This window comes from Cygnus atratus, chromosome 16 (genome assembly GCF_013377495.2).
Source record: "Cygnus atratus isolate AKBS03 ecotype Queensland, Australia chromosome 16, CAtr_DNAZoo_HiC_assembly, whole genome shotgun sequence".
Lineage (NCBI taxonomy): Eukaryota > Metazoa > Chordata > Aves > Anseriformes > Anatidae > Cygnus > Cygnus atratus.
The window spans coordinates 10,224,956-10,335,721 of record NC_066377.1 but is presented as its reverse complement, the minus strand read 5'-3'; the positions used below and the strand labels follow the sequence as shown (position 1 = coordinate 10,335,721).

General features: G+C 51.3%; 6 protein-coding genes across 10 annotated transcripts; 2 read left to right on the top strand and 4 right to left on the bottom strand.

The window, feature by feature from the left end:
• The first annotated feature begins 4,450 nt into the window (after window positions 1-4,450).
• Window positions 4,451-12,246, top strand: SERINC3 (serine incorporator 3). Its single transcript, XM_035548440.2, has 10 exons — window positions 4,451-4,573; window positions 4,685-4,846; window positions 5,342-5,535; window positions 6,550-6,629; window positions 7,337-7,474; window positions 8,317-8,486; window positions 9,198-9,288; window positions 9,666-9,843; window positions 10,283-10,510; window positions 11,312-12,246. The coding sequence occupies exons 1-10, from the start codon at window positions 4,535-4,537 to the stop codon at window positions 11,448-11,450; spliced, it is 1,419 nt and encodes a 472-aa protein (XP_035404333.1). The 5' UTR covers window positions 4,451-4,534; the 3' UTR covers window positions 11,451-12,246.
• Window positions 12,247-15,702: 3,456 nt separating this feature from the next.
• Window positions 15,703-21,701, bottom strand: TTPAL (alpha tocopherol transfer protein like). 3 transcript variants are annotated; one of them, XM_035548441.2, is made up of 5 exons: window positions 21,637-21,701; window positions 20,249-20,701; window positions 19,348-19,541; window positions 17,093-17,203; window positions 15,703-16,392 (listed from the first exon to the last, which is right to left on the bottom strand). In XM_035548441.2, exons 2-5 carry the CDS (start codon window positions 20,685-20,687, stop codon window positions 16,117-16,119), a joined length of 1,020 nt encoding a protein of 339 aa, XP_035404334.1. In that variant the 5' UTR covers window positions 20,688-20,701; window positions 21,637-21,701; the 3' UTR covers window positions 15,703-16,116. The 3 variants fall into 3 exon arrangements, with proteins under 3 accessions (XP_035404334.1, XP_050570015.1, XP_050570014.1); XM_050714058.1 differs by having other exon boundaries at window positions 21,623-21,700; XM_050714057.1 differs by lacking the exon at window positions 21,637-21,701 and adding an exon at window positions 21,478-21,625.
• An 8,962-nt stretch (window positions 21,702-30,663) lies between these two features.
• HNF4A (hepatocyte nuclear factor 4 alpha) lies at window positions 30,664-48,074 on the bottom strand. Of its 3 annotated transcripts, none has more exons than XM_035548443.2 (10): window positions 47,960-48,074; window positions 43,866-44,043; window positions 41,938-42,032; window positions 39,558-39,664; window positions 37,182-37,337; window positions 33,487-33,574; window positions 32,819-32,974; window positions 32,292-32,528; window positions 31,467-31,589; window positions 30,664-30,806 (listed from the first exon to the last, which is right to left on the bottom strand). In XM_035548443.2, the coding sequence occupies exons 1-10, from the start codon at window positions 48,072-48,074 to the stop codon at window positions 30,664-30,666; spliced, it is 1,398 nt and encodes a 465-aa protein (XP_035404336.2). The 3 variants fall into 3 exon arrangements, with proteins under 3 accessions (XP_035404336.2, XP_035404335.1, XP_035404337.1); XM_035548442.1 differs by having other exon boundaries at window positions 30,664-30,847; window positions 31,463-31,589; window positions 43,866-44,040; XM_035548444.1 differs by having other exon boundaries at window positions 43,866-44,040.
• Window positions 48,075-66,188: 18,114 nt separating this feature from the next.
• On the bottom strand, window positions 66,189-69,007 carry R3HDML (R3H domain containing like). The gene is made up of 5 exons (XM_035548445.1): window positions 68,747-69,007; window positions 67,713-67,831; window positions 67,430-67,562; window positions 66,402-66,517; window positions 66,189-66,321 (listed from the first exon to the last, which is right to left on the bottom strand). The coding sequence occupies exons 1-5, from the start codon at window positions 69,005-69,007 to the stop codon at window positions 66,189-66,191; spliced, it is 762 nt and encodes a 253-aa protein (XP_035404338.1).
• Window positions 69,008-82,636: 13,629 nt separating this feature from the next.
• On the top strand, window positions 82,637-87,587 carry FITM2 (fat storage inducing transmembrane protein 2). Its single transcript, XM_035548202.2, has 2 exons — window positions 82,637-82,911; window positions 84,854-87,587. The coding sequence occupies exons 1-2, from the start codon at window positions 82,739-82,741 to the stop codon at window positions 85,494-85,496; spliced, it is 816 nt and encodes a 271-aa protein (XP_035404095.1). The 5' UTR covers window positions 82,637-82,738; the 3' UTR covers window positions 85,497-87,587.
• Window positions 87,588-93,760: 6,173 nt separating this feature from the next.
• Window positions 93,761-107,997, bottom strand: GDAP1L1 (ganglioside induced differentiation associated protein 1 like 1). The gene is made up of 6 exons (XM_035548201.2): window positions 107,767-107,997; window positions 105,185-105,377; window positions 102,265-102,438; window positions 99,415-99,512; window positions 99,214-99,328; window positions 93,761-96,683 (listed from the first exon to the last, which is right to left on the bottom strand). The coding sequence occupies exons 1-6, from the start codon at window positions 107,944-107,946 to the stop codon at window positions 96,340-96,342; spliced, it is 1,104 nt and encodes a 367-aa protein (XP_035404094.1). The 5' UTR covers window positions 107,947-107,997; the 3' UTR covers window positions 93,761-96,339.
• Between the last annotated feature and the right edge of the window lie 2,769 nt (window positions 107,998-110,766).

Below are 110,766 nucleotides of genomic sequence, written 5' to 3'. Positions count from 1 at the left end.
CGGTGTACGTTGTGCCGCAGTGACTGCTGACCCAACGGGGCTGGCCAGCTGGGTGTCTGTGCAGGCTTTGGGGGGGAGATGAGGTCACAGAGAGAAGGGGAAAAAGGTCCTGGCTTAATAAAAAATGTGTATCAGAAGAGGGAAATCATGAAAACATTTCGAGCAATAAATTCAGCAACATTTTTTAAGTGTACTTGTGCGTTGCTCAAGTAGGAGATCAATTTGCTTTGTGCCTACTCATTGCTGAAGTGGATACTTGAAAGCAGGACCTCTGATGTCCTGCACAGCCCGAGGTGCTCTAGCAGCAAAACCAAGCCCAGCTCAGCGCTGCTGACGAGCAGGGGCTGACACCTGGTTCTGCACTAACGCAGTCTTGCTCGCAGTGACAGAACAAGGTGCCAAGCTCCAGCAGCTCTTCTGGCTGCAAAGCTCCTCCTGGGACAGCTGCTAACAGCAGCATCGGAGCAGGGCTAAGGCTGCTTCAGCAGCCCTGGAAGAGCTGTGATGGCCTTTCTGTGCAAGATCCCGCTCCCTTTGGGGAGCGCCCTGTGCTGTTTGCAGGGATATCATGTTCACCTATTACAGAAGGACACCTTTCACTCCCTCCTCCTTTTTACCAGCCATCTGTTGCTAGTCCCTTTCATGGTTCATTCACAGCTGTCACTGCAGATCTTTTGTACAAAATATTCCCTCCAGCATATTTTTTTCCTTTTTTTTTTAATTTCTTTTATTATTATAAGCTTTTGTTGTTGTTGTTATTTAAATATGTTTAAGTCTCACTAATGCTTCCATAAGTAACAAGATGAAACAGTTTAGTAATATCATTGGGTAAAGATGAATGTTTCTCCATCTGTTTTACCAATAACCAAAACTAGAGCAGTTTCCAGACCAAAGCACATGATTTGAAGTGAACCAAAGTCAGTGAAAACATCTCCAGTGACATATAAGGACTTGGAGGAGAATGAACAAAGGTGTCCTATAAAATAAATTTCTGGCCAAACAAAACTGGAAAGACACAAAGATTACAATTTCTCTATCGTAACAGGAGTGACTCATGCAGTTGCATAGTCACTTAGGGTGAAAAAGAAAACAGTTACTCAATCTCTTAGGGATTTAGACACAGAAGAATATATTATGCAAGTTTTAGCAGCGTTACTAATGGCCTTGAAGCGCACAACGTTACTATGACTCTCACTCAGCTCAGCAGATCACAAATAAGATGACTCATGTGTCCATGACATGATAGGAAAATAGTCTAAGAAGAGCAGAGGCAGGTGTTAATGCAGTCACAATGCATGCAGTCAAGGGAAGATGAAAATTATAAAATCGTGAGCAAAGGACTGAGAAGAAAAGAAGCTTGCATATTTAAAAACTTGACTGTGGACTAGGTTGATTTTCACTGGTCTCCAGCTGCAGGGACCTGTGAGCCTAAAGCCAGCCTGTAAGCCATGAAAAACCATGCTGCTGGCACTGGTCCCCGTGCTTCGTGGGGAATCACAGCAAATGATACCTGTCAGCCCTGACGTGTTAGTGGGGAATGCATACTTGTATCCAGCATGTGATAAGAATATGCCCCACCAAAAATGATCTGGGAGCTCCATAAACTTAATGATATTTATACCTGGGAGGACTTTCTACCCTGCTGGAACATCATGACTTTGTAGAAACTATTAACTCTATCCACGTAAAGGCAAACTCAACCCACTAGTGGTTTCAGCCTTAGCAGGGTTTTGCCCATTATCTAATTGCTAACTTCCTCAGAGACAGTGTGCTTCGATGGCTACTTTGAAAGCATGGTTTAAGATCAGTACTGTGGAATACAGCTCAACCCAAAGCCTGAACTAAACAGCTGTAAAAACAGTTCTCCCGTAAGAAAACCCTGTAACTATGCTCTGGAGATCCAAACGAAGCACAGTTAAAAATACTGCTTTAAGCTAAACACTTCACAGGAGCCCAGTAATTCGGTGAGTTTTACTAGAAAGCTGACACCAATACTTCAAACTTCTGAAGTTTATGCAGGCAGGAGCACAAGAAGATGTTTAGACCTGTATACAGGTCTCGTATACAGAAACACCGATTTTTTATTTTTTAATTTTTTTACAGTTGATTTAACCCAGCCATTCTAATTTGCAGTTCCCCCAGTTAAACACCTGCCTGAAAGATTCTGGTCAGTCAAAGGATTTTTGATTATAACCTGGATCTGTCACCTGCAAAAATACAGCCTATGCAGAGCAGGGACCCTTGAATACTCCAGGGAACATCAGGAAAGTTCTGCATTTTTGATATCATGAAAGGGAGACCCTTGAGATTAACAAGAATAGCACTAACGCACAAGCTTGAGTGACATTTTTTTATTAGCTCTGTTGCAAAAAGAACCGCAGAGAACTACTTTCCAATGACTGTATCTGGCACATTTCTTTCAAATACCACATAATTTCAAGGTAAAAAAAAATCTAGGCACTTCAAACAACTAATATATAGATATGTATGGGATATAACATAGATATGTAAAGGATGCATCATTTTATTCTGCTTTCAGAACTGATTAATATACCAGAGCAAGGTATTTTTGCACAACTAGGATAACCTCCTGCCATATCCAGTCTTGTTCCCACAGCTGACATTAACCAGGCTGGCTTCATCCTTATCTCCTGTTAAATGTGTGTGCTTTGAGATGATGTTATGCAGAATCAGAGGGGTTTTATGTTAGAAGGAAATCTCTTGTTACATGGACAGTGGAAGGCAAAAACCGTATATCTGTATACTTTGTCTTTCTTTCACATAATTGAGTGGAGGATCTCACAGTACTTAACAAAACTATTTAGGTTCAAAAGTTTCCTGTGAAGAAAGTGTTGTTAGATTGAGGATTTAGCTAAGCTTCATATCTTCTAGTAATATAATTATGAAGTGATTTATTCAAGATTACTGGGGAAAGAACACAGAATTTTGTACTCTGCCTTCTTCTGCATACATTCATACGCACAAACAGTGAAGTAGCAGGGCTGTGACAAAAGCCTACAGATCCAGCTGGTGCTCCCAAAAGAGTGAGAAAAATACATTAATAATAAGGTAAAGGTTCACGTATTATCTGAGGGAAGCACAGTTTGAATGATTTATGGTGCGATCTCTTTCTGAAAGAAGCCTCTATGTCTTCATGAATAAGGCTGATTACAAGAGGGATGATTCTGTTAACATAATGTTCATATACTCTGAGTGTTAAGGCTGCTGCGGAAAATAAGTGTCTGTTCTACTGGATGCTTTTTGTCATTTCTTGGCAATTTTAGAAGGCAGTAAAGCTGTCATCCTGATTATTTGTCACTGTGATGGACGTCGGTTTTTTCTGAGAGGGATTGTGTGAAGGAAAGAAGGGTCTGACGCAGCAGGAAGTGATGCTGGAACTACCATAGCCAAAATATATCCTCTAACGCTAGCTGGTCAGTTCCAGTGGTGACCTCTGATATTTTGCAACACTGGCACCGATTAAATAGCTCTAGAGGGCTTGTCTAAACTTCTGTGTAAACCTTTGTCACCTTCCTGCTGTTGTTGACTACGTCCTCACGGCCAGCTCCCAGCCCTTTAATTTGCTCCGGACTTGAGCCACATAGCGCAGTCACTGCGCTGCTTAACTCCTCCAGGCTGCGAATTGTGCAGCACGCTGGTAATGCACAGCTGGAGAGGCCCTTGTGCTCTGGGCAGCAGCAGAACCGTGATTATTCTCACATGCTTCCTTTCCCTCCGTTTCAAAGGTTTTAAAGGTTGGACGTGGTGCTTAGGGACATGGGTTAGCGGGTGACATTGGTGGTAGGGGGTGGTTGGACCAGATGAGCTTGGAGGTGTTTTCCGGCCTCATTAATGATCCTACAGAAGGCGCGCAGCTCTAGCTTTGCAGCTGTGCGCCTTGAGAACAGGGACTGAGTGATTGTGGCTTGACAAACTGCCTCTGGGAGGCTCGGGGACTTCCCCTGTGAGTCCCGTTCCAGCCGCAGCCCGCTAACGGCTCGGCTCAGCCCCACCGAGCAGGCGGGAGGAGCGGCCAGCAGCGAGCAGGCAGGCTCATAACGCGACCATTCCCTTGGGCTGGGAACGGGAGCGCCCCGCAGAGCTCCCCCGGGCCGCCCCTCAGGGAGCCGGCCGCCATTACGCGACCTGGCACCAAGCCCCGCTGCCGTGGCAACCGCGGGGCGCCCGCAGCGCCCCTTGCGGCTTCAGGGAGAGACGGGTATGGATTGGCTAAAAAACTTGCCAATCAGAGGACTGATTCAGATTAACCCCGTTCATTGGTCGAGCCGCTAGTGGAACCACCCACTCCCTTCTCTTCATCCAATCAACGCCCTCCTCCTCACAACCACCCCACTTGTCAAAATAAATAGCGGGCGGGCGGGCCCTCCTTCCTCCCGCCGCGCCCCCCCCCCTCCTATTGGCGGGCGATATGGCGGGGACAACCAATGAGCGGCGGCGACGCTGGAGGGCGGCCGCCGGGCGGTGAGGGGCGGAAGCAGGAAGCGGCCGGCGGGGGCTCGGTGGCGGCGGCGCGATGGGGGCGGCGCTGGGGCTGTGCTCGCTGGGCAGCTGGGTGAGGGCCGGGGGGGGGCGCCGGGGGGCGCGGGGAGGAAGCGGAGCCCGGGTCCCCCCGGGAGGGGTCCCCCCGGGAGCCGCGGCCTGACGGGCTGTGCGTGTCCTGCAGGTCCCGTGCCTGTGCGGCGGCGCCTCCTGCCTGCTGTGCCGCTGCTGCCCCAGCGGCAGCAACTCCACCGTCACCCGCCTCGTCTACGCCTTCCTCCTGCTCCTCAGCACCGCTGTCGCCTGCATCATGCTGGCGCCGGGCATGGAGGAGCAGCTGAAAAAGGTACGGAGGGGGAATTCGGTTGGCTGTTAGCAAAGCCGGGGCGCGTGCCAGCGGTTCTTGGTTATTCGTACTTGGATCGGAGCACAAAGGAGCCACGAGTGTGATCCCTGAGGTGATCCCTGAGCTGGCGGTGCCCCTGCGTTAAGAGCCTGCGCCTACCAAGTGGCTCCCGGCTGAAATAGGCAATTCGTTAAACGGGCGTTTTTCAGAATGTTTCGTCTCGACCAGACCGGTTTCACTCGACCAGACGTAGAGATTGCTGGTCATTGCCAGCACTGTCTGCAGCTCTGGTATCTCAGTCTTCCCGAATGCTGTTACTGATGGCTTGGGAAGCAACAGATGACAGTGAGGTCTGCGCGGGCTGGCAGAGCAAAAGGTCTTTTGTTAACAGATGTCCCAGAAGAGAGCTGACTGAGATGCGTAGCTGTTAGAGTGCTTGAAGACTGTAACTGCAAACACAGAAGTAAATTAACAACTAAATGTGTCCCTACTCAGGTGCCGGGATTTTGTGACGAGGGGCTTCACACTCTGATACCGCATCTGAACGGCTTCGTCAGCTGCGATGTGTTTGTTGGCTACAGAGCTGTCTATCGAATCAGCTTTGCCATGGCAGTGTTTTTCTTTGTCTTATCGCTGCTGATGATAGCAGTGAAAACAAGTAACGATCCAAGAGCAGCAGTGCACAACGGGTATGTCTGTAAGCCGCCTCTCTGGTCTTCTAACTTGTTTCTTTTCTTTCTCTCAGGTTTCTCTGCTGAACACAGTGGAAAATTGCCAAAGTATGCATAGATAGCCTGGAGTTTCTTTTGAACAGAATAAAGAGCAATGCTTCGGCCTTCTAAAAGGCTTCCTGTTTGTGCAGCGTGTCAGTGCCCTGATAAGGGGAAGCCAGGCATCGCTGCTAATGCAGAAGGGAGGTGATGACTCCTCCATGTGTCAGCAGAGATGTTAGGTGCCAGTTGGTTTATAGCCCCTTCCCTGTGCCCTCTGTGGCGTTCCTTGGCTCGTTCACAGGGGGCTAGTTTGACGCTAATCCGGCAGAAACTGGGCTCTGATTTTCAATTTACTGATGTCACTGGGTTAGTTCTGGGCTAGATGAGTGAATGATCAGAGCAGGACCAACATGGAGCAGGTGTTCATGACCTCTGATTTTTTTTTGAATGCCTCCAAGGGTTGCTTTGACCTTTTTGCACAGCCCGTGTTTGTGTAGCTTTATTTTTACTTCTGCTTTTGTATTATCTGACTGTAGTTCATCTTTCTGCAACTCGTCTGTTGCCCTTTGCCCTTTCACTGTGTACCTGCACGAAGAGTCTGCACACTGTCAGAAGTCTTCACACCTTCCTTTAGGCAGCTGAGCACAGCTGTTGGGTCTCCCTTTTCCCTTCTCCAAGCTGAACAGCGCAGCTAGCCTTCCTCCCTGCGAGGACCTGCTGCTGAATCACGCTCTGTTTGGAGCAGGAGCTCCTCGTACAGCAAACCTTTGGCCCCGGCCTGTTCTGTTGTGTGGCGATTTTCTGTCCCAGGTGCAACACTTTGCATTTGCCCTTCTCCCTCATTTAGTGAAGATCTTTGTGTAATCCCACTGAACACAACTTTTTGGTTTGTTTCTTAGACGTTCATCGGTGTGCAGCAAGCTGTTTGTACGTTGTGTAAAACTCGACTATTGTATGCGGAGTAAGACTGTAAACTTTCTTCTTTTCAAGGTATTGGTTCTTCAAAATAGCTGCGATTGTGGGTATCATGGTCGGAGCGTTTTACATTCCTGAAGGGCCTTTCACAAGAGGTACAGTTAACGCGTGGTGACAAAATTCGTACCGTGTTGATTGTTTATTACACTCAAACCTTTTCACCGACTTGCTGGGCTATGGTTGTGGTAGTGGAAGTTACCTTGTAGAAGACGTGGATTCTGTCCGTCTTTAGAATGAATATTTTGGTTCGCCCAGTGTTGTAGTGACCAGCTGAAGCAATCTCCTCTCAAGCACAAAGGCGCTGTCTGTTAGTAATACGCTGCTCTGACGTTAACCGCTGGGATGAGCCTCCTGACGCTTGATGAGAGCCCTCAGAATGCTGTCTGTAATGAGTGCAAATTACTACCCCAGAGCCTTCGAAAAAAATCGCTGCGAGGTACCTCTACTGTCTGGCCACATTACAGGAACTCGAGAGGGTTCTTGTTCCTTAGGGAAATGCGGCCCTGTGGCGCTTACGTACACAGAGGTATCTTGACGTGGATCTCGAACTCATTCTGAAAACGCCTAGGGCTAAGCATTTCCACGCTCAGCTTGACTAGTGTAGGCCACGGCTGTGAAGTAGCAGCGATTCCTCACGTGATTCTGCAGGATGGAGGCCAAAGCGAGTAACACTTCAAAATACAGTTTCAGATTTATTTTTGTTATTTGTCTGCAGTATAATTAGAAATAGGTGTTTTTCTTTTTCCTGGATTAACGTGCAAATGATGAAAGCTAAGCTTGTTTTTCTTACTCTCTTTTCTAGCCTGGTTTGTTGTTGGTATTTTTGGAGCCTTCTGCTTCATTCTTATCCAGCTGGTGCTTCTCGTGGACTTTGCTCACTCCTGGAATGAGAACTGGGTTGAGAGAATGGAGGAGGGAAACTCTAAATGTTGGTATGCAGGTAGGAATCTTAAGCCGGCAGGGATTTATTTTGGCTGGCCAGTGCTCTGCAGAATATCATGTACTGGTTTGCAAACATATCCTAGAATTATACGCTACAGTCTCCCTGAGTCACTACTGTAAATATTTGGGATTAATAACTGCGGTGTTGCCTTTTTCTCATTAAATACAATGTAAAATACTCCAGGCTTGTGACTAGCAGGTCTGGCGGTAGTAATAAACAGTACTTAACTTGTCTAGTTTGCAGAGTGAGTGCAGAACTAGTAGCCTGGATCTTTTAAGTTCTGGTTTTGCCTTGTCGCCTCCCCTGCTGATGTTCTCAGGAAGTCCGTTATGTCAGTGATGGTGGCTGCTCTCCAACACCGTGCCACAGTGCGTGCCGCTGACTCGACCACTGAAATCAGAGTGCCAACTTTTGTGGTTCTGTGTTACAGCTGTGAATGCTGCAACGGCGTTTTGTCGCTTCTTATAAAGAACATAGCAGAATGGGAATGAAAACAGGATAGAGGGGGAAATTCAGGGCTTGTAAACAGTAGATTAAAGTGTGCAAGAAGTGCTCTTTGTGGCTTGACAACCCAGTAAAACCAATTACACTGCAGCTGGAAGGCAGCTCTTTTTCCCCTGATGGCAGCATTGGCTTTCTCCTGAGCTGCGCTGCTTAGTGAGCTGAAGCAGACATTTGGCCGTACCTAATGAAGATACATTCTGCTAGTCCAGCTTTCTGAACCAGATTTAGAAGTAAGGAAGGGGCCTGTCCATTTACAGCGGTAGCTAGCCACTGCATTACCTTAGATGTACTGTTAAACCAAGGCTTTATTCTAACGGTTATTTTTTCCCCTGCAGCTCTGCTGTCCTGTACAAGCTTGTTCTATGGCTTGTCACTGGTTTTTGTTGTGCTTTTCTATGTTTTCTACACAAAGCCTGAGGATTGCGCTGAAAACAAGTTCTTCATCAGCATTAATATGATCCTGTGCATTGCCGTATCCATCGTTTCTATCCTTCCAAAAGTTCAGGTACTCGTTTTTCTTTGCTGTTTTTTTCTGACGTACAAAGCAGGGATGTAAGAAGGATGTCACACTGATTCAGCTAGACATAAGAACTTCAAAGTTTGTCTATTATAGCTATGCTAGCTAGGGATATTTGAGAAATAAGTAAGATTTAAAAACAAAACAAACAAAAAAAACAACAGAAAAAACCTTGATCTGAAACTGATGCACTATATAGTGATGTATTTCCTGAAGATAGGCTTTTTTTGGCTCACATTGTTCTGGACATTGTTTCCGGGGGATGGAGGTGGGGTCATTGCTGGTGTGGCTTTGGGGATTCAAAAAACTATGGCTTCAGAATTGTGGGTACGAGTGTTCAATATCAGTAGAAAGCTTTCATGTTGCTTGATTCTGAACTGGTATTGCTCAAATAAATCATATGCTAGGTTCCTATTTACGAAACTGTTAAGCAACTTGGGATTGACTTGGCTAGAGCTTGTACCTGAGTCTTGAGCACAGAACTGGGTTTGGTTTCCGTATTCCTTCCATGTTTGAGTTATTGCTGCATACATTGTATTGCTCTAAGGAGTTTCTTCCTGTCTTTTAAACAGAACAAAGCCAAATGCATTTCTAAAAATTTTAGTTTTAAATGCCAACAGTTGTTATATCTATGGCCGTAGGGTTTCATCCAGCTGTAGATAAAAGCCACCCTTTTCATCTCGTCTTGTCTTTGAACAGGAATATCAGCCGCACTCTGGCCTCCTCCAGTCCTCTATTATTACTCTGTACACCATGTATCTCACGTGGTCAGCCATGTCTAACGAGCCTGGTAAGTAACAGGTTGTCCCGAGTGACATAATGTGGTGTGAAACTATCGGTGTGACCCAGTTACTACAGATCACCGTGTGGGGATTGCTGATCTTCTGTCTAGAAAAAATCTAGTCAGAAAGTAAAGCTAAGTTTAGTGAGACCATCAAATTGCCTCTTTCAGGAATAAACTGGGGTATCTGTCGAAGGCGTTGTGATTTTATTACTTAATAATACACCCTTGCCTAATTATCAAGAAGGAAAAATATTCCATGCTGTTATTGCCTCTGGGGAATTGAAGATATTAAAGGGAATGATAAATTGCAAGTTTGTCATCTTTTCTTAGCTACTTGCTGTCAAAGCTCATCTCATCTAAATCTGCCTCAAAATCCCTTTCAGAGCGAAACTGTAACCCAAGTTTGCTGAACATCATTACCCAGATAGCTACACCCACAATTTTTCCTGCCAACACCACGGTCGTACCTGCTACTGCAGCTCCACCCAAGTCCCTGCAGTGGTGGGATGCCCAGAGTATTGTTGGATTGGTTATATTTGTCCTCTGCCTCCTGTATTCCAGGTAGGATCTGTGCTGTTATCAAATGAGTTTTGCGTGTCTTTTTCATTTGATCTTTTTCATTTGACTCTGGCTCCAGTGAAAACTGTATCAGCATTTGCTCATGTCTAACCGTGGTCCCAGGCCCAAGCCAAATACAACTAATGAAACTGCATCCTGTTTTGTGCATAAATACAGGCTTTATTAGCCCAATTCTGATAACAAAATGGTACACTCTGTGGTATAAGACCTGGACTTGGACCGCTGTTTGATTTGGTTAACGAAAGCTCAGATTGAAACAGCTCTCTCCAAGGAGCTTCCTCGATGTTTCCAGACGGATAAAAAAAAAAAAATGCAATTGGCTAGTCGCAGACATTCATTCTCAGCTGTTGCTTGTTTGATTAGCAAACAGCTACCTGAAAAGGGAGTTCCTAACCGTCTCTTTCTTTGGGTTACCCTGCAGCATTCGCTCTTCAAGTAACAGCCAAGTGAACAAGCTGTTGCTGTCCAGGAGCGACAGTGCCATTCTGGAGGAGACTGGGGGAGCAGGCAGCGGGGCTGCCGAGGAAGGAGAAGTGCGCCGTGTCGTGGATAATGAGAAGGACGGTGTTCAGTACAGCTATACCTTCTTCCACTTCATGCTCTTTCTTGCCTCTCTTTATATCATGATGACGCTCACGAACTGGTACAGGTAAGAGCAAGGCAGAAAATGATAGGTTGCATGTGCTAGCCGGTATTTCTAGGTGGACAGGAGATTCCTGCTCTGGCTACTCCTGCCAAGCTGTTTATGTGCAGTCCCTATGCCAGCTGCATTACAGCTGTGGCTTCTCAATTTTGTGTTGCTGAATTAAAGACATGACAAAAAAAAAAAAAACACTTGTGAAAAAGGCAAAAAAAAATAAATCAGTAGCTGCACTCCTAGTGGACTGTTTCAGCTGCAAGGGTAGAAAGCATGCTTACCAGACTTACTATGTAAGCAGCAGGAAGGATACATACAAATTTGGCTTAAGGTGGCCTCCTGGGAGGTTTGTCAGAGGCCTGCCTAATGTCTTCACCCTGGGAAAGCCATGCCAGGGATGTGCCACTTAAACAGAGAGATGTTCTCCTAGATCTGCTGGGAGTTGGACGTATCCTTAGCTTCTGCAGCTTAGAATAGCTTTCCCCAGGACTGCAATATTGTGTAAATTAGCAAATATGTTTACAGAGCGGCAACTATCAGGAGTCTGATACCATGTAGCTCACTGGGAGATTTTCTTTCGGAGTAGCACATCAGTGTATGCAAGCAGGTTTGTTTTGAAAAGGGGGAGCTGGGAGGAACAGGCCTACTAAGGAGCCCTGGGAAACTGCTCGTTTAGTTCTCTCACCGTGGTCCCACAAGGGCTCTGGTACTGGAGTGACCCAGTAATTGTCTGAGTTGGATTTGATTTGAGAGGTGGCAAGTAATGGTTGAAGGAGTGTTACATATCTAATAATTGATTTCTTTGCTTTTTAGCCCTGATGCGGATTTTAAAACGATGACAAGTAAGTGGCCAGCTGTGTGGGTGAAGATAACCTCCAGCTGGCTGTGTCTCCTGCTCTACCTTTGGACCCTAGTGGCTCCTCTTGTCCTTACCAGTAGGGACTTCAGTTAAATACCTGCACATGTCTGAGCTTACAAAAGTGGGGAATTTTTTGCTTAAAGCCAAAATGTTATGTATTGCTTTAGTTATTAAGGCAAATACTGTTTCTTCTTATGTTAATGTTAACATGCAGATGGATGGACAGTTACGTATTGCACAATGCTTGATGCAGGATCAAAATTATCATTTATCTTTCTATCTTAACTCATGGTTAACTCTTTTTACTGCATTTTAAAAATTCACTACAGCTGTGCTGTCAAAGCACAAAAAGTATCTGTTCTGTCCATTAGCCCCAACCTTAATATTGAACAGAAGCGACATTTAGCTAAATATGAAGTAATATATTTTAAAGAACAAATTATGTTCAGCATAATGCACTAATGCTAACACTTCAGTTCCTGGAAGTGTAAGCCGTACTGCTTAATTTCTACATTCTGCTGCAAAAGTTTTGTTTAAAGCAGAAGTTTGTGATACTTATCTTTCTGTTTTGTGACAAAAAAAACCTTACTCCTCACCAAAACAACAGAACTTTGAGGCTGAAAAGCTGTTAACTGATTTGTTTTAAGAACAAGTTTACTCTTTCTAAGAGGCAATTTCTGTGATAATCTTTCTTAGTACGTTTGCCAAATATTGAGTAGTAAGCGTATGACTAGCTTAAACAACTTCATGATTATGGTGGAAAATAGAGCTAAGTAATTTTCACTGGTCTAGTATGCTTATAAAAGTGTACATGAAATGATTATTATTGGCACTAAGGCATTTGCACTGTAAACTCATTTGAATAAAACAGGCTAACTACTGAAACTTTCCCAGCTGTTGAGAAGTGTTGAGGACTGGGGCAGTTATTCTCTAATGCAAAATATTGCATCTAAAGATTACAATGCTAATCAGCTGCTACAGTCACCACTTAGACTGTGAATGGATGTCTTCTCCATGCAGCAGACAGTAAGTCACGATGTATTTTTGAAAGCGCACCTTCCATGTGGTTTTTTTTTTTCTGAATGTCATCCTATTCCTTGAAATTGCTTGGGTACTGTTCAAGTAAAATTTAGTTCTGCAGTAGAAACCAACACCTTTTTCTAATGTAATTCCTTGGCAATTATACTTAGTTGCAGGCATGTGTTTAGTGTGGAACTAAGCATACATTGCTATTCAGTTTCACAATAAATACTCCAAGATGACGCAAGGCAAATGTATTCAAAATACCACATTAGCAGCTGTTACAATAATGTGTTTAATCACCCACTCATGCATCATAAAATTACACATTTTGACCACTCCATTTTATAAAATGCAATATAAAAATAAATTTTGTCAAAATAAGATGTACACTTAACCACCCAACACCTCTAGGCCCACGTACAACAAAAAGGCAAAATCATTAGTTTGAGTAACACTGATTAACTCATGCCAAAATGATTTAACAAAAAAAAATTACTTCACCCCCTTCCTGAAAATACCTCAGGGTTTGTAACACCCATTTGCAAGAGTATAAATTCAAGTATTTTTATGTACAGTATGCAGCTAACTGCTACCCCACTTAATGCCAAAAGCCATGACTACACAATGCAGTTTGAGTACCTTTCCTTAGGATGTGTTGGATTTGGCAGGGATGGATTTCCAGAGGCATGTAACCTCTGGAAACAGTTATTTCGTGTGGGGGGGGGAAAAAATCACATCAGTTCTAGTGCTGTGAAGAGGTGGGGAGGGGGGAGAAAAACCACAACCACCAAGCTAAACAGCTTTCCTTATCTATTCTCTTAACCTGCAGATAAGGAGACTATATATCTAAAGCAAGTGTTTATTTTCCTAATCTGACGAGAAATTCTGGGACTAAAGTTACTTCTTTGTTAGTAAGTGCTGAAGCTCAAAGAACACTCCTCGGCTCTGTTGTCAGATATGTATGAGACAGAGCTGTGCTCGCTGTAAGACAAGCTAAGCACTGGCTACAAACCTAAAAAGGGTTACAGACAGAGTTGCAAACTTAGTACACTCTAAATTCTAAAGCCAAGGAAGAGCAAATCTAGAATATTAGTTAAATGATTGACACGGGTAAGCCTGGCTTAGCTCATGTATCCTGACATCAAGCATCCAGCTTTAAGAATAAAGTTCTGGAGGCATATCACAGGCTATTTTCAGCTTGGATAATGTAGCCTTACCTGTTACGTTTAAGAATAAATCAGATGATTTAGTTCCATTGTAAGCAGAACAGAAAAGGAGAGGGTAAGATCTGCTTTCTCTACCATGCAAGAGAATCTAAGACCCTGAAAAAGGGTTTGGTTTCTTTAAAGGTTCCTCAAGTGCCACCTTCTGTTGGCCACCACTTTTTTTTTTAAATGGATATTAAAATTGAATTTTGAATATTCACCCTCCCTCTCTAGTAGTTATTATACAAGTGGATGGGTCAAAGTAGCTGTTCTTATAGCAGACATGTCAAAATACTTTTTTTTAATTATACATTGCGGCTACAATTAAGAGGCACTTGAAGAATACAAACACCAGAGCAGTCTGCGTTCTGGCAGTTAAACAGGTTGGGTAGCCACTTACCTTTAAGTCGTGTACTGTGTATTAATGTCTTGCTAGGTGGTACAAGGAACTCAATCTCTGCAAAACATGCAGCCAATTCTGGTCAGAAGTGAGGAGAAAGTGGCTAGTGTTACTCTTTTACCTTATTTTATATAGTAGAAGATATTTTTCTTCCTCTGCTTAAGGTAGTAACTGTCAAATAAGAGTAAATCTTAACTTACAAAGGTAGGAAAAAATCTGATGCTTTAAGTGAGGGAAGTTAATTTCTTCCCACCTTTGTTCTAAAGCAGGTCAAGTGATGAGTTCCTTCCTCCCACTGAAATTCTGAACTGCTACCCAGGAAAAAGCTTCATGGCTTACCCCTTTTCAAAACCTAGTCTCCTTTTATAATGCTTGGATGACAGGTCTGGCATTTGCCACCCTTAGTTCCAGGATGAGGTCTGCTGCCAGGTCAGAAATTCATTACTGTGGTGGTGGAGAAAGTTTTTTAGCAGTGCAATCATGCTGTAGGGGGTCTGAGAGGAGAAAAAGACATTCAAAACAGTGTTTGGCACTTTGAAAAAAATGAATGTTTGAAGTTCTCAAGATACTTTTGTTTTTTTTTTTATATTTACAGAAACAAAACTGGTACTTATATCACACTTGGCACTAAATAAAGATTTCAGCTAGAGAAAATGCTCTAGAGATAAGTCTCATGGTAGAAGGGATTTCTTTTTCACCAAGCAGTGAAGTATTTCACCTTGAAATAATTGGGTGCGCTTTCTTGGTCCTAGTGAGGTTTCCCAGCTCTGCACTATTATAGTGCAGAAAAACATGTGCAAAAAGTGTGCGACAGTTAAGTTCTAATTCTAGACCATTAAACATTTGAACTTGGAGTGGGAACAGCTTATTTAGACATAGGATATCTTACCCTGATTTGACATTGGAGTCTTAGCTGTGTCTCTAGACAAAGACCTCTAAGCACAGGCATACAAGCTATGGGTAAATATTACGGAGATTATTAAAGTCTAACTTCATACAAGAACAAAGACAAAAGAGGTTAACAAAGCTGAAACCAAAGTTGTAACACTTCACAAAAGAGCAGACAAGCACAGGAAACAAAATACTACAATACCAGGAAATTTAAGAATGTGCTTTCAAATAGCCTGTCTGCATTTGGTTTCACAAAGACCGAAGTTCAAAATTTGTCCAATGTAACAAGCTAAAGAAGCACCTTGCTTTCTCACATGAAGTATTGCCTTCTATATGTCATGCCAGCTGCTACAAAGCTGCCTTACAAATTCTACATGAGAGTTACTTACCAAATTCCTCATAGCAATCAGCTGAAGAAAAGAACAACTGATAATGTGGGAAGGTGGGTGACAGCTTTCTCTCATTTGGTCTCAAACCTCAGTATTTGGAGTTGTAGCCACTCAAAAGCCTCATTACCTGATCTGAGAAACTTACTGTTCTCTGCAAATGAAGATTGCATCTGTTTATATTAAGCCTTGATATTGATGTTGTAATAGTTAATTTCCTACTGTGAGAAAGTTTCAGAGAGAATTTCCATACTGGTCTTCATGGATTAAAAAAGTCTCCCTTTGTGTTAATTCAAGCCAAATATTCATTCGGGTGTTCCAGAAGTGCCAAGTTACACTCTGAACCAAGAGATAGGGGACAGGCCAAGTTAGACTCTTACTGTTTTAAGCAATCTCTGCTGACAGAACTACATTTCACAGGGTTCAAAAGCAAATAGCAATTGTTTTTTTTTGGATTATTGTGTGTTTTTAGAAGGGGAAGGGAATGGACAGTCACAAAGCTAGCATATGGTTGTTGTCAATTTTAGTGGGCGGGGAGACGAAACTATCAAGCTTACCATCCTGCATTTTTGTCTTTATCATGAGAAGCAACAGGCAAGTTTGCATCGTCCACAGAGGTTAATGAACTTTAGGTATTCTATGTAACTCGGCAATTATGTGCTCTTTGCCTTTTTCCTCTGTGAATTCTGCCCTGCCCCCATTGTGCCCTCTTCAGCTTGCTTTGGTTCTATAGTGTAAAGTGCCTCAGCAGTCTGTTCCTAAACTGCGGGTTTAGGAGTAAGGCAGAGTTCACAACATCACCTATCAGAACAGAAGAGGTCTTAACTGCTGGAAAGGTTCCCTTCACTGATTTGTTAATAACAGTAGTAGAGCTGAGGTTTCATGCCTCGCAGGGAATCATCACATTGTTTTTCATCAGCATCCCCACTCACTAGCATGTCTTGGGGAGAGCTGTCACATGGGAGTACCAGCTGTGAGAAATCATGCAGAAAATCCTCTTCAGAGGCCAGCAGCAGCTCATTCCATGCTGATATATCCAGCTTCCCTGAAGTACCACCGTATTCTTCAGGCAGGATCACTGGAGGAATGTTTTGATGAAGGGAATTCAGATCACAGCCATGAAGAAAAAACTAGAGAGGAAAGACAAAAATAGCTTTAATAGTGTGTATCAAACAGTGCAGCATATTACTAGCCAGCTAAAGAGGTTATTTTGAATTAAAGAGCAAATTTTGGAATTGATGCCGTTACGTGTAAGTGCCAGCATACAACCTCGGGCAGGTGCTGTTGGATGCGCTAGTGAGAGAAGTCTTGAGATTAGCCAAGTCTAGTGCAGCTTAAATCCCAGCAAGAAAGACTTGAGATTTGCTAGCCTCTGCAGAAATTCTAGATTCAGCTTATCCCCGAGCCCGTTCATGGCACTCTTAAGTACTTACCCTTGTGGAAAAGGGCATCATTCTTTGCAACTACATCCAGTCCTACGGTGCAAGAAAAACCAAGGAAAGGACAGCGCTGTTTCCTGTGATACCACCTTATAAGCACACCCTGTTACTTGCCAAGACAGCCCAACCCCAGGGGTGGAATCAATGTCATGATTATATAGCATATGCATTAAATATCCATATTAATGTTATGCCAGTATTTAAACTCCTCAAAGCTTCTTTCTCTTGAAGAATTTTCCTAACAGGATTTTTTTTTAAAGATTAAAGCAGAAAGGACCGGTTAGATCAGGTAAGCGGCACCAAGATTTTTCTAGCTGTGAGATTTTTAAACAGATATAAGCAAGGAACTTAAAAACACCAGCATTAATGTTAAAATGATGCAGATCCTTACCCGGTTTGCTATCTTTTCCTTCAGAAAAGGCTTGATGATTGCAAAAATGCCTTTGAATATACGAGGTTCATTTATTATGTTAACAGCTTTTATTCGAATGGGAAATCCATCCTGAAGGGTAAAGAAGATTTTTATAATGCAGTTTAAAAACATCTGCCATTTTCCTCTTATTAAAATCTCCCAAGACTGACCGCCTGCACAACCCACTGGCTCCCAAACTTCATCTGAGATACCAACATAAGCCGGTAAGGTAACAAAAATGCACCTTCTAACGGGGAGCAGTACGAGGGCTGTGGGCATAAAAATAAAGGCGAGACACAAGAAACATTGGGAAACACTGCTGCCACTAAGTCTTCCTTTCTTACGTTGTTTCTCTCCCTGAAGAAAGATGCTGAGTGAGGTACTAGTGACTCTGCTTAGTCACAGGCACTGTCCTTTGGGTATTCCCAACCCTGATGAGGATGCAGAGTTACAACGTGATTTACTATGAGCACTGGCACAGGCTGTGGGTGCCCCATCCCTGGAAGTGTTTAAGGCCAGGCTGGATGGGGCTTTGGGCGACTTGGTCTAGTGGGAGGTGTCCCTGCCCATGGCAGGGGGTGGAATTAGGTGGTCTTTAAGGTCCCTTCCAACCCAACCTGTTCTGTGACCCTATGTTCCTAGCTTCTGAGGAGTGAGTGCACTATGCTGGGAGCCCAGCACGGGTTGCTTGTGTGTGTCCAGCTATGACATCTGGGTACCAAGCACATCTAAAACATACTTTTATACGAGGAGGAAATCTTCTAGCCCTATTTTTCTGCCATTTCAACTGTTCCGTCATGCTAACTGCAAAATACAAACAGGCTCTGCCACTACGGCTTCTTCTTTCCCTGCCCTTTCATGCAGTCAGGCAGGACTGACAACCAGATCTGCTGCCAGCAGGGCACACAGCGCCTCCTGTACAGCCCACGGTCTAAAACAGTTAGTTACGAGTTGTGTACTGAGGGATTAATTTCCATAAAGCTCTCCAAGCCAAAAGCTCATAATCAGCTATTAGGGTCTCATGTGCCTCAGAGAAGTTTCTTTCCCTTATGATCAGCTCAACCTATACAAAAAAAGCAGTCCATCTTTTGGCTGAAAAGGAGATACATGCACTGTGGGAGTATTTTTCTCCTTATGAAGGTCAGAGAATTGGCTCCTCCTTCAGGAGATGCAGTTCAGCAAGGTTGATGCAACATGTTTATATGTTACCCATACCTTATGCCCTTTACCTTCTTTGTTTTGTTAATAGCTTCCACTGACAGTAGCAGACAGCCATCGCTGTATTTGTGCAAATTAAATATGGGCTCAGACAGTTCAATGACATTTAGATCATAATTTTAAGGATTATGTGACTTCTTATACAGACATTCATAAACTCACTAGTCTCGTCTCCACAAACTCTCCTGATTGCCCTTATCCTTCATTATCCCTCCACTGACACAGCAAAAAATAGAACCAGCTCAGACCAGAAAGTAACGAGGAAACAAATCCATTCAAGAGAAATTTTCTTCATCTTACTCCTTCATATAGCAGGGTAGAACATCAGCTAAACTCACGAGAACTTCCTGCCACTTTGAGCAGGTTATGCCTTCACCTTCCTATGTTCTACAGCTCCGCTTGCTTATATCTTTGCTCTAACTTGCTCGTCGTCATTTTCCTTCCAAATGTGTAGTCTGAGATCCTTTTTATTGCTGTCTCTTGCTGACCCCTGTGCTGAAGAACTCTTTCTTTCAGGAGCTGGATGGAAATCCTCCTCAAATCACACTCATTCAAGAATCCTCTCTGCAAAATTTTTGCAGCAGGACTTGAACTTACACTTGCCCAGCAGTCAGCGAGTGACATGTTCCATCCACGGTGGCTGACAGAAACATGTTTAGGTAGGAACCATTTAAATAACAAGAGACATTCCTTAGCATTCAGGCAACGTGAAGTCCTCTGCCTAACTGTAATTCATTGCTCCGTTCCTCATCACTAGCTAGCAGAACTGGCCTTTTCTGTTCCAACTCAAAGTTTGCATTTCTAATGCAAATTTAATTTTAGGGAAGCACGAGTCAAAACAGGACAAGCAAGTTAAGTTGGCAAGGATCTGAGAAACTGGTTGGACAGGGACATGTTCTAACTCTTCTAGTAAAAGCCAAGTTGCTTAAGTTTCTGGTGACATAGTCAAGAACTCTAGACACAGAAGCAGTCATTTACAATGCACAAGCTTATTTTCCCACCAGTTCTGGTCTTACCTGAAGAATTCCAATCACTTTTTTGGCTACAAAAGGACCAAAATGAGACGCCTTAGATAAGCTGACTCCTTTGTAGTCTGCCAGGATTACAATTCCATTCACCTGGGTCTCTTCGGACTGAATGAGTTTTTCTAACGTTAAGTATATGGCACGAATGTTCTCAGTAATCGGATAATTACTGGGTGTCCATCTGTCTGAGGTTACAAGACATGGATGGTAAGTCGGAAAGTAAAGATAAGCTAACAATACACATTCTAAAAACTGATTTTCTATTTTACTGGACTCTTAAAAGTTAGTCTTTAATAGCCACAGTCCTAGTTCAGAGCAGCCTTTCTTAAGCAAAGAGATAAATGGCAACTCGTGTTTACTTCAAGGAGTAAAGGCAATGGTTTTAAGAACCCCATTCTCCACCCAGCACAGCTTATTAGAAGCAGCTTCAGCTCAGAAAGAAAGCAGGTAAATGGAAAAGAGGAGGATGAATGAAGACAAATTTACAGCAAGCCTGGCAGCACCAAAAGCACGTTGAAGCCTCTGCTTATTTGTACTGGAGTCAAAGCCACAGGCTCCTCTCTCCACTCATTGTAAAAGCAAATAATAAGCCAGCAGCCCTGCTTCAATTTGAGTTACTACACATTTTTTCGTGAATCGCCTAATGTTTCATCAGCCCACCTCACTGCATTTTGGTTTTTACTCAACTGCAGTTATTGTTGAAACAGGAAAAGGAACTGGTATAACGTTGGCTAATGACAGAGGTGTCCCTTTGCAAGTTAGCTGTTCAAGTTTCAGAGAGAACCCACGTACTCTGTGAAAGTAACCAGTGTTCACAGAAGAGCAGGAAACAGATTTTTGGCCCAGAAACACCTTGAAGATGGAGAACAAAGATATTCATGCATTTCAGTACCTGGACGGATGCAGACGATGTGGCGTCCCTCTGGGTCCAGACGAGGCAGCACAGTGACAAAACCAGACTCTAGGACAGGCTTTATTGCGGACGGCTTCAAATTGTTGAAGACCTCGGGCCAGCTCCTCCGACAGGTGTGGTAGTTCACCAGAAGCTGAAGCGCTCGGTCGTAATCGAATTTCCTGGCTCTGAGGAATCTTAGCAAAAAAGCATCGTCCAGGCACGTCCCAAGGGAGGGATAGTCTTTGCACACCATATCTCGGAGTGCCTGCACGTCGCGGAGCCTCCATTCAGGTTTCTCTTGGAGCTCTTCACGGGCTTTGGTAATGAGATCAGGAGACAGCGAGCAAACATACTTGGGCCGATCCGGCAAGAATTCATTGTCGGATGGAGACCCTGCTGATGGACTTGTCCTTGTGCAGTCGCTGTCTCCTGACATGATGTGGCAGGAATCTGTCAAAAAACAAGCTTACAAGTGACAAACAGTCCCATGGACTAGTATTCAATATTTACATACTTCTTATATCCCGCATCCCTCCATTTCCCTGCCAAAGAGTCAATCCTTGCAAGAACCAGCACTACCGCCAGAACAGCCCAGACATTCTAATTCTCTTCCTGGGATTAGGAAGTGCAGGTTCTCTAATCTCTTTATGCTGCATAGCAGGTATAAAACAACCTAGCCAAATCCAAAAAGAATTAATACAAGAACTATGCAGCTCCACTGCAAAACACAGAATTTAATTTGCCTTAACGTGTATTTCCTACATCCAACTGGAAACTGAAGCAAAGCGAACATGTCCTGGTTAGGCAGGATTGCTGGATTCTGTGAGAAAAACCTGTCAAATTACACTCTTCTGAGAAGCTCTCCCAGGCAGACCCAGCCAGGACATTGTATGAGCTTCTCCGGCAAAACCCCACATCGGTTGGGCATCCACCCACAGGACCGAGCGGCACAGCAGCACCCCAAGAGCACACAGTTCGGGGCACAGGTTCGGCCTGCAGCGGACAGGCGAGGGAACCGCTCGCGGGTGTCACGCACCGCCGCGGGGACACCGAGGCAGGCCGCTGCTCATCCTCACTTCGGTTCCCAAACCCAGCAGCGAGCTGCGTGCCAAACAGCAAGGCCAGGAGCCCGGCCTGCCTCCCGCAGCCTCACCTGGGGCCGGGAGGGGACAACAAGAGGGGACAACAAGCCGCGTTCCCCCCACCCCCGAGCTGCTCCTGCTCACAGCACTGCGACACGGGGACCGGCCGCGGGGCTGCCAGCCTCCAGCCTCCCCGGGGAGGACCGGGCCTCCGCTGCCCGCGACGGCTGCTCCTGCGGCCCCTCCCTCCACGCCTCCATCCCTCCATCCCTCTCGGCCCCAAACCCACCGGCCCGGCCGTACCGGAGCGGCCCCGCTCGGCAGCGCCGTCTCCAGGCAGCGGCGCCCCGGAACCAAAGCGGCCGCCAGGAAGCGCCGTGCCCGGCCCGGCCCCGCTCGGAGCCCGGAGAGCCGGGAGCGGGCCCCCCCGTGTGGCCGCGGGGATGGGAGCGGGGCCGGGCGGGCTCCTGTGTAGGGTCAGGGAGCCGCAGGAGGGCTGAGGTGGGAAGGGGCCTCCAGGGATCTTCTGGTCCGGCCCCTGCCCCAGCAGGGTCACCCAGAGCGTGTCAGACGGGGCCGCATCCCGTCAGGTTTTGAGCGTCTCCAGAGGAGGAGGCTCCACAACCCCTCTGGGCAGACCTGTTCCAGTGCTCTGTCACCCAAACTGTAAAGTTCTTCCTAACATGGTGATGAAACCTCCTGGGGTTCAATTTATACCCATTACCCCGTGTCCTATCACAGAGAAGAGTTTGACCCCATCCTCTTTACATGGTCCCCTCGGGTATTTATAGAGGTTGGTGAGATCCCCTCTCACTCTCCTCTAGGCTAAACAGGCCCAGCTTGTTTAGTATTTCCTCATAAAACAGGTGCTCCATTCCCTTAATCATCTTTGTGGCTCTACACAGGACCCTCTCTAGAAGCTCTCCATGCCTCCTGTACCGGGGAGCCCAGAACTGCACACCATGTTCCAGCTGTGGCCCCACCAGAGCTGCGTAGAGGGGAGGATCACCTCTCACCTCTCAACCTGCTGTCCGTTCCCCCCTGCAGCAGCCATTGCTCGCGAGGGGCTGGGGGGGTCCCGCAGCAGTGTCCAGGCAAGTGGAGCCAGCTCCCAGGGTGGGGAACTGGGCCAAAATGGGGATTTTAGTGTGGACAGAGGGAGATAGCACTAACGGAGATCTGGCTTTGTGTTTTGAGAGGGCAGAAAACCTAGGAGTGCAGACTGCGGGGCATGAAATGTGGTGTACTACTACTAATGGCCCCACCCCAGTCTTGCTGCATTAAAAAGGGTCCAGCAGGGAGGGCTAGTGAGGGTGTAGGGAAAGAAGGGCTCGCGTTTAGCTCCACTGATCCATGGACAGAGTGAGATGGCGTTAGGGGCTCAGCACACACTGGGCTCTGTGCCCCACCTGGAGGGTCCCTGGGGGGCAGTGGGCGCTGCTCCTGGCTTGGGCTGCAGCCTGTGCTTGCAGCCAGGAGAGGGAGTCGAGGATAGTTGGACAAAGAGTGGGAATCCCAGGAGCCCTCAGTGGGAAGCCAGGCCTTTCATAGCACCTGAGATTCCGCCCTGATTTACTCCTCTTCGAGGATTCACCCTTCCAAAACTGAAAAGATTGCAATGACACCGTGCCAGGCAAGAGATACACCAATGTGTCAGCAAATTTAATATGCTGCAGGTGTTTACCTGCAGGGAGGCATTTCAAGGGAAGGGAAATACACTGATTTGACCCAATGCCAGTGTTCCAGTCCAGTGCTATTTTGGGTCCAGCCAGCTCAGAGCTGGGTGCAGCTGGGCAAGCTGGTGCCCCATGCTGGGATGCTCTCTGTGAATTAAGCATGCTTGTGATGTTATTTTGTGCCCTTTTCAGTAGATCAGGGAATAAATGAGGTTGTGAAGGGACTTTGGGAGAACAAGAGGCCTTACATTGCCCCTCTTTACATTCTTACAGCTGCTGGGTACAGAGCCCTGAAGCACAAGGAGAAAAGCAGACAGTCAGGATGTGGAGGCCCAGGGCAGAGGTGAGAGCCTGAAGCTGGCAGCTGAATTTTGGAGGGAACTGTCTCTGAGCAGGTAAAATCCCTCTGGAAGGAGGGAGAAGGAGCGTGTTTGGAAGGCAGGTCTGTGGCATCACAGCTGAAGGAGATTCTCAGGTGCATTTGATCCCAGCTAACTGCTGAAATTAGCAGGAGGTAAAGCTGATCTGAGAAAAGGCTTAAGAACACCAAAGGGGTAGGAAATGCTGGAGTTGTGATCATGAATTTGTGCTACAAGGTGTGGAATTTGGTTGGAATTTGTACCAGTGAGGCTGGTTTAGCAGGGAGAAAGTACCAGACCTAACTGTTTACAGCTGCTGCAACAGGGTGTTGGGACCAAGCAGGGATGATTGGTGATACTAAAGGGTACTAAAATAAGAGCAGGAGCTTTAGGTTAATAAAGGAGAATAAGGAAGGAAAGTAGAAATGAGAATGCTGTGTAATGAAGAAGAACTAGAAATGAAACATAATTTGGGGGTGGTCCTCAAATGAAGTAACTGTCTGGCTCTGATTTTCCTTATGTGGAGAATGTTGAACTCAAGGGTGGTGGTGAATCGAAGTGAAGGTTTCAAGCTCAGAGCCAAGTTACAGGGGGACTGTTAAAGTGCTGGCATGTGAAATCATAGAAACAGTAGCAAGAGTTTCTGTAATTTACTCTAAGTGGTGTGGCATCCTGTGACTAGAAACCAGTAAAGGCAAAACATGCCTATAAGGAAGTAAAGCCAAAAAAATGGAAACAAACACTGATAGTCCTCCCCTAGTTGGAGAGTTTTGTCCTTACCTGTGGCTGCAGGAGGGAGGAGGACATACTGCATCACACGTGTGCAAACCTCCCCAGCTGAGAGGGGATGAGCTCTACTTGCTCTACTACTTCATCAGCCCCAAATCTACCATATTTTGCATGAGTTTCAGTCAGGAGTTGTGTTGCCTGACCTTGGAGCCACACCTGGACCCCATGGGGAATCCAGCCTTTCTCGTGTTCCTCTCTCCTATCACTTGTGGTTCATACCTTTCTCAGCTCTGCTGCTCCTGGGTGCTCCCACACCCTGCCGTTGTGTTATAAATGTATGGCTGTTGGTGTTGGTTGATATTTAATGAAGCCCATGTAATACTCTTCACTCATTTACTTATCCAAACTGTCTTAATACCCAGCCTGGGAAAGTTATCTTGGCTTCTTCAAGCTTTTCCACCATTAGCAATAAACATTTTACAGTCTTGGCAAGCTAAGGCTGAGAAGAGAGCTTGACTTCAAACAGCACTGCTAGCAGAGAAGGCTTTAAACTGATATTAAATCGCTAAACTGTGCAAACATAACAGTCCTGTAATAAAGATAATCTCTGTACAGTTCAGGCCAAGAGGGGCTCTGGCCCTCGGGGTGCAGGTGGGACCTCGGCGCCCCGTGAATTACACAAACCTTTTGGGCACCACAAGAGAGAGCCAGCAGTCCGTGACACTGGGTGAGGCCTGCCCACGTGTGGGGCCGTGTTGTATCCCAGGCCTGAGTTTCTGCTATTGCAGCAGTGCAGGAGGGTGAAAAGGAGCATTGGGGAATGGCAGCTGCTATTTATCCACTGAGCAGGGCCATGCCAGGTTGGTGCAAGCCTGCTCCGGACACGGTAGCTGGCCCGTGGTGTGCTCGGCTGTGATAAAATCCGACAGCTATTTCCCCGTGCTTATAGGCCCAATGAGGGTGAAGTGAAAATATGCCCTAAATTACCATAAACATTCATGGTCTCAAAGCCTGGAGAACTCCTCCAAGCCAGTCTTCCATGCCTGCTCTTGCCCTGTGTGTCTCGATGTGAGAAGGGGATCTCAACTTTGGTTCTGAGAAGTAAGCATCCCTCTGCAGAGCTCTGCCCCTGCTCTGCACGTGTGGCGGGCCAGAGCCACATGCAAAGCTATGAAAACAGTCAGTAATATGCAAACACATTCAAATCTGTCACATCTGCCGTGGAAGCAGCTGTATGCAGGCGGAGACCCCCTCCCAGCCACGTAAAGTCATGCTAACATGCAGCCAGGTCACAGTGTGACAGAAACAGCCGTACCCATCCCAGGGCCTGAGAAAAGACTTCTTTCCTCCTTGGCTTTACTAGCTTCAAGACTAACGATGTTTTCACAAAAGCTTGGTGAGGAATGTGCTTGGCAGGGCCTCCGACTGTTTTAAATATTACGGGATTTCTGTAGTTTTATTTATTCTGAACAGACCGTGTTTTCTCAGCCTTCCATCACGCTTCCCAGTGTCTTTGCACAGCGGAAGGAAAGCAGCTGGCTCTGTGGTGGGATGGGTCCCTGCCAGGATCAGCCCTTGCTGGGTGCTGTGGATGTGCTGCTCGGGGACACATGTGTCCTGCCAGCACCTCTGTGGCGATGGCGCAGTGCTGCCGGGTGTGTTAGAGCAGCACGAGCACTCGGTTTTGCTCCTCCAAAAGCCAGCCTGTAAATGGTGAGGGCAGGATGAAAGAAACGCTGCTACTCCCTGGTTTGGACTGGGTGCTTTGCTCTTGGGATTTTCAACCTGGTACCCGTCATAAGCCCTTATTTCAGTGGGAAGGAACGAAGCGGTTTGTGTAGCCTGTATCTTCTGTGAGTAACCACCTGTAGCAGGGGTGGCCCCAGGCCTCTGAAAGATGATGAAGCAGTAAGCCTGGCATCACTCCAGGCCCAAAACTAGAGTAAGCCTTGGAAATACAGTTCCCAAACCACCTTCCTTCCCAAGACAGTTACACCAAGAGCTCTTCACCTCCAGGGCCTTAGCGGGGAGCACGCTGGTGACCGCAGCAGCCTCTTCTCTCCTACACAGGGCACCGAACTGCAGGAAGTGACTGCCGTCGTGTTTGTGCCGAGCTCCCCTGCTCACTCCGCACGTAATGAAGCTGACAGTATATTGCCATCTTTATTGGCCCAGCTGGCAATTTTTCAGGTGCTAGGTGTGTTTATGACTGTCAGGGTCACACCTGAATTAGGAATGGGGAGAGGGGTTTTAAACGTACCCACACCTTACCCTTCCCTCTCCAGTCTCTCAGAGTGGAAGGGGATTGTGCAGTGCACAGCCTGAATTCCCAAACTGGTTGGTGTTTTTTGCACTCAGCCTTGAAGGAACCGGACAGCCTGGCACTCAGAATTGCCTGGCTCAGCAGTGCCACGTTGCTGAGCTGTCCCAGCTGCCTCTTGTTTTTCATGACTATCTGTGCCTCTGTGCGCACTTGCAAGCTTAATAGCAGCAATAGTTGCTTTTGTCAGAGATGATATGCAGGCCATAAAGCTCATTTGCCATTTTTTTTTGTTTGTTTGTTTCTTTCCTCTGAGATATGAAAGCTGTGGAAAAGGCTCCAAAGCCTGTTGGCGATTTCAGATGAGGGTTATGTAAGGAATATGAAAAGAATGCATTTCTTAGTGGCCAAAGTACCTAAAAATACCACTTTTGCAGATCTTTGCTTGAACATCATGAAAATGTCTTGCAGCTGGAGATGCTAATCTCTGGGATAATGTGCTCAGTTTAGGTAGCAAGCACAGAAGAGAACAGTAAAAGGCTCTCTTGTCTAAAAACAATGTAAGGAAGTTGTCTTAAAAGTCAATACTAGTTGTCCTTACAGAAGCCATCCCCTGTGTCATGGGACATTGCCTGCAGGCTCCAGGGAGCCCAGGAGGATAAAACATAGCCCATGCATGACACGACCAGTGTCTCAGTGTGATTCCAGGCTGGAGTGACTGAAGAGGTGAGGGCTGTGACTGAGGATGCCGCTTAAGGACAAGGTTGTCTCTGGGGCTGGTTGTGGGTTTTTTTCCAAGTGAGCTGAATCCAGCAATGAGAAAACTCTTGTAGGGACTGCACTGATTTAAGATTAACCAGGTAAAGGGCAACCTTGATAGAACAGTTCACGGGAAGGAATCCAGGAGAATTTATTGCTTCAAAGATTTGATATTGCATATGCAGAGCTATTAGGGCATATATGCAGGAGAAACCAACTGTGGGTCACAGGGTTGCTGTGGCAGACAGAGCAGTCCTGGTTTTTATTCCACATTAAAGGCAAGGAACTAACTCCTTTTCCTTTTCTTGACTAATCACTCAGCCACTGTGTTTGGGCTGATATAACGTGTCTAGCAATGGCATTGGGGTTCTGGATCATCAGCTAGGGAAGGGTGCGCAGGTGCTGGGGTGTGTTGTTCGAGGCCTGCCCTATTCTGGGCCCTTGGTGGCAGAGTGAAAGCAAACTCTAAGTGCTGTCTCCACACAGTCCTCAAACATAGCTGCATCTCATACCTGCTGACAGTTTTCTCCAACGTGACTGTCACTGGAAGGTCACTGGATGTGCAAGGAGGCTCGTGATGTAAGCAGCGGGCTGGAAAACCAGGCTGCCCCTCAAGCCCTCCTACCTGGGGTGGGACTGTCCTCCTCACTTCACATTAGGGGCAGGAGGTGGGGGGACATGAAGGGCATCTCCCGTGGGTCAGCGCTGAAAATGCTAGATGTTGTTCCTCCCCAGATACCGAATCCTTATAGCAATCTAGACCTCTCTCCTCTCTTCCTGTTATCTTGCCAGGAATGCTGCAGCTGAGAGCAGGCTCCCGTGATCAGAGCAGGTCATTAAGAGTCTTCTCTAATTGTCAGTGCATTTCTTCACCTTTACAACCGGTGACAAGCTGACTTTCACTTTATTGTCTTATTGTGCCCTATTGGCTCACTCTGCCTTTGACTGCACCTGCTGTCGGCTGTAGGTTGGCTGTGTGTGAACCAAAGCAGAATCATCGGCCCAAAGTGCTCAGAAATGTCCCTTAAAATACGAGAGGGACTTAGAAATGAATGGGTTCAAAATGCTGATAACATATTTTAGCTTCCATTGCTTGGCACTCAGAGTGTGGTTAATTGAAATCTTTAAGCTCTTTGGAATCATGGAAGTAAATATTTATTCTTTGTTTTTTTTTTGTTTTTTTTTTTTTTTTTAATGAAAATTGGGGTTGTCATTCAACCTTATGATTCCAGCATACATGGCTTCAAGGACAGACACCAGCTAACATTAGGCTCCCCATGAAATAGTGACAGCTGGCAGTGGCATCAAACACTTGTTTTTTAGTTTTTTCCTCAATACGCATATGCTTTGTGCTCAGACCAACAGGGAGGTGAGCTCCTGAATTTAGAATAAATCTTCCCAGAAGAAAGAAATCCATCTGTCTGGGAAAAGTTAGAAAATATTTTGGCATTTATTTCTTTTTTTTTTTTAATGAATACAAACTCTGGTGAAGAAATATTCCTCTGTTTCCATTGGAAGGCAGTAACCAGCAAAAATTAATGTACAGTATCGAGGAATGCTCGGTGCAAATGGACCACAATGATTCCCCACAGAGTATCTCTACATACGGGAAAAAAGGTTGCTGCAGCTGGAAAAGACAGCCTGGTTATTACTTTTTTTTTTTTTTTTTGCATTTAATCTCCCAATTATAAATAATCAATGTGATTTACAAAATAATTTACAGAAAATGATTGGATTCATCATTGCAATAAATTACTCGGTATAATGCCACCAGCTCTGAGAGACGATACAACACTTCTGACGCCGTCGGCGCGAGGCGAGGTGTTTCATGTTTGCGCTGGCGATCACGGGACAGATCTGCAGCTTCTCTGGTTTGCTGGCTCAGATTCGTCCCCTCTGGGGACCTCTCCCAGGCCCCATTCTAGCTGCAATTCCACCAGCTTCATGTCCCCACAGGGCCAGGACCCACATCACCCCACAGGGCCAGGGCCTGCAGGAACGCGGTCTGTGGTTAGTTAGAGCTGCTGTTGCCCCAGTGCTAAACCAGGATCATTCTTCTTCCTGCTGGATTTTCCAGGGCACAGATGCTGTGCATCTGCTGTCGGCCTTCTCTGACGAAAAACATTCGTCCCGGGGTTTCTCGGCACCTCTGCTGTGCTGCTGCCAAAACTGAACCTGAGGAGAGGCCTGGAGGCCGTGCCCGCAGAGGCAACGGGAGGGCTCCTTGCCTGATTTCAGCTGTAAACCAAAGGTCAAACCTGCGTGGTTTCGGTCCTGGCAGGCCTCAGAGAGCAAAAGAAATAGGCAGGCACAGGGAAACGGGGGCTAGGGAAGGAGCAGTGCAGGCTGGGGCAGACCGAGGGGCTCTGGTGAGACGGCCGTTCCCTGACCTCTGTCGGTCTTTGCTGCAGGACTCGAAGCACTATGTTTTGAGGCTCTGCTCTCAAACCCGCTGAGGTCTGGAGGAGCCATAATGAGTTCTTATCGCATTGTGAAGCCCTATAAATCTGTTATCAGCCACTCACTCTAAGCGGAGGGAGTGTCACTGAACTGGACACGTAGATCATATGGCATGTCTTAGCGTTAAAGCTAAGGGTCTGAGCTGAACTCCTGGGTTACAACACTCCCGGTATTTTGGCAGCCCAAGACCTTGGTCCTATCTCTGAGGCCCAGGCTCTTCTCACCCTCACAGCCTGTGCTGAGGTGGCCCCATCCTATGAATCCCCTGAATCCCACAGTCCCCTAACTTCCCAGGCTGGGTGGCAAGGAGGCAGCGGTGTAAAGGAATGATCTGGCTGCCTCTCTGAGCCCTGTGGTGGGAAAGCAGCCATGGCATGGAAATAGCAAAACCCCTCAAATGCAGCAAGATACCAATGGTGGAAAATCCCGGTGGGCCAGACTTTGTGCCTGTATAAGCTGAAAAGGTTTGGTAGACCTGGCTGGGGGCTTAGTTTGCTGAAGGATGACCATGGGAAGATCTGGGGTGAGCTGAGGCTGAGGGGCCATTCTCTCAGTGCTGCCTGGGAAAATCCCAGTGTGCTTCACCTGTAGCGATGCTCCTGGGGGAGCTTCCACCTCTGAAAAGTCTGGCAGGACGGGGGCTGCCTGGGGAGCTGGCATGGCTGCAGGTGGAAGCCCTCCTTCTGCACAGCACAGTGTCTTGGTTTGGAGAATCGCTTGTTCACAGGATCTGGTGTATCCTGAACCGACGCAGAGAGGCAGCAATGGGGGAACAGCCAGCTGCATGGTCCCCAGCCAGTCCCTGCAAACCTCCCGATGGAGGCAGACAGAAATCTGGCCCTTCTTACGAGGAATGAGGGTTTCAGTAAGGCTTCAACCTTAGTTCTGTGACTCGAGGCTCTCTGTGGGACGCGCTGCCGGTAGCTGCAGGAAGACAGCTTTTGGTAGTGGTGGACTAGTCCAATAAGCAAGTCCATGTGTTTGTGCCCGAGGACCTCTGGATGGCTTCTCTTTTCACAGTGACAGAGTCTGCTCGGGCTTTTCTCCCACACGGTCTTCTAAACGAGGCCAGCCGGTCTGCAGCTTGCTAGATGACCTCCTGTTTTGTGATGGCAGGCTGTGGGATGGAGCTGGGCTGTTTTGCCACGGTTGCAATGGCTCCGGGCAGCAGCTTGTACTGCTCTGGCCCTGAGCCCGCGGGTGGAGACGGCTGGGGAGTTTCTGGAGTTGCTACAGAGAGAGACACAAAATTAGAAGAGGGCCACATGGACCTGATGGCAATGGGATCTATCCCCTATCCGAGCTAGGTTCAGGTGTAAGCCAGACAAAGGCTCCGTAGCAAAACAATAGCCCCTAATGGCCGGTGTGCTGGCTGCAGGGCAGCCCTGACATAGGGGCCTGGTTAGATGCCCTGGGAGAGCCACAGTAATGGACATTGGATGAGGGGAGCTACTGGTCTTTCAGCCTGTACTGGCCACAATTTTTGGTCAGCTGAGGTTGTTTCAGCCCAAATTCCCACGTGGTAACCTTTTGTGTTGGATCAGATTCTCCTGTGTTTTTGCAGAGGGCGAAGTGAGATGTGTTTGGACCATTCAAGGCAAGGGGAGCCTTTCCACTGATCTCAGCAAGCACTGGGTGGGATTGTTCATCTCTAAATTTAAGGGCTATGTAAAAATTACAGTCTGCCAGGGAACATCTTGTTGAATCAGTCTATCCTACTCTGATCTAATCCACTTCTCTGTTTGTCTTTCCCTCCTTTCTGCATTCTGTCGCAGACTTTTATCAGAGACTGTCTTGCATCGAAATTTCCTTGCAAGGTAGAAACTACCTCCACACACTGGAAAGCTCTCAGTTTTTCCCGGGGGCTCCCCTCCCTCTGGCGATACTCACACATCTGCCCATTGTGCATCTGAGGAGGCATTGTGTTGGCCACAATGACGTTTGTTCCCAGGTTCTCCTGGATCAGGTGAGGGTGCAGGGGGTGGTGAGCATGCGGCGTTTCACTTGATGAACCTACAAATGTGCATATCACATTAGCTGCCACTACAGCAACAGAGACATCTCAGATGGGTGGAAACCCACTGCACCAAAATGCCCAGGCCTCCCCAGCAGTTGTGCACGATCAGCTTGTACCTGTGTGATCAGAGCACACCCTTCCCATCTTTCTCCACGGATGCCTTGGGCTCAGTAACCCTGCCTGCTGCCTGCATTTGCTTTTATATAGGGTTACATTCCTCTCCTCTTGAGACACATTTCTGTGGTAAAAAATAGCACAGTGGCAACTTCTCTCTCTCTCTATTTGTCTTTTTCATTTTTTTTTCCCATTGGATGCTTCCAGTAGAAAATATGGGATGCACTTTCAAGCTGATCTTTCAGACCCTTTAGTTTTGACGACTCCCTTCTGACAGAGGAGGATTAGTGAAACAGCTGGCTGGGGGTTGCACTGTGAAACTAGCCTATGTGCAGAGGGTTGGGGATTCCTCTCTGTAAGTAGTTGCACAGGTAAAGCATCTCTTTAGGTGAATAGAAATGGAGTGCTCTGTGTTATCACTGCAAATGCCGGGAGGATAAGATTGCATGCATGTCAAAGGGCTGACCTGCAGACGGGATGGATCTCCACCTTTTTCAGATGGAGAATGATGGCTGTGAGGGTTCTCAAGGGAATGGTGATCAGGGAGCACTGGAAGGCCTCTTGCAGGACCCTCAAACACTCACCTCCCAGCAGCATCTCCTGCAGCAGGTTGTCAATCTTAGCCATGCCGAAGAGCTTGACAAACTGGATCTGCTCTATCATCTGCCAGGTGATGCTCTGCAGCACGGGCAGCAGCAGCAGCAGCTCCCCGAAGCGGCCCCGTGAGTCATACTGCCTGTCATTGATGTAGTCCTCCAGGCTGACCTGCACCTGGTACCGCATCCGCTTGATCTTGGAGGGGTCACTCAGTCCTTTGGCATCTGAAACAACCCACAGAGCAAACTATCCAGGCTGCTTCCCTAGGAACTGTCCTTCAGTAAAAACATGAATTCTGGGCACAGGCTGAGGTGAGCTGTCTCTGATTCTCTACTGTCTGTGGCAGTGGACGTTTTTTTTCTTCTTAGGCTGACTTCACCCCTCCCTCTATGAACAGTTTGGCCTCAAGAGGAGACCAGGCAGCACTTCCACAGCTCACAACTAGTATTAGTTGGCATAACACCGACTAGTTCCCTTTGACGATGTGCCTTGCCTGCTGCAAACTGGAGCATACCTGGGTCAAAGAAGATGATGGCTTTCAAGCAGGCATACTCGTTATCATCTATCTGCAGCTCCTGGAAGGGGAGGACCAGCTCGTCCAGGATGCGGATGGCCACGCGGCTGACCTCCACCAGTTCAGGGCAGTTCCGTGGGATGATATGGTCGTTTCCTTTGGACAAGCAGCACAGAGACCATCACCTCGTCATTGCCCAGGACATCAGAAGGGTGGCAAGGAATTCAAAACCCAGGTAACTAATGTTGAGATAATTTTGAGATGGAAGCCTTAAGAAGTTCCTGCTTCTGTCCTTTCCCTTGCGTGGCCCACCACAAATGCTGATCTTTGCTGCCAGAGCAGCCTCTCCTCCCTTAGGAGTCACTCAAGTGAGGAGAAGCTGATTGAGGAGCAAGAGATTCATCCTCAATCACACCACAACCTGCTTACGCTGACCTGAGGGGGCGATGGGGATGTTCATTGTCACCCACCTATGCCACAGCAACATGCCACGGCCTGGGTGTGAATGTGTGTCAGGCCTGGCTGCACCCAAAGGTTGTGCTGGGCTCCTTAAAAGCTCAAGCACCTGCAAAAAGGGTGTCCTGCAAACACTGAACCACACACTCCTTTATCCCGGCTGGGAAGCTTAGCAGAAGCAGATCGGCAGGGAGCAGAAGTGCACTCTTTACCTAGCAGCAAGACATCCTTGAACACCATGGACCTCTTGGCAACTCCCAGTAACAGATGTTCGCCTGCATGTGCTCGCAGCAGTGCCACCTGCAAGGGTAGGAACAAGTTACTTGGATGGTGCACAGACAGACACACAAGGCTGTGATTTCATGTAAGCAGCAGAGGAAGCCCAGAATCTGTGTTACACTCAAGAATGAGGAGCGAGAGCCTCTCTCTAGTCACAGTCAGAGGAAAAGGCCAAAAATGGTTTGCTTCTGTGAATAAAGAGCTCTAAATCCAGCAGAACCAGTAGATAGTAGACAGCACCTGAAGCATCCTATATTTGTGGCACATGTCATGAGGAAGACCCTGCTAGAGTGTCCCAGAACCGTGTGCCAGCAGCAGCACGTGTTCACAGTGGGAAGTTTACAGCCAAGGCAGCTCCTGCCAAGTGCAGAACCAGGGGTGATGCTCCAGCTCCAACCTGGGGCATGGGGAGAGGCACGATCCAGTGCTCTGCACCCAGAGTGATATTAGAGATGGGGAGAGCTGCCCTTCCTCTGGCTAGATGTATGGGAGGGGGAAGTGAGTGAGTGCTTAGGAACACAAGGCTCCATCTCAGGAGAGACTGGGCGAAACCACGATCGCCGTGGAGGAAGGCAGTGGAGAGACTGCAGAGCAGCCTGGTCGCGGGGTAGGATGGGGCTGCAGGGCCCTACCGGGGCAGCACGGGGGGATTCCTGTAACCCAGCCCACGTGCATCGCGCCCCTCGCTGAAAGCTCCCTGCTGCACTCAGTGACCCGGGGTCAGAGGCCCAGGAATGAGTCTCCCCGAGCTGCCTGTGTGAGGGGAGACGAGGCTTTTGCTGTCTCTCGCAGGACAAGGAGGATGGCTGCTGTATCTCTGGGCAGTGCCCACAGGGACTCACGTCCACTGGCTGGGGGGGGTCACCCTCTGGTCATTTGTTCCCTCCGCAGCAGTGGGCGTTTGGGCCAGGGAAGCCAAAGGGATGTTTTTCTGCCTTGGCGTTAATGATTGAAGTGTTTCATTTTACACCCTTCATTGGCTCCTGAGAATGTTCTGAATCTTTTGCCCTCCTTCAGTTAAAAATTTCAGAGATTTAGGCAGAAACAGAAGTTAACAATTGGACAGCCTGACATGGAGGCTCCTTAATATCCAGCCAGGAAACTCTGCTGAAGAAAACAATCATTAAACATTAAAGGAGAGATTCTGAAAAGTTTGTCCTGATGGGAATGGTCCCCTTTTCCAGTGTGTTATCTCTCAGCATCCGACAAAGCCAAGCAAAGTCCTACCCTACCAGAAATGTCAGGAAAGTGTGTCACCTATGGAAGAAAGCGCTGATTAAAAAAGATGCTGATGTCTGAGAGATGTTTTTTTTTTTTTCTTTTTTCTAGGGGGTGTAAAAGAGTTCTGCAAAATAAACAGAGTGGAGGTCCTTGCAAAAAGGCTATGCACACATGATGTTGGGGAACCTTTATCTGTATGCCAAAATCTAGCCTCTCTCTATCGCTATCCAAACATGGGTGGGTGTGCTAACTGAGCTGCTCGTAATTAGCAGAGCTGCACAAAGCTGAGCTTTCCCATCTGCTGAAAATCTGAGAAGGTTGGAAAGACTGCAAGTCCCACTGGGGAACAAACCCCTCATGTGGAAATTTCCTGCCTAATACAAATTCAAGAAAAGCTCAGGTTGGAAGCACCATTTTTGTGTCCATACAATTTACTTTAAAGTTAAACTAAATTACTTCAGCAAAGCAGAAACATCTTTACTGTTCTTTGTTCTTGCAGTGATCACCCTGAGACACATCATTCCATTGTCAACTAGGATAAATATAAAAGTTGTAACACCACAAAGTAGAACTTTAACGATAAATATAAAAGTTGTAACACCACACAGTAGAACTTTAACTTTGATATGGAATGGTTTGCCCCATCAAACCCAGTACTCTGACATTTTGGTGCAGAGGAAAAATGAGTTGGGTGTGACCTTTCCTATAAATATGCTGGCAGAGATGATTCATTCTCAGGCAGCATTTTAATGGCAGCGTCACAGCGTTTCCCAGCATTACATGTTCCCACCAGACATGTCTTGACCAGCTCTCATGCCCCTTGGGCAATTGGCTCGTGTATTTTTGTTCATTCCTGCTCCCTGGCATTTCTGTCCTTCTTCCTGCACTCCCCTGAGTATCTGCTGTCTCTGTTCTCACACTGTCCCTTGAAAGCACGGATGTCATTAACTGATTAGGTTTAGTGCAACACAGTCTTTCCTTTCAAGCCCTTTGGGGAACTGCTCATCACGGGGGAGCTGCTCATGGAAGTCATAACAGACCTCTTTCTGTGGCATGTTCCACGCGTGGCCTTTCCCCTCTGGGAAGGCAGCATTCAGTCTCTTCTAGAGGTTTTGTTTTCATCTTCTGAAAGGTTTGACAGCCCCGCAATTGTAAAATGAGCTCAGGTAGAAATTGCTGTAGTTTCCAGAGTTGTTAACCGGGTTTACTGCCTCTGTTCCAAATGGCAGAAGGGGTTATGCCGAGCTGCCCCAAGCCTCCGCTGGGCTGCAGCCTGTTTGCTGTGTAAATGTCATTTGCTGTTGGATTCCATTTTGTTTTTCATAATTTTTCTGTTGTATTTGCCTTAGGAGTTTAGCAGACTATCATTTTAAACAATTTAGCACTTTCACACAACAGACAAAAATAATGGAATTAACTGTGCTTTAAAAAATCATTAGATTCCCTGGAGCTCTGGGCTGCTGAATTTTTACTGAAGACCTCAGTTTTAGCATTTGGGGGGGAGTTTCATCAGCTGGATACTCTCTGGAACTGGGCTGGAGACTAATCCTAGATGAAGAGGACCTAGGCTGGTTTTGTGACTGAACAGTGGCTAAATTGGAAATGCCTTCCTACAAGTGACAGGAGCTGTGCTGGCCGCTGCCAGAAGTTTCCCTTCCCACTGGAGCTTCCCCACCATCCTCACATACTGTTCGAGCCAGGACGCACATCATGTCCTGTGACATCTGGTCTGAAATTTAGACTTAGCTGAAGATAGCTCTTTGTGTCTCTGTGATGCAGCGTGAGATCTTGCAGTACAGTTTTACAGAGGAATTCAAACGCACGGTGCTTATCTTGGTTAGGAAATCCATAAATATCATTTTAGTTATTTGTGTTAAGTGTAAATATATTCCTGCTTTTTAGCTCTGAAGAGAGATTTTCTTATTGCCTTGGGAGCAAAATAGTGTTTAGTTTCAATAACTTCACGCTAGGAGAATGAATACCAACAAATCCTCAGGCAAGAAACAGAAAGAAAGACAGACAGGTACATTTGTTTTTAAGTCTTGAGCAGGCTTTAGGTGAGAATTCCTGCTAATTCTGATTACTCTGAGCATTTGTATAGCACTTCAGGTTTTCAAAGTGCTGCATAAACTATAATCAATCAATAATCGACTGATAGATCCATACAAAATGCTCGCCTGATTGTGTGCCTAATTTCAGCTCACTGTTATCACGCAAGTGCTCATCGACTGATCAGTTGCACATGCAAATGCCCTGCGCTGGCATTGTATGGACGCGGCTCCCAATCAGCCGCAGCAGCCCGATAACGGAGCGAACAATGCGCATTTTCTTTGAAGGTCTCGGCTCTCATTCGTTTTCCAGCCGCCTTCGTCGGGGCAGAGCGAGGCGGGTGGCCGCGGGCACTCACCTGGTCGTCCAGGGGCAGCTCGCAGAAGGCGGGGATGTACTTGGCCCACTCCACCAGCACCAGCAGCTGCTGCTTCATGGACTCGCAGACGTCAGCGATGTTGGCGATCTTCTTCCCTCGGATGTCTCCGTTCATCACGGGAACCGGGGATGATATCTGGAAGGAAAGAAAGGATCCTTCAGCTTTCAGTGCCGCCGAGGGAACGCAGACAGGAAAATCCCAGGCCTGGGAGGCTCAGGGTTGTGTGTTGATGCAGACTCCAGAGGTGAGATGATTACTTTTTTCTGCTGAACATCCAGCCTCCAGAATATGCAGCACAGTTCACTTCAAATTGAGGTCAATTTAGGGATCTGTGAATACGAAATGTTGCAAAGCTGGGACCGTGGATCATCTTGGTAAACTGTCATGCCTTGAATAGTCTGAATTCAGTAGAATTCAGTAGAATTACAGTACGAATGCTTCCAAAGCCAAGATCTTCCTCCCACTGAACAAATGTGCTCTGTCAAGATCCAAGAGGGAACGAAGGGGCTCACGTAGCAGTCAGCCTTTCCCTCTTGGTGTTCCTCTAACCCCCCAACACATGAATTTAAGCCTTTTTTTGCAAAACTGCACATGTGCAAACGTGCCCACAACGCAGATCCCTTTTCTTCGTGGAGAATTATTTGGGATTGCAGAGGCAAATGGGGCCATTTCATATGTAAAGGAGAAGCCTGACAACTCTGCAAGTCCCTTCACCCGGAGAAAGAACATCTCCCCCAAACCAGGCACCCAACCTCCTGCCTGGTTCTCATGCATAGCTGCTCACCCAGCTCATCTGAAAATTTGCCCTTAGTCACTACTTTATCCTCATGCTTCTGTAAGCAATTAACTCAACCCCGTCACTGCCCTCTGCCTGCCCTGTCCGCTCATGTACAACATCAGCTCTTCCTGTCCTGTTCCTGCCAGCATTTTCAGCTTGGACCCTGCCAGCCTCCCTAAGGAAATGGAGTTCAAATGCCATCTGCATTTATTTTTTTTTTCACGTTGCATTACCTGGAAGCTCTCCAGCTCTAGAGCTATTATTGAATAAATAAGATTGTAAAAATCTCACCACGTATTACCCTAATCAGAGAGCCCCGGAAGGCTTAGCAAATAAATAAAGACCTCTGAATGAGTGACCCAAGATCTTGGAGAAAACAGCTCCTCAGCAGTATCTTGTTCTAATTACTAGGAACATAAAAGTTACCAATTAGTGTGCCGGAGCCTGCCTTGTTTAATGAGTCTGTCTGTGCTCTGTGGGAGAGCAACAGCTCCCCTGGATTTGTCAATGGCTGTAGTTTTATCAGCAGACCCCACTCAAGCCTTACATACCATGTCACTGCAGGGCCCAGAAATGCCCTTCCCTTGTAGGTCTGGTGACTTGAGACCCCGTTATCTCACCTCTCCAGGAGCAGCACCAATGTTATTTTTGGAGGGTATATAAATACATTAGGACCTGTGTAGGACAAAGTGAGACATGGGATGACAGTGGCTACACTGCTGCTGTCAAGGCTTGGCCCTTAGCCCTTCTGACATCCCCTCTTCAAGGAGGAGGACCTTACAGCCTGAGCATGGAGCCCAGAGCGTGGCATGTCCTGTCCTGGGGCATCTCCCTGGTCAGTCTGAGGGCAACATGAGCCTTGGAGCAAGGAAGAACATGGACCACCAATTTGAACCCATCTTTGTTTTCAGGAGGACAAGGAGTGCTGCTCTCCTCAGCTCCCACAAAGGTTGGCTGCTCCTGCCTCCAGCCACAGCCCTGCCCTCGCCATGGCCTGTGAACTCCTGTCCTGTCCTGTGTCCTCCCACACAAAGCCAATTTGACATGCACTGTGTGCAGACTTTTAAACCGGAGTCCTCTTTTCAGTGAACGCTCTAGGAAATAAGTTTTGGCAGCATGTTTGTGGCAATGAGGAATTTCAAGCAAACACTGGAAAGAATATCCACATAAAAAAGCACAAAACCGATTCCTTGTGAAACTATGCAGGAAGCTAGAAACCAGGAGTTCCTAACAGGCATCGGGGAAAGGAAACTGCCTGTGCAAGGCCAGCCCCTCGGCTGGCAGAGACTGCTGCAGCTCCTTGGATTGCAATGACTCTCCCCTGTTCTCTTCCAGCAGGCTCTCCAGCCTCCGTGTGCCCCACATTGCCTATTATTACAGCGCAGCTCCAGACCAAGGACCATTAAGGGGAAGGTTTCAGGTAACAAATGCCTTGAAAAACCAGCACTGAGTTGGCAGATAAGTTGCTTAGAAAAGAGGCAGGGATTTGAAGACTCAGCTATTAAATACTCACCAGGCCCTAGTGGCCAGATAGTGCCTGGTGCTTGTGAATTTGCCAGAGAAGAAAGAAGAGGTACCTGCTGTGCCAGGACTTCTGCCTGCAGTAAGACATTGATGGAGGGCAAGCTGCTGTCTTCATAACTTGATCTCCGGGTGCTGATGCGGTCCCGTTCGTTTTGTACAGCTGCAAGAGAGTATTTTGGCACAGCTGCAGGTTGTTCATGGAAATGCACAGCAAAAACTATCACAGTCTTTTGGCATTCCCTTTCGCAGTGCTTTGGACTGCTTCCTGAGCTGCAGTTTCCCAGCTTCCCTGCCTGGCAGGGCAGGGTGCAGCTGTCTCTGGGTTGTGATGTGATGCCTGCGAGAGCCGACTACATTTAGTCATTCTGTTTTCGCATTGCCTTTGTTAGGCTTTCCTGGGACTGGGGTGTTTCAGAGCTCAAGGACTTGGTTCGAAACCTGCAGAGTTCAACGGGAGAGTTTCATTTCAAAGGATCTGGCTCTCAGGTTTTTGATTTCAAGATATAGGATCAGTCTCTTAGAGGAATCTCTGAGACTGTGGCCATGCTCACACACGGAGCCCCCATACGTGCGAAATTGAGCAGTTGAGTACCTGCACGGCTATTTTGTCTGTCCATGCGACTTCTGTGAGCTGCATTTGGGAAGCTCCTGCACTGGGTAGGTGCAGTTTGCAAACCTCTCTCTCAGCTATGATAAGGAAGAAAATGTGAAACAGCTCCTATGTATCTATCCAGAGCAACAATGCTCTCATACCTTAACACAAAGAGAGTCCCAGGACAGGTATCACCCCAGCATGCCTCCTTGCTTGGTCAGCTCTTGAGCAGGGCCTGAGCTCTGAGTCTGAGCGGCAGCAGCAGCCGGAGCAGCAGCAGGAATGCTGAGGAGGAGAATTTGCCTCTCTGTCTGCTCCGAGGCCGTGGGCTGGCCATAACTCACCACGGCCAAGCCAGTCACCCAAAGCCATCTGCTCAAATAAGGTATTGATCGACGGCAGAGGAAACAGAACAGTCTCTGCCTTAGGCTCTTGGCTCTCTGGATTGATACGTTCTCAATGTATAAATCTGCCTGATAAAAAGCAATAATGAGGCTGGGCCAGAAGCAAAGCTCTGCAGTCAGCGGCTGTAAATAGGAGCTCTCAAGGTTATGCCGCTTGTTATCAGTAGCAGGCCCCCGAGTTCAGTCACGCCATGATGTTTTCCAAATGTTTGCTCAGTATTAGCTGGTCATGCACCTAATGTAACTTCTATTGAATATTAACAGACAGCAGCAGAGCTCTGGGCACGGGATGAGCGGGCTGTGCGGGGAGAGGAGGATTCCTATGTTCTTCAGGAAAAGTCAAGCCCAGTTCCTTGCAACACCTCATCCGCTTTAACGGGGGGGAAATGTTCCTGCTCAGAGAACTTCCCACAGACCAGTGTTCCCGGGGCAGGGCCTTGGTGCCTCCACCAGCAGGGTCACCAGCGGGACCACCGGCAGCCCCGGGTGCCCTCACTGCTGTGAGTGCTTCTGAGAAGCGAGCAGGGCTGAGCAGGGGGTGGATCCTGCCCCGCCGTGTCTGGGGCAGGGGACCCAGAAGGACTGCAGAGACAGAGATGCAGGCAAGTCTGTGGGGTGCTCCAGGGCCGTGCAGGCAGGCGGATGCCTTAACTCATTTTGAGTAAGGGTATAGTTAAAACGCTTCGCCTTGCTCTGGGTCCTTCCTGCCATGGCTGATGTATCAGATAAAACTCAGCTGTCTACAGAGGGCCAACAAGAACCTACAGGCACATGAGGAAACAAAGGGGCAAAATGATAGCTGGACCCTTTGCTGGAGGCACCTGTCCCGCTGTGGATCTGATGGTGACTGTGGGCACTAGCACTGACAGCAGTGTTCCCAAAGTGTTTCCGAATTGTCCAGGCCTTCTTTGAAGTTCCTGCATCTCACTGATGTTAAGAAGCATTCCCAGGTCGCTCGGATGTGGGAGCAGATGTGATGTGTGTGTCAGTGTGAGAGTGTGCTAAAGAGCCATGGGTGCCATGGGCATGGCCCTGTGGCACCCTCCTGGCTATGTCTATGCTGACCCCTGAAAAGGGCCTCTGAAATTGAGTTTAGGAGTACACAGGGTCCCTGTGCTTTGCTTGGAAGCTTAATTGACTGTTGGGATGAGAGCTGCTTGCAAAGCCCTGGTACAGATGGCAGCAGGGCAGGTTGAGCATGTGCAGGGCTCATGACGAGGGGACAAAACTCCCCCTAACACCCAGTGATGGAGGCCTGGATCCGTGCAGAGGGGAGCGCTATGGAAGGAAGACAGGGCTAAGCTGGCTGAGCGAGCGTGCCCACGAACCGGCAGTGACTGGCCTTTGGCTGCAAGGGCTTCCTCAGACAGACAGACAGACAGACAGACAGCATGACCGCTGCTGAGGGCAGCACGGGGAAGCCACGCCGTGACCCACCTTCCTTCTTCATTCCTGCTCGGAAGCACTTCTTAAGCCTGCAGTATCGGCACTGGTTTCTTTTGTCTTTGTCTACCACGCACTGCCTGTTAAACCTGGGAAGAAACAGGGGTGTGAGGAGCAGCAAGACAGAGCCTGTTACAGAAATGAGGTGACAGGACAAGGCAGAGCCCCAGGCTCCACGATACACTCAGAGCAGATTCCTTGAGGCTCAGCCTGAGAAAGGAGCCCCAGTCTGTGCCACTTCCATGCTTGCTTTAATCTGAACTGATTAAAACTGAGCACCTCAGCCCTCTGCTCTACCCCTGGCTGAGCAATAAGGACAGGCTAGACCTGACAGTCACACGCAGGAGCTCAGGCTGCTGCTCTACATGCTGGCCACGAGGCAGAGGGTACTTGAGATGGAGCGACAAGCCCCGGGGAAGTTCAAATTGTGAGCCAGGAGGGTCAGAGCCACCTCGGTAACCTCTATTGTAAGCTGGAATCCAGTTAGACAGGAGGAAGAATGCATTTATTATGAATTTAAAAAAAGGATAGATGTGAGTTTAAGTCCTTGAATCTTCCCAAGGTAGTGTGGGATCCAAGGAGATTGCTCCTGACCTCTGGACAGCTCTGCAGTAACCTGTGCTTCAGAGAGGAGATGGGAAGCAGCCAGATCCTGCCCTACACACTTGTATTACCACATTGATCACACATGAGAGTACATACACTGATCTCCCATGTGTGGTTCTTGTATGCAACACAAGCCGGGTAGCCATTTGCAGCGGGAATTTCACTTGCAAATTTGCTCTAATTTGCTGCTGATTGATCGAGCTTGCAAAGCAAAGACAAAGGCATACAGAACTGGGAAAGGGCTCCCAGCCATGCTGAGTTCTGTAGCTTTTGAAAAGGCTTGTTTCTACTGTGCTTCTGGAAGCCCCAAGCTAAGATTTCCTCAAATGGATGACTGAAAGCAGCCCTTTAAGCATTTGTGTAACACTTATGTAGAAGGTTTAGCGTCAAAAGAGCGGGGCACCCGGGCTTTTCTCACTGGAGCTGTGCGGAGGGGACTCCCTGGGCAGCCAGGCTAAATAACCCTGGGGTGCAGGCAAAAATATGTTTCACATGCTAAATCTGGGGCTTTTTTCCGTCACCCAGATTTTAGAGTCATGTTGCTGTTCACGCTGTCCAAGTGGCTGTCAGGACACCAGGAGTGGATCACTCCAAGATCCTGAGGGAGTCAGACATGCTGAGCTGAGGATTCCTCAACTTCCACTGCGACTCCAGGTCTCGGTCGCTCAGAGCAGCGAGCAGGCAAGTCACAGCCACTGGTGGCATGGGAGAGCCGTGGGCCTCCTGCCAGCAGCATCAGGTGAAGTGTGTGAGGTGCACGAGCAGCGCGCATGTCTCGTCCCGTCACGGGACGCGCAGCCACGTGCACACCGCGTTACCCAACTTGTTGCCTCTTTAGGTGCTCAGAGAGCGCAGCAGGGAGATGGCAGACACACTTCTACCTCGTGATGGAGAAGGGAAGGGAGGCCACTTAAGTGCGCCCAGGGAGTGAATGGGGTTTGTGCTGCACTCAGAGCACAGGGCAGCAATGTGCTCAGGCCCTGAAATGGGGCTTCCCCACCAGCACCACCCGGCTTTTTGGTCGCATCCGTGGTTGGCAACACCCATTTGCAAAGAACATGTGTTTGGTCCCTATAGTATGAGCTCGCAGGGTCTTCCCTCAGTGATCCCATGAGGGCAATGCCAGAGGGAGAGCCGTTCTGTGCCTCTGGCCCTTCCCAGCCAGGGGATGAGGTCAGGGAATATGGTGGAGGATGCAGGGAGGATGAAGGGGATGAAGGAACATGCTGCCGTGCTCTGAGAGCTTTGCTGTACAGAGCTTTGCTGCTGGGGACTGTTTAGCCTCTGCCACACATCTCGTCCCCCTCTGTCCTTACCTGCAGGAGTACATGTGGTTCTTCCGGACGCTCCTCCTGAAGAAGCCTTTGCAGCCATCACAGCTGGAAGCCCCGTAATGCTTCCCCGTGGCGCGGTCCCCGCAGATGGCACACAGCGCGCTCACCCCGATGCTGTTGGAGGTGTTGAGGTTGGCTGCTTCTGATGGAGATGTGTCTGCTTGGGGAAGGACACAGGAAGAAGAGGGTGAGACAGACAGCCAACATCTCCTAGCTCAGTTTCCAGCGAGAGACCTGATTTTTGGAGGAACTGGGCAGCTTTAGCCAGGCTGTGTGGCAGCGGGCTGTCAGAGATGTACGTGAGGAGTGGTGGTGCTCCGAGCGGCCTAAGTCATTGCAGCCTGAACGTGCTCAAGCTGCTGGTGTGCCAGGGTGAGACAGCTCTCCCCAAAGGCCTGCCTCCAGCAATGCCTTCAGACTACACGGAAACCCAGCTTTAACAGAGCGCAGCCAAAATTCCTGGGGGATTTGCAGATGCTTTGGGCCTCTGTAGTGTGGCCAGAGAGTGAGCTGGTGCAGGGTTAAAGCTGAGGCATTACAGCTCAGGGTGAGCTGCTGGGTTATGAGCAAGGTGTTTGTGTTATAGCCCTGAAACAGCCCAAGACAGCCCTGAGCAGACGCTGTTACAAAAATGAGGTGACCAGCTCCCTTTGCTGTAAAGCCTCTGCCAGGCACGGAGCTCCAGCCTGCGCAGCATGTCTGCAGCTGAACGAGGCTTTCAGTGCACAACAGGCTCAGCTGGCTTGTGCTGGAAAACCCATGGGCTAATACTACCCATACAAGGAAGGACTGATCAAGCTAACACAGAAAGAAAGGGCGACGCTAACATGAAGGAGGCTGTATGCTGGGTATCTTCCAGTCCGGTAACACCACTGCTGGGACAGATGTGTCTCACAGTCCTTACAAACTGTGAGGGGACTGGCATGTGCAGGGCTTTCTTGGGAGGGTGGGGAATTGCAGCAGTCTCTGTAGGAAAGGACACCTGAAAGGCTCAAAACCATACAAGCCTCACACTAAAACCCCTCCAGCAAGCCAAACAAATCTCAAGGCTGAAGGGATCAGCTCGTAATTCAGTTGATCTAGTTGTCCCCTCCCGTGCACATTTTCTTGTATCAGCATGGGCACATTCCCCTGCCTCAGTGGAAATCCCATTTGCAAATGATACCCAGGATTTACAAAGCCATAGAAACCTGCTGAGACTTTAATACCTGAGTATATTGATCCCGACAGCCCCCATCAAAGGACAGTCATGGAGATCAGCAGGACCAATGGAGGCTCCGACCAAGACAGCAGCAGTTTCTGCCAGAGGCACTAAAAGAACGTCCTCAGGCACCACTCGTGACCCTGCCTGCATCCCATGACACAGAGATGGGCATTGCACAACGAGTGGGGCTCCCCAGAGGACGTTCACCCCCCATTTCTGGAGGCCTGACAGTCAGTCGCTGAGGGTGAGCCCTGATCTCCCCAGGTGTGTGGGGAACAGCTCTGTACTCCTGATCCCCCTCTTGCCTTCTCCCTCGCCATGCTCCTCCTGGATTTGGCAGGGACACAGTTAATGCTTGCCTGAGGAGGGCCACAGCTGCTCCCACTTGGCACCCACCAGAAAGGGCCTGCAGGGGGGCTGGGGGCTATAAAAAGGCTGGTCCCAGGGCAGCTGCCTTTGCTAGCTGGAGTCTGTGTGCTGGGGGAAGGCTAAGGTAACGCTCCTGGGACTTTAATATTAGCTTTTATTTAGCATGGGGAGGTGCACAGCATACTCGTGCCTTCCCTTGGTGTAGATGCGTGGGCACAAGTAGCTTGGAGTGGATGTCATGACCCTGGCAGTGAGCTCACGTAGGGCGTCTTGAGCCAGCCCTCCCCTGGCTCTGGCAGCAGTTTTCATTTCCCTGCTTGCTTTCTGGTTCCTTGTGTCCCTCCTATATTGCTTTCCTGAGTCACAGTTTGCTCCCTCTCTGAGCCTGGCACACCCGGCTGTACCTCGGGGCTGGAGGAGCTGTGTTCTTGTACGTGCTGCCCTGCCTGCTCGGGAAGCTCCTTCCCCTGCTCCCAGCACCCCAAGCCCCTTCCCCTGTGCCCATGTGTCCCTTGCCTCAAAAAAAAAAACAAAAAAACAAAAAACCCCAGCTTGCCTCCAAAAACCTTCCTCTGAATGCATCCTGAGGGCTCAGCTGCCTCAATGTTGTTCCAGAAAGTTAGCTTTTCAGTTTGCTTCCTATGTTTAGATATAGAGCTTGCAACAGAGAGGATAAAAGAGCTAATGCGCCCATTGTCACAGTACTTGTCTCTTAGTGACAGCCCAGATACATCCCTCCTAGTGGTGTATCATGCTCTAAACAGAGGAATATATAATAGGAGAAACTGGTACTGGAGAAATCTTCATCTGATAGGAGCTGGTTCCATTTTTGGTGATCTAATGGATAATTTTTCTATCAAGTTTATTTTTGTAGTGCCAAAAATATGTGCTTTTGGCTGCTGCATTGAAGGGAGTTTAATGGGCATAGGTTTGGAGTTAAAGTAAATGGAGGAAGGCAAAAACAACAACACGGTTTGTGACCTCACAGCTGAGTTAGGGTGACAGGAGCAACTTGGGGTTCCCAAGCCAGCCCAAACACAGGATGTGTTTGTAGTGGGACAGTGGCAAACTTCCCAGGGCTGAGTGGCCACCCCAGGCTGGAGCCGGGGAGCCCCACAGGCCACCAGCCGAGCTCTCTGGCACTCCGTGGGCAGTTGCCCTGGGGTGAGACCAGCCCCTCACCAGGATCTAGGCACATGACGAGGAGAGGTGTCAGTGCCTTGTAACGCTGCTGACTCATCTGCCCCTAGGGCAAATTTCGTGCTGCCCCTGAGCTAGTTGTACGAAATTCCCGAGTCCCTCTGCCTCATGGAGCCCCCGCTCACAGTCCCGTGCAGGGTGAGTTTTTCTGGTTTCCCCACACACACAAACCTCTGTGTGCTGTCTAGGAAAGGAGCACAGGGAGCAAAGCCTGGGCTTGTTCTCAAAGGTCCCGGTGGGTGCTGGCAGAGCCCAAGGGGGCTGCTTTCAGCCCCAAGCCCCCCAGGTGGGTATGGACAGCCCTGGGCACAGAGGGCAGGGGGAGGTGGTTGCACGGTTTTGGCACCACGATGCGACATCTGCGGGGAGCGGAGCTGAAGCTGGGGGAAGATCTGTGCTGCTGGCACGGTCCTGCCAGGACAGGAGTGCCCAAGCAGCCTCAGTGATACGGCGAGCAAGAGGAAAGGGCTCAGGGAGTCATTTTCTGCAGCGTTACTTGTTTAGTCATTAACATATATTTAGAGAGATGTTAGGGAGACTGGGAGAGGAATCTCCTCTTATTGCCGAGCATTAATCAACAGGATTCCTTGGTCCCCAAATGGGTGGGCCAGCATTGCAAATCCTGGTGGGTTAAGTGTGACTTCACCTTCCTGAAGGGATGGGAGCTCTCATCACCCCCTGCCAGCTCTGCTTGCTCCCCTCCCAGCCGGGCCAAGCCCCTCCGCCCCGCAGTGCTCCCGGGGACCACGCTCCCACGCAGCACTGCACAGAGAAGGGCAGTGGCCTCAGGGCAGCTCCTGAGGCAGCACTTGAATCACTTTTTTAAAGTGATTTCCACCCTCACCAGGCACTAAGAAGCTTTCTGGGCTGGGGAAAACCTAGCTACAGCCACTCCTGGGATGGGACTGGCTTTCCGCTCGAGTCACGGGCTCAGTGGAGTTTCTGGTGAGTGGTAGGCAGCATTTCAATTAGCAGCTTTGGGGTTTTTTCTTTCTTTTGGAGCCTGTGGGCAGTGAGACCCACCTGTCCTCAGCTCAGGCCCTGGGCCATGGCTTGATGTCCGTTGCGGACCACTAATCCCACCGCGCTCTTGTTGCGCGCCCATCCCCGAGGTATTTGGGCACCATCCCTCCCATGCCCGGCACCGCTCCACCACCTCTATTTCTCTCTGGGTAAAGCAAGAAGCCTCCATGAGCCACGCAGCAGAGTGCCCCGCGGTGCCCCCAGCCCTCCCCAAGAGCGATTCGGCGACCACCTTGGGGACTCGTCCTCCCTCAAGAGGGGAGGTGGCGCGGGGACTTACCGTTGCCCATAGCCAGCACCTGCATGTTCTCAAACTCCAGAGTGGTATACGCCGGGTCCAGTGCCGCGCTATAATCTGCCATCTCCATGTCTATCAGGGCTTTGGAAAGGCGCATTATCATCGGCAAACACCAGCCAGATTGTACTGATTCCCTTGTCCGAGGCTATTGGCCCTTATGCCTCTCTCTGCCTTCACTGCGTCCCCTATCTGTTGTCTTTTATTTCAAATATTTCTCTGAAAGGATTTGCTGAGCCTCAAGGCCTATACTCCCCAGAGGGGTGGAGGCAGGAGGCAGGGGGTTAATCTTTAATCATCTCACCCACTGCTGAACGCTGCTAGGCTGTTTTTTTTTTTTTTTTTTTGGTGGAGCAGCAGTGATTCTTGTTGACTGTTTATTATTGAATCTTGAGGCGCTGTGCTCGTTTCAGCCCCAGGCACACGCAGGACCACGAGAGAAGGCGCTCGCCACCCAGGAAACACCTTCCTGGGGCTATTGACCTTGATGCCGAGCTGCTGCTGTTGGTCTTAATTGTACCTGGGGTGGAAAACCTGGAAAAAACCCTGCCTAGAGAACAAGGCTGCTCTTCACTTCTGTCATCGCCTTCCCCTCTCCACCGTTCGTTGCCTTCGCCCCCCGATTTCCCCTTCTCGCTCCCTCCCTCCCACAGCTCTTCCTTTTTTCTCCCTTTCCTCTCCGAGAAGGTCAGCGCCTGCATTGCAATTTACACGTTGCTATGCAAAGTAACAACGTAGGGCTCATTTTACTTCCCTATAAACCCAGTTTTACAGGGGCTGAGTGCCCTATAAACAGGTCCCACTCTGCAGCCGTGACCAAACAACCTTCGGGGTGAGGGTTTGCCGAGCGCCAGGCACGCAAGCGGAGCGGCGAGCGAGGGGCCGAGCCAGGCCGGGGCTGGCACGGGCACCCAGGGCACGGCCGGGCCTGCTCCTGTCCCCTTCATCCCGGCGTTGGAGCCACCTGGTGTCAGACACACCCCAGCCCCGCTGTGACTGACACGTCTTAAAAGTTTCATTGGGCGTTTTACAGCTCAGCAGGGCTTTGCTCTGCGGTGTGGAGTTTCCTTCTGCGGATTCAACCTCCGCTGCCTTACAGGCCTCCAGCCTGCCGGCATGGCCGGCACCTTGGGGCAGACCCCAGGGGGCACACAAGCAGCAGAGCTCGTGCTCGCCAAGCCCCAGCTCATCCAGGGCATGTCAGCTTTCTCCAGGACTGACAAGTTCCAGTGTAATTTGCATCACCTAAAAATGCAAGATCAACAAGCAGATATTTAATTGATCACTGAATGGCGTCAGCTGGATTGTTCAGGAGAACAAGCAACTGATGATTCAGTATCAGTTTGCTCTGCACTGAAAACATCCCTGATTTCACAATCGGCTGGGTCCACGCTGCCAATTTGGGATTGAAACATGTTTGTATTTGTGCCTCCTGGGTGCACCAATACCGCCCTGGCTCCATGAGCCATCCTCACCATGGTGGCTAAATTAGGATGTATGTGGCACTTCCAAATAGCACTTTTACCTTTGGGCGACAGATCTGCAGGAGCAAAGCGGGGAACAGGGGAAAGCCCCTGATTTCCTATTTGGGACTGGTGACAAGTGATCCTTTTCTGCAGGGGAAACAGTCCTCTGCTCTGTGCTCTCAAGAGACAGGCTGGACCCTCTCTGCACTCACGTGGCTGGTTGTACTTTCATTCGGCAGGAAGAGTCCTGGGCTAAAAATGAATTTAATGATGTGCACCAGGGTGTAGATGGTAAGGTGGAGTGTAGCCCTGCTGTGGCCTCATTTCAGGGCCCTCCGTCCCAGTCCTGCTCGGGCCACAGTGATCCCTTTGATTAGATAAATGCTACAGACACTAGGTCAAATATGTGCAGGATTTGCCACAGTGTCTAGTAAAATATCATAAAAGCATGGTCTGTTTTGCTCTGTTCAGCAAAACAAGCCTTTTGCTTAAATAGCCTGCTGACAAAATAGGGCTGCAAAGGCCGTTTGCTTCTAGGACAGGAAGGATTAAGAGGGCCGGGAATAGAAGACGGGGAGGCAGTGTGTGTGTGAGAGAGGCAGATAAGGAGCAGGGAAGTTTGGAGAGCATTAGGTGGCTCACGAGGCAGGGAGCTGTCAATGGGACGTGGAGCTTTCCATCCGCAGGCTTGTGTTGACTGTTGTTTTCTCGTTACCGGTGTCCTCTGCCTGGTGCACCCTCACAAAGCTCGTCTTAGCACAGAGGTGAAGGACCAGACCACCAAGGACACCGCGCACTTCCTTTGCCCCGGAGATGGGCTCACAGCACGGGGCCGAGCCCCCAGCTGGAAATGCATCTGCTGCAGGAGGCTGATGTCCCCCTGGGGACAGGCTGCCTGGGGAGTCCTTGTCTCTGTCTGACATCCCTGCATGGTGGTTTTTTGGGACAGCTCGCAAATGTAGTCGTGGCCTATAGTAGTTAATAGGACCACGATGGCCTGCAGCTGTTTTAGGATGGAGATGTGCCGACTTGAAGCTGGTTTGGAGGCTGATTTGAACACTTCTGCCCTACGGAAGATGTTTGGGGTTTTTCTATTTGAGGTAGAGACAACTCTAAGCTGGCAATCAACTGGGGACAGCCTGTTTGTCCTCGCTGGGCTGCCAGGATGTAAACCCAGGGGAAGGCAGGGTGTGCTCCAGGGCCACAAGCACGGCTGGAAGAGCACCCAGGGCTGGCGTGTCCTGTAGGAAGGGAAGGATGTTTTAGAGGGGCTTTATCAATGCAGTACAGGCACAGAGGGACCCCATGCTGTATCCCAAGCAGAGCCCTGGTAAAGCAAAGGCTGTTCCAAGCCAGGTGCTCAGGCAAATTTCAGTTTTCAGGCCATCTCCTCCTCCCTTTTCTGTCCCCTCCACCCATGCCAGAAGATGGCTGCAAAGGAAAATTTTACAGCTTCAGGCCATGAAGCCTTCTGCACTAAGTAATTATTTAATTTTTATCAGTTGAGCAATAAATCCTTCAGCCTTTTTCCACTCTAGCACCTCATGACACTAATTCTGCCTTATCTGTATGTCTTCGGCAAATTAACCTAAAGCAAAAGGGGATTCCCTGAAAATAAGATCTATGCCTTTCAGTAAATGAGGATGGGGAATAGACTCTGTAATAGAGCATTTATGGGAAGGATACCATCAGCTTCCACACTTTCTAGCTCTTTATGTCAAGTGGGTGAGCAGGCTCCTCTCACAGGGCTCCTCCTGCCCTTCTTGCACAGTGTTGTAGGATCAAGAGGCAATTCAAGCTGAAAGGGACCTCAGAAATCTCCGATCCAGCCTCCTGTTCAGAGCAAACCTTTGGGTTTCCCTGTTCCAGCTCTGCACTCTCAGGAAATCCCTGGCAGAAGTGCCAGTGCCCGGAGCCAGCGGGACAAACCTCGCAGAACGCTGGCGATGCTTCTGCTGCCACTTGGCAGCTATCGCTCCAGATCGCTCCTACCATGTCACTCCACAACTGGAGTGGCTTTTCCTTGGCAAGCAAGTGAAGTAGAGCTGGGCTCCGGGTCTGAAATCTCTCCAGTCCAGGAAAGCCCTGAACAAGGTCAGGGCTTCACAGCCAGCCCCAGGGCCGCTGCTCAGGGACTGCACCAGCAAAACCCACCGCAGTATCGCCAAGTCAAGCTGGTGGGGAAGCACAAAGCTGAGGTGCAAGACGAAGACCAAAAGTCCCAGGGGAACGTCGCCAGCATAGTCATCTCCACACATGCAAAGGTCCCTTCTGCTTTTTTTTTTTTTTCCCCTTTGAAATTTCAAATTCCAGTTTGTGGACAAAGTCCTGCCTATCTGAGAATATAGATCTCCGACCACTGACCAAACTCCACTCCAAGCAGTCCTGAGGGCTGCATTTCCCCTTGCCCATGGATGCCTCTGCTCAGTCCCTGGATCTGCCAGGATCTCACTGAAACTTTTGCACCAGAACAGAGCGCTCATACTTGCAGAAAGTGGATTTTGCGCATTTGAACCTTATCTTCAGTATCTTCCTTTCTGAACGCGGAATGGGAAGGACCATCTGTAATAACCAGGTAGGAGCCTTATCACCTGCAATTCATTTGGGCAGCCATAGAAAATGAGAAGGTGAAACAAGGGCTTCCATTGTGCTTATACTAGCAATTTTAGCTCATCATTTAAATTAGGGAAGGGGGAAAAAAAAAGGCAGCTTCAGAAGGGATGGAAAACACGAGGGCACGTTAGCTCTTGGAGGCAAAGCCACTCCATATGGTTAACTGATAACTCCAATTTGCCTCTTCCCTCTCATCTTTTCTGATTCTCCTGATTAAGCTCAATTTATTCTCATGCTAATCATTTCTTGACCTGTTTATTCTGCATTAAAAAATTAACAGAGAGCAGTTTACTGCATGACTTGTTCACACAGAAATGCTACAGATTAGCAGGCAGGCTTTAAGCCTCAACACAAGACTTTTGGGTGAAGCACCCAGTCTGCGCAGCTCGAGGATGAGGTTTTTTTCCTGTTTTTAAAGAACAGCTTTTTCTAAAGTCAATATAAATCCCCCTGCCTTCATGCCTTAAGTATATTTGCTCTGTGGCTATTTCCAAAGGGGAAAGATAAAGCCAAGGGCTAGTGTTTTGTCAGACTTTCTGTAAACAGGGATATTTAGGCCACACTGTCAAGCCCCTTTGCCTTCTACTGCAGAGAGTCATGACTTACGGGGCAGAGCTGCCGGCGTGTTAATAAGCAGCTCCAAGGAATTTGCAGGGGCTGCGGGGGACTGCAGGTCAGCGCAGCTGAAACAAGCCCCGAGTTGAAGCAGAGGATCTTCGTTTAAGCTCCAGGCAATCATCTGGCTGACACACGCACAGGTGTCAGTTCCCAAAACGTCCACGGCAGCAGAGAGGAGTCTCCAGGAAAACAGATCATTAACCAGAAGCTGTTTAGGGTCTGTCTGCCCCTTGCCAGCACCATGCAGCACATCCCTGCCCTGGCAAAACACACAGAAGAGCCCTTGGTGGGGCATGGCTCACCCAGGAAGCGGATCAGATCCGGCCCCAGGAGGTGACCACAGCGACATGTCAGAGTGAGATTTGTGCCCTGGGGAAGATGTGGGCGTTTTGTTCAATGACAAATTCTCCCCAGTGCTGAAGTTCCTGTAGCTGTGGTTGGGACAGATGTTGTTCGGAGGCCTTGGGGCAATGCTGCTGTGTCAGCTGGGACGCTGCACGGGACAGTGCAATAGCTAAGGCAGAGCAGCTCCCGAGCAGACGTCGGGCACGTTGCCACTGGTGAGCCCTGGGACATGCAGCAGTGCTTAGGGCTCCCCGGCACAGCTACGGAGGATGCAGATAGCTTCGCTGCAAACTCGGGTTATTTCTCACTGGTGCAAAATTTGTGAAAGGTAGCCAAACCAACCCGAACAGTCCAGGCCCCCAGGACATAAAATCACTGTACAGCGAACCAAGGCGATTTTTGGACGTGTGCTTCAAAGGATGCAGACGACTCTGCTTGAAATCCTCTCCAAAAGCAACATGTGCATTTCAACCGAAGCTGGGATGGATGTTGGAGCTGGAGGCAACTAATGGAGCTAAAATAAATAGCTGCTATGTGAAAGCGGCAAAAAAAGAACTGCAAACATGGGGACAGACAGAGCATTTCGGCATATACTGCTTTAGCGATAACACCGTGCGTGCCTTTCATCCCAGGATCAGAAAGGGGTTTATTATGCTGACTAACAAAGGCTCTGAGCCCTTGAGGAAGTAATTATTGTTACTCTTAGGAGCTGTTGTTTTGCAAGGACAGTAGAAACAAAGAAAGTTGGAGCTGTTTTCAGCATGGCAGCTGCCCTCAGAAATGTCAGTGCATTTGCCTATCTTGTTTGTATTTGCAATCGCTCTGGCTACATGGCAGCCCTCAAGAACGGTGTCTGCGTGTCGGTAGCCACAAGCGTGTGCTTCTGGCTCTGAAAATCTGGCCGGTGTGTTTTCGTGCAAAATCAAGCAATGAGCCCAAGCGAGGAAGAGGAACTATTAATTTCATCTTATCCCATCACACCGCAGCCTGCATTTGGCCCAAGTTACAGCTTCCACCTCCGATTCCTGCTGCCCCACCCAAATCCCTATAATCTGTGACCATTGCGTCAGATCCCAAACACAACCGAACGGAAACCCGGAAGCTTTCCAGCAAAATACTCTCCTGCCTGCTCAGGAGGAAATCAAGAAAAGCTCCAGAGCCACCTTGCCACGTGATGGTCCAGATTCACGGTCTGTGTTGGCAGCTGCTCAGCCCGAATCCAACCATTTCAGCCCCAATCTGTAGGGGAACAGAAGTCGTGGGGAAGCAGCGGCACTGGAAGGAAAGTTTGCTGTCAGATTTTCTGCAGAGCTGTGTTCAGCAGGGAGCAAGGAGCACCTATCGCTCCGTGCCTTGCCAGCTCACACATTTAGCATGACAGGGAGCTTGGCAGCACACGCCTGGACCTTTAGAGAACTTGTTCAACAGGTGAATGCGATCCCTTTGGAATTGAAGTAATCCTATAGTCGCCCAGGGTAAAAGATCCCTACACAGCCTATGGTCTGGCAGACAACCCGGGCTGTCCGTGCACCCCTGCCAGCTGTTTGCAGCACTTTTAGGTTTCATTGACTTTATACCCGATGTTCCTTCTACACATGGAACAGCCCCGGAATTGATCCAGCCGGTGGAGAAATAGGCTGAGGAGGAGAACAGCCAAAATCAACAAAGGTTACAAAGCAAGTTTAGCTTTTTTTTTTTTTTTTAATTTATCTTTTTGCAAAGGTGGATTTCATCAGCACGCCATGCCTGCTGGAAGTGACCTCCAGTCACTGCTGGGACTCTCGGGATCGGCCCTCGCTAGCTCCGGGGCAGGGGGCTGATGAAATTAAGGCAAACAACTGCAAAACTAGTCAGGGTTTGAAGAGCTGCAGGCATCAGGAGGGGGTGGAGGGATGGTCTAAACCTGTGTGCTTGGAGGATGGGTAAGATTTGAGAGATTCTAGTTTCTGGAGTCAGAAACAAGTTAGTGCAAAATGCTTTTTCTCCACAGGAGTGTGCAGAGTGACCGAATAGCCTGGACTGGCCCTAATGTCCTCAATCTCCTAAGGAAACAAGTGCCAAAGGAGAAAATGGACACAAAACAATCACTGGGAGCTTGCTGGTAGCACCTGCAGCCCGTGGACACCACGACACTCATCTACGTAATGCTCCTGTCCTGTTTACTGCCACAGAAATAAAAAACTGCAGGAGATAGCAAGGTACGGACATATCTGAACTTTCTACGTGCAAGTTTTGTTGCGTGGGGTGGCAGCAAAGGGAGGGAATTACTTATCTCACCAGTCCCAAAACCGCACGGCCAGGACACCACCAACCGCCTGGCTCGCAGCTAACAAACAGCATGGCAAGCTGCTAATTCCCCTTTGAGTATTTGACCTATGTCTCCAAGAGAGAATAACATTATTATTTGTCCCTTTACAATCCTGCAGGACCCAGTGCCATTGGCCTCTTCTGCCATAAAGACATTAAAATATATTATGACCATAAACTACATCATTTGAGGAAATGAACCATTTCTAGTAAACGTATCACGGAATGCCAAAGCCATGAACTTTTCTAAATCAATCATCAGCTGATAAAGAGTGCAGGTATTTGCTGGGAGCAGCTCCCAGCTCGTGGCTCCCCAAGCAGCTCCCAGCACAGCACTGGTGTGGGGAGCCCGTCCCGTGGCGTGGTGGCTGGGGACACGCAGGGGGCATGAATTATGCTGGAGCATCCTCTGCAAGTACAAGACCTGCTCGCAGGGAATTGCTCATGCAAGAGGGACCCCCAGGATTTCCCCATGAGCACCCCGACTCCAGGAAACCTCCTCGCTGCCTCTCCCCTCGCCCCACTCCTCTGCACCACGGTCCCCGTGGGTGCTGGGGCAAGGGAGCAGCGCACAGAGCCAGCTCTCTTCCCGCTAAGAGAACCTTTGGGAACACGTAGGGGTACCTGGTGTTTCCTGGAGCAGGTGGTATCTGCTGCCACGCATCTTCCAGGGGTGCCCGGCTCTGCAGGCAGAGCTAGGGGAGTCTCGCCCTCGCACGGGGCCGCGCACCCGGCGAGCCCCCAGTGGGCTGCGGGGTGAGAGCCATGCCCGAGCGGGCGCAGGAGAGCTGGCTGCCGTGTGGCAGCAGGGCTCAGCTAATCCCTTAATGCTGGTCACAATGAGATTTGATGGGGAGCAGGAGTTTGTGCTGCAGAGTTGCAGGTTTTAAAGGGTTCTGGCCACTGCCTGGAGGGGAATTATAAGGTGGCTCTGGGTCTGTGCCCTGCTGTTGGTGCCCAGAGCGATGCTCGGTGCTTTCTGAGCCACCTTTCTGAGGTGCCCTCGCCCTGGTCTCCGGCCTGCTGCTGCGTTTCTGCAGGGCAGGGGGCCCGATTGCACGTGCAGCTGTGCAGGCTGCGCCGCAAAATGTGCCTGGGCACGTTTAACAACAGGAGCAGGTCAGGCTCTGTGGGGAGAGGCTGGGAGCTTTCGCTTTAAAATGTTTCTATATAAATACCCATAACACGATATCCTTGAGAAACAACCTTTGTTTCACCTCCCAGCCGCGCATGGGCAATCGATGTCAGGCAGCTGCCATTACAAGAGGAGGAGAAGGGAGGTGCGAAGGCACAGCGGGTTAGCAGGCGGGGAGCTGTGTGCGTGGTGCTCCCCACCTTTGGGCAGCCTTTAGCTTTTTGTCTTGCAAAGCCCCGGGCAGCAGCTCCGATGATTCAAATGGCCCTGGTGTCAGCACTGTGCGAGCTCTGCTGCCCTGTGTCAGAGCCCTCCTCTCCTAAAGAAACTGGGACCTGGAAGGCTCTCAGGGCTGAGGTTTCTTAATAGACCGTGCGTATTGGTTCACCCAGCTCCTCTTGATGGGCAGTTGAGGAGTCTCCATGTCCCGGGCAGCCTGAGCTTTTGGCTAGCATGGTCCCTGGATGTGCCTTACACCGTGGCCAAGCCGAGTCAAGCCCACTGGGAAGAACAGGGATTTTCCAAGTACCAAAAGAGAACCGTCTCTGCCATTGCAGCACTGAATTTTCTATTTTTTTTTCTGGAGATATTGCTGCTACAACACTCGTGTTGACTCAGTGGCCCGGGTCCGGCGGGGAGCACAGAAGCTGCTGAGCGCTGAGATTAGTCCCCTCTGCGAGGAGTGTGCTGGCGCTGTGTGGCCCTGCTTAGCCTGGAGGAGTAAAATTAGGTGAGGGATTAGAGTGGCACTTCACTGAGTTTTCACATGCTCGGAGCAATGAGAATGCAATGCTGAAACGGAGAACTAGGTGACTTTGCAATGCATCCGCATGCTGTGTGGCAGCCACCCTGATCAGGGCCAGGAGCAAGCGTGGCCTTGGTCAGCCCCCACACCTCGAGGAGCTATCGGCATGGCCAAGCCCATCTGAAACACAAACTTTCCTGCACTTTCCTTCCTCCTCAGGGAGCTTTCCTCCTGCTGAGCCTGCCCCTCCTCTCACCGTGCAGAGGAGGAGAGCTCCTTTCTGCTCTCCCAGAGATGCCGGACCCCTCGCTGCCCTCTCAAAGGCACAATTCTAATGGCAAAGTCGTGACTAAACTGTCCCTGTCCCACCTCTGCAAGCCTCTGCTCCCACCCTGGGCTTCCTGGGACTCATCAGAATTAATTTTGATAGCACAGCTGCCAGGGGCTTCCAGAAGGCTCCTGGTGAGCCACGGATGGGGAATGACGATTCAGTTCAAACAGAAGATGCTGTTCGGAGGGGAAGGCAAGTTTCAGTTTGGCTTTGAGGTTTCAAGAAGTGCGATGGATGTGAGATGCGGGGCCCGGAGGGACAGCCTGAGTCCCTCCGAGGAAGCCAGGGAGGGGACCCCAGCCCAGCAGGTCCGTACCCGTGCCCCATGCTGGCTGGTGATGGGCACAGATGCCCAGCGCGTCTGTGCGGGGCTGGGAGCAGCATCGTGCTGCCTGGAGGGCAGGGCCGGCTCTGAACTGCGCGTAACCCCGTGACACCTCCCTTCACCCGTCTGTTTCCACACCGGTGTGTTAACTCCCGTAGCAGGGAAACACACCCAGTACACAGAGATTTCTCCCAGACGGTGGCAGTCACCAGGCACACACCCAGGGATGGAGCTGCGGGCAGCACCCGCCTCTGCCTCCACCAGGATGTCCCCGTGGGGACCAAGCCACCACCAGTTACTCCTTGACCTCAGCCCTCCAAGGCAGGGGGAGCAGAGAGGGTTGTGGATCTAAAGCCCTGCTGCTTACCCCCTACCTTACCCTGATTTCTTGGTGCTGCCTTTGCCCTGCCAGTGCCAGTCCCTTTGGGGACCTACAGCACCGGGCAGGGGAGTTTTTCCGTGGGGCACTTGTTTTTTTATGCCTTCTGCTGTCCCCTGCTGTTGCCCTATCCATTAACCCGACCCTGTCCAGCCTCACAGCCTGTGGCTGAATTTCCTTGGGGTGACCACCGATGAATCTTCATGCCAGGCTGCTGCATCTCACCAGGGCAGTGGGGTCGGACCCTGGTTCCCCTACAGACAGGGCAGGGCAGGGTGTGGGACTTGTGCATCCTCTGGAAATGTGGAGCGGGCTGGTGTGGTGGAAGGAGGAGCAGAAGCTTCTCACGTGGAGTCAAGGCTGTGGGGACCATGCTGCAAAATTCGGAGCATCCCGTCAGAGCGGAGAGGGTGAGAGGTGACCGAGCGTGGCGGTGGGAGCTGAGCTCTGCCGGCTCCGCTGAAGGCGCTGGGCCGTAAATGCAGCACGGTGGCTGTCATTTATGTGTCGGCAAACATGTTGAGTGGGCTCGACTATTGATTCTTACCATATAAAAAGAGTGTTGTGCCACTTGTTCAGGTTTGCGCAGGTTTTACAGCTCTTGTTCTGAGAAGTGCCCGTGTATTTGGTTTCGCTCCTTCCTCCAGGTCTATCTGTTGACATTGGCGCTCTTAAGCAGAGCGCAGAGCCACGCCAGAAGCTGAGTGTACAGCTCTCCCTGCTTTTCCCCCTTTCCCAGGGGCTATCACCTATAAAATCTTGCACACGCCCATGGCCAGGACGGCCAGGACAGCTTTCCCATGCGGAGGCAGGTGAAAGATACCCGCTGGTCCCTCACTGGTGGGCTCGGGTGCCCAGGCTCAGTGGCAGGAGCTGAGCCTGGTTGAGTTTTGGGGTACGTGGGCAAAGCAGCAAGGAAGGTGCTGCCGGGGGCTTGCGTCCTGGCAGCCTGGGGTGGGATGAGCAAGGTGAGGGGAGAGCCCTCGTAGGGCTGCGATGAAAACCAGCGTGCAAAAGCAGCTTGGATGTCTGGAGGAGGTGTCGGAGCCCCCAGCGCATTGTCATGGAGGAGGCAGCCCACATGGTGCCCCACGGTGTCACCGTCCCCACTTCCACTCGTCTTCCCCTGGGGAGATGCCAGCGCCCGCTGAGCCCCCGGGGACACCTCCGTGTGGGGGCCTTGGAGGGCTGAGCCCACGCTGATGGTCCCCATCCGCCCCTCGGCACTGGGGCTCCTGGTCCCACGGGACGCAGCCAGAGTCCCTCTAGTGGCTGCAGCATTTTGGGGTAGGAATCCGGTCCGGCCACGCAGACACGTGGCTTTTTGAGCCAGGGTCTGCTCCTCGGCTGCTGGTGCCTTTCCTTAGCTGCAGCTCTGCACGAAGCTGCTTCGCGTGGAGCTTTGGTGCGTTGTCTCGAGCACGTTATTTTTTTGAGGCTTGCACTTCCTGAAGGGATTTGCTAAGTGATTTCTGTTGATGCTCAGGCCGAAGCTTGGACATGAGTTATTTTGGGGAGCAATTATTTCTGGGACCTGGCTTAGTTCAGGGACCCCGGTGGAAATTTGGTGCCTGTGCCCAGCGCCGGTGAGCAGAGCTGTCAGGTCCGGGTTCGCGATACAGCCACTACCTCGAAATACGCCTTCCCTGAAAATTCTGCAACATTTGCTCTTTCCACAAACATTTCTGCCAGGAAATTTGTTTGCTCGAATATTTGAGGAAAGCAAACAGAGAAGGAGCCTGAACACAGTCAGGGATGTTTTTTTTGCAGTATTTGCCACACTCTAACTCCGACACTTCCAGACGCTCGCCCTGCTCTGCCCCGTGAACTACCCTGTCTGCCGCCGCTGGCCCTGCTCCTGCTGCAAGTATTGCTGTATTGACAGGAAATATTTACAGGAAACAGGCTTTTCTGGCTGCAGGATCACCATCACTCACCACCCCTTTGCGCTCACTTCAAGTTCTCAGTTCTGGGCGACGCATCCCTCTGGAGAGCGGACCTCCACCTGCCTCGGGGGGCTCAAAGGGAGTCTGAGGCTCCCCTGCCAGAGCTGGGTCTCACTGCCCGGTGACAGCAGCACTGCTGTTCTCGCTCCCCTCTATAAAAGCACCAATGTGTTTTCAATAGCAGCCAGGGGCTGCCCCGGAGCAGTGGAAGTCGCGCATCTCGGTGTGATCAGAGCATCCCCGGCTCTGCTGAGCCCAGCCACAAAGAAACTCCACCAACTCCAGCACTCAGGATCCATCCCAGGCAGCTAAATGTTTGGCCCTTTTGCTTCCTGTCTAAATACCGGTGCTTATTCCTGGGTGTAGCCAGATCCTACTCAGCTGTTTCTTCCCCTGTAGGTGCTGCCCCACCGGCACTGGCGTTACGGCCCCTACGAGCAGCTGGTGGGGACGGTGGGAGTGGAGCCGGGAAGGGGACCACGGAAAGCACGTGGCTGTGGTGGTGTCCCAACACTGCCTGTCCTTGACAGCCCTCGTGCAATGGACAAGGAAGAGATAGAGGTGTTAAATAGTAGCTGACGTGAGTATTCCAGGGGAAAAAAGCTCAGTTTGGGTCATATAGAATGGAAGCCTATAAAAATTAAATCAATTTTACAATGAAAGGTACAAATATTTAGAAATTCTGCCTGCTTTTATGTTCTTCAGCTGAAACTATGCACCGCATCTGACCAAAATGCCTTAGCAGCTCTGACCTCTCACATTTTTCAGCTAATTTCCAAAGCTGCTTTACTGAGCCCACCCTGGCTATGCGCTGCTGCCTGCTGAAAGCACCCAGCCAAGGCATCCCTGGCACCAAGAGCCTCTCCTGAAATAGGAAGGAGCAGTGGTGGCTGTGCTGGGGTTAGGGACATTTGCCCTGATTGCACTGGTCACACTGGGAGGAGAAAAGCAGAGACAGGCTCCTCTTCTCGCTCCTGGAAGGAAGGAGGCCCTGGGCCCCTTCCTGGGCATCCCCCTCTCCATCCCACGTCCTCTCACAAACATTTGCCGTGTCTTAGCACCAGCGTGCCCGGAGTGGCAGGCTCTGCTGAGGGGGCAGTTTCCATCCTACAGCCCTGAGCAGGTGCTGGAGAGGAGGCTGAACGTCCCCCCCAGCCCCGTGACCTCTCTCCCTTCTCGCTGAGTGTCCGTGCAGGGTACTGGGGACCTGACACCTTCGCCGCGGCTCCTGCGGTGCATCCTCCAGCTCCTTTAGACAGAGCACAGGTCCTGTGTTTTTGTGGGAACCCAGGAGGTGCTTTGGGGCTGGGGCGGATGGGGAGGATTGCTGTAAATGTGCTGGGGATGCCCCACTCTGGGCTCCTGCTCTTTATCCCTGACTTCAAATGGATGCTGAAACGCTGAAACTCCTGAGATGGACGGAGGGGTGAAAATACCAGAAGCCAGCCTGTCAATCACAGAAAACCCTGACAGTAAGCTCACGGCACAGCTGGGGCTCAGCACTGCCATGGCTCCAGGCAGCGCCTGCGTTCCCTCGCAAGGGAACAATCTCCCCGCTGGCTCTGGGGAGGGTTTGGCCACCCCACTGCCACCTGCCCCGCAGCGTGTCCTGGCCCCTGTGCTCATCCTGCGGCAGTGCCAGCCCAGCCAAGTGCACTGCAGGCTCCTGGGGAGGCGAGAGGCTGTCGGGTCTCCGTCTCCTCCGGCCATTCCTCCGCCTCTGTTTGGATAACTTTTTCACCCATTTTGTTTAGGAGGACTCCCCTCCTTCTGCCTGCCAACAGTCTGACTTTTCTCTCATTTCAGCCCGGGAGGCCCTTCTTTCTCTTTTATTATTATTATTTTTTTTCTCTTCCCCCTCGCGAGGCCCCAGGCTCAACAGCCTGGCCCCAGGACAGACTCGCAAGCCACGGGTGTCTGCGCTGCCTTTGTTTGTGCACCAAGCCAGATGGGGAGAGCGGCGCAGGTGGGATGTGGAGCAATTCTTCCCAAGTCGGACTGCCTGCTGACCCTCAGCCAGTCCCCGGGGAGAATTACCGGCGGAGCTATTCGCCTGCCTTCCCCTAAGGATGTGCTAGGGCTGGCAAACGGCTGCTCGCTTAGAGCCAGATGCATGCGGACGTCACAACTTAATCGTAAGTGAATACATAGCTCATCCAGCTCCTTGAATATCGTCTGTCCTGCAAGGGCTGATGCTCGCTGCAGAAATGTGGATGGCTTTGTGCCCCAGGGCAGAGGAGGGCACAGGCACCCTGGGTTTGGGACACCCGGACCCAGCCACCTTGCACCTCCCTGGCTCCCCCTGTGCTGTCACATGCCGTGGATCTGACATCCGCGTCACTTGTGCCTCCCCTTCTGCCCAAGTGAGCATCAGCACCCTGGCCACTGTGCTGGCCGGTGGCAGTGACCATGCCGAGGGGCAGAGCCTCCGGATCTCCCACAGGCATCAAGGCTTGGTTTACTAACAGCCCTCACCACGCGTCTCCCCGCACACGGTCAAAGCAGCACCAGCTGGGGACACAGTCACAATCTGCACCGACCAGACCAAAAGCTGAGCGTTATTTTGAGCTTGCCTTAATGCGAGAGCCCCCGGCTCCTACACACCTAGGACCTACAAATAAATGAAAACAGACTAAACCTGAGAGTTTTCTAACTGTCACGTTTCTCCTGCTCCCCTGTAGCTCTCTGCTCCATGCCCAGCCCGCGGATGCTGTTGCACGTCCTAGACAGTCCCTACACGTTTCCATTGCGAGGGGCCGTGCTGATGTGCGATGTGTCACCGCGGAGCTGTGCGCGGGAGCATTTGGAGCCAAAGAGCAAAGCAGGCTGGAGAGTCCTGAAGTACATGGGGCAAGGAAACACGGGCCCCCATGGCAAGGACTCCCAGCACGGGGCTGGCTTAGGGCTGACGGTGGCAGGGACGTCCCCTGCTGTCCCTTTGGAGACGCAAGGTGTGTGGCTGAGCACCCTCAGGGGTCTGCGGGCCTGGAGCCATTGCCCAAAACGTGGCCACGAACAAAGCATGGGCATGAACAAAGCCTGGGAGCCCAGCAAACCTCCTGGGGCTGGCTGCAGCTCACACGGCGGCTGGGGCATGGGCTGGTGGGGCTGCGACTTCGGGGCGAGTGTGGCAAAGGAGAAGAGGAGCAGGACACCAAAAACAGAGCGAGGAGAGGCAGGGTGGTGTGATGGAGAGCCACAGGGTGTGACGGAGAGCCTTGTGACTGTGAGACCTCATCTGCTGCATCCCCGCTCTGCGCCCTGGCCATACCCAGGGCTCTGGAGGCCCCAGATCCCACAGGACCACACCAGCCCTGGCCCCTTGCCTCCGGGGGAAGCTGCAGCACGTCTGAACCCAGAGGGTAACAGCAGGATGACGACAGCCTGGGCAGGGGGGACCTGTCCCCCAGCGCCCACGTGCCTTTGTTGGCTGTTGGCACCCGGCCCAGCGAAGGAGAGCAGCAGCCTGGGGCTGCCCTGGGCCGGTACCGGGGCAGGACGTGGTGCCTGGTGCCCCGCACCACGGGGCCTGGGCGCCGACCTCCCCGCTGGGAGCCCTGCTCGGCATCACCCCGGCCTGGCCCCTTCCCTTGGCTGGCAGGGCCGCTCGGGCAGCCGGGGCACGCCGCAAACCACATGCAGCCTTGGCGTTCGGGCTGGCTTTGTGTCCCGAGGCGGCACGTCGGGGGGCTTCAAGGCTGCTTCGACTTGCAGCTGGGAACCCGCTCCCGATCCAGGGCGCAGCGGCCCCTCGGCGAGCGGGTCGGCCCCGCTCTGCTCCCTCCAGCACCTTCCTTCTTCTTCCAGCCGAGCGGAGCGAACGAGAACACTTTATATATACCTCTAGTATGCACGGATAAAATCGGGGACCCTTTCTCTCCAGCCTCCGCACGTGGCGGAGCCCGCGGGGGCAGCGCGGCGGGGCCGGGTGCCGCTGCCCTGTCCCAGCCCCGCTCCCCGCGGGCGGCGGGGCCGCGGTACTCACCGTACGGAGCCTCCATCTTAGCGCTTAGCTGGGTGCTTACATTGACCATGTCTCGCCGGCTACCGCTATGGGGACTTGGGGCGAAACGCGGAGGAAGTGTGGGACTAAAAAAATAAAAAATAAAATAAATAAATGGAAATGTCTTTCTAAGGAACTAGGTGAAGGCAGGAGGGAGCACGGAGAGGCAGGGCGAGGAAACCTGCCTCTCCTGTTATCTTATTGATTCGCTTAATCAGGGCTAATGTGGGTGGAGATGTTAAATAGTAACCAAGCTCTTATGGAAACCAATCTGCAAGGTGCTGTTGCTGTAGCTATAGTAACTGCTGCCAAGCTAGAAACTCAAACATGGCTTTTACTGGACTCTTTTGGGGCTCCTGCTGCCAGCCGGTGTCAAGGCCGGGGCGGCGGAGGCCGGGGCCCCCCCCGGCTGCGGGGAGGTCGGCACCGCAGCGCTGCGGGCACCGCAGGGCTCACGGCATCGCCCGGCCGCGGTGGCGGAACAAAGGCGAGCGAGGGTGCAGCCACGTGGCGCCGGCCGGGGGACGACAGAGCGGGGCTGGGGCAGAGCAGAGCCCGGCCAAGGGGTGAAATCCCCCGGCTGTGGTTCGGGGTTTGTCCCCTCGGTGCCAAACCGGAGGGGTCGTTGGGGATGGGGATGCAGCGGCGGGATGCAGGGTGGTACCCAGAGCACGGGGCTGGTGCGCGGCGTTTGCAGCTCGCTCCCCATCTCCCTCTGCTCCCCAAATCCCGCACCCCCTGTTTCTGATGGCCTCCTTGCAGGATGCTTTGTCTGCGCCCACTGAGCAGCGGGGAGAGCTGGCTGCCTTCCTGGGGTTCGTGGGGACCTGCGATGGCCTGGAGTGACCCGTGGACATCCGTGCTCCACCCAGGAGGACGTCTGGGACCTCACAGGCACAAGGTGTGTGGATGCGGTCCCTACACTTGGGCAGGGCCCTGCGGGGAGGTTTGAGGGGGTTTCCATTTGAGGGGCGCTGCTTGGTCTCTCCACTTTCCTCCTGAGAGGCACGCGGCAGGGAAGGAAGGGGCGTCTTGCCGGTGTGCCCACACCTGAGGCAACACCAACCCGTCTCTGCCAGGTTCTGGGGGACTGGTCTTTGCTCCCCCCCACTCCCCCTGGCAGCCCAGGCTGGGACTGAGCCCCCTGTCACCCCCAGGCTGGGCTAAAGCCCTTTGCAGCAGTGGGGGAAAGGCAGGTTTGGAAGAAATCCGAGCTGCTGGCAGATGGGGAGAGCTGGGGGCACCTGGGGGGGGCCCTGCCTGCCCCAGCTCTCACCAGCCCCAGCATCGCAGGCAGGGCACGGTCCTGAGCCAAAACCTCGGGGATTTTTGGCAGCTGTGTCCCCGCTGCGCCCAGTGTCCCGGCAGTGCTGGCTTCTCCCACACGATGGAGCAAAGTGCCCGGGCATCTCCCACAGCCGTGGCCAAGCCGAGAGCTCCTGCACCCTTTTGCGGTTTGGGGTAACCCCAAAACACAGAGCAAACTTGCACAACTCCATGTTAGGAGGGGGCAGAAGGCTGTGAGTAAGGACAGACACGAGCACTCGGGTCTCCAGACCGCTTTATTGGGGTGCTCAGAGCCGGGGACCGTGGCTGGGGGGCCCCACAGAGCGATGCACACAGGGCTCCAGTCACTCACCCCAAAGGGACGGTCTGGCCGGTCACTGCATAGACTCTTCCCAGTCCCGGGGTGGCAGGGAGAGCCCCCAGCCCTGCGCAGCAGGGCCGTGACATCCAATCCCACTCCCCCCACGTGCCCCAGGCCACCACCAGCTGTCCCCAGTGCCCCCCCCGGCATGAAACAGCCGGAGAAGGCAGTGCCCCCAGGGGGTGCCCAAAAAGGGTGGGAGCACTGGGGCTGAAATGGGTTTGATAGCCTGCCTAATGCCTAACACAGCACGGGGAGGAGGGTCGGAGGGCCAAAAGCAGTGTGGTGTTATAAATAATCCTCTTTTCCCCCGTCCCCAGAGGGTGGTGGAGCCGTGGAGCGCTGCCGCAGCCCTAAAACCAGCTCACTTGGTTGGATCTGAGTCCCGTGAAGCACATGTTGTTGGAGCAGACCCCGCCGTAGGTGGGCGGGCAGGCTGAGCACGGCCTCCCCACCTTGTAGGGTGCCTCCCCGATCCAGTTGCCCCTGGGAAGAGAGGAGAGCAGCATCACCCCTGCGTGGCACCCAGCTCAGCTCGGCGCGGCCGGCTCCCCGCGCGCACTTACTTGATGGCGTAGTTGCAGACGAGGAGGACGGCGCGGCGCCACGTGCTGCCCCAAACCCGCACGTTGCTGCAGGCGTGGATGGCGCAGCCCAGCCTGTTGGAGGACGCCCACACCATCTGTGCCAGGACAGAAAGCGGGTGGTCAGCCCCCATCAGCTCCAGCTGCCGGGCAGGGACCGAGCCCCGACGGCCCGAATTTCCTGGGGGAGATGCCGTGCCCACCCTGGCACCGCTCGGCCACCCGAGGGTGGCTTCTGAATGTCCCTTTTCTGTGCCCACCTGGTGCCAGGATGCGCTGCCTTGGTGAGCTGAGTTAAACAAGCAGCGGGGTCTGGGTCGTGTCGGATTTACCCAAATGAACCACCAAAGCTCACCCTGAAGCACTGCTGGTGGAGGCTGCAGGGAGGTGAAACTCCTCCCATGGGGACCAGAACCAGAAGGCTCCTCCTAAAGCCGCCGAGGGCTGAATTTCTCCCTTAAAAAATGTGTTTTGCCCATTTGCAGCCCAGACAGCCCCCGAGACACCCCCGGGGAACCACACCGGGACTGAGGCAGCGCCGCGCTCCCAGACAGCCGCGCAAACATCGGAGGGGCTCAGCCCCGAGGCAGGGAGGCAGAGGGAGGTTTGGAGGTTTTCCACCTCGTGCTGGCAAAGCCACAGCCGGAGGTGCCGCGGGATGAAGGGGCTGCATTCACGGGGCTGGGCAGCGCCAAGGAGCCGCTCTGCCACCGAGATGATTCATGATCGGCTGGTGCGGGAAGGGGCTGGTTGGTTTTTTTCTGCTCTTCACAGCCTTAGAGGTGTTAGGGGGGTAATAAGGAGAAAGTGAGGGCAAAGCAGGGAAAAAAGCTCCTGGAGCAAGCTTTGTGATTCGAACCAGACAGAAGCCGGGATCTGGTCCCAGAGGAGGAGGATGCAGAAACGCGCGTGCAGGGACCGCTGTGAGCACCTGCAGGGGCTCCATCGCCCCCAGCAGAAATCCAGACCCCCCCATTCTGTGTGAGCTGGGGGCTCGGGGGGGGTCTCACCTGGGTGTAGTGGCTGCAGACGGAGCCGCTGCACTTGGAGGGGCAGCGGGGGTTGCACTCGCGGGGGTGCGGGAAGGAGTAGTGCTGCTGCTCGCGGTGCCACGACCGCACCATGTCCACCACGGAGCGGTACCTGCAAAGGGGAGCCTGCGGTGTGGACGGGACGCCCCGCTGCAGGAACCATTGCTCCCCAGGCCAGAAGCAGTGGCTCGGAAGATCCGGCCCCCACCAGAGCTCCGAGCGGTGGGAGCCAGCCCCCGGGGGCTCCCTGCGGGGCCCTTACCTGCCCGAGTGGATGGAGAGGTTCTGCCCCACGTACTTCATCAGCTGGGGGGGGCCATGGTCCCACACGCACTGCACGGCCCACGCCTCCGCCGCCCTGGCCAGCCGCTCGTCCCACACCTGGAGAGGGGGAAAAGAAAGGGCAGGTGGGGATTTGGGCTGCTGGGGGCAGGCAGGTGGGGAAACCTTGTGTTCGCAGAGGGGGATCTGAAACCCCCAGCAGCTCCTAAAACTTGGCCTGCACGTTGGTCTGGAAAAGAGCTGCGGGAAGGGGAGCACACCGCTCTGGGGACGAGCCTCAGCCATGCCCAGGAGAGGGATTTTGGAAGGCAGGGATTTAGGCCAAGCACGAAGCAGCACAGGATGCCCCGGGCACATCTGACCTGCTGTGTGCTGAGCCTGCTGCTCCCCCAGCAGCATCCAGGGACCTCCTGGCTGCTCCCACCTCCATCCCAGCTCTGCTCTCCCATCCTAGAGCCTTTAGGAACCAGCTCAGGAGCAGCGCGCAGCACCACCTGCTCCCAGGTGGGATGGAGACACCCGAGGCGCATCCCCCTCTGCATGTGTAGGAGCTTTCTGCTCCAGAAGGTACCAGAAAGGCCCTCCCTGGTCAGTGCTAGAGGAAGGATGGGCATGTCAGGGTGCTCCATGCTGTGAGGAGCTGGTCCAGCCCTGTCCAGGTGGCTGAGGGCACTGAAGTGGGGCCAGCAGCTTTATTCCCTCCCGCAGCATCCCTGTGGGGCACCTGCAGACACGAGCGGGGTTGGGCAGCCTCCCTGCATTGCTGGGGCTGCAGGAAAACCCAGCCTGCAGCAGGAGGAATGGCCCCAGGGGCAGGGAAATCAGGGACCCACATCTGCTCTGTCATGGGATGCGCTGGGTCGCATCCTGCACCCGCTCTGCCTCTCCTGGGGGAAAGCTCTGGGTGTGTGGGGGTCCGTCCTGCACCAGGGGTGCAAAACATCCCCGGGACGAGCACTGAGCCGCAAATCCCCAGCAGCCCCCCGCCCCGTGGCACGAGCGATGCGCACTCACCATGTACTCCATGTTGGCGGCCGGGGGGGACACCTGCGCCCGCACCTGGTTGTGGTAGTCCAGGATGGCGCTCATGTCGCGGGGCGCCAGGTACCGGCGGCGGCGGCCGCGGGGCACCCCGGTGCCAGGAGCCGGCCCCGGCCCCGCGCTGCTGGGAGGGGACAGGAGCTCGGTGGCGTTGGGCAGCGCGAAGGAGCCGGACTCGTGCGCCAGCCAGCAGAGCACGCCGGTGAAGCAGAGGTGCAAGCGCAGCCGCGGCATCGCAGCCCTGCCAGCTGGAACGCGGAGCAGAGCCCGAGTCAGGCTGCAAGAGAGAACACCGCCCGCACCGCTGCGCGCTGCCGTGCAAGCCCCCTGGCCCCAGATAAGGTGGAAATGGGTTTTCTTTTGTCCTTCCCAAAATCAGTTTTGGATTACCCCGCTGATCACCCGCTGTTCCCGCGCTCTCGTCCCAGTAACTTCACCGGGAGCAGCAGGGAGATGTCTTGCTTTTCTTGGTGTTTCTTTGAAGAAAAAAGCAGTACAGACTCTGCCCCAGTTTTTTCAGTTATCCCACCTACCTGCCAGACAGGGCTAATTAGGAGCATGCAGAGCTACTCGCCCCATCACTTCACAGGCGCTTGGCACGTAGAGAAAATCCCGCGAACAAACAGAAATCTCACACAGGTAAAGAAACACCCGGCAACTTTTAAAAGGATCGGTGAGGAATCCTAACGAGTCCTTATCTTGGGGAGGGAGGGGGAGAAAAATAAACCACCGCAAAACCAGAATTAAAAAAAAAAAGGACAAGGCTGGAACCTCCTCGTCCCTCAGCCGCTGCACCTCCTGCATCCCCCCACGTACCTTGAGGACCGAGCCACGAGCAGCCGAGCGCGGGGCTGACCGCTGCGAGCAACCTGCTCGGGGCACGTGTGCGAGGGATTTAACCCAGCCAAGGCGGGCAGCCCGCGGCAGCGTGACGCAAAAGCTGCATCTTAGCTCTTCCCCCCGGGGAATGTGCTGAGGTTTGGGAAGAGCTCTGCCCGGAGGTTTATAGCCGGCTGCCCGTGCACGCCTCTTGCACACGCAGCCGCTGCCAGCAGGCAGGGAAGCTGCTCTTCGGCTGCTGGGTGTTCGGTTGTTGTTTTTTTCGTGAGATACCCACAGGGAGAGAGCCCCAGGGATGTGTGCCCCTGCTTGTGTCTGGCTGGGGGGCTGTGACCAGGAAAGCAGGCTGGGTGCAGGGGGCTTTGTCCCAGCAAGGCAACGGGGGGGAAGCAGGGGGACCCCAGGGTGCTGTGAGCTGGTGGCAGAGATGTCCCTTCCTTGGGGGACACAGTCACTGGGGCGCACGTGTCCCCGGGCCAGCAGCGGTCCTGCACGGATCATCCAGCAGCAGCAGGTGTGTTTTCGTGCAGCATCCCGAGCGGTCAGGGTTCCCAGGGGGTGGCTGAGTGGTCGCAGGGCACCAAAACCAAGTCGTGCAGGCTGGGGGGCTGCTTCAATGCCTGTCCCCGCTCCTCGCCCTGCGTGGCAGCCGCCCTGCGCCTTGCTGCAGCCGCTGCCCCGGCACAGAGCTGGGACCAGAGCATAAAGGGGGAGCTGGTGCTCAGGCGGGGAGAAAAGGATGAGGGAAGGATGCTGCGGAGGCCACAGTCTGGTGGCTGCGGTGCTTGTCCACACAGCACCAAACCCCTGCCATGGGGGATGCGCCGAGCCTCTCTAAATGGATGCACACTGCCTGTCCTGCGCACAGAGCCCAAAGTTTTGTGGCAGAGACAACAAGCGGAGAAGCCGGGCGCTGGCTGAGCACCCCCAGCAAACCCACGCTGCAACACAAGGGAAACGGGAACGTGGGGAGCACCAGGCGTGTGCATGGAGTGGGAATAGCGTGCAGGTATGGAGGTAGCGTGCGGTACCAACGCAGCCTCCCCCTGCTCTGGGGCTCTGCTGAAACATGCCCCAGGTATATTTTTGCCAGTGCTTGAGTTTTCCTGGAATCTGCTCTCCTGTAAAGTAATTTGAGGTGCTGTGGGCCCCGGGGGCGGTGGGAGGTGTGTGCTGGAGGGATGTTCCCGTCTGCGCCCCGTGGAGCTGATCTCCACATCCATCCTTCCCAGGGCACTGGGGCTGGTTTGCGGGGGGGGGGGTTCAGTGATTTATTGTTTCACAAAAGACAGAGACCTGTGTAGCAAATGCTGACCCAGTGCCATGAACTGCAGAGCTGTGCATTTGAGGAAATAGCTTTTTCTTCCCCAATTTGTCGTGCCTTGCTCTGTTGGAGAGGTGAACCTGCTGCGGTCCTGCTGCCACGCAGGAGCTGAGCCACGAGCAGCCCCGCGCGGGGACGGGCAGGGGGCTTGCCTTGGGTGTGGAGGGAAAGCGCTGCTTGATCAGCACTCTGCGAGACAATCCGAATTCCAGGAACTGGAGGGGTTTGTGTCCCTGCCAGGGGTAATATCCTGCAGCCCAGACTGGCCTGGCTGCCAAAGCACACGGCATCTGCAGAGAGCAGCTCGCGGGGCGCCAAGAAGCACACACATTCGGCTGGAGGCAGCAGCGCCGGCGAGCTCATTTTAGTGAGCATCGGGGAAAGAAAGGAGAGAAACCACCGGGTTCGCAGCCCTGTCTCAGCAGAGATGTGCACGGATGCTTTTCGGACTGAAACACATTGTGGGGTTTCTTTGGCACGTCCGCGGTTCCTGGTCTGGGGCTTTGGGCATCCTCCACCGCCCGGGCATGGAGGTGGCAGGGGTGACACATCCCCACGAGGGGTGGCACAGGGCGGTGCTGGGGGATGGGACCTGCAGAGCTCCCCGGACCCCGGCGCAGAGGAGGGTGGTGTGGTGGAGGCAGCCGGATCCTCAGCGGGTGCAACGGAGCCAGGCCACCCCGGTGCCACCCCGGCAGGGATGGAAAGGGATTTGGGGGGCTTCTGACATTGCCAGAGCCCTGCAGCAGTCAAACGCTGCTCAGCCGAGAGCTTGGTTGCTCCTCAAGGATCACAGGAGGAAGTTCTCCTGACTTCCAGGTCAGAAGAACTCGATCTCCGTATTTTACAACATTACAAAGCCCAGACTGACCTCCCATGTGTTTGTGAACTTTGGAGGTAAACACGCAGTGAAGGTGTCACCGAGGCCCTTTCTTCAGGACTCACATTTTTAAAATGACTCCTCCAAAGCGTCCGCACTGCTGGTTTCATGTGGCAGGGATGTCTGGCACCCTGCTACCACCCCGTCCATGTGCCTCAGCCCCTCAAGGCTGAAGTAAAGCCAGGATTTCACACCGAAAGCCCAGGGGGGGCATCCCACTGCTCTGGGTGAGGATGAGGAGGGTGGCTGAGCCCTGCCTTCGGGGAGCGAAGTGAAACCCACGCGTCTGGGGGCATTCAGGCAGCGGTGGCCAAATGCTGCCCACCAAAGGGCAAGGCTGCCGGGCTGCCAGGATCCCAAGTGATCTCTTTGGGAAATAGCAGGGTCACACAGACCGCCTCTCCTGGCGCGCCCGCAGCTCCCCACCACAGCTGTGATGAGGACGCGGGGAGCTCCTGCCAGCACTGGGGTACAATCGGCGCCTTTCAAAGGCGAGAAATTTTTCCGCCGTCTCTAGAAATGAAGGTCTCTGAAGTTGAAGCTGCGGACAGTAGGTTCTTGCGAAGGTATTTTTTACAGTAACTGGGCTAAGTTTAGAAATCCACTTAACAAACAGCACGGAAGCTACTCGAAGCCCAACTCAAAGGTAATTTGCTGTTACTGTTTGCCAGCAGCCCTGCAAACGTGACGGGGAGGTGTATATCTGCAGTTCTTCACCACGCTTGGTGCTTGGTGTCTGCATGTTCAGCTGCTGGGCTCAGTGGCAGGAAACCCATCCATCCATTTTTTTAGCCAGTGTTCAGCCTCTGTCCCCTACTGCTGGTGCAAAGGGGTGCCGGTGGGAGCTCCCCACCCCTACCACTAGCCGATGATGCTCCAGACCATGACCAATTTCCGCTGGTGGCCACCCCATGCTGCTGCTGTGCACATTCAGAGCCTGCAGCATCCCCTCTGTCCCTGTGGCTGCTGCACCCGTGCTGGGGATGTGAGCACGGGGTGAGCAGGAGCGGCAGCACCCACCAGGGCCGCACATCGCTGGGTGCCAAAGCACGGGGACAAAAACCCACCCCACAGCCGACAGCATCCGAGGTCGCTTCTTTCCTCGGTGTCTGGCACAGCCAGCGCTACCTGCACAGCAGTGCCGGGGATGTGCTGCAGCTCGGCTGGAGGCCTGGATCCTGGCTGGCCAGAGGCTGTGGGATCACAGCCCCAAAAGCCCAGACCCGGCAAAGTGAAGTCAGGACACCCTGGCAGCCTCCCCGTGTAATTTTCTTGCTTGGACGGGTGTATGCCGCAGCTTGACTGGAGCCCCTGTGTATTCAGCTTGCTCGCTTTTTTTTTTTTTTTTTTTTCCCAAGACCAAAATTAAGATAGAAACTGAGCACCTGGCGCCAGTTCACAGGCGGGTTTCTCATGGCTGCACAGGGAGGTCTTGTTCCTGTCGCTACCCTTCCTGGTCACCTCCGTGCCCGGGTGGCCCTGGCGCCCTCTGTCCCTGCTCACACCCCCCGCAGCACCAGCAGCGCCCTCCAGCATCTGCAGCTTGTCCAGGAGAAGAAAAGGGCTCAAAAGACCTGCCAGGAGAGGCAGGCTTGGAGCAGAGCATGGAGGGACACAGCACAGCAGCTGCCGGGTGCCCAGGGGCACGGGGGCTGAGCTCATGGCTGCAGGATGGGGCCTTCGGGCAGGCAGGATTGCTGGGTTAAAACCCTCCATGAAGCTGGGAAACCGCAGGATCCAGCACCTCCAGTGCTCCCCGCAGAGGTGCAGAGGCACAGCGGGGGGGCTGCCCCCGATGCTTTCGGTCTCCTGAGTGGCACTGGGCACATCGCTCCCCACGCACATTTCTCCACCAGCAGCATCACGTCTTTGGGGTGTGCTGGTGCCCAGCACCATGCAGGAGCTGGTCCCACACTCCCAGGGCAGCACAGGGTGGGATTGCTGTGACATCTGCCTGCTTCTGGCATCAAAGCTGAAAAAGAAACTCGGCTATTTTTTGCTCAGCTTTAAAATCTCTTGCTGTACCTGCACACCTTAAGGACTCCTGGCTTGTGCCAGCAGAGCGGGCGCAGCCTGACGGACACCTTGTGTTTCCAGCCCTCTGCTCTCCCGTAAAGATTGCCTGAGCCTTTGCCAAGAAATCTCCCTTTTCTCATGGGGCTCCCGAGCTTTCCCACGTCCAGATGGCTGGACCCAAGCCATCGGATTTCTGCCTGCCTGGGCGAGAGATTTCTCAGGTTCAGCTGCGGAGGCTCAGATGTTCGCAAGGACCATTTTGCTCAAAGCAGGACAATGGCTGGAAAAGCAGCAAATGAGGCCTTGGGGTGCTCCTTTCTGCCTTATTTCCTTAGTCCTCACCTGCCCCACTGACTGACACTGATGCAAAGAAAGGAGCTGTAGGGATGTGAAATTTAACTGAGCGCATCCAAAATGGGAGTGATGCGCTCCGTGCCTCTCCCAGCACAGAGATGCTCTCCCTGGGCTCTTTTTTCCCCCAGCCAGGGGACACCCTGACACGTGAGGCTCTGAAAAGCCCAGAACTGGAGCAGCTCGGCTGAGGACAAATGCCTTATCTCCTGATGCCCTGGGCGCTGGCAGCTGCGCTCAGCCTGCGTTTCCCAGCCTCCGGCCTTTGAAGTACAAAGGGAGGCGAACGGGTGGATTCCTGCAGCTCATCGGCAGCTCCGGGTGTCGCTGGGGCTGCGGAACAAAGCTCTGCCTGTGCCTCGTGCCAACGCATCTGTGCTGGCGTGGCCCTGCCCCAGCGCCAAGAGCAGCGAGGAGGGGACGGCCGTGGGGCTGGGCGCCCGCGGGGCTGGAGCCAAGGGAAAAGGCACCCTCGGGGCCGGCACGCGGCTCCCAGCTTGACTCAGATACAGCCCTGGTGCTTCCTTTTCCGCTTGCCTACAGCCTCTGCTTGTCTACAGCTCGTCTACATCTGGCTAAAAGTCAGGGAGGGTGGCATTGCCCCCGGGCCATGGTGGAGCAGGGGGGATCAGACACCAGCAGCTGGGGTTTGGGACAGAGGGAAGGAGCCTTGCCGCCTCCTTCTGCATCTGTCTCATCTGGTGCTTGGCTGGTTTTAGCTTTTCCCTTGCCTTTTTTCTTATTTAAGATGGCATTTTTCTGCTGTGCTAAGTGAGGGAAAGGTTGGGAGCACTGGTAGGGTTTGGTGTCTCAGCCGACGGCGGGGTGTCTGCAGCACAGCTCTGCTTCCACACCCCACACCTCTGGACCCCTGCGTGGGTCAGTGGACATCAGAAAATGGAACTTCATAAATTCCTGGAAGTGTTATCTGAAGTTACACCTTCTGGCACCAACAGCTCACAATGTCCTTCGCTAAAACCTGCAGGAGCAGGTAGGACACTGAGGAGGTGTGTGCTCAGCCCCCGCGAGCAGCTGACGCCAATCTGGAGTAACTGGGGTGCGAGGAGGGGTTATAAACCACACCAGCTCTGCTCCTCTCTCCTCTTTGATGAACGAGGACAGGACCTTCCTCTGCCTACCAGCCAACAGCTGAAGGAGACGTCTGTGTGAGTTCATGGTTTGTGGTGAGGGGAAAACCTCCTGGCCTCTTCGCTGCAGTGCTGGGTGTCTGTCTGCCTCCTGGGGAGGTTCGGTAAGCCCCCGGGGCTCTATGCCTGCCAGCCCATGCAGATGACTGTTGAGGGGATGAGGAGGCTTAATTGACCCTGACAAATATTTACCTGTTTCCCCAAGTTTACAGAAGCCTTGCTCTGGGTACAGCTTTGAAGTGGCGTTCAAAGCCCCAGCAATGCTGACGTCCCTGGGGGAGTGGGGATGCTGCTGCAGGATGGGCCCTGTGCTGCTCAGTGCTGGCATCCCCCATCCTCTGCCCACATCCTGCTGCACACTGGGGGAAGAATGGTTTTCTGATTGTTCGGAGCCTATGTTAAAGAAACAGCCCTAAAAGGGGCTTTTCTCAGCCCAGTGGCAGGATGCGCTTCTTGTGTATTTTTTCCTAGCCTCTGAATCATGTCAACAGGGATTGGGTTGAGTCACACATCTGTGGCAGGCTCGTATTTAAGAAAAGTAGCTTGTTTGAACTGGACAAACAAACACTTCTGGAAAGAACCTGACTGCTTTAACTAAAGCTGCTAAATGCTCAGATTTAAAGCACTAGGATTTGGCTCTAATTTTATTTCTTACAGAAATTAGAAGAGAAATACACTGGAGAGGTCTTTATTGTAAGAACAGGCGTCAGGAGCATACTCGTCATCCCTCTGCAGCTCTAGGCTGTCGGTAGGCTCTCCACGTGGCTGCAGTTTGATGTCCATCCATGGACCCAGAGCTGCCTCCCTGCTGCTCGTGGACACCGTCAGTGGGGTTTGAGTTGGGCTGACACCCATGCCTTCACCCCACCTTGGTGAGGAGCAGACAGGACCCCAGTATTTTGAGGATGCTCTGCTCCTGGTGGACTGGGATGCAATTCCTCAGTGAGAGCAGCTGGCTTGTTCCTCTTGATGTCAGGAAGCTTGGCCAGACATTAGCGGGTCAGCGAGTGCCCCGCCACCAGCTGGTGCCTGGCAGTAAGAGCTCACTGGATGCCATGGGGAAGGTGCAAGGATCTCACTCACCTCCATGCAGCAAGGCAAGCTGAGTTGCATGTCACAGCCAAACAAGCGCTTCCAAACTCCTACAGATGCTGAAGGAAAGAGCCTGGCTTGGAAAAATTGTGATGAAGCAGAGCTCAGAGCCCAGGCACCTGTATAGTTCTGGCTTCGGCATCATCCCGGTCCTGAGGACTGCTCAGTGCCTCACGCTGCTTGCTGTCACCCCGCTGTCCTTCTGATAGCACCTGTGGCTGGTTATCACGCTGGAACTCCCCAGCCTTGGGCATCCTCCTTTCCTCTTCTGATGCAGGCTGAGATGTGGGACAGGCTGTGGTGGAAGAGATGAGGGCAGCAGGAGGTGTTCAGCTCGCTGAGCCCAGGGAATAGATTGGTAAGAAACCAAACAAATCATTAGCAAAAATACATGTGTAAATTTAAACTTCTTAACTACAGCTAAATTAAGACTAGGACAATCCTGAGTCCACTGGCCAGTCAACATATGCTTTGATGTTTTCTGTAATTATTATTTTTATCTACAGAGCACTTCAATAGGGATTATTTTCAGGGCAAATTGCATCACATTTCTAGCTGACACTTATATAATTAACTAAGCCAGTAAAGCATAGATTAAATATTATGTATGCATATTTATTTTTTTTAGCTTTGCATTTAATATTTGTAATTATATATTTGACTAAAGCAGCTGCAGCTCATGTTATGTGGTTTGTTGTGCCAGTTATCCAGCCAGGAAGCTGGAACTGCTAACTGTGGTCCCTGCAGCTGATCAACAGAAAGGTGTAGAACCTGGAGCTGCCTGAATGTAAACACATGAGCTAAAAATGCACTGGTAAAGTCTGAGAAGTTCATATTTCTGAATTTGAATTAATAAGTGTAGATCATTTTCTTCCCGTATTTGAGCAGTTACAACAAGCTGTGTTTTCTTAGGGGGGGGGAAAAAAAAAGGCTGTATTTTTATACAGTAGCTCAAGGGCCACCCAGAGAAGACTTCATGGACGTTGTTGTTGTGAATTTTGCATGAAGTTTAACCTGTGACTGATAACCACTACAGAAAGCAAATAAATGAAAGAAATAAACAACACTTCTAGCACAGGATTACCAGAAAAATTAATCTAACTGGACGGGAGTTGCTTACCAGTAGCCTTGCTTCTTTGAGAATCCCATCCATTAAATATTCAGGGGAAAAAAAAATTACACATCAGCTACCAAGAAAAGACAACACAGAACCAACTTAATTCATGTATGCAGGTGTTTGGGAGTGACGATTTTCTTTGGCACACCCAAAAGGCACGTATCATCTGCCGCGCAAAAAGGCGAATGCAAACCGGGCCAGCTATTTCAGCGAGGAGTTGTACACACAGCCACCGCAGCTGCACTAGGTCAGGTAGTTACAGAAACATGACTAATTACGACCATTTTATGTACAAGTGCACGTATACTTACATGAATCACACATTTTTAGGTGTAATCTCATCCCCATTTCATCTGCTAATGAGCTGTTTTATTCTCTCTGTAGCAAGAATAAATATTTCACAGCTTTGTGAGCTCTGGTTATTTTTAAGCTCTTCAGATCGTTATTGTACCTCTCTGCAACCTCGCATTATCTCTGAGGAAGCAGGAAAACATAACTGCTCCCATTTCCCACCTGGAATATGGGAATACTGAGGTTAAGGAACCTGCCTATGGCTGTAGAGGGAGTTTGTCAGAGCCACAAATTAAAACCAGACCCTCTGAATCCTTGCTCGGGGCCCTAATCACCAGACCATCCTCTTCCATAAATTCAGACCTGTCATTAGTCTGCTCTGCTGAAATCTGGCTGTGCAGAGCAAGGAACATAAATATTTTGTAGCAGTAGGTCTTAATTTGTAGCATTAGTAAAGTTTACTCCACAGAAAACTGAATTGGTTCTTTATTAGGCTTTGCCCTGTATCCCAAAATATTTTGATCTTTGGATATAACCACCAGCTATGCTGAAAATTCCCTTCAGCTAAGATCATACCCTTTCTATTCATCTGAAAAGAGTTTGAGGGGAAACGTGTGACCTGCAGAGGTTTTAATGCTGGGTCCAGTCTATACAAATTACCTGGGGCTAATTTCCATAACTTTTTCCAACACTTTGTGGGTTTGAGGATGGGGAAAGGTCTTTCCCATTTGTTTGAGCAGCCGCACAGGTTGTGAATTACCATTTTCTCTATTCTGTCTCTTGATTTGGCTTTTCTGCTGCAAATAATACAGCACCCACTCACAGAGGTGAAAAGCCCTTGGTTCTGCAGAGCAGTGATGAGGCGGGCTGGTACGAAGAGCATCCCTCATCACCGGAGACAGGCAGTGAGGATCCAGGTCAGTGTGATGGGAAGGCTGCGGTAACCCTGCCCTGGCTGCATTTCAAAGGCATCACTGACACAGAAGGGAACAAAGCATACTTTTTTAAGCTGACAGTGAATAGAGAAGGCTGCAGAGCTGAGAGCACCGAGGTTGAAGGATGGTGTCTCAGCAAAGGGCCAAAACTATCTTCAACTTCAAGCTTAAGCTCCTGTTAGGCAAAGAAAATACAGCACAGATAATGCTTATGTAGCACCTCTCGTGCAAACATCCCAGCACACCTAACAATCAAACTCAAACACAATCAGTCACGGAGATGTGAGCAGCATTCACCAAGAAAAACAGAGCAAGCAAGACTTGGAAAGGAGGGGTGGCACAGCCACTGAGAGCCCATGGTTTCCATCTGGAAAGTGCCTTGTGGATGGAGAGAGCTGGGGTAGACGATCCCTACGGTGAAAAGCAGGCAGATAATGATGGACAAGCAGATGCCAACAGGTTGTAGGTATTGCTCTGAGACAGGAGGGCAAGCTGGGAAGACAGGGGTTCTCCCAGGTCCAGACAGGTGCCTTACTGAGGGAACTCAGACCCATCAAGTGTGCAACCACAGGCAGCGTGCTTTGAGGGGCACCTGTTGCCCTTGTCTCCTCCTAATTCCGAATGAGGATGAGGTGCAAGCTGTGCCTGTGTGCTACCACATCCGTGGCAAAGAGACCAGGCTGAGGGGGCAGGCAAATGGCTGTGCTGAGCTCCAGCATGACCCCTGGCCCAGATGCCTGGGGAGCACTCCCTGGAGCACATCTTCCCTAAGGGTAGATCAGCTGGTGAGAACTCACCTTAGCTCAAACTCAGGTCAGAGAAGAATCAACCTTTCTTGTGTTTTGTTTAATATATATATGCTTTTTTTTTTATTCTCTAGGCATCTTTCTGTGGTTGCAACAGAGAAGTGGACCCAGAAACCATACTATCACTGAGCAAAATGTCACTCTTGTCTGGCAAGAGCTGCAAAGGGTCAGGGTCTCTCTCCACTAACTGCATGCTGATGTTAGGTGACTTCCAGGTAATGATTCTCAATTCTGCAGAAGGTATCCATGCCATAGCCTTGCATGAGAAAGGCAAGTTTCCTTGCAATCAAAGTGAAATGGATGATTAATACAATTGCTAGAACTAAATGAGTTAATTTTCTAAGTAATGTCATTATTTTAAATAATTAAGAACAACTCAGTGTCATTGTTCTTGCTCAAATGAATAATGGAACACCTGGTAAAACATGGAACTTTATGACCATGAAAGATTCCTTCAAATCTGCCACGGCTCCGGAGTAAGGACACTCTCAAGGCATGTTGGATCTCATTTCAGACCTCTGCTCAGGATGCTGTGATTTCCACGTTGCATGTCCAAATAAGTGCCCGAGGCTTTGGGCAACTGGGCGTGCAGGGGCAATGCTCACCAACCACTCTTCAGCTCTGTATGCAGTTCTACATCTGCAAATGAATCAATTCTTGCTTATTTTAGAGGCTAAATTTAATTTGTCAATGAAAGAATTTGTCTGGGGCCTTGGTTCAAATTAAACATTTTCTTCAAACAGAGGGAATAAAAAAAAAAACACATTGTCTTCATCAAATAGTCTGGAAGTATTCAGCTTGAATCAGGCAGTGACTTGGTGAGCTTAAGAAAAAAAGTAAGAAAAAGCGAAGGACAGACAGATCTGTTACACCTGACCAATTAATTCAGTTTGCTATTGTTTATAGCTGTCAAATACCAATTTGCTCTCTATGAGAATATTTTGGGAACCTTCTACAATTGCCCTAGAATAAACCCCATTTCCTGGTTATGAGTAAAAGCATTTTCTGCAGTTTTAAAATATCTAAATCCTGCTTTTTTTTTTAATATTTTTTATTTTTAATGAGGGAACTACAATTGGTTCCTCAAAAGGACTGTTGGCCTTGGCTGGTGCGTGTGGCAGCATACACGTGGTATGAAAGTACAGATTCAGTCTAAATCTGCAGGACACCTGGAACCCAGTTGAGCTTTGCTCAGTGCACTTGCTAGAATTCATGATTTATAGAGATAATCCTCAGACATTTCAAGCTGGGCTGAAGACAGACAAATTTCCAGCCCATGCCATCAATTCCATTCATCTGGAACAGGTGCCAAGCTTACGAAATCCTCCTGCAATGTGGTAGACACCACAGTATGCTTCATTAACAACCAACCAAGCAACTTGCCATCTCCAGCTCACAGGCATTGAAAACAATCTGGAGATCAGAGACCCAAACCTGTGAAGCAAAGAAGGAAAAGTTTCAAAGGCAGCTGGACTCCCACAGGAGGGGATTTAGGCAGACAATGCTGGACTCTGTGAAACCTGCTCCCAGACCCTGTTATCCTCACTCATTTGAGTGAACACAGCTGTCTGTCTTTTCTAATTCAGGGGTACAATGCTGTGGCTAGAAGTGTTAGACGTGGCCATGTCAGTCTTGTTAAAAACAACATACAATAAATTGCCAAATGCCATTTACCCTGGATAACCTTCTTAGCTGAAACTGTCCATATCTACTGGAGTTGCTTGTGCGTCAGTCGACTTTGATGTATCCTTCTGCTCTTTCAGCCCAGATGTTGTCATAGATTTTCTGACGATGACTGCAAAAAGGCTTTGAAATGCACTCTGGCAAGAAACACTTTCCCATCCTGTCTCAGATAGGGTCTGCTTTCTTTTCACCTCACATTTTTTATTACTAAGGCCGTTCAGATGAATAAAGGCTCTTTGTTCATTTAGCAATTTCTCTGCTTGCTGATGGTGTTTTATTTTTCAAAGCATAAGTTGAAATGACAGCAGCAGCAGCTCAATAGATGAAGCAGGTCTCAAACATCATACTGACAGACTACTAGTGTCTGGACACTGTTGCTGTCAGCAGTATGAACAGTGCAGGAGTCTTACAAGAAAGACTCTTCAGGCACAGAAAAAAAGTTCAAAAGTTATATGTTAGGACATATGAGAAAGTTCCCAATTTCTCTCTTGCATACTATGGAAAGATACTCTCTAAGGAAAGCTGGGCACATTACTGTACAAGGAACAGATGTTCATTTATGGTGCATAGTATAACCCCTTGATGCCCTGTTCTGATGTTCTGGTCTGGAAGCAACCTACCCATTTGGTAATGGACGCAAAAAGTAGTTTTTGTTCTTTTTTAATGTTTTGATACATCAGGGTGGGATAACAATGCTTCTGAATATATATTGACATACATTGAGGAACTTGCTGTTTAAACAGCATTTCTCCCATTATACATGATAGATTTGGAGCTTGTACTCCACTTTACATTTCAACGTGCCATTGAACTGAACCGGGCATGCTATGCCCCTAAGTCCCAGGTTTTCTGTGCTTGTTTGCAGTGAGAGGTGGGGCTGCTCATGTCACTCAGCTGCACGCCCAGCACGGGAGCTTCTTTAAAGCCAGATGTGACTTTTGGTTAGAAATCAGTGCTTTTTGTCCACCCAATTTATTATGTTGTGTTGGCAGCCCTGCAGAGAGCTTTCTCCCACTGCTAGGATCACTCAGCTCCTTCACCAGACACATCAGCTAGTGCCGCCAAACAGCCCTCACAGCTTTATGAGGGAACCTCGAGAGGATTAAGCCCGGTCCCACCACGGGCTGGCCGCAGCCCTGTCCACCCCTGAGCCGTCTGTCAGGGGCAGGGGCACCCCTACAGCCCAGGAACCCTCCCACGGGACGAAGCAGGACGGCACGACCCCATTCCCCCGGCATAACGAGGCGCCCTGAGCGTACAGCCACAACATGGCGGCGGGGCGGGGGGCGCGCATGCCCACAGCGGCCGTGCTCCTTCCTCCGCTCACCGCCACCGCAGGGCCCGGGGCCCGGCGGGCGCCGCCCGGGGGCGCCCGAGAAGGTCGGCGGTGGCCGAGTGGTGGCGGCGGGCGGAGCCGGGCGGAGCCGGGCTCGACTCGTTCCGGAGGCCGTGAGGGAGGTGGCCGGGGGCGGCCGCGGAGCGATGGAGCAGCTGGAGCGGTGCTGCCGCTCGCTGCGCGCCGGGCTGGCGGCCGGGGCCGTCCGCCGCCGGCTGCCCTGGGTGCTGCTCGGCATCGTCCTCCTCGGGTCCGCCCTGAAGGACGGCGACCTGGTGCCGGAGACGCCCATGCAGAACAAGCGCAACCTGCTCAACGTGTGAGGAGGGCTGGGGGGGACCCTCGGGGGGCGAGGAGGTGAGGGGGGCTGCGGGGTCCCCCGGGCTTGGGCTGGCGGGGCTGCCGGGGGGCTGCCCGGCTTCCTCGGCCGGCTGCTGCTCGTGGTGGGAGGAGGAGGAGGAGGAGGAGGAATCTTCCCCCTTCTTCAGCTCCCAGATAATTTTTCAGGTTTTCAGAACTGACAGCGAATTGATCCAAAAGCAAGCTGAAGTCTTGCAAGCATAAGTCTTTTAGCATCTTTATAAAAGCAGCGTTATTGCTCTTGTTTTCCGCTCCTGAGTGTCTTTTAGCGTGTTTGTAAAAGCAGAGTTATTACTTCTGTTTTCTGCTCCTTAGGCGATGGCTCGGCAGGCTCAGCGTTTCTTTAAAGCTTTGCTTGAACGCTTTGAAGGGATTGAGCTGTGCGAGTGCCCCTGTGCCCTGCCTGCTATGGGCCAGAAGATAAAGCTAAATTTTCTATTTTCCCTGGTGACTTGGGGGTTTGTTACTTTATTGATTTGAATTGTTCACTTGGCGACACGTGGTAGAGGAAGTGCTTTCAGCGTGACTGAAGAGAGCAATTGGCAGAACGCTCAGAGAGGAGAATTGATCTTACAGTGAAACCGTACTGCGGTGTCGTGCCCTTCTGAAATAGGGGAGCTTTGTCAGTACTGAAGCGATTTTTTTCCCCGCAGATTACTTGTGTGCTGGTTTGCTGACAGTAGTCATGTTAGCAGCCTTTTTGCTTTTAAGTGTCTCAGCCAAATGAGAATTTTATTTTCAGCTGTAGTTGCTGCACAGGTGCCCCTTCTGCTGTACAGTGGAGAGCAACGGAGGCACTCCTTAAAGTCCTGGGCAGTCCCTGACAGTTTTTGTTAGGACCTTAATGAAAATGCAGAACTTTGTTCCTGCTTGTTCTTGTATTAGGTGCTGATTTAGGTGATGATTAAATTATGACTGTGTCTGGCTATTGCTTGGTCACAGACCAGGATTCTGTCTATGCTTTTCAAAGTTGTGGGTAAAGAGAGCCGACAGGAAGCAAGCTGCATCGGAACGTGCTGGTGGGACAAAGGTCAGAGGCCATGGTCTCCTTAATGTGGTAGTAAATTCACTTGAACCTGCCCCATCGTAAGATTTGAAAAGGGGACTAGTTATGCAATACTGTCAGGACTAGTTAGGCAATATCTTGTTAAACAGGATAGCAGCACATTGTCAGCTCGTTTTCAAGATTTACAGACATCACAGTAAAAGTTGGCAAGGTAGGGAGTGAGTTTTGAGACGGAAGGGTTTGTGTATGCTGTAGGACGGCCCTCATCAACTGGAGGGACAGCAAAGGACCAGACGCTACTGTGAGGTTTTGTTACTTCATTTATTTTACAAGATAAAATGGAGGAAGAGTGTTGTGGGCTGATGAGGGAGAAGAGTCAGTCCTTCTCCTGGGTATCTTAGTATGAAGAGGGTGAGGTTGTGAAGGGATTTGAAAGCAAAGATAGTCTGAGATGGAGGAAGAGAGGAACACTGAAAGTCAGAGAAAGGGTTACTGTGGTCAGGGTGGCAGGCTGAGAATATCTTTGCAGCTGTTCTTTGAGTAAGGCAAAGTTAGATGGGTTTGTAGGGTAAAGGCAATTGCAATAGCTGAACTGCAAGTCAGCTGGGAGTCTGAATGAGGATCTAGGTCCAAGGGAATGCTACCTGGGAAACAGTTGAAGTACCTGTTCAAGAAAGTACTCAGGTTTTGGACCCAAGAGAAATAATGGGGAGAGGGTTAAGATTTTATCTATGCTTTACTTGGAGGGCAGGAATCATGTGTCTAATTTAGACAGCTCTGAACAGTGACCTCTAAAGCTGCTAGTTCAAGCACCACAACATACCCCCAGCTCCCTCATCCTGGCTCTTATGAAATTTCACACGTGCATGTTTCTCTTCTGTCTTCTCTCTGGCAGATACTTTGTCAAGGTGGCTTGGGCATGGACATTCTGGCTTCTGCTGCCCTTCATTGGAGTTACCACCTACCTTTTTGCCAAGAGCAAGTTCCTCTATGGTCCCACGAAGAGCATTTTGACAGCTCTGCGGCGTCTTAATGCACTGCTGGTGGGCACTGCCGTCTGGTACGTCTGCACCGGACTCTTCGTGTATATCGAGAATCTCACCGGCATGTGCTCTACCTCGGGTAAACACAACGAGCCTCGCCAGCTGTACGCCACCAAGCAGGAGTGCCACCAGGACAATGGAATCTGGAATGGTTTTGATATCTCAGGGCACTGTTTTCTGCTCTCGTACTGTGCTCTAATGATTGTGGAAGAAATGGCAGTGCTGGAAGGCTTGTCCATAGACCAGAACTCAAAGCTGCGTGTTGTGGTCAACAGCCTTTTTGTTTCCTTGTGTTTTCTCACCATGATCTGGGTATTCATGTTTGTGTGCACTGCTGTATATTTCCATGATTTCAGTCAAAAGCTTCTTGGTGCGCTGATAGGTTTGTCAGCTTGGTATGTAACGTACAGAGTTTGGTACTTGAAACCATTTTCTCCTGGACTACCTCTCCCAAATATACCTTTGAGTTCAAAGAAATACAGCTATAGCAGATAAAAGAAGTTTTAAACACTTTGAATTTTGCTTTCAGTACTGGGGTAGTTGAATATAGGAACGGTTACAGTATTTCCACTGTAAGGAACAAGATGATGGGCTGGGGCAGAGAACAATCTTTACTAGCTGATGGCTGGCAGGTGGTAATGAGATTTGTCCTCATGAGAAAAAAAAATGGTATTGGAAAAGGTCAGCTGTTGTTTAGGAGTTTCTGGTTGGCATTCTCAGCAAAGGAATAAGAAGTTGGATTTGTTTCTCTTATTAATAAATTGAGGAACAGATCCTCTAAGACTGACAGAGGCCTTTGCTCTTTAGGAGCTTAACTGATCTTAAGTCAATTCTTTTTCTTCCCTCTTGGTTTGTTTTTGTCAAAAATACCAGGGATGATCCAAACCTCATATTCTTTTTAATGCTCTACTTGTATTGCCTTAGGGGAAATCTCTCATTATGATAGTGCTGCTAACTGCTGCAATAGGCTTGGCCAAAAATATTCACTTGTTAAAGCAGCATATAGCTCTGTTTTGAAACTAGAACATCTCATGTTATCAAACGTTAAATACACCAACTTGCCACAAATCCTTGTTAGGTGTATGCACAATCTGCAACAAAGAGAGTGAACCTGACATGTAATGTCTTAAGCAGGTTGTGACTTCAAATTTATGCCTGCCTTTGGAAAGGAAACTCTTGAGTAACAAGTCTTAACTTTCTCCTTACATGAAGTATCTGTAGTCAAGTTTTGTCATTTTATTCTAGACGCAAAAAGCAAGTCAAATACGAGACTTGGAGGGGTTATTTTTATTTTTTTAATTTTGCAAATTGAGCACCTTACAATAAAGGGTATTGTCTGCTATGTTTCTTCCAGAAGAACAATGAAATTCTGGTGTTACGAACATGCTGGCTTAAGCTGCCATTTTCTGAATATTATGCTTGGAAATGAATGAAACATATCATTTATCCTAAGCTGCAAAGCAGTGTGCTTGAAGCAATATTTATTCTTGCTTATCCGGGTGTATCAATAAGCTGCTTAATTTTGATTGCAGCTGAAGTTGCGGCCACTTCTGTTGTGGTTGGAAAGCCACTACTGAATAAAACACTACTGTTATATAATGAATAGGTATGATATGGGATGGGTTTACTCATCATATCAATCAAACATTTAGCGTAGTTTTTATCTGGAAAAGCTTTTTATTATTTCATAAAGGCTTATTCAAGTCGCAGTTGCACAAAACTGGTTTGACAGTTGTAAAGATGAACGAGACAGTCCAGAAGGTCTGTAGGCAAGGCTGTAGATGTGTCTGTTGATCTGATAGTGGACGTGATCTGTCTGCAGTGTTTGACTCCAAGTTGATTATTTTACTGAATATAGGTTATGATGCACCATAGCTGCATCTCAGCACATTTTTTTTTTGCCATCTCAACAGCTCCTTTCCAAGTGAGTGGAAGTATTTGCAGTAAATACAACGATGTTAGTTCCGCTATTGTGGCCTGCCTCTGAGGAAAGCTGAATTCCCTTGAATTCAGTGGCAAGTGGGAGTTGTGCATCCTCAGTAAGTACAAATCACCTTTCAGAAAGAAGCTTTCAGGAGGTTATGTATTTTCTGTCATTTGCCCTTTTTTTGGCATTAAACTGCATTTAAGCTGACTCTTTGGGAAACTTGCACTGATTAACTCATATTGGGTTTAACTAACAATGTGTTTGAACAATGCAGATCCATTTGCTGACATTCTTTTGATGTAATGTAAGCCTGCTCCCAATTGAGTTAAGCTAGTCTGCAAGCAACTTTCATCATGAAAAAAGATTATATACCCAGAAGGTCTTCTGATTAATTTCACTAGATTTAAGTTTCTATTTTAGGTTATCTTTATGTAACTTTGCTACATAGACAAGGCCTAATAACAGGAAATGCTATTTATTTAAACTAACAGGGCTTGCTGAAATTATCTTCGGTGCCACAAATGTTTTGTGCAATCACTATGCGGGTGTTTCTGTGCACTTCAGACCAGTGTCATGCAGACTGTTTGTTATGAAAATAATGTGGGATATGGCTACTCTCAAAATTTTATTTAAACAATGAAAGAAAAACACTTAAACTTTATCAGTGTTTGTGTCTTTGAGGATGTTTCTGGAGTCTGTGAAGATACTGCTGCTGCTCTTCGTTTCCCTGAACAATCCAGCCTTCCAGGTTTTTTGTTGTTGTTTTGTTTGTTTGTTTTCTGGCTGTTGAGATGTAGATTTATCAGTCACAGTCTGAGCACACGGTATTTGAATGGGGTTAATATGGCACAAATTCTCAAATGTATGGGGTTTAAAAAAAAAAAAAGCCTGACAAATGCAAGATTTCTAATGTGTGCATGTTATGCCATGCAGCTGATTATTTAGACACCAACAGTTGCTCATCATAGCAAAGTGAAAGCCTAATCCGCTGAAATATATGGAAAAATTCCCATGCACTGTAATACTCCTTAGGAGTTTGAAAGCCTTGGCCTACGTGTCTTTCTTAGTGCCCAGAGACCACGTGCCAAGTGTTAGTTAAGGTTTCCTTGTGCGCCAGGCCTCCTTTTTGTGCCTTTTAACTTTCTTTCAGTTAACTGGAAATCAAAGGTGCAGATTTTCTGTTTGCATATTTGCTGTTACCTTTACCTGACTTCCTCCACCCCACCCTTTTATCATTAAAATAACAGTGTGGACTCTCTTACAAATTTTCAGCCAAAGAAGAAACAGTGCTGTGAATAACTGGATTTGATTGCTTCTACCAGACTGTCAGATCCTTTCTTTCAACTATCAACAGTTACTGTTAATTTGTTTTAAAATTTTGGAGGAAAGTAACATAGTCTAAAGGTAAATGTTCACATTTGATAGTCGATTCCAGAAGAAAAACTATAATGTTTAGAAAGAGTTGGGTTTTGCTTTGTTTGGTTTGGTTGTTTTTTATTTGGTTGGTTTTTTACTTGCATTGAAGTTAGTTCAGCACAGTATTTCTCTGCTTCCACAGAGTTATATTTCCATGTTTGTAGAGTTACATAGGGAATTTTTCTCTGCAACATCTTACTGGCTTCTTACTTGTTTTAATATAAGTTTGATGTTTTCTTCATTGCATGTGATTAAGTCTAGCTTGTTTTCCGGGGTCTGTATCGCTGCTTTCATAAAAGTAGCATTTAGCCTGACTGATGCAGATGATGCTCGTGGTCTTGGTGCCTTAGAGGTCCTCCTCTGATGGGGCCACTAAAGAAGGGAGTCTCAACTAGAACACAGCGGGAGGTTTAAGTGGATTAGGATTCATTTCACTCTTCACTTGCCTGGGACTCATTCAACTGTTTGCATCATGGGAGGCGAGATCAGGCAAACAGGTAGGCTTGGGTCTTTTGTAAAATCCATCTGAACAGTTCAGACCACAAACATATTTGAAACTGGGGGGTTTGATTCTTCCTCAGTGTCTTTGTTGAAAGCAGACTTGTTCTGTAAATCACAGAATGGCTGAGGTTAGAAGGGACCTCTGAAGATCATCTAGTCCAAAATGCTTCACTGGTGCTAAATGGTATTCCTGGTTTGCCTTTTATTTTTGTGTGCGCGCTGAAACTTAGGTCATGGAGCAGCCACAAGAATCGAATCCGGTTTTCTGTTTTGATGCACGGCAATTTGTGACGACGTGAGCAAGGCCCAGTTATGTGCTGTGGTGCACTTTAACTGAAAAACTCTAGGGGCTGCTGTGATATATTAAATGCCTTGGAAAATCAGCCTTTAGTTCTGAACACAGATATGCAGCCACTTTTCTTAGTAAAATAATACCCATTTTTCCACTGTAGCTTAAAGCCCATCCCTGCAGCTTCTCTGCAATCAGCCTTTTCCAGCTCTTTGCCTTTGATCAGCCCGTATTTATCTCTGCTCACTCAAACCTGTTTCCTAGGATTATGTCTTTTCATAGCTTCATCTCGCCTCCTGGGGTGCAGATTAGTAAAAATCACCCCTTACCTCTGCTAAATGCATGCTTTCTCCCTTTATGTTGTCTTCCCCTCTTTTAAGTATTTTGTCAAAGCTTAAGACAAAGGTAATTGGTACTAGCAATAAAGGCTGTTGTGGCTCTGAACTCATAATTAACCATTGTTAAAAGGCGTTGGTCAGTCACTGTAATAGTGTTCACCTGGAAAAAAGCACACACCTAACTTACTGAAGCAGGTGTATGTCTGATGTGCCTGAACTCCTGGAAGGAAAGAAGGTCACTTGAAAGCACCACTCGATGTGTTAGTAGTTATCTTTTTCTTTTTTCTTGGGGAGCAAGTACTGCGTTTTCTGCAGGGTAGTTTTACCCAGGTATTTAGCAGAAAATTACTAATTCATTTGAATGTGAGATGGGGACCTCAGTGCCTTAAGTATACAATGAGAATATAGAGGTGGCTAGTGGGAAAATGAGAAACGCAAACGACCACCAGGATGGAGCGCAATCCCTGAAATTTCAGGCAACTATGTAGTAACATTTAATCTGAAAGATTTTTTTAATCCGCCTTCTGGCTGTCACAAAACAGGCAAGGCCATGTGCTTTGTAACAATCTGAGCAAAGTTTTCTGTAAAGCTTTGGAACTGTAACATGGCACAAAAAAATAAGCAGTATGAAGAGCTTTACTAGCTTTTCGGGAGAGTTGAATATTGAGGGAAAGGAGTACTCATAAAAATGCCCTTTCTTGGTCAGGCATCTCCTGAAGGTGTACCCAGTGGTAGGAGACCTGCAGTTGGGCGGCATGCCTCCCTAGTGGTGTAAGGCTGAATAAAGAAAAGCTTGGAATAAAAGTAAATATAAATGATTATTTTTTTTCTGTCTCGTCTCTGAAGCCTTTTTCCATGTCCAGTCTAGATTCGTTTTGCAGTTTTAGATCATGCGTTCCCTCCATCGTGCAATTTAATACATTTAATCTGTGGAAAATGATGTCCAAGCAACAGATAGGCATATCCTTGATGTAAATGTCAGCTCTGTTCTGAAACCTCTTCCTGACTTCTGTGATGTTCCGCAGAGCGATTGGAACCGGGGAGAGCTGCAGCGCCGAGAGGTCGCACACAACGTGACTGCATCAGTGACAGGCGTAACGGATCGTGACTCAGTGCTGGAGAAAATGCAGCTAAATAGGTTGTGGCTCAAAATAGTTGACTGTGACAGAGAAATCCGTGCAGAACTAATTGAGAATATGATGCTGTGCCCACAAAGCCTGTTAGGCTTATATCCAAGTGTGTGAACTGTACCCAAAGCCAGCAGGATTGTGCTGGTTCTGAATGGCATTGAGTCTGCACTGAGGATTTTCAGATGATGGAAACAAGCAACGATTTGAAATCTACTTGGTGTAGACTCAGTGAGTGTCATTCTAGGTCACAGCTTGGCTCAGCACCGTGCACCATTGCTCCAGCTTTGCTGTAGCCTGGCATTACCATTTCAGTCTTTAGGAGAATGGAAGTAGTAAAGGATTGAATATAAGAATGTATTTTTTTCCCATTCATTGTCATGATTTGAAAGTTGAGACACAAGTGAAATGATGCCAGGTAATTTTTGTTTGTTCAGTGGGAGAGTTTCTTCTTAGTTCAATTTTGCTGTTGTGTTTGTTTGTGGCCAGGAATCCTTTCTGTTGCTCTTCTCTGATGCTTGGCTCAGAGAACATGGCATGGAAAGAAATTGCATTTGGTCAACAAAAATAGAAGTGTTCTCGGAGGCTTGCAGTGGAGTGACATTACCTTGTGATGTAAACAGTACGTGTGAAACAGCTCTCAACTGTATAAAGTGGTTCTGTGCCAAGAAGTGCCTGCAACATTCAAACACACCCTCAAACCCAGTTACACGCAGTTCTGGTTGCAAAGTAGCTTTATTTGGATAACTCCACTGCAGCTAAAAAGGATTTAGGTCACAGGAGAGATGAGGTGCTGTTAGGAAAGGGCTGAGACAGCAGGCAGCGAAAGCAGGGGGATGGACAGCGGTATTTTTCAAGAAAAGCTTTCTAGGTTGTCAGTTGGTCTGTGCTGTTAGGTGAGAGCTCTTTAGCAAGACTTTATCATCTTTTTTTTTTTCTGCTCTTTCTCAGAAGGTGGAAATGGGAGGTGCTTTGTCTGCTGGTGCAGTTCCACAGCCCATGGGCTCCTGACAATGGAGATGTCCCTGTGAAAATACTCGTGTATCCCTATGCTGCAGACAGAGGAGTGAAATCAGGAAAATGCAGAAGAGAGAAGAGGGGTAGGATGGTGGAGAGGGGCGAAGAAAAGCGGAGCTGAAAGCAGATCGTTGTACAGAGAAGGACAAGGCAGAAAAACGCATAGTGAGCTCCCAAGGAGTGGGTGGAGGTTGACGCTTTGCTCATCGATACGATTTGATGTTGAAGTCATGTGGAAATAGAAATAATCTGCTTTGGCAGTGGCAGCTGCCCTCTGCGCGTACGGCCGTGGCCTGCAGCACGCGGCTCTCTGCAGTCTGCAGCCTCCGCTCCTGCTGCCTGCCTGCGCCGCAGTGATAGACATCTGTGTGCTGACACAGCGATTGTTCGCCTGCATTATTTAGGGCTTGCGTGGAACTCTTTGTTTCCCTGAGGCATTTAAAGCAGGCTGTTTTCTCTCCGTTTAATCTTGCAGAGGAAAGCGTGTAAAATGGAAAATAAAAGGTAATGATAGTAAGTGTCACCTGGGCACATTAGGAAGTCAGCGTGACAGGGAGAAAAGGAAACTTATTTGTCATGAATGTGCTTTATCTGAGAATAAAAGTTCCTGTGGGTTTTGCTCTTGCTTAAAACCTTAAATTCAGTATTAGGGGTCTCAGACAAAAGCTTTTCTGTGAACAGTGAGGCCATGCTTTAGGAAATCCTTCAGGGGTATGGATAGGAATATTGCAGAACCAGCTTGGGTGGATTTGGCTTTGATCTTGATGTGAATGTCACAAAACCCAGTATTGTCACGAGCTCTAATGTTTTCTGTTTGTCATTCTTAGGTGGGAAAGTCCCTTATTTGTTTCACAGCAGAAATGAAGTTTTGCCCTTGCTTGAAAGAGCACCTCTTACACCATCCCCTTCTCCTCATTAGCGAGAACACTGAAACTGCAGTTGTGTGGTAAGGATATTTTTCCATCCAGAAGCACAGCAAGACTCAGCAATTAATTTCTTAGAGGGCCACAAGACTGTCATTAGGTAGTCTTAGCCCTTGATCTTGATTTCTTTGGCAACCTGTGACAGACAGGCTTAGGTTGTGTGCTCTGTCCTATGTCCTCTGCCAAGCTTTGTTTCCAAGTCCTTTATTCTGCATGGAGAAATCTTCCCCATCCCTTGACAAGAAGAGAAGGCTGCAAACTGTGGTCACAAGACTGACACATACATTTTGGTTTTCATAGTTGAGCATTTTGAGCAAAACCCATAGGAGTATAAAGACTTCAGAAACTGTAGGGTTATAAATCTGATCCCTGGGAGCCTCTTGAACAGGAGGCTTGGGAGGGAGGAGGAGGTTGCGTGGTACCCACAGCTCACTCAGTGTCATGAGGCTCCATCTCAGAGGTGTTCAGAAGGGCTCAGACTTGCCAAGTAGATCCTGATCTCAATAACAAGTCCAGCATTTCAGCATGCGTAAAGGTTTTTAAGGTCCTTAGGTGCCTAAAGGCATGGCTGCTCCTAAAAAACAGGAATTTCGATGGCTAAAAATTTGCTTGGGTAAGTAAGTGCGTGTAAGGTGAAGCTGTCCCTCAGTGCTGGACTGGGACTTGGCAAGTGGGAGGGAAGAAGGACCCTAAACGGGGTTGGGTTAGATACTCAGGAGTGTGTGGTGCAGGATGATACAGCACAAGCCATTCCCTCTGTTGCCTTGTGCGGCTGAGCCAGCCGCTTCAGGGCTAGCAGTTTGCTACAGAATCGGTCAGCAGTAAACTGTGAGGTATCCCAGGGCAGGCGTTTGTTCCAAACAGCATCTCTGAGTGCCTCACCTTCCAGCCTTACCCCTTGGGAGCTGCTGTTACCCCACACCTTGCTGAGAGCAAAGCATGAAGTCCTGGAGCGAGAAAACAGATGGTTGCTCTCGTTTTCACATTTCTGTGTACAGAAAGTACCTTGGGCAGGGAACATCAGGCCAGAGCCTGGCTTACGGTGCTGTAGGATGCGGCTCTCTGTTTTTAAATGGAACTAGAGGAGAAAAACTGATGAGGCTTAGATCAACTGGAGCGAAAGCAACTTTTTATTATGATAGCCTGTAATCACAACAGGGCTGCTTCATAATAAGTCTCTAATCTGGATCGATTGGGGTGGTGACATTCATCTCGTGGTTCACTTCAACATCAGTCCAGCCCCTGCCTGTCACAGTAATTGTCTCTTATCGCTCTTGGAGATTGCTTTTCCCTGGAGCAAACTCCTGTTATTTTTCATTACCAAGGTCGGGAAACAAGGCTCAGCAACAGGGAGTGGCACTGTCTTCACCGATTTTTATTTTTCTTTTATTTGGTTCAAAACAAAGGCTCGTCAGTAAGTAGTACTAGCCAGCCTGCTACCCTATACAACACTCATCACTACAGCATCTGTGGCTTTCCATCAAAGCATGAGACAACATAACAGACAGCTGTCACAGTTTGGTCTGAGCTGACCTGTGCCTTGTTCTGGCTGTTGGCTCTGCCTGACATTCCTTATAATAGCTGCATTATAACAGCGTGCTCCAAAACAAAACAAGCACCTACTTTCGCCAGTGGTTAGAGTTCTGATTTGTGATTCTAAATTTATTCTTTATTTCCTTTAAAAGGGAGGGGAGGGGCAGCAAAATAACAAACAGCAGTCTTGCTAAGAAGCTTTCTTCTGCCTCATTCTCAGGCTGAAAGCCTGGGAACTGTGGGAGTATTTGCTCTTGTTCTCTCTGGGTTTCATGGCCTTGTTCCTCCATTACTATTCCTTTCCATATCTGGTGAGTATATTTCATTGGCTCTTAGCACCAGGGAATTCCTTTGTAGAACAACCGACAAAGGTAGAAGGATGAAATCATGGTAAAGAAGTAACAACTTTGGGGGAATTTAGTGTCACGGACGTGATGAACTAGGGGTCATCGTGTATGTTCTTACACCTTTCAGATTCAACAGAAGGGGTGACCTCAGGGGACCCCCTTGCTTCCCTCTTCAAAGAGAAGCAGAACAGCTATTTCTCCAGAAGTCATTAATGCCATGAAGCAAATTGGTAACTGTACTTGGGAGGACATCTGAACAGCCTTAGCTGCAGGTGCCTGCTGTGCGTGCACAGGTGGTGGATTTGGGTTCTCACACACCGAGAGTTTGACCGTAATCACTGGGAGGTAACAGGGGTAACTGCTATTGCAGCTGCACAGGTTGTATTCCAGAGGTATGCCACCAGCCCATACTCATTGCAAACACCGCATACATTAGAGCATTTTACATTTGTCTAATCCCTGTGTGCTCAACCCTGGTAACTCCTGCTCAGTATTCACACTTCCATGGCTGCCAGGTTGTACTGAGAACCAAAGCTCCTGGGAAATCCTGCAGCTTTCCAAGCCATAAAGATCATTTTTGAGTTGGAGGCAATGAAACTCATATTGCTTCAGCCACAGTCGGCATGAGTTCCCAAGCCGAGAGAGGCAGCGTGGCTCGGCAGGGATCACCAGAGCGCTCTGCAAACCAGCCAGCGGAGGTCCTAGCAGGCTGAGCGCCTACAGAAATGTGTGCTTTGGAAGAGGAATATGCATTGTTTCCATGCGAGTTTTATACCAGTACAGCTCAAAAGAAAAAGCACAAACCACCTGCACATGCCTCTGGACATGGGCACGCTTTGAAATTAGACTAGGAGTTTGTTGAACACATTTAGGAATGGGAAGCAGTTACTCCTCCCATACGGTTTATTGAGGATCTCAGTTTCAAAGCACGAGTAGCAGTGAGGCCCGTTATTCTTTCCAACATGCAAAAGGCACAAGAAAGTCATAAACGTGATTCTGTGCAAAGTGTCTCTAAGAAAACACACAGCGAGGAAATGACAGAAAAGAGCCCCCAATGGAAGAGAAGGCCAAAGTTTCTTCGGAAAAGTCCTGACAGTTTGGAAAACGGTAGCACTTTTTCAGAGTCCAGGTATGCTTGGGCGGTGAGAGATGCTTTGCAAATCCACAAAAGAAAACTCAAGACTGAGCCAAAAGGCTAAAACAATAATTCCCTTCGTGTGCCAAAATTCAGGGTGGAAGTCAAAACGATTTATCTCAGGAGGAAAGTGTGGCAGTTGAAGACAGACATGAAATTCTTTTCTAAAAAAAAGCCCACCAAAACCAGACATAGAAAGTGGATAGATGCTAAGAGTAGCTCAATAAAAAATATTCTTTTTAAGGAAAACAATTTAAAAAATGGGAAATTGAAGAATGCAAATCCATCTTGACCGTGGCCAGCTACTGCACCCTGCTCCCAGGAAAGCCTCCGAGCACGACAGAATGGCTTCTAGAAGAAAAAAGTCCCCACTAGTTACACGTGTGAAATGTGGCCGGTGAACACTTCGGAAACAGACATCGAGGACCGAGTATCCGAGTCCCGTGGTTCAACCTGGGAAACTTCTCGGGGTTCCTGTCTCTCCCAGTGGAGCTGGCCTGCACCGGCGGCACTTCCCGGTGGGCACGGGGAGCCCGGTGACCCCCTGAGGCTCTCGCTGGCGTTGAATACTTAACCCTAAAAAAGGCATTTACAAGTTGATGCTTTTGTTGTTGTTGTTGTTGTCTTATTTCCTTGCAGTATACTTTTCTACTTCTAGACTATGGAATGTTACATTAAACAATATAATTAGTCATACCTTGCTTCAAATTTCATTACAGTTACTGAGGCTTCATCATAATTTCACACAGCACAGAGACACCAAACTAAACACCAAGCAGCCAGCATTAGATGTATTTTTTCTTTAAGTACCAATAAGCAAAATATCCCATTCCCCCCAGCGATCCCATCAGGAAGGAGGCTCCGAAGAAGGAGGGAGGTTTCCGCTTGACCAGCCGGAAGGCGTTGGGTACCACTGCTGAGAGGAGCGTGGTGTGTATGTCTCCCAAGACTTTCCTGAAGGCAAAGCGTTTCTGTATCCTGTCGAAGAAGGACTGTAGGTTAGGTCTGCTGCCGTCTTCCCAGTATTTCTTAGAGAGTCCTAGAAACTTGAGGCGATGCAGGGTAGCTCCTAACAAGACATCGGCCAAAGTGAAGACACAGCCACAGAGCCAAAGCTCACACTTCTGCCCTGGAGAAAGAAGTGACAGAGGTAGGATGAGAATAGATCCTTGGGTGGGCACTTAGAGGATTGGTCAAAGCTCCATGGAAGGAATAGGATTTGGATTAGACTCCCAATGCTTTTTCTCAGCTCTCTGATGTCCCCAAAGACCAAACCTTATCTATTGGGCTGATCATTTATATATATATTATATATATATATGATCATTTATATATATAGTTATCATTTATAACCCGTATGAAGATACAAATCACTCTCTGTGAAATGGCTTTTTGTGGTGCAGCAAGCACTTCTGCTGTTAGTGCTCGGGGAGCGTTTGTCCTTGGCTGCCGCTGGGCGTTGGGAGCTGTTTGAGGGGTGGCATGGTAACACGTCCTATTTTAGGGATGTGAGAAATCCTTGGGAATCAAAACCATTTGCTGGCCCAGCCTGGCTGCTCTCTCTGCGTGCTGTCACAGAGGTCCTGCCTCTGTCCCCCCCTCCAGCTCTGGGCCCCTGCTCGGGGCCACCAAAATTTGTGCCGAGAGCTGGGTTTTGTGGGGAGGCAGAGCTGGGTGTGAGGGCTGGCCGGGAGGGAAGATACCACAGTGCTGATGGCCCCTGATAACGGTGACCCTGGAAATAACCTCACGTGGGATATGTCCAGGAATAAAACAGGCTGGAAGAAGCTGGCTGGGGTCAGGGTAGTGTTAAACACACCCCTAGTGCCCTTTTGGGCACACCCCAAAACTCTAGGGTGTGCTGGGGAGGGGAGGCTGGGAGCTGCCTGTGCTGGCAATGGGGAGAGGCGTCTCTGCTCTGCTCCCACGTTAAAACTCCTAGTTTGCATCAAATCCTTAATTTTGAGGCTTTTCCGCTGCTCTGTGTGAGGCTCTGCCCTACAGGTGGGGTGGAAAGCCTGTGTGATGCCCCTTTGAAATTGGGGGAAGGTGGGAGAGGCCCCCACTGCATCCTGCATGGGCCCTGCTGAAGCTGGGCTGGCTGCGGGGCCAGGCCAGGGGAATTACTGGTAATTAGCAGGCCTCGTTTGTACCCGCTTGGCAGCCTGCCTAATCCTGCCAGAGGCACAGCCCGAGTGGACAGATTGCCTGTGCCTAATTAGTCAGTAAATATTTTTGGTGGCTAATAAAGTGTGGGGGTGCTGCAGCTGGAGCCTGTCGGGTGCTGCTGGGCCCCAAGGACGCTGTGAGGTGAGGGGTTGGTGCTGGGGCCTGCCTTGCTCCTCAGCACCCCTGAGGTGTGCTGGGGGTTTGGGGGCAAAAGCAGCTCCTGGCACCTCTGAGGGCAGGTAATGAGGTGAATTCAGCTGGCCTCTCCTCTTGGATCTGCTAACGAGGGGCTTCGTTGGACGCAATTAGGCCAACATGCCTCGGAGCTTCCAGCACGTCCCCAGCCTCGGGCTTTGTAGGGCCTCGAGGTCCCCTCAGTGCCACCCCGTGTGACGCACGGCTCCCCAAGTGGGGGCAGCTGTGGGGTCACCCCTTCATTAGCACGTCTGGGCTGCATCCCTGGCACCTCCATGTGTCCTGGGGATGGGGTCAGGAGCCCTGCTCAAGTAGGACTGGGGGGAACATGGAGGTGGCAGCAGGACAACTAACGCCCAACTGTGCCAGGGCATCGGGGGGGGGGGGGCTCTCAGCGGCGCTGTTTGATGTTGGGGCTGGCTGGAGTGGCTCCGTCCCACCTGCTGCTGTCTTACGTGGGCTCTGCGCAGCTCACACCTCTCCAGGACCCCTCAAGGGCCCCCAGGTTTCCCTGCCCTCGTGCAGCAGGTCAGAAGTGGCAGTGCTGGGAGCTGGGCACTCGGTGCCCTGCGTGTGCCATGGGTGCACACCAGCACCCAGGGGCTGAGGACTATGTCCCTGCTCCTGGGCTTTCAGCAACCCGTGCTCCTCATGGCACAACAGCCGGGACCGGCCTGGTCTTTCCAGAGTTGGACAACCACCGCTGAGTCACAGCAGGGCCCGCAGAGCCACAGCCTGCAGAGTCACAGCGCTGGCCCACTCTGACTTGTCACTGCTGGCAGTTCAGGTGGCTGAGCCCTGGTTGTTCAGCCAGCGCATCCTTTCACCTCCTGCCGCTGAGCTTTGGGCTGGTTTCTCAGACTCGCCGTGATGACAGCACCCCTGGGGATAGAGGGAGCCAGGAGGGCGAGAGGACTTGGTGGTGGCATACGTCTGTGTGGTGACACACAGTGGCACAGGTACCAAATTCCTCCTGTGCTGATGGAGGTGATGGGGGGCAAAGCAGAGGAGCGAGGGACCGGCAGGATTAGTGTCTGGTTGGTGGGTCACTGGTGGCCCTTTGCTGGGGATGTGCCACCACGCTGCAGTGACCTTGGAGCTCCTGCAAAGCGGGTGTGAGGACAGAGGAGCTGCCTGTCCCCTGCAGCAAGCAAGGCGTGTGGACTCCCGGAGCAGCCCCTGCCCCATCCATACAACCTACATGGAGCTCAGGGTGGACTTTCACTGGGTGCGAAGCCATCAGCCCTCCCAAAATCACGCCTGGGCTGAAAACCACCCCATGCAGGCAGCCCTACCTTGGTACTCCAGCTTCCTCTTCTCCAGCTCGGCCTCGATCTGGTCCAGCACCATTCCCAGCTCGCCGAGGATTTTCTTCAAGTAGTTCACGTTGTCGTGCTCCAGGATCTTGGCCTAGGTGAAGAGCCGTGGTGAGGGTGGGAGACGAATGGCCGGCCAGCCATGCGTTCCTGCAGCCCCACCACCTCTGAGCGGCTTACCATGAGCTTCTTCTGCTTGGAGAGGTACGGCTCTGTCAGCGGTGGCTCCTCCTCATGGTCCAGCTTCATCAGCTCCATGCTGGCGTTAGCCAAGTGTCCTGGAGGGAGACACAAAGAGGGGCTGCGGGGGTGTTTCCTCCCTGCCGAGAGGTGCTGGCTGTGTTTGGCAGGGGCAGGGATGAGCTGGGGCAGACAGGAGCTGAGGCCTTTGGAGATTTCCCTGGTGAGCTGCAGCCTCTCAGATTTTTACAGCAAGAAAGTGGCGTGTTTGGTGAGCTCAGCAGGCTGAAGGTGCAGTTTTGGAGTTATCCTGTCCTGCAGGTGAGCCTGGGAGGCAGCTGAGCTCCCTTCAAAGAGCTTAATTAAGGGGGATTTGCAAGCACAATCCAGCTGTTTTGTTTGGAGAAAAAAAAGAAGAGACTTTTTGATGCATTAAATGGCTTTGAAGTGCTGTTCCTCTGCTAAAAATGAAAAAAGAAAGGACCAGCACGAAGGCTCCCTCTGGGGCCGCTTTCCCTGGCTCTGCTGGGAGCAGGGTGGCTCAGCCCCTTTGCTGGGAGTGTTGCATGGGGCAAAACCAGGCAGAAAACTGGTGCCTGCCCCAAAGGGCTGGCAGAGAGGCATCCAAAAACAGGGGAGAGGAGTCAGATCTAAGCAGCGTAGCTGATGTTCGGTTCAGCCTGGCTCAGTTTGCCAGCCCTTTCCCAACAGCGAAGCTCTGTGCCAGATGGAGCAAAATTCAGACCTCAGTTCCCCCGCAGGTCCCAGGCTGCTGCTGGGGTCTGGGCTGGCAGCAGGGACCAGGTTCTGGTTTGTTGCAAGAGCTGGCAATTGCCTAACGCCAGCAGATGTGTTCACACCAGCCCGAAACCACGCAGACTGTGCCTGTTGCAAGAGCTCCTTGCACAGAGCAGCCTCTTCTCCTCTGTGCAATGCACAGGCAGAGGGATTTGGTAGGAAAAGACACGGAGAGGGGAGGAGGTGATAGAACTCCACTAATGGGGTTTCCCAGTTCTTCTGCTCTGCACCTTCTGCCATTGCCAGCCCAAGGTTTGCCCCTGCCCAGAGCGGAGGCTCTGGGGAGCCAAGCTGGCTGTTTTATTTTTTTGTTAGCATGGGTCTGACCTCCAAGGCTGCCGTCACCACAGGTGTCCCTGCCCCAGCAGAGGGGTCCCTGGGCTCAGCTCTGTGCATCCCCCAGCCCAGGTACAGCGCTGCCGTCCTGAGCTGTGCCTCACCCCACTGCCACAATGGAGCAGGAGAGGGACTGAAAGGAGGGCACGAGGCTGTGCCTGGGCTGGCAGCAGAGCAGCGGCTGTGCTGCCTGATTTACAGCCCCCATGGCTTGCGTCAGGTGTGTTTGCTGCCTTTGCAAGTCATCCCGGAGCTGCTGGGATGATTTCCCAAGGGAAAACTCGGCATTTCACTGCCGCAGTGAATTTGCATCCCGGCAGCATCACCTGCTCCTGCCCTGCGCCCCCGCTGCCCACCCAGCGAGGCCGAGCACTGCTCTCCCCAGTGCACCTCTGGCGCTGCTGCCATAGGCAGGGGGTGGCAGCGCCGTCACCACCCTCCCCATCTTCCAGTTCCTGCCACGTCCTTCCCAGCAGATCGAGCCTCTGGGCTGGGATCTCCTGGGCAGCCGCCCCGTGTCCGTGTGTGTGCAGAGCAGCAGGGAGAGGTACGGGGCTGAGTGTGTTTTAACTGCTAAAGCTGCCTTTGGAATTGCATAGCCCCATCTCCAGCCAGTGCTGCCAGGAGGGGTACTGCAGGGGATGCCAGCAGCAGGCTCTTTGCTGCCCCGGAATGGGGAAATTCCCCATTTTCCCCCAGGAGACTGTAGCAGCCACAGGGAAAGATGCCTTTTGTTCCCCCGGGGTGCTCTCCAAGCCTCTCAGCCGTCTTTCCTTGGCTGGTAACTCACAGACAGCCCGAATATCACCCAGCTGTAGTTCCCCTGCCCCTCTTGGGAGAGCCAGGCACTTCCCCAGCCCCGTGGGGCTGCCAAGCCATCCCCTGGGGCCGTCAAGGGCAGCGCCACGGGGAGGAAGGGCACCCCCAGCACCAGGGCACCTGAACTGCCCAGCCATCGCACAGCCCCTCCTTTGTGACGGTTTGGGAAAAACGCCACCAGCCAGGAGCTCTGGAAGGCGAGATATTTTGAAACATCTTGGCAGGCCCTGGGCAGCGCGGTGAGTCAGGCGGGGAGCGTGAAGCAATGCAGCAGCACGCTCTGGGGAGGGGACCGGGCTCTGCACGACGCCTTTATCAGAGGCATGAGTTGAGCCTGGTGTTCAGGTCCCTCTTGTGGGAGGTAAAACGTGACTTTGTTATGGGAGCTGCCTGGGGCTGGAGTGTGCCGGAGGGCAGAGATGCGGGGCAGGACGGTGCCATCCAGACAAAGTCACTTTTCTGGAGAGGGACTCTTCAGGAGCGAGCCCTGCTGCTGAGTTATATTAAGCATCGTCAATGTTTCATGAGTGCTTGGAGGCTGCGTGCTGTCTGGTGCCAATTCATCCACCCTCTGCAATTCAACCTCGCTGTGCTCCCCCACCTGTCCCCTTGGAGTTACCGGAGGGAAGAGGGGGAGCAGGAAGGGAGCACCCCAAAAAGAGCTGCACAATTGTGCGCTGAGTGTGGTGATGGCACCGCTGCGGAGGGAGGCAGCTGGGCAGCCGGTGCCCTGGGGGAACCCTCGGGAGAGGGCAGATGGGGGGCACCCCAGGGCCAGGAAGCCACCCCAGGGCACCCGCAGCTCCCCAGCAGCTTTGCTTTGCCATTTTCCCTGCCTTGCCTGAAGGAAGGGCCGCGGTGCCGTCCCGCCGGCTCCCTGCCCCAGAGGCGACTTACTGCGGATCTCAGCAGTCGCGTACTTTGGGATCATGGAGTCGGTGGTGAGCTCGGGGTGCAGGATGCAGCCGTGCGTGTAGGCGTCCATGGGCAGCGAGTCCAGCAGCTCCCGGTACTGCAGCACCCGCGAGTGCAGCGGGGTCCCGGGCTCGGGGATCAGCTGGGGGACGTTGTCTGAAAGGGGCAAACGGGAAAGGTGTTAGCAGGGCTGGGGCTCGGGCACTCAGCAGGGGCCCGTTAGCCCACACTGGAGCACTGTGTGCAGTCCTCTGGTTTCACAGCTCCCAGCAGGGGAACGAAACATTCCCCTTCTGCAGAAAGGAGCTCAGACCTGCGGGTCCGAGGCTGGGTCCCCTCGGTTATGCGCTCTACACCAGTGCAATGAGGTACCTCGTTTTTTTGAGTTTGCTTGAAAATCCCATTCAATATGGGTAATGAGGGTGACAGAGCAAGGAGCCAAGCATCTCTCCCCTCAACTCTCATCCAGTGCCGAAACCAAAGGAGCATCCCTCGTCCCGGCAGCTGTGCGCATCCTCGGCTTGTTGTGCTTTGTTCACTCTCACTGCATGGCAGTTTGTATCGTGCTCCTTTATTTCATTTACAGCTCAAAATGCGCAGCAGATGTCACCAGAAGGAGGGAACCATTCCTGTTGTCTCCTCCAAGAATATCAGGCCCGTTTCTTTACGGGATCGTAAAAGTTTATGGCTTTTGCAGATAGCTAACAGGGAGTGAGCAGATTTACTGCTGGGACTCAGCAGGCCGGGCTGTCCGTGTGCTGCCTCTGGGGCTGAGCGAAGGGTGCAGCAGCAGACGGACTTCTGCAGGTGTGGCCGATGCTGCTCCCTAGTTAAGGACCCAAAATAATAATTCTGGCACTGCCGGTGGTGGGAGCAAGGCAGCGGCACAGGTTGGCCCAGCAGGAACGGAGAGCAGAAGTTTTGGCAGCCCGGGTATTGCAAACCTTCCGACACCTCTGACAGGGGGAGCTGGGTGGAGGGTTGGATGCGGACCCCGCGGCGCACAGCAAGGGGAGGTAACGGCAAGAGCAGAGGCACCTGATGTCCCCCCAGCTCTCTCTGAAGCAAGCACACGTTGCTGCTTCCACTCCAGCTCTACAACTTGGGACTTTCCACCTGAGAAATGCACCCGGCTGAATGAAACGGTGACAACCAACCTACAGCCTGCGAGCTCCCTCCTCGTGGTGCATGGCCAGCGCCCGACGGGCTGGTGCCAGGGCTGGAAACCAGCGTGCCCAGCACCACGGCCCCGTCCAGCAGCTGGAGGGAGCGACCACGATGAAATAGGAGCTGCTGGCTGCCAGCCCCCGTCCTTCACCATCCTTTCGGGGGGACGGCGTTTGTTCTGCCTCTGCACACTGCAGCCCATCTGGGCGGTGTGGGTGCTGTGGCCTGTGGCCAGCAGCCGATGGTCCATACAAAGGAGGCCCAAAAAAAGGAAAAATGTTGCTTACCGCGCTGCCCTTTAATGGTAGCTCAGCATAACTAGCAGAAAACACTTCCAGTCCTGGAAACAAAGCTCTGTGACTGCTCCTTCTACTACGGGCATTCCCAAGCCCTGCGCATTGCTGCGAGGTGGGCGATGCCTCCACAGACCACCGCAGTGCCACCCTGGTGGTGCTTTTCGTGGTTAATGTTGGGTGGGCCATGGCTCCAGAGCAGGTGGTGCGGAAGGAGATGATGGCCCTGGGCCAACCTTCCTCTCCCCAGGTGCTCCCCACATCACGCTTCTCAGCGGAAAGGTAAGAAAATTCACCTGGCTGGAAGAGCTCAAGGGCAGGAGTTTCCCCGGAGCAGCGGGGAGGGAACACCGTGTTCCTCCATGGCAGCAAAGCACAAGTGACAGTGGAAAGATTTTTGTTGCCATCTCCTGAAGAAAAATACTTGCCGTGTTTTGGAGGGTGAAGGAAGAGGCAGGAGCAGTCTCCCTAGTACCTGTGCTGGCTCTCAGCTGCTGCTGCGGGGGGATATTGCTGCTTGTCCCCCCAGAAAAAGAGCACAACGTCCCCTGGCAGAGCCACAAATCCCCACTGCGCTCAGAGCTGTTCCCTGCCGCCGGCGTTAGCTGCTGTCCCTCCCCTGCGGGGACAGCGTGCTGCCAGCATATGCCTCGTCACCTGCTCCTCGCAGCGCCCGGGTGACGGCACCGAGCGGTGCGGGGACTGCGGCCCCACGGGGCGATGAACCTCGGGGCCCCCAGGGTGTGGGGCTGCCCCGTCCTGGGAGCTGCTGCTGGCGAGGGCTCCCCCATGGGATTTGGGGTGTCCGTCCGTCTGTCCCCACGGCGGGGAAGCGCCCTGCCTGTGCTGAGCACCACGGCGGCGAGGCCGGGAGAGGACAGCAGCTGAGGCTGGCAAGGCGCGCTTGCTGGGGGAGCTATTTTGAGATGGTTTTGATGTCTCTGTCGCAAGGGTGATGGATGCTGGGGCGAGCGTCGTGATGCCGCAGCCAAAGCTCCCTGCTCGGCTTTGAAGTCCCCCCGGCCGAGCGTCCCAGCCTGGGGAAATGAGGGTGAAGGGACTCGAGGCGCTGCTTGCCACGCAGCACCGCTCAGCACCCCGGGGTCAGCCGGGCACTGCCTGCAGCCCTGCCCCAGGGGGACACAAGGGCTCCCCCTTCCCAGTCCCCTCCTCTGGATCCGTGTCACATCACCTCATGGTCCCTAGCACTGCTCCCTTTGTTTGACCTCACTAGGGCCATTTTCCCCGCACCCTGTGAGACCTCAAGGATATTTTTCATAGGAAAACGTGAAAGCGCTGGGAGGGCTGCTTGGTCACCGCTCTTTTTGGGGACAGCTGAAACTTTGCAGGGAGAAACGGCTGCATCCAGCCAACAGCATCTCACTCAGCCCTAAATTTCCTCTGCGATGCAGCTTGGCCACGCGGCTCTGTCCCCCCCTTACCTCCCGTGAAGTTCTTCTCCATGTAGTCGATGATCTGGTTGTAGTCGCTGATGATGTTGTCCCTGTGGATGATGACGGGCACCTCCTCCCCCAGGTTGAGCCGCATGAACCAGGGCTCCTTGTGCTCCAGCAGGGGCATGCTGACGTCCCGCTCCTCGCAGGGCAGCCCCTTCTCCGCGATGACCAGCCGCACCTGCAGCGGGGGACGGGGGGGAACGGGCCCGAGCTGGCCCCAAAAGTGCTCCGAGGCCACGGGGCACACATCGCCCCGCGGGTCCCTCGCCCACCGGCACAGCACCGTGCTGTCACGCGCGCACCTCGCTCCCTCTGCAAGGAGCCAAGGTGGCAGGGTGAGGGTTTCCCTTGCTGGTAATGGATGAGGGAGGGAGGGATCATGAGGGAGACCCGCAGCCACCCAGGATTTTGCAGAATTTGTCACTTCCGTGTGGCTGGCGGCCTGCATGACACACAGATGAAGTTAGGGATGGGAGCCTGGGGGCTGGAAGCCCGGCCCTCGGCCTCAGGTGGAGTCGGGCAGAGGCAGCATTTCCCCAGCTGGGGGGGATCTGCGATGGGGCTGTGGATCCCAGCTGGGCAGAGCACCGGCACGCACCCAGAGAGGAAGAAGAGGAGGAAGAGGTGGCGGTGGCTGCAGCGGTGCTACACCCTGTGCCCAGGGGATGCTTCGGCCCGCCTGGAGGAAACCTGGATGGAAATTCAGGTATGCCCTGCTCTCGGGGTCAGGCTCTGGCTTTGCTGGGCGCATTTTGGAAAAAGGCTCTGTTTTGTGGAGGGTTTCAGGCAGTTGTTGTACTCCAGGAAGCCCTGGGAGCAAGGAGAGCCCTGCTGTGTGTTTTCTCCTCCTCCCTGCTGGAGCCCTGCCCTGCCTCTTGGCCTCTTGGGTGTTCCCCCTGCCGCAGCCCCACGGGGACATTGCCCACCCCCTGCACCCCTTTGTGCCTCCCGTGCCATGGCATTTGGTCTCCCTGCTCTCTGCTCCTCTCCTCCTTTCCTGTAAGGCCGCCTCTGAGGCAGCCCTGGCCCATTGTACAGACGGGAACGCTGAGCCCAGCTGGGGGAGGGAGCCGGGGGCAGGGAATCGGGTAGGAATCGGGTCCCTGCTGGGGGTGCTGTGCACAGCTCAGCATCCTCTTCTGAGAGCCTGGCTGCTCTTTTCTGTGCTCGGGGTGTTGTTGAATGTGCACTCAAGATCTCAATTTGAGCTGACCATTGTTGAACCAAGTATGTCAGACAGGCCAAAACACCCCGCAGGGATGTCAGAGAGCCATGTTTCACAGAACTGCTGAATGAAGGCAAATCACTTGTTTTCCTCCAACCAGCAGCGGCAGCTAAAAATACATCTTAACAAATAAAAGCATTTCTATGAGCACTTCAAAGTTCCTGGGGAATTAGCCATTAATTATTTATGGGGCTGACAAATTAATTTTTTTTTTTTCCTTTAAAGTCAGGCAAGGAAAAGCCTGCTTCCCTCAATAGGAAATTGCTCCCAGCGTTTTCCTCCCACCCGAGGGACAAACCCCGGCTGGGGCCACCCCAGGTGCCCCCTTGGGCTCCTGCTGTTGCCCCATTCCCTTTTGCCATCGGGGCCTGCGAGCAGGGCCGGCAGGGACCAGGCAGGGGCAGCGCAGGTGCCAGGGGTCCTGGGGGTGTCTGTGCCCCAAGGAGGGGTCCCAGCTGCTGGAGGCTGTGTCATCAACAAGAAAAAAATAAATAAAAGACCCCCACTGCCTGCTGCAGCCCAGAGAGCATCCCCTTGCTGGTGCAGATCTGGATCAGCACGGTGGGGCCGAGCGTGTGCGGCTGCCCTGCTGCATCGGGCGCCTACGGGCCCGTGGTGCGCACGAGCAGATGGGGATGTCCCCACTGTGGGGCTCGAGTGGGTCCCATGGGTGCCCCCCAGGCCCCATGGGTGCCCCCCAGGCCCCCCGAATAGCTCACTGCCCTTCTGGTGTCAATGGCACGGGAATGACAGAGGGGCCAGCAGGAGGTCAGGTTTGTTACGCCGCTGCTGCGCTGCAAAAAGAGCGTTTGCCACCACCCAGAAAATGGGATTTCTGGCTGTCTGCCCCCCCGATGCCTTGCATAGAGCCAGGGTGCTTCAGGACAGGGATTTCCAGGGTGCTGCCGCAGTGCCAGGGCAAAGCGTTCCCGGCACAGGGCCGTGTCCCGGGGTCGCTCCCTGCTCCGGGAAGCGCGGGGGTCCCGCAGCCCCCCAGCTGCAGGGTGGTCCTGGGCTCAGCCTTTGTCTGCACGCCTCGCCACATGAGAGAGGGGCCGGGAGCGAGTACAAAGCAGAGGCGTCTCCCGCTGCAAAGCCTGGTGTCAGAGCCCAAGCAGGATTTGGCTGACCCCCCCCCCCCCCCAACATCCCCTCCCCAGGGAGATGCTGTTGAAACACAGAAATGCGGGTACAAAAGAGCTGACCGGGCACGCGCCGCTCCCCTTGCCAGCCTGGGGAATAGCTGCTGGCTCTCCCCCGAGCCGAGCCCTCCTCCCGAGGCAAGGGTAAGCCCTGGATGCTGGAGGTGATTCTTCCCCGAGAACCCGGCCGAGCGCTTTACCTTTTGGGAGCTGAAGGACTGGGTCCAGTGGTACAAAACCAGCCTGTCCTGGGCTTTGAGAGCGGGATCTGTCGGATCCTGATTTTCCTCCCCCTCCTTGCCTTTCCCCGCGTCGTTCTCCAGAGCCGAGATGGGCCACCAGCTGCAGTTGGTGGGAGTGACATTATTGGGAGTCGCCATGACAGCCTGCGAGCGGAGGGGGACGATGGAGGAGCCGCGCTAGCCCAGCATCACATGGGCTCCCGCGAGCAGCATCACTCCCGGGGCAGCTCCATCTCCCTGCGCCCCGGCGGGCACGGCGTGGGCACGGCGTTGGCGCGGGTGGACGCGCAGCCCCGCGGCTCCTGGCCGCGCTCCCCGGGGAGCGGGCACGCTCGCAGCATCGCTGCGAGAGGCGAGGCGGCGCCGGGGGCTCCCCGCTGCACGCCTGCTGGCTCAGCAATCCGGGGCAGCTCCGAGCCCCGATGTTTTCCAGCAGGGGTTGAAGGGTTTTCGCTGTCGTAGGTACGGCTGATGGGTGATAAATGGCTACAGCTGCGGATGCTGGCTTTAAAATGTCCAGCGGGCGTCTCGCCTGCCTTACAGCCTTGAATGAAAAGCAGCAGCAATGGCTCTTTATGGATTTTCAGTGATTTTTTGGAGAGCACAGGTCAATTCCTGCCTAACGGGTGTCGTTAGGGGCCATTTCACAATTAGCAAGGGGGGGCGAAACCGCACGGCAGCGGGGTTTGTGCACTCGGGAAGCCGCAGGGTCCCTGTGGCTGTTGCCCTCCGTGCGCTGCGAGTGTCCCAGCAGAGATTTGCACAGAAGCATCCCAGCAGAGATTTGCACACCCTTGTGTGGCCAGCTGGCACGTTTCTCTACGCGCTGAGCTGGCATCCTGGTGGTTTGGTGGCACTTGGCCTCGTCTCCGTCCGGCTGGAGGCAATTCCCCGGGGGTGGGACTGGCTGCCAGCGAGAGGAGCAGTTCTGGGGGGCACCAGCTCTCCCCGTGGCGTCAGAACGTCCTGCTCCCAGGTGATGGGTGCCAGGGCTGCAAAACCTTGTCGGTGGCCTTTGCTGCTGCCAACCGAGCAACTTGGTGGCTGGTGAAGGAGCCGGCCCCAGCGCCCAGCTACGCGGTGCCGTCTGTGCTCGGCTCTCCCTGCTGCTGGCACGCTGCAGAGCGGCCCTCGCTGGGCAGGCAGCATCCGCTGGGGCTCTTGTCACGGGGAAGGGGCATCTCTGGCTTTAGAAAAGGGAAGGAATAGCTTGGGAGAACCACGACTGTTTCCTCCTGTGGATCAGCGCCTGGAAAGCTCCATCTAGTGGCACGTTTGGTGATGAAACTGCCGCGCAGCTGGGAATTAAAAAATGACCACCCTCCGCATCCCTCGGGTCCTGCGGGGCCGCGGCCCCTCGGGGGGCGTTCATTTACTCAGCGCCTTGCTGGGCCGAGCAAAAGCCGAAATCCTTGCTTGCCAAACCGAGCAAAGGGCAGGATCGGTGCGGGTGCCTTTAGCGGGGCCTGACCTTGCCTGACCTTGCCATCGTCCTGTGCCCACGCCAAGCAGCGGAACTCGGCCACGCTGATTTTTTTCCGGGTGTCCTGATTCGGTGTCTGGCGATGTAGGGCTCAGCCAGGGCTCGGTTTGGCTTCTGTAAGGTGAGAAATAAATGTCATCGATCCCAGGTGCTCTTCTGCATCACGCTTTGGTTGAGCTAGCCCTGAAATCAGATAGGCAAGTTGCTTGTAAAATGCTGCGGGTGGGGGGGAGATGCTGAAAAACACGTCCTGGTGCTGCTGACGTAGGAAGGACAGCGTTAGGGCGAGAAGGACAATATTTGTGGGCTTCAGCTGGCATCAGGTTCCTCCAGACAAGCTCTCCTGACCCTGGGGCAGCCCTCTGGGAGCAGGCAGACCGCAGTGAAGGATTGCCTCTGGTTTTATCGACGGTACGCTGCTGCGGGTAGTGGAATGGCAAGGGACGGGGTGTCAGAGGGGACTGAAAACCTGCAGGGAAAAAAAGAAGGGGAAGAGAGCCCGCAGGCAGCATCCCCTGTCCAGACCCCATCAGCTGGTGGGTCTGACAGCTTCAGCACTGGTCAATCAGGGCAGCGGTGCCGTGCAGACGTTCCCAGACAAGGTGCTGGCTGCTAAAAAAGCCTGAGGTTTCAGGCAGGCAGCAAGCGGGAGCTATTAGAGGAGCTAAGCAGATGAGCTGAACTGGGACGGGTTTAAAGGAAACACTAACTTTGAGATGGGGGCCTCTCCGAACTCATTTCACCAAAAAGAGGTGGTTTGAGCGATGAAAATGTTAGCAGTGTTTTGGTACATTTGCTGCAAGCGTGATTGTAGGAACGGAGGACCCGGAGCAGCTGCCCTCCCTCTGCTGCAGGCCGCACCGGATGTGTTTAAACGCTCTCACAAAGAGCAATTCGGGCAGGCTATGCCACCACTGAGCTTTTGGCTCTTTCCCCCCCTCTAGCTACTAGTTATTCTGCCTTGCGAGGAACTCTATGGAAACGTGCCTAGAGAACCTTTCCTCTCTTCCAGTCTTGTGGCAATCTGAATTCACCTCTTGCCTCCCTGCACATCTGGATGTACCTCAGACTTGCTTAACTTCCTATTTCCTTACTTCCCCAGGCACACCAGGCCTTTGAAAGAGGGGACAGAAACAAAACAGGGAAAAGAAAATTAGCACTTTCAGTCAAAGTAGAAATATCCTTTGAAAAACAGCAGCAACAAATTAAGTACCTGCACACCCTCCTTCCTAACTCGGAGGTAGGTAAGGGAGATATGCAAGACAAAACTTAGAGATCAGTTAACTTGAGAGTACCAGCCAGTATCGCCTGCTAAGTAACTGTATGAAGTGGCAACGCTTAAGAGCAAAGTAAATTTACTTGGATTTTTTAAAAACTTTTAATCTGAATTTAGCAGAAGCGTCGTGTAGAATTTAGGGATGACCAGAATAAAATCAGAAAGCAATCACCTGGAACGTCTGTGACCTCTCTAGCAC

Excerpts from the sequence above, each read along its gene's own strand:
- SERINC3 (XM_035548440.2), top strand. The coding sequence starts at position 4,535 with ATGGGGGCGGCGCTGGGGCTGTGCTCGCTGGGCAGCTGG. Across the intron at positions 9,844-10,282 it reads CTCTGCCTCCTGTATTCCAG|CATTCGCTCTTCAAGTAACA; the intron begins GTAGGATCTGTG and ends GTTACCCTGCAG. Across the intron at positions 10,511-11,311 it reads ACGCTCACGAACTGGTACAG|CCCTGATGCGGATTTTAAAA; the intron begins GTAAGAGCAAGG and ends TTTGCTTTTTAG.
- HNF4A (XM_035548442.1), bottom strand. The coding sequence starts at position 48,074 with ATGCGCCTTTCCAAAGCCCTGATAGACATGGAGATGGCAGATTATAGC. Across the intron at positions 32,529-32,818 it reads CATCATCTTCTTTGACCCAG|ATGCCAAAGGACTGAGTGAC; the intron begins GTATGCTCCAGT and ends GGGTTGTTTCAG. Across the intron at positions 31,590-32,291 it reads GCAGGAGATGCTGCTGGGAG|GTTCATCAAGTGAAACGCCG; the intron begins GTGAGTGTTTGA and ends GCACATTTGTAG.
- GDAP1L1 (XM_035548201.2), bottom strand. The coding sequence starts at position 107,946 with ATGGCGACTCCCAATAATGTCACTCCCACCAACTGCAGCTGGTGGCCC. Across the intron at positions 99,329-99,414 it reads CCAAGCAGAAGAAGCTCATG|GCCAAGATCCTGGAGCACGA; the intron begins GTAAGCCGCTCA and ends CTCTTCACCTAG. Across the intron at positions 96,684-99,213 it reads GAGGAAGCTGGAGTACCAAG|GGCAGAAGTGTGAGCTTTGG; the intron begins GTAGGGCTGCCT and ends TTCTTTCTCCAG.
- R3HDML (XM_035548445.1), bottom strand. The coding sequence starts at position 69,007 with ATGCCGCGGCTGCGCTTGCACCTCTGCTTCACCGGCGTGCTCTGCTGG. Across the intron at positions 67,832-68,746 it reads CCGCCAACATGGAGTACATG|GTGTGGGACGAGCGGCTGGC; the intron begins GTGAGTGCGCAT and ends CCCCCTCTCCAG. Across the intron at positions 66,322-66,401 it reads GTCTGCAACTACGCCATCAA|GGGCAACTGGATCGGGGAGG; the intron begins GTAAGTGCGCGC and ends CTCTCTTCCCAG.
- FITM2 (XM_035548202.2), top strand. The coding sequence starts at position 82,739 with ATGGAGCAGCTGGAGCGGTGCTGCCGCTCGCTGCGCGCCGGGCTGGCG. Across the intron at positions 82,912-84,853 it reads AAGCGCAACCTGCTCAACGT|ATACTTTGTCAAGGTGGCTT; the intron begins GTGAGGAGGGCT and ends TCTCTCTGGCAG.
- TTPAL (XM_050714057.1), bottom strand. The coding sequence starts at position 21,601 with ATGGAGGGATGGAGGCGTGGAGGGAGGGGCCGCAGGAGCAGCCGTCGC. Across the intron at positions 20,702-21,477 it reads GGTCCCCGTGTCGCAGTGCT|ATTCCTGCCACATCATGTCA; the intron begins GTGAGCAGGAGC and ends GTTTTTTGACAG. Across the intron at positions 19,542-20,248 it reads CATCGTCTGCATCCGTCCAG|ACAGATGGACACCCAGTAAT; the intron begins GTACTGAAATGC and ends TTGTAACCTCAG.